This window comes from Salarias fasciatus, chromosome 6, assembly GCF_902148845.1.
Source record: "Salarias fasciatus chromosome 6, fSalaFa1.1, whole genome shotgun sequence".
Taxonomy (NCBI): domain Eukaryota; kingdom Metazoa; phylum Chordata; class Actinopteri; order Blenniiformes; family Blenniidae; genus Salarias; species Salarias fasciatus.
In genome coordinates this window covers 28254576-28398754 of record NC_043750.1, presented here as the reverse complement: position 1 = coordinate 28398754, position 144179 = coordinate 28254576, and the positions used below count along the sequence as shown (strand labels likewise).

General features: G+C 40.9%; 6 protein-coding genes across 7 annotated transcripts; 1 reads left to right on the top strand and 5 right to left on the bottom strand.

The window, feature by feature from the left end:
• Window positions 1-2913: 2913 nt before the first annotated feature.
• Window positions 2914-18748, top strand: LOC115389722 (complexin-1). The gene is given in 5 exon segments (XM_075410419.1): window positions 2914-2962; window positions 4435-4520; window positions 16333-16409; window positions 16412-16510; window positions 17628-18748. Coding segments are annotated over 4 exon segments (399 nt in total). The 5' UTR covers window positions 2914-2962; window positions 4435-4489; the 3' UTR covers window positions 17820-18748.
• Window positions 18749-22996: 4248 nt separating this feature from the next.
• tmod1 (tropomodulin 1) lies at window positions 22997-39547 on the bottom strand. The gene is given in 14 exon segments (XM_030095143.1): window positions 22997-23201; window positions 24101-24200; window positions 25465-25609; window positions 25939-26082; window positions 26234-26341; window positions 26964-27094; window positions 28845-28934; window positions 30503-30564; window positions 30566-30614; window positions 32090-32246; window positions 34895-35032; window positions 35247-35285; window positions 35407-35475; window positions 39233-39547. Coding segments are annotated over 11 exon segments (1167 nt in total). The 5' UTR covers window positions 35018-35032; window positions 35247-35285; window positions 35407-35475; window positions 39233-39547; the 3' UTR covers window positions 22997-23143.
• A 2472-nt stretch (window positions 39548-42019) lies between these two features.
• Window positions 42020-52714, bottom strand: tdrd7a (tudor domain containing 7 a). Its single transcript, XM_030093375.1, is given in 27 exon segments — window positions 42020-42058; window positions 42060-42133; window positions 42136-42202; window positions 42204-42235; window positions 42365-42407; window positions 42409-42459; window positions 42461-42527; window positions 42778-42847; window positions 42850-42904; window positions 42906-42971; window positions 44971-44991; window positions 45033-45109; window positions 45243-45414; window positions 45811-45921; window positions 46004-46151; window positions 46231-46301; window positions 46785-46919; window positions 47114-47325; window positions 47551-47662; window positions 47852-48034; window positions 48036-48048; window positions 48364-48545; window positions 49183-49854; window positions 50098-50268; window positions 50926-50966; window positions 52223-52367; window positions 52511-52714. Coding segments are annotated over 27 exon segments (3234 nt in total).
• Window positions 52715-54413: 1699 nt separating this feature from the next.
• stra6l (STRA6-like) lies at window positions 54414-60812 on the bottom strand. Its single transcript, XM_030093374.1, has 18 exons — window positions 60802-60812; window positions 60447-60551; window positions 60032-60133; window positions 59711-59841; window positions 59457-59577; window positions 59322-59367; window positions 59010-59135; window positions 58867-58940; window positions 58528-58636; window positions 58210-58363; window positions 57994-58069; window positions 57642-57723; window positions 57171-57219; window positions 56910-57027; window positions 56717-56836; window positions 55650-55813; window positions 54746-54889; window positions 54414-54637 (listed from the first exon to the last, which is right to left on the bottom strand). The coding sequence occupies exons 1-18, from the start codon at window positions 60810-60812 to the stop codon at window positions 54414-54416; spliced, it is 1956 nt and encodes a 651-aa protein (XP_029949234.1).
• A 1951-nt stretch (window positions 60813-62763) lies between these two features.
• On the bottom strand, window positions 62764-65525 carry spink4 (serine peptidase inhibitor, Kazal type 4). The gene is made up of 4 exons (XM_030095275.1): window positions 65415-65525; window positions 64263-64291; window positions 64051-64163; window positions 62764-62882 (listed from the first exon to the last, which is right to left on the bottom strand). The coding sequence occupies exons 1-4, from the start codon at window positions 65464-65466 to the stop codon at window positions 62819-62821; spliced, it is 258 nt and encodes an 85-aa protein (XP_029951135.1). The 5' UTR covers window positions 65467-65525; the 3' UTR covers window positions 62764-62818.
• A 2406-nt stretch (window positions 65526-67931) lies between these two features.
• LOC115391154 (phospholipid-transporting ATPase ABCA1-like) lies at window positions 67932-101011 on the bottom strand. 2 transcript variants are annotated; one of them, XM_030095272.1, is made up of 49 exons: window positions 100863-101011; window positions 97369-97477; window positions 96119-96212; window positions 95036-95177; window positions 94773-94891; window positions 89905-90026; window positions 87755-87946; window positions 86231-86320; window positions 81514-81757; window positions 81278-81417; window positions 81078-81194; window positions 79661-79855; window positions 78530-78738; window positions 78247-78423; window positions 77931-78153; window positions 77539-77760; window positions 77225-77429; window positions 77025-77135; window positions 76739-76913; window positions 76489-76620; window positions 76253-76392; window positions 76036-76173; window positions 75686-75915; window positions 75506-75578; window positions 75193-75395; window positions 74991-75042; window positions 74716-74829; window positions 74328-74476; window positions 74012-74136; window positions 73443-73541; window positions 73133-73322; window positions 72934-73028; window positions 72789-72821; window positions 72577-72682; window positions 72238-72312; window positions 71651-71820; window positions 71373-71550; window positions 71121-71236; window positions 70884-71028; window positions 70671-70794; window positions 70429-70558; window positions 70117-70300; window positions 69894-70000; window positions 69655-69796; window positions 69395-69529; window positions 69186-69289; window positions 68985-69077; window positions 68629-68872; window positions 67932-68532 (listed from the first exon to the last, which is right to left on the bottom strand). In XM_030095272.1, exons 2-49 carry the CDS (start codon window positions 97432-97434, stop codon window positions 68389-68391), a joined length of 6813 nt encoding a protein of 2270 aa, XP_029951132.1. In that variant the 5' UTR covers window positions 97435-97477; window positions 100863-101011; the 3' UTR covers window positions 67932-68388. The 2 variants fall into 2 exon arrangements, with proteins under 2 accessions (XP_029951132.1, XP_029951134.1); XM_030095274.1 differs by having other exon boundaries at window positions 74725-74829.
• Window positions 101012-144179: the final 43168 nt, after the last annotated feature.

Genomic DNA, 144179 nt, shown 5'->3' with positions numbered 1-144179 from the left:
CACAGATTGTCCACTTTTTTCTTTTATATAAATATATACCCTGAGGTGACGATGGACGCAAGCCACGTGTTAACATGTGCAATTACATCTCTATGGGTGTTGTAGGGTTGAGAATGACTCAACAAACAACAAGAACACAGTGATCACATTACAGGAAGGAAAACAGAGAGAGAGGAGAGTACCACATTCCCATTCAGCTCTCTGTATACAGGGATATTTATAGCTCAAATTGCCAGAGTATGCCATGAAAATAAGCTTAATAGTTTTAAAAAAATAGTAAAGTATTGCATATAGGTGGATTAAGATGCATTTTGTCTGATGTTTAATTTTTCAGTTCCATACTTTCTGAACAAAATAAAAAAAAAAAAAACGATTGTACTGAAAGACCATAAAAACACATAATAAATCCCAAATCTTATTTCTAAATCACAAGAACACAAGAAATCAAACAAAGACATAGTGGACAGTTGGAGGACACGCGGTCTCTCTGAGCTGCCGTTGTTTTAAAGTGTTTTGAGGTTAAAAACAATGTGATGGATGCTGGTGCCAGAATGCGCTGCCTGGACACAGCCTCGTGTCTTGATTAATTGATGGGAGACAGAGCGGTGGGCTCCCTTCGGTGCTTCATGTGCTCTTTGCCTGTTTGCCTCACTGGGTGTGCGGAGGCAACGTTACTGTATGGAGGAGGAAAAAGGGAGTGGGGACATTATAGGCACTTTACAAGGGCAGAAAAGGCTTATTTTAGCGCTGTGGGTTTCCTATGGCTTCAGAAACAAGGTTAGGCTGGAGTGATAAATATATCCTTTGTCCTTTCTGTGAGTTCTAATGTTACGGGGGTGGGTAGCTATCAGATGAACAGGTGAACAAGAGTCAGGTGGCCAGATGAGAAAGCCTGAGTGAAATCAAATTAGGCTCCTTCATCCCAAATGACTGTGATTCTGTATCTCCTATGACATCGGTACGTTGCAGCCAAAAATGGCTGAGTAAATCACTGTTTATCTCTGAAACAAACATCTGGATGAAGACACTGTAGAAAATATGGATGAAATGAAGCTGATCAGGCAAAACAAACAAGCCAGTAATCACCAAACCGTTCACTGCATCAATAATCAGGATTTTTAGCTTTGAAATGCCACTGCACCTGCCCAATCAATTTGCAGAACTGCCTCTGCATTCAATATTGATTCCAATGTGTCAATACTGTTTGAGAAACTAAAACCAAGAAGAACAATTCGATTCTTGTGCCTGACTTGTGTGGGTAGCTAAAACATCACATTTCCATGCTGCTGCATCTATTTAAAACTGCCAAGGCAATATTTTTGAGGGTATGTGCAAGACAGCTGCATGCACCGCAGCATCTTTATCTGGTCTGCCAGCTGGAGATTAGATAGAAAAAAAAAGAAGCATCAAAACATATTAACGTGTTTGGAGTTACCTGTCAGACACGCGAGCCGCCTGCTCGCAAATCTCCTTTCATAATAAATGTTTTAGAACTGTGTGAATTAAAATGTCAGAAGTGGATGGAAATTGAAAGCTGAGACACGTGAAAGCAACATATTTCCATATCGTAGGAAGAATCATTGAGAGGTTTGATCTGAGCACTGATCTCCGCATGTGTGAAAAGACTGTCTGAATCCACAGAGAATCTGCAACAAATTCTAAAACAGTGATTGAAAAGAAAAACAGAAAGTTTATTGACCATATAATAAAACTAAAGGCCCATTTTTTTTTTAAAGTTGCCCATATCCTCTCTGTCTCTCTAGTTCACTGATCCATTTAATTAAATGTGGAGACCAATAAATGCTCCAAGCCATTAAATAAGAGAAGTCTATATATAAAAAAAGGGTAACACAATCAGTGAATAATGTGATAAAACATAAAAATGTGATCACATTATAGAAATGCAGTATTGTTTCTGTTGCAAATGTTTGAAAAAACCTGGAAGGATCTGCCTCAGTTTTCACTAGTAGAGAGTGAATAACCTTAAAGCCGACATTTCAACAGACGTCCTTCTGGACCGCAGACAAATTCAACCCTGTGAAGGAGGCTGGGGCAGTCCTGAAGGACCCCACCCAGCCTGGAAATCTCCTGTTCTCAGCGCTGCCCTCTTGAAGGAGACACAGACCCTTTAAAACACGAGTGAATAGACTAAAAACAGCTTTCACCCTCAAGCACTCCCCTCCCGCTCATAAGACTTAAAGTGCACTCTGCCCTGAACTCTACTTCTCATTTGTGCATCCTTTATTTTCCTTGAAAGGAAGCTACATTTTTTTCCTTAATTAAAAAAAAAAAACAGTTTAAATGTGTTTTATGTATAGAAATAAAGTTACCTGGGCGGCACGTGACCCTTGGATGACCTTGATTGACCCACTATGGACCTATAAGCATTAATTTATTAATTACTATTTATTTATTTGATGAGCAACTTATTATTTTTTTTTATTTCTCATGCTTGAATTACTCTCCTTTTGTCCTCAACAGCAATAGTTTTTTTTTTTTTAACCACATTGATCATAATCTCTAGAGGATAAAACACGAGGCTATTTAAATACTGAGGTCAGTGATGAGGAATGGTCTTCGATTAAAAATGTGATAATTCTCAGTTTAAGTTTGCAAACCACAGGGATCGGTGTAGCACTGATGCCCCCCCCCCCCCCTCCTCCTCCTCCCCTCCCCTCCCCTCCCCTCTCGCGCTGCATGCTTCGCCCCTCGTCCTGCAGGAATTGACTCTCCTCGATGCTGCAGCCCGACTCTGACACAGCCGGCATGTCTGCGAACTGAGCGAAGCCTCGATCCCTCCTCCTTCACCTCCGCACAACTTGACTTTTGTTTTTTTTTTTTGAAGGAAGCAGAGAACCGGTGGGGTTTTTGTACATTTTCTTTTTTGTCGTTGGTTTTCTTTCTTCTCTCCAAACACTGCGACGAGGCTTTAGACGGGGACTTGGAGGAGGATCACAACAAGGTAAGACGCCGAGAGAGAGAGAGAGGGAGGGAGAGGGGGGGGGGATGCTGGATGCTGCAGCTTTTTGCTGTCCGGGACGGGATGGTGAGAGGCTGGATGCACTTGGGGGGGAAAAGGAACAAAAAAAAAAGATGCTGACGCTTCCGATCACTTTGCAGAAACGGGCTGACATGTATGCAAGTTATGGCTCCCCCGGATCGTGCGCATTTAACACGGCGTGTACGTGCGGGGACGCGGTGCGGGGAGCCGCGCTTCATGTGCGTGTTACTGTAAAAGGTTTCGAAATGCTGCAACGCACCAGAAGCATCGAGTTGATACTGTACGGGTTCACGTGAGGAGAGACGGAGGATGCTGCTGCTGCTGCTGCTGCTGCTGCTGCTGAGGCTGCGGCTGATGATGATGATGATGGAGAGGAAGGAAGGAAACCAGGAAATGATTTAAAGACGCTCGGCTGGTGCAGCGAGCAGCGAATCACAGCAGTGACTGCAGCAAGTTTTCCCAAAGATGTTTGCCTTCCCTGCAGAGTCAGTGTGCTGCAATGTCAGGGGGGATGCTGTCAGATGCAGCATGCGACGTCTAACTGCGTCTTGTAGAGACTGCAGAAAGGCAAATTTTATAAAATCCGTTTTTTTTTTTTTCAAAAATGATATTTGAATCTCTCAGATACACTGAGAAATTCTACAGAGTTTCATTGCCCTTCACTCATCTATTTTAAAATGACTACAGATCACGTCAAGGTCATTAAAGTTAGTTTTTGTGCCTCTGAGACACGATGTCCCAGATGAAATACTGCAATAACCAGTTCTAATTTTCACAAATGGATTGTTGAGTCTTCATCAGTCGATGTCAATACTAAATATAGAGTTTTCAAACTGACTGCATCCCGTGTGAAGTAAAAGATGCACTGCAGGACTTTTTGGATAGACAGCCCTCCCCTTTGTCCCGCTGTTGGGACGTGACGCTCTCTGGGGCCCGTCCACCGACATGGAGCAAGCCTCCACTTGCTCATCTTTGACCCCTCTTTGTTTGCGTCCTTTTTACGATTCTGGGAGTCGTTTCCACGAGGGCGAGCAGTCTGGCAGTCTCAGCATAAATGCGCCCAAGATGGATAGTAGTCACAAATCGAGGACGCAGGTGCACAAAGAAACACACACACACACCCACCACACACTTATACCTCAGGACATGGAGTGGTGTTTTAAGGTGAAATTCACAGTTTTATTACTGGAGTGAGTTCCATGTTGAAACTCTTTAGTTTTTCCCTTTGCAACAAAAATGTCTAACAGGATCTAGTTTTCTCTCCGCAACGAGCCTCATCAGCATTATCATCACCCACACACACACACACACACCCCATCCAATCCCATCGCGTCCCATGAAACTCATATGCACTAAGCTCCGGAGTGAGGCTGCATGTCTCGACAGTGGTGTTTATGCAGTCACAGCTTGTGTGTTCTGTCCCCTGGCTGCAGGTCTGCCCCCTGATAACGTGAGCACCGAAAGAGGAGAACACAGAACTGCTTCATCATGAATTTTGTAATGAAAGCTGCGCTGGGAGGTGAGTAGTCCGCCCGGCATGAGGTTGATTTAACGGCACTGCAGTGCAAAGGATTTTGAAAGATTGTTCGGAGGCACAACTGTACGAGCACTGACCGGGCGGTTACAGGAGACTCCGGGCTGCGATAATCCATCTTGCACCAAACCGCTGACCCCAGCAAGCACCAGATCCGCTCTTTGTTCCTTTCTGCAGGGTGCTTTAAAAGAGATCCCTTGACACAGTGTTGCTCGACTGACAAGAACCATCCTATCTGACAGTTCAGTGAAAGTACGGGAGTATTATAACCTGACTTAAGGAAAAATATGGAAAACCCATCATGCTTTTTTTCCCCCCCTCTTTATCTTTTTCTGTTAAGATAGATTTATGAAAAACAAATCAGAAATGGACACTTGAAAATTAGGTCCAGTCATATATACTAATAAAACATCTACTAAATAAGAATGCATTTTATCTAATAATAATAATTAAAAACACAATATTTCCTGGAAATTCATTGTGTGATTGTAGCTTGATGTCGATGCACAAGCATATAGCTTCTCATGTGATTTTAATAATGAAGAACTCTGTTTTTCAAGCCAGCTAAAGGCACTTTGTGCAGATAGGAGAGGCAGGGAAAAGCCGTTTTTCTGAGAACTATGACTAACGCTTTTTTTCCTTTCCACAAGACTTTTGTCCTTCAAAGCCTTCGGGCATTATCCTTCAGAATATTATCTTAGCTATTATTTGCCCCCTAATTAGTCCTCATTATAGCTTTGTAATTCATCCTTCTTGTCAGCCATAGCTTCAAGGCGAAAGGTAGGAAAGTGGCACCAGCAGTCATTACGCAGCCATTACACACACATCGGCCAGTGGTGCGCGATGCGGGGCTGTTTTGGTCCAGGTTACAGAGGTGTCAGGCAGTTACAGTTGGGCTGTGGAGTCGAAGCGCAGCCTCGGCTCGTCTCATTGCGATGCAGGGGATGCGAGCGCTGCCTTGTTCTGCAAAGCTGCCGTGCCTCTTGTCTGTGCCATGAATTCTTAAATCAGCTGCAACGCTTCGGATGCTGGCTGAACTCCGCATAAGTCCGCCTGCAGACTTTGGGAGTGGATTTGGGCAGTGTGGGTGTTTGCCTGCTTGTGTGTGTCTGAGTGTGTGTGTGTGTGTGTGTGTGTTTGTGTGGACCTGTGGTGGTGAGATGTTTTGCAGATACTCCTGGTGTCACTGAAGCATATCCACGAGGTAATTCCTGCAGGAGGCCCAGGGCCTTGTTAGGATATAGATTTTTCAGTAAAGCTGCGACAGAATGAAACTGAAATAACAGCCGCGCATTCAATTTGATACTGACGTGGACGTTATCGATATCTTGTGTCTTGGTCCAGCTTCCTGCATGCGATGACCTCTTCGCTCAAAAATGTCAGCAGAAATCCTGGCAGTGCGTTCAACCTTTAAACCGGCTTGTAAGAGGAATGATAACGAGATAATAGATAAAGAACCCAATTATCCCGATCATCAATCAGCCTGGCCATCATTCTGGTGCACACAGCCTGTTCGTTACTATGAGGCTGAAAACTCTCCAGTAAATACAATCTGCAATTTCTGTGCTTCCCTGTGGTTTAGAGATATTCAAACTGCATGTCTGTATTTCAGCCAGTGACCTTTGCTGAATGTCATTTCACTGTCTCTGTTTCTCTCTTCCTTCTTTGACATTTCTTGTAGTACTACCATAACATTTACTTTTGTTATTTGAGTACAGTGTGACAGCACTTGGCTTACAGCAGTGTTCCTCAAAGAGAGCAGGGGGACCGTAGCACCCTAGGGGGAGTGTTCAGTACTGCACAGACTGTGAGGAGTGTATGTTATGTTACGCTTTGTGATTCTCAGGAGACGTTATAGTTGGAAAAATGTTTCAAAGGGGCACATAGTTGAGAATGGTGGTTCAGAGGGCTGAAAGGAAAACACATTTAAACAAACATTGAGGTCTAGCTGAAATAAAACCCAAAGCAGGTCTTCAGAGAATCTGGTAAGATCTCTTTTGATGTGGTCGATGGAGAGGACTAATCAGTGAAGTGGTTGCAGACCCACATTTCACGTGACGATGCTTCTGAGAAACAGAGGTGGGCGTGGCAGGAAGTGACAGGAAGTTTTCCTTCTGAAGCTGTCAGGGATCACATCTGGCCGCTCGTGTCCATTCCATCTCCACTTTGCTCCCGTTTGATGTTGAATCCAATCTCCTGCCATTGAGTGTTTAGCTGAGTGTATCAGGCCACGGCCGGGTGGGCGAGAGTGTCCTCCGCTGCCAGTGCATTAAGTGATCCGTCGAGGCTTCCTTGGTTGCAGATACTTGGACGAACACACAGAAATGTTCCAGTGATGATACGACAAAATCTGAAAGTGATCGTTACGTGACGCCAAGATGCAGGTTGTCCTGCGGTGAAGGTCATTCGGTCCAAAAAAAAAAAAAAAGCAGTACATTAAAATATTATTGATGTGCAGTAAAAAGCAATCCAGTGTAGAAACCTTGAGAGGATCTGCCCGGTGTTTTCACCCTGATGCAATAAACTGTAAGCTGTACATTGAGAGCCTTTTCACCCGGATGGTCAGAATAGATTTTTAATGCCATTTGAAGTGCAGGCTGATGTAAAAAGAAGCGTTGCACACGAGACTGGATATGCACACATCAAAACACCCCCCCAAAAATCTGGTTCCTTAGCATTTTTCTTTTTTGTCCATATTGTGATTTGGCTGAAACATTAGAGTAATGAGTTTGTGACTTGCAGGGATCCCACAGGGAGGCTGTGTTAGGGATGGCGGACAAAACTTGAGACAATTCAAACAAGCAGAAAGACAATTCCAGTAATTGTTGGTTTAAATAAAGGTCATTACCAGCTTTTTATTTGGAAAATAACATTATATTCTGACTGAAATCTCTGATCTACATTGAAGGATGATCTGTGTCTTTGTTAACTGATGATCTTGTGAGGAAGTGTCCTTGAGCTGAACCCCAAATTGCTCCCACTGGATGGGTTGAACCCCTTCGATGGCAGCTGTCATCATTGGTGTGTGTGTGTTGGTGTGTGTGTGTGTGTGTTGTGTGTGCGTGCATGCGTGTGAGACTAACCATCTAAGGCACTTTGGGGCTTCTGAGGCAGTGAGACGATGCTATATAACTGAAATCCATAACTATTTGCTAATGATGAAGCAGCTGTATCCATGTGGAGTATTATCAATGCAATTTTTAAGCATTTAATGGTTTAATACGCATCAAGAAGGAATTGTTTATGATAAGAACTTGAAGACTTCCAATACATTTTTTAACCTGTACTGTTAAATTTTCATTGAAGTTAGAGGGGCTGTATCATGCAAAATTCACTTTTTGTATGTTTTAACCTTTTTATATAGTTATGTACTCACCAAAAACACCCCAAAGCATTTTTTCCTTCGTGTATATGTTTGAGCTTTCCTTGTTTTTCTGCTGCTCAGAGAGGCAGCCCCTCCCGCACCCGTGAAAATGCTCTGTTTCCCACGTTCACGTCACACGGAGAAGATGGCTCCCCTGAGCCCCCCTCCCGCAGCCCCTCGGCAATCAGCGTTGACGCTTTTTTCTAACTCTGATTATGGAGATAAACTTTAACCATCGTCTGAAAGCAACAATCAAGCAAGAGCAAGAGTCTGAAGGGTCTGTGCTTGGTGAGTTTCTAACAGGAAAAGACGTTTTTGCGTGTCTTTGCGTGTAGAGAAGCTAGAGCTAAAGAGCTAAAGCTAGCCAGCGTATTTGTTTTGAAGGGCTGATTGGTTGAAGTACGCTTTCAGTCAAAGTCCACAGGGGGAGAGGCGGGATTTTCAGTGAAACAGAGCGTTTTTTCTTCCGGGTTTCAGAATTAGCCCCAGAAAATCTTTTATTTCACACAAAATGACTTTTCCTTAGCGTCAAAAATAAACTATAACCATGTTAATGCCATTTCTAGGGTTTGGACTAGCTAAAAAAACATGATACAGCCCCTTTAATTGAATTGGTTCTGTCACTTTAACCAGTGTCAATTTTCCTCAGTATCTCTACTGAAGGTAAAAAATTGTGTTTTTTGCAGCTCTTTGTCTCATCATTTCATTCAGCATAGCTCATTCTCACATTGGCACAGGGAAACCAGCTCTCACACAGATACAGTGGTTTTAGTGCTGTCCCTGGCCACGCATTTTTCTCGAGCCGCCCTTGAGAAACATGAAGTTTAATCACCCGTTGGGTAACTTTTAAACAAAGTGCTGAAATGTGGCAAGGAAACTTTAGTCTGTGGACAGGTGGACTGCTGCCTCTGAATGAGCTGCTTCACCTGCACGACGAAGGGTGGACATCTGGAAAGAGTGCAGGCTGTCATAAAAACAACGGCTCAGCAGATGTTACGGGAGACAGCTTCCCATTTTTACACTTTTTGGATGTAGCACAAGTAGTACTTTTATTAATAAATAGCAAGCGCGTTCTTTTGAGCACTTGTGAGGATACGACACGAGTGGCGTCAGTCACAGCGAAGCTTTATTACTATTCATTGGGCCCGTGAAGCCTCAGAGCAGCAGGCTCATAGATTTTGCTCCCAACCTGAGACTCGCTGTTGTTTCCTTGCGAACCGATCGCTTCTGCTTGTTGAGTGCTTCGGTGCCGACTCAGCGCTTCTTCACTCTCAAAACTTGGAGTTAGTTTGACAGAATCAGGCCCCAGAAAAAAGGAGCTGCTCATTGTATCCCAAAGCCTGGAGCTCAATCAGACCCTGAAGGCCTCAGGCTGCAGCAGGCAGCAGACGTTATTCACCGCATCAGCAGAAAAGTCATAAAGCAGCCAAAAAGTCAACCAGTGACATTTAATTACCAAATGAACAAATACTTAACCTTTGGGTACGTGTGCAGTTTGTCAAGGGTTAGATCAGATTCAGGATGTCCAATGCAACACTGACTGCAACTTTTTTAACCTACAGGAACAGTTTGTGTAAAGACGACCACCAGACTGTATTTACGTATTTATATACCAGTATTTCCAGACGGGGTTCATATGTCAGATTGATTTATGCAGGATAACATGTGAAATGTATGAGAGGGTTAAAACTGTAAATTAGAATAGGTTACAGTGCAAAAGCAGTGTAACAGGTATGATGGTTGCAGGGTGATCAATAGGAGCCTTCCTGGATTGACTTCCATTTTGATCCACCTGGAGCAAACACTGTTCCAATATGGAGTCAGTATCAGTCATTTATAAAGCTTGTAGTTTTTACATTAAGTGAGACGATCCACTAATAAAATGAGGTAATTAGTTTACTTCAGTGCTGAGGCAGGTTTGTGTTGTTATGTGACTTCAGCTGAATGAAAGGGAAGCAAAACCTGATCATTTTCACTATTTCTTCTTTTTGTCCCTCCTGGACGACACCAAAAGGAGGGGAAAAAAATACTATGTTCTCACTGAAAAAGACATTTTTATGGATTTCCGCTGACTGTGCTAAGCTGTGGATCGTCCTGACTAAAGCATTGTGACAGATTTGTGGGTAAAACGAAAAGCCTGCTTCAATTTTTGTCCTCATAGTTTCCATCACAGTATATTTATTCTTTCTGTGGGCGAGGGGAACATTGCACAAAATGTCTTCACAGTAACATCTTTTATCGTGACTGTGGATGCTGTAATTGATTCTAAACACAACACACCGTCTTAAAAACTCACAAATGGACAAAAGAAATGTGTTTTTGTATATTAATGTACAATGCTGTTGCTATTTGGGGTGAAAGGAAAACAAAAGGAGACACCTTGAGGTATTCCTGCTCACCTCATCTCCTCCTAGTCTCCATAATCACATTTAGCAGCACTCTAATGTGATTGGCTGAGGGAACCAGGACTTCATCTCCTGATTGGGCTGAAGGTCTGCTCCCCCCCCTGACACTTGTCCTCACACACACACACACACACACACACACACACACACACACACATCTTCATCTCCTGCTCAACCCAACAAATCCAATTCACTTCTCCAAATTAACCTTGAGTTATGACTAGAGCTTGAGGTTCTCTGCAGATACGATCAGACACACGGAATCAATATTTAAGTCTCTCAATGCGCAAGAAAAGAGAAGTCGAGAAAAACGCCTCATTGCATCAGTGAAAAAAAAAAAAAAAAAGGTCTGATACACTTACAGATAGACGGCACATACTCCCGCTGACCGTCTGTGTCGTCCCTTCGACCCTTTCCAGCGCCGCACACACACCACGCTCCACTAACTGGCACTCCTCCGACAGGAGCGCTGTATTTCAGTGACAGAGCATAAACCAGAAGCGATGGCAGCCGGACTGACAACTGTCCTTTTTCTTGCTGTTATGCATATTATCCTGATGAGCGAGCCTGAGACACAGCAGTTCTTCCGACAGCAGTTGTGACACATCGCACTTAACGGAGAGGTGTCAGCAAGGCCTCGCTGCGATCCAGGATAGAGAAACAGGAGGGCATTTGGCAAAATGCAGAATTCCCTCCTCAGTTCTCTTTTGAGATTCACAAATGTGAAATAAACAGTCAAAACTTAATTATGTGGAGCAGCTATTATTCAGGTGACCTGTGTTATCTGACAAAAAAGAGCAAAAAATTCCCTCAAGTAGGGCCACGACTGCCGTCAGGACAGTGAGAGGGGAGAAACAATACTGAGGGGTCTGTGCAGGAAAAGGAGCATGCCATTCACTGCCACTGCATTCAAGCATTCAGCTAAATCCATAGGCAGTAGTTTGTAGTTTAAACTTCTCTGAAGCAAATGCATTCAACACAAGAGCTCAATCTTTTCCCCAAATTTCTCGAGTTGATGTTTATTTGAGAGCTGTTTTTTTTCAGGAAAAATCTGGGAGTCAGATGGAAGCCGTTTCCTGGCAGGACTTTATTCATGATGTTTTTTTGGTGGAAAAATAATCTTACTAAAAAGAATATAAACTGTTCCCTAAACTGATCAAAAGTAGTTTAATAAAGATGAATTAAAATGATTAAACAGGATTTACTGCAAAAATTAAAACAGCTACAGCACGTTATATTCATGTGTAGTTATATTTTGACCGTGGAACTCAAGGTGGGCGTCATACCGGGTTTGGAATACAGTCATAAAACCTCTCATGCGCTTAAAGTCTGTTATTATCTGCAAGTGAAGAAGCTGCTGAAAGATTCTTCACACTCCTGTTGTGTGACAGCTGCAGACTTTATAAAGAATCAACAAAAATGTGGGAATAAGCAAGAAAAAAAGGGTCGTGATTTTTATTATATGGATCACAACATCCATTCCCAATACTGTCTTATAGAGTGAGAAACATTCAGAAATTTAACATTCTATCAAAAATTTGTTTTTAATGCACGATAACGATGAGGGCAGTGTGGTTTAAGTGATGCAAATGAGAGGCTCATCCGCCCACACTTTGTTTTCAGAGCCATGCCTCACCGCCCTGCTCATGCAGGTTTTAGAGGCTCCAAAATTCACTGATTCAAATGAAATTCTTGTCATCCCGTTCTACAAAAGCCCGAGGAGGAGTCAGTGAACTGAGTTTGGAGTGCTTGGGCATGAAATCCTAACTAAAATCCTCAAAATATATTGGCGAAATCTGCACATAACGAGTGTGTTTTTAACTTTTCTGACTTGAATTGACTCCCTTAAATAAAAATCCCCACCTTCCACAACTCGACTGCAAACAACAGGAGAGAAAAATAATATTTTTAAAAAGTAATTTTAGCTTGCTTTCTTCTCTTTCAGTACAGTTTCAGCGTCTCTGCCAAATATTTGAACTGTGAAATAAGCCGCAGTGAGACAATGGCTTCCCTTCCTGAAGTCCAGACCTTGATCTTTAGTACACCCTTTGCGTTTTCCCACCACACTTTGGATTTAAAGAGGGATTTGCATGAGAACTTTGAGTGGGAAAAGAGAGATAAGTAGTGTTTATCTGATCCCTGTCAAAGGTTCGAGCTCTGAGAGAGATAGCTAAGGTTAGCCGACTTTCCCTCAAGACTTTGGATTTAGCAAAGATTTAGCCGAGAACTTTCAGAAGGGAAGGATTAGAGAAATGACACACTGTTATCTGGCAAAGAGGCGATGTCCAAAATCTGGGAGAGGAATCGCCGTTGTGAAATGTGTTATGTGCTTTAATATTAATTATTATTATTATGGTTGTTCATAGAGCGTTTTGACATTAGTTTGTCCCAGTGTGACTATGCACACTGTCAACACCTAAACAGCAGTGCTCGCATGTTTTATTATTTCTCAATCAGCCATTTAGCCTTCCAGGTAATGGGCCGTTTATTGTAATTTGGCCTACAGAGAAGCATTTAGAAGAAGTCTAAAAGCCCATCTGTGCACCTCCCATTACAAGGTTTCATTAGCTTTTGTGGTTTCCGACAATCCAAGCCACAAAATGCAGCATCGAACTCAATCAAAACTCCGTGTCACGTTATGTGACGACTGCAAATGTAACAGAATCACTCTTCTTTAAAGAGGACGTTGCTGTATCTCCTGCAAACGGCTCACAAAGCAACAGCAGGGATCACAGCTCAATATAACTCAGAGCTTTGTCTCACAGGATCCTTTTTTTTAACATCTGAACAAAGAGGGACTGAATTTGCTCTGAAAGACTTTCTGGAAAAAAAAGACCAAATTTGTTTTGGTTCAGCTTAGTGGTGTTAAAAATGGCAGTGAAAGGCTTTTTTTAGGCACGGTGAAGGAATCATTTGACAGCGGGGCTTAGCTGATTGTGAGTCATTGCTCCACTTACGGGATTCAATAGCAGTGTTTACATGGATTGTCTTAGACATATCAGCTCATAAGCTGATCAGGAAGGTTGCTCGTCTGATAAGCTCTTACCTCCTGAATGCAGCGGGAGACACATCAGGTTTAATTCTGGAACACTGTTTCACAAAGATCACTGCTCGCAAAATATTATCAGTGATTACAGTTTTCGCACCTATTAACATGGAACTTAACTGTTCTGAAATTAAGAGCAAACAGTAAAGGCAAACTCTGACATACTTTTATTTTAACCGAAGGTTTCTCTGTTTTTAAGTTGTGCTTCTTGCTTGCGCTCTTTCTCGTCAGCTCCTCTTCACCTGAACTGTCTGTTCTGTTCTGAAACTATGAGATTTCATAAAGAGGTGGAGTAAATGGAGTTCTCAGCAAGTTGTGGGCGTCTTTGCATATAATTCGCACATTGATCTGAATGCCGAGAAACAGTAAACAGAGGATCATTCCTGCAGTCAGGCTTCATTTTCAAATATATTTAAAGGTATATGATTATTATACAAGAAAATTTTTGCAATGAGAAGCCTGTTCTGTGATAAAACTGACTTCAAAGTGACTTTGTTTGCCGCGGTGCTCAAGATAAGCGTTATCTCTAATAAATGTGTGCAGTGGATCTTTACAGTAAGCACATGTGGATGATGGATAACCAGTGATTAGAATCTCTCCACCAGCAGCGCAAAAGAACACTTGGGCGTGAGCTCCTAATACTCCACTAAACAGACGCATTCACTCAGAGAAGGTAGTGTGTGTGAGTGTGTGTGTGTGTGGTGTGTGTGTGCTCACCATGCAAGCCATGCAAGTCTAAAATGGATCTAAGCAATTATTTATGTTCACATGAGCATCATGAGAACACGTATCGGGCCTTAGATGTATTTTTCTCATTTCTCCTGACCACCTTTCTTTCTCACGCTCGTGTTCACGCCAGTGTGAAACGGAGATAATGATCACGTCTCGGCAGATATTGCTGCGTCAGCGCCCATCGAACGCTGATACAGCAATACCTCGGTTTGGATTTCTCTCTTCCCCTCATTGGTTGTCTGTCTGTTTCAGTTCAATCGAAGTGGCTCATTAATGTGATTGATCAATTGTTTAACTTTCTTTTCTTTTTTTTTTCTTTAAAGGCAGCAGGTGCTCTGCATAATTCCGATCTCTTTGCAGGAGTGTGCACTGCAGCTCCCGGAGAGCGCCTTTTCAGGTTTCTGTAGGCAGCCATTTCTGTGTCAGCCATTTTGGCTGTCATCACTAACCTCTCTGAATCATGCATGCACGTTTTCTGAAGCGGTCGGGGGACGTTTTTTGGAAATACTCTCACTCTTGATGCCATTTCCTTTCCTTTATGCTTCACCAGTGGATGATGTTTAAATAAAACGTGACCTGCCCAGGAGGCAATAACCTCCAGATTCATGACCCATGGAGCGCAGAGTTTTTATCCGTCCATGATTTCAGCTCTGTTCTTTCGGAATGGGACGGTGAAGGAGTGGAGGCTAACGACGCCGACACTGTGACGGAGCCAGGCCACAGGTTTAAAGTCCATCACAGGGAAAAATGAGAAATCAAACACAGTTCTGCACCCCTGTGGGATTTATCATCACCATTTAACCCAACAAGCACACCACTCAATAGATTTCATTTGAAGTGAACTATTGTTTATGATTATTTTCTAATTTTTGAACTGCCTGGAGCTGCTCTTGAAACAATCAAAATAAATTCCCTTTGCAATCTGACTTTCAGCTTTTTCTTCAAAAGTTTTTGAAAAACAAAGAAGGGCAGGGAAAAGCTATTAATTATATTTATATTATTCATTGAACAACAACCATAATAATTGTAAAAAAAAAAAAAGAAGGAAAGAAAAAGAAATTAATTTCAATGAGTGCATCACAACTGCAGAATATTCTTATTTATGTAGCATTTTCAGTGTAAAGCAATATTAAAGAGTTTCAAAAAATGCAGTAACCACCCTTCCGTACATATGGACTAAATTATTATCAGTCAATTAAGTGTGAGAGAGAACAGCTGCTATGAGGAATGTGAGCAAGAGAAAACCTGCATGTAAAAATCAAAATAATTCCCAATATTAAGTTATGAAAACATCTCCAGCCTTTAGACGAAAATTAAAGACAAAAAGAATGTGCAACATGGCTCAGACTTAGCGAAGGTTTTCATCTCCTCACATATTAAAAGCCTTTATTTGTGTAATATAGAGAGAAGCAATCATAAGACTGCATGACGGTGAGAAAATTTGTTTAATGTTTAATCTTTAAAAAAGTTCTGTGTCAGATCTTCAGGCAAATATTTAATTGAAAAAGAGAATAACCTCTGCAAACAAAAGAAGATTTTAATTGAAAACTTTTAGTAAAAAAAGTAATGACACCCTGAATTTGAACGTGGGTTTGTGTCCTCTTCAGAGGGAACGACTGCACCGCATCTCTTTCTCCTTTTTCTCTCATGTCTTTCATCCCTTTCTCCGCATTACAGTTTGTTTTTGTAATGCCGATGAGTCAGAATACTAACAGTACCAGGGGCGGCCGAGGAGCACTCAGTCTGCATCTTCTTTCTGTTTTTTCCTCTCCTCATACGCCTCCTGCCTCGCTCTCTCTCTCTCTCTCTCTCTCTCTCTCCATCAGCCCCTACTTCTCTTCCACTCTCCTTTCTTTCTCTGCCTTCCCTCTTGGAGCTGATTTTCTTCTATCTGTGTTTTCCCTCCATCCTCCCAGCTGTCCCTTTCACTTCGGTCCCACAGAAGCTGCAGATTAATCCTGCTAACTGGAACAGTTCAACTAACTGAACTCAATGGACTCTGACAGATTCTCTCTGCTCCCGCTCCTCCTGTGTGCCTCCACGCGTCTTACTTTCTCACAATTTCCAGAAGTTTACTGACCCCATATTTTATGCCCACTTCTCAAAGTGCACTTTATTAAATAGACAAGCCTTTTCCAGTCCCGTTGATTTGCGCTTCCAGCATTTTCCAAATATTCTGAGCACTTGCAAATTCAGGAGGCTGTAGGTTTGCTTCCTGAGGCCCTTCGTCCTCCTCTGTCTGTATCTCAGGTGGGCCTCCCGATGTGGGCAAGATGCTGGGCGGCGAGGAGAAGGAGGAAGACCCCGACGCAGCCAAGAAGGAGGAGGAGAGAGGCAGGAGGCGCTGAGGCAGCAGGAGGAGAGGAAGGCCAAGTATGCCAAGATGGAGGCTGAGAGGGAATCCATGAGGCAAGGCATCCGGGATAAGGTAGAACGCCGCGTCAAGCAGCATTGAAATATGATCATGTCATGTAAAAAATGATAAATAACCAACCTGCCTAAATGGAAATACAGTATGTCTCCATGAGCAGCTACAAAAAAAGACAGAAAAAACAAGAACGTATTAAAGGGATCTCATAAGTTTTATTTATGTGGATGTTATTGAGTGTAAAGTGTAATCTCATGAAAACAAAATGTCTATGTATGTCTTCACTTTGGATCTTATGACAGTAAAACTACTTTCAGCGAAGCGCCGTGTTTCAAGCAGACTAAAGTGACTTTGTTTCGCTTCTTTTCATGTTATTTTTAGCCTCGTCCCTCTTGGTACAGCAGATCACTTGAATCTGAGAGTAGGTGAACGCAAGTGAGAGGAGATGAAGAGATATTTAACATGAAAATGGAAAATGAAGATGAAGCCATTAAGCCATTTTCCTATAATCCACTACGGTCGTGGAGACTTTGCATTTGGTTTTTCTCCTCTGCGTAAGGGTTTGTTTGTAGTTTATCGTGGAGCGTGAGCTCAGCCGTCTGCACAGCCCGAGCTGCTGCAGTGGCTGCGGCGGAACCGCTCCACTGCGGAGACGGAGAGGAAGACAGGCTGCCTGTGGGCGGGGCCGGTCCGGAGGGAACGCCGTGAATCAGCGGTCCTCCTCCCCTGGCTCCTCACCTCCTCCACTCTTTTTAACTCCTCCCAGAGGAGGATAGCAGACGAGGACCGGCTCCTGAAGCGCTCCTTACAGGACGGTTTCTGTCAGCCTTCTCCGCAGATCCGCTCTGTTGCGGCGGAAAGTGTCCACATTATCTGGGAAGCCTGTGGCTAGACGTACAAGACCGCAACAAAGACGGCTGCGCTTATTTTTGGATCTGTGCTGCGTTACGTCACAATACTTTTAGAGTCACGTTCAGGGCGAATAAATACCAGGCACAGATTTTAACATGGCATGCTTTTTTTAGTGTCTCATTTAGTATGATCAATTTGTCAATATTCAAGTCAGTCGATCTCTGCATCAAAAGAATAGATTTTTTGAAAATGTTTGCAATTTTAAACTAGATTAAATGTACCTACTTACTGCCCCAAAACTACAACATCTGTGTTTGACCCACAGTACGGCTTGAAAAAGAAGGAGGTGGCTGAGGCCGAGGCGGCGGCGGCGGCCGAGGAGGCCGCAGAGGGGAGCTTGACCCGGCCCAAGAAGGCCGTGCCCACCGGCTGCGGCGACGAGGAGGAAGAGGAGAGCATCATGGACACAGTGATGAAATACCTGCCGGGCCCCCTGCAGGACATGCTGAAGAAGTAGGTCAGGGAGTCAGTTCAGGCTGACATTTCTAGCTTAGTTCCTGGGCTCCAGTTGCAAGGTTGGTTGGGATGAGCGAGGTCGGTGTCCGGGTTTGTTTTTTGGTGTTCGGACAGACCAACAGTGCCAACTGCAGCCGCGAGACTAAACTAGACCGGCCCTGTTAGCGATGTGACGTGAAGCTAACAGCCGCAGAGGGGCTAAAAAGACACACGCGAGATGGTTTATCCTTCCAGTCCGAGAAGTTTTAAACTCCTTTTTTCCCCCCGTCCTCTGCAGCAGCTGCACAGCTCTCTCGCAGAAATAAAAAAGAAATATATATATAATCCTTGTCCACCACGTTCACTCAATTTGTACATAAGTAATAACATAACAAGCCTGAAGGTGGGCAAACAATCATGAATATAATATTAGAACTATTATTCTGTGTGTCTGTCTCCAAAAACAAAGAAAAAAAAATGTGATAACTTGATAAGCCATATTTTAAAAAGGAAATTTAAAGACTACTGTCGTGTGCTCCTAAGGCTTCTGTTTTGTGTTCATCCATGTCGAAGATTTCTGTGAAGAACTTTTTGCACACAGTTGTTACACATTCTCTGTATAAAACCTATTGTTGAGCCCCCCCCCCCCCCCCAACAGGAATCCCACGACGCCAACATCCGAGTGTTACACGTCCATGTAGTATAGTGTTTAAAATGTTTCTATTCCCGCGTCCAGTGCTCCCCCTTCTTACGTCTTGCATGCCATTTGTCTGGGACAGTTTGTTGTGTGAATATGTAACTCCCACTTTCCCCGTCCACTTTATCTTGCAAAAAAAAAAAAAAAATACAAACAAACAAAAAACAGCAAAACAATAAGGCAATAACTCTTGAGTTTGATTGTGTTTTCACCGCCATGTCAATATAATCGTTAATAATATAAGTACTTAAAAACAAAAGATATGTATGCATTCAGGAAGTTTGATTTACATGTTTGCAGGGTTTTCCTTTTTTGTTGTCTCATTGTTTTGATGAAGAATGACTGCGGCTGCTGTTCATATAGCAGCCAAAACCTTAAGCTTTCAGCCATAAAACCAGAACTTACAGTATATATTCTACTACTATCAGGATACTAGAAGGGAATGAAGACTGAAATAAACAGTGTGAATTAAAGAATATAGACATTTCTGCATTAGCAGTATTAACCTGTGTGCTGGCTTAGAGTCTGAATTTCCTATCATGTGAAGGTAGAGAAGAGAAAGAAACTGTCTTCCCTCTTACAATACACACACACATACGCACACACATGCACACACATACATATGCACACAAATACACACATTGTTTAATGAATACTGGAGTTTGCATACTGATCTAGTTAAAAAAAAGAGTTGTTTTAAAAGAGGTTGTGATGTGATGCTTGATTCAGTTCCTTGTCGTTAGTTAGTTTAGATGTGAGGTGGAGATCGGTGCGGGCGATGCAGAGCGATGTGAGCAATAAAGGGTATCATAAAGGATTATTGTGTATGTTTCTGCCTGAGATTCAATAAAAATTTAAAACCTTGTTCACAGACATTAAAAACTGTGTCAAATTCTTTCTCTCGGTTACGGTTCAGATGTGGATTCTTCTTTTTATATTTATGTTCAGTTCTGTTTTTTAAAAAAACTGATAGAATAGAATAGAATTCTTGAAGAAAATACATCCTCCGTTCTTTTTTCCTGTGTCTGTTTGGGGGGAAGTCACAAAGAAAACATAAATAAAAGCGGGAAAAGTGAGTCGGTGTCACTGGTTTCATGTCATGCACATGTTGGCCTGAAGAGGGAGACACAGCGAGGCTTCATCAGCTTTATGGTTGTAAGTCTGCCGTGGCCACTGGGTGTCGCTGTAAGCTTCATGTTTATAAAATTCAGCAACAACTGTACACATCGAACAAATTAATGGAAAAGTTATCTTTTTCTGCTTTTTAAGTTTAATCTCATAATTCTTTTAATTCCTGATCAACACAAATACTGAGTAATTACTAGAACTTTAAAACAAGTTTATATGTTTCTTTTTGAAATACAAAAACAAACACAACTGAGATATTCTCATTACAAACATTGGGTGGTTTGGATTTTTTTAAAAATTGATTTTGGATACAATTGTAGAAAAAATCTTAAAATATAGATTTTTTTAAGCTACAGATCAACATTCAGATTGTACATTAAAAATGCTACAATTCAAACGATTAAGATTCTATGAGTTTTGATCACAACTGACATTAAAAAAATTAAAATAGCAGAAAATAGTAATCCATATTTTTTTGTACGTGTTTTAAATGTTTTACGTTAATGAATTAAGAATATAGTTTCTTATTGTTTTACTGAGTGAAAAGAAAGAGAATTTATCTGAATAACAAAACTGGACTTATTTGCAAAGAAATGTGCAAAATGCACAAAGGCAGACAAAATAATCAAATGTCCAAAAACAATAAAAACCTCCACCTGAGGAGTCAGATCTTCAGTGTTCTGCATGTTTTTCATGTCTCTGCTCCAACACACCTGACTGTGTCTGTTTCAGGCTCAAAGTGCAACAAACCAAACATAATGAGAACACAAATGCAAGTTTGGAAATGTAACTTTCAAGCTTTATTTTATTCATGAACAAAAACATTCAATCAAAGAAGGTGAACTACCTAAAGAAACACCGAGTCAAGCTCTACCATATCAGAAAAACACCCGACTGAAGAAAACAGGACAGGACACACAGAGGCTGTGAGAGGCGGAGCGGAGGCCTCATTCACCTTCAGTTACAAATTAAATAACCACTAAAAGCCGGGATGAGACCACAGCAGAGCAGTGATGTATGAAATGACACCGAACAACCCTGAACCATCACTGTCAGACCAACAAAATCCCCAAAACGTGCTGTTGTAAAACATATGAAAGAGAGGCTTGAGCACTACTCTGCACACTTGATAATTACTGAAGAAGTTTGGGCATATAAAAGCACTATCTTGCTTTCAATTTATTAAAATAGATCAAGTATTTTCATGTCCATACAAACTTTCCATCTTTGTAAACACACTTCTTGCCATAGAACTGGTCTGACATGCATCTCAGTGGGGATGATCTTTCACAGCTGGTTCCAGATGTTCATCGGTTTGAACTCATTACAAAAGAAGAGGGAAATCAAAGTGTCGGTCAGATCTCTTGTTGAGGTGAATCTGAAAAACGTTAGTTAGCTCCACTCTGACACAGTTGTGTGATACAGAGACAGAAAACAGGCTAAATCATTTCTTTTTCCTTAAAATTGCATAGTTTTGTTCATACTTTTGCTTTTCAGATTTTATTTTCCATCCATAGATTCATATTCTCCACCACTCTGTCCTGTTCAGGGTCGGGCTGCTGAAGTCAAACACATCTGTCTGACAGGTGAAATTACAGTGTCTGTGTCTTTCCTTTAAAGTCAATATCTGACATTTATTCATGTTAAAGGTGCATTAAGGAGTTTGCACGTTTTATGCGAAACAGCGCCCCCTGCAGGCCTTGGGCGTAATGGAGCTTAGTGAAATATTCGTGCCTGTGGCTTCCGTGCAAGGAAGAGAGGAACTCCTTCCTCGCTCGTTTAGTAGCGCTCGAGTAAAAGTAAGTTTCTTTTACCTGGTGGAGTCTGTGCTGGAGCTGTGGCAGTGCTAGAGGCCAGTCTTTTTTTACTTTCTGAAGCTCCTGCTCAGTTGTTGCTCACTAAGCATCTGGAGGAGTAATGGCGGACAAAACGAAACCTAACTAAATCAGGCCAGCAGGGGCGCACATTACGTCATTCCTTTCAAATTCTCACCCCAAAAAATTCTGCAACTTTCAAGTGACAATTTAGCGCTGTTAGCGGTACTTGCAATGAATATGTCAGGGCACATTGTACACATCATTGAATATTGTAATATATATGTGGTGGAAAATAAGTATTTTTAAAGTTGAAAAACTCCTTAATGCACCTTTAAAGAACGCTGGATGTTTATTTCATGCCTCCAAACTAACAGACCACTAGGTTGCACCAAGTCATAGCAAAGTCTCAATTTTTACTGTTGAACATTAAAAAAACCAAATCCCATCAAGTCCGGCAGGATCTATCCAAACTGCGGTAGATGAACCGATGCTTTAACCTTGTAATAACATATTTCATGTGTACAGTGGTTTGAGTTAAGACCTGTCACAGTTAAACAAGTTTAAGAAGCATTCTGAACCTGCAAAAAGTCTGATTACATTAGTTCGCTTTAATAATCGTGGCGGTGAAGACATTTGAGGTTTCCTGTTTTTGTTTGTTTTGTTTTTTTTTTTTAAATCTGACTTCCATCCCTGAACAGAGGTCAAACAGAAAGTGAGATTTTAATCTGAAACCTGCAATCAAGGACAGTAAATGAACCGTAACAATCATCTCATATTAAAAAGCACACAACTTAGCTCCAGTAAATAAAAATAAACAAACACAATCAACAAACCAGACCTGGTAGAGAGTGAAACCCAAATCCGTTCGAATACCCGCAGACTGTTATTGATTTATTATTGGAGGCTCATTCTCTCGTCCAGCGGTTGCTTTTTCCCCTGCTGAGCAGAACGATCCTGCAAATATAAATGCAGAATAATCTAACAGTGTAAACTGAGAGTAGGTTTCGTCTTTACAGCAACATGAATTCTACTCCGTCCACAGTCCACATGGCACGTTCGGCTCTTTCCCAGGCCCGTCTCAAATAATATACTCTGCATAATATAGTGACACATCTCACAGTAGAAAGCTTTAAAAGTCTGTCAATTACTGAAAAATCTGAATAGCTTAGTATCGGAGTGAATCTCAAAAACAATCCCAGCTCGTTGTATTATACTGTCAATCTTAAAATGGGGTTTAGGTTTGTAGAAAAACTCATTTACAGCACAGTGATAATATTATTTTTACTAATTAGAAGTTGTTTTTTTTTTTTACACTCAGCAAAAAAACACGGTTTTTGAAAGTTGGTCAACACCTTGGAAATGAGCCCACATTCAAAAAAACCAGAGCTTCAGCGTTAAACACCGAGTGAGATATTAAAGGATCTAAAATGACAAAAAAGACTTTACCAGGTTAGCCAGCGTGAAAAAAGGAACTACTGTTCATCCTTTGGTTTGACTGTTCTGACTGGCAGCGCAGAGGGATGCTAATTTATCAGAGTGGATCCTTTAATATGGATTTCAGCAGGATGTGAGGGCGAAAAGTTCAGAAAGTGTTTCTGAGAGAGCGCATCCTGAGCTGGGGGCTTGGCCTTCTGATCACGTGGGGCTGAAACGGGGAGAAAGACGAGCTGAAGGTGGAGGGGAAGTTGAACGTCACCCTGGTTTCTACTCATCGTCGACACACTTTGGGAAGATGGGTCCTCCTTCAAGCCTTCTCTTCGTACTGTGGAAGGAGAAACAGAGAAGGAGTCACATAAAAAGACAGAGAAGGAAGATCAATATATTCTGGAACGGAAGGACAGCGAAGCAAGCCTGGGGAAAGACTGAAGGGAGGATGCAGGAGGTGAAAAGATGACTGGATCAGCCACTCCAAAGATCTTCAAAATGTGTATTAACCCTGCAATTTATGGTGGACTATTAAACTTCCTGTTGTTTTTCAAAATATAAAACTTGAATGAGTGTTTGAGGCTGTTTATCTGTTTCAAACTTTGCCCTGAAGATGATCCAGCATTCGAGTTTCAGAGAGCAGAAGTCAGAAAGAGACTCAGGACGAGTTTCTCACAGCAGTTCAACAAAAAAGAAAGAAAGACTAAAATCAGGTGAGCCGAAAGATCCAAAGAGTGAAATGCCAAAAGTGTTTGGTGTTGGGAAAAAAGCAGGAAACAGCAGATTTCTATAGATTCTGACTGATGCAAAGAAGAAGGAGGGAAACACAGTCACATCTGGAAAAAATCACATGTTAAAGGCAGAAAAAGCAGATTTTGACTGTTATCTATTCACTCTTCTGAATGAAGACAATATTTTGTCCTTAAGCGGTATGAGATCAGCCATATTTAACATTTAAGACTCGATACTAAACGTCTGTACTGATCGAACGACTGGATCCAGATGGATCTTGTGCTGAAAGGTTTCTGTTTCAGGAGTGGACTATGAGAAAGCCAGAGTTCACTCAAAGACATCAAGAAGGAAAAGCAAGAGCAACCCCTCAGAGGAGAGTGACGGGGAGGCAGCGGCGGCTCCAGCGGTCTGGAGAACAACCAGGAAGACGTTGGCAGCAGAGAGGCGAAGCCGAGCGGTCAAACGGTGACGCGTTGAGTTTTGACCGTGTTTTTTTTCTTTTACTTCGTCTTGGACTTGAACTTTTTCCCGAAGGCTCTCTCCAGCTCGGGGACGGACAGAGTGAGAGTGAAGGAGCCGTCAGACTCCGACCGGACGACCCGGGCTTGAAGACGAAGAGCGGGAGGAAGAAATGTCACAGATTAGCCGTTACAACATGATGTCATTATTTGTTTTTCCGTACAAAAATGTAAAAAAAATAAGCAAAACAAGACAACGGCGTCAAACTCTCACCCTACTGTTTTCATCTACATCAACATTTCGACACTGTTAAATTATAGCTGAGACAGTGAGGGACATTTTTGGAGTTTCAAAAGGGGAACCACTTCTTCCTCGAGCGATCCCTGTGGACTGCCCTCTGGTCTGTTGTTGCCTCTGAAATGATGTAATGTGGCGTAAGCGGAGCTTTCTGGCACACGGGGGCCGCCGTGTTCTTTTCCTCGAAGTGAAGTCACACTAAACCTATCCGGACGCAAAAAAGACTGGAAGTTGTGGGTTTCTGCTTTAACTTGAGCTAGTGATGCATTCATGCTCATATTTCTGACTTATGACACTTTTTTTTTCCCTCCTTCCACGTCTGGGTGTATTCACGTTCTTTAAGGTCTGAATCTGGAAACAAAAGGTTGACTTTGTGTGAGTGTTCATACTTCTCAACTGCAAATATAATGCGTCTTCTATCAGAACTGGCTGATGGTAAAAGATCAATTGCTTCGCCTCATTTGATCAAGTTACATTGATAAAAGTTCAGTGTTAAAACTTCCTGTTCCCTGTTTTTGTAACAACAAGCAAATTACTTACAACGCAAGTAGATCCTGGTCTCTACCACTAATGACCGACCTTTCAGAGAGTTCAGCTTAGAGAATTTTTCAAGATAACAGCATAATGTGAAAAAAATAATAATCACTTGTTGACTCATTTCATAACGCTCCCTCTCTCCTTCTCTCTCATGCTGACTTTCTTTTCTTAGCACTGATGTCAGAGCTTTGGAAGGCCGTGTTTTGATTGGCCGAGCCGTTCTGGCCGTACTACCGAGCGACTGGTGGATGATATCACGCGAATTCCTGCGTTCGGCTCTGATTGAAGTGCAACTCCAGCAAGATGAATTGAAGATAAAGTGTCGGCACTGACGCACGCGAAAAAAAAAAAAACACCAGGGCCAAACGCAACACTGCCGAGAGGCCGTCACCAGACTGAGAGCTTGAGGTCAATCTGTCATGAAATACAAGACGACTGTTGGTGAAATGGTATCAGTGTGAGCGAGGGACTTTTGACATGATACAAGCTTAATTTATTCAAAACGCAACACTGCATCTGTGCAGTGTTGTGTGTGTGTGTGTGTGTGTGTGTGTGTGTGTGTGTGTCCAACCCACCCAGGTCGTTGTTGTTCATCATGGCGTTGGAGCCCCGGAGGCGCGGGCCCTGCTGGGTGAAGTGATAGCCAAACTTCAGCAGCGTGGTGTTTTTCTCCAGCATGCTGGCGATCTCCATCTCCACCTTATTGCCTAAAGGTTGACTCTGACGTTTGGGGATTGAAGCAGATTAGAATTAAGAGCAGGAGAAGATTAGCTTTTGTGTACGTTTGATACTTCAAAGACATAATAAATACACACACATCTAGATACACTATATAGATGTTTACATTATAAAACCTCGGTGTGTGTGTGATCAGATTTAGTTTACAGATGAATTTCTTACGCCTGGATGGGATTTTGTGATTGTAGCACTGACAAATTAACACATAGATCCATTACACCAGGGTGGCAGTGAAGCTCTGTACACGACCTGACACACACGCACACGCACACAAATCTGAAGTGTGTATCAACCTCTGAGCCAGCTGGTACCTGATTATCTATCTTGAGCTCCAGTAGTGTGGTGTTCTTCTGCAGTGACTCTATGAGCGACAGGATCCCGGTCCCTGTGATGAAGTTGGACTCCACATTCAGGCTCTTCAGCGTCGTGTTTACTTTCAACATCTCCGCCAGAGCCTGAAGACACACACAGCGTCTTCACTCAATCACTGGGGGTAGCGCTGTTTGAGCTGTAACATGCCCCAGTAGATAAACCCTCTTGTTGACATTGCTGTGAAGAAGAAACCATTTAGCATACAGCAACAAATTTAACATGCATGAGACTTACGAATGCTACATGGTCGTTGCTCCTGGTTCCTACGATGCTGAACCTCTCCACCACGGAGTTCTCCATCAGAGCCTCAGCGTACTCCTTCAGGACTGGGATCGGGATATTCTGCAAAATAAAACATCAGACATCAGCAATATGTTGTACAGAACACAAACTCTTCTTCTTCATATTATGTTGACATGCAGGGCATGACTGTATGGAAAGTTGATAATATATAACGCAAAGTTTGCGATACGTCGTGCAGCTCTAGTTAGAACAGTTTTATTATCGTCCTGATCAAAACAGCCGTATCACATCCCAGCAACATGGAGGAAGAAAATATTAGCAAACTGAAATTCAAGGACTTATTGACACAAGAGTTTTTTTGCTGACTTCAAAAACCTGCAGCTCATAAGAACAGTGATGTATTGGCAATGTTTGGTAAACATGCATCTAATAAAGCAGGAAATGGCCATGCGCCCATGTTTCATGGAAACATGACAACGGTTAGTATGCTGTTTGAGCAAGAGCAGCGGACATTATCGCCACATATCAAATTTAAAGAAAAAAAAATATCTGGTCATCATACTAAACATTTGAAACTATGTTTTCTTTTATTGTAGGTTCTATGTTAGATTTATGGCTGTGATTAAAGTGTGCAACATACTGTGCATGCTGAGAACTTGGCCTAATTTCAGATAAAATAAAGCAATAAAAACCTGCTATTGATATTTTGACAGAAACTTACTCTGATGTTATTGAGGTTGACCTCCACCAGGTCCGGGTCGTTCCTCTTTAATCTCCTCAGCGTTTCCTCCACGTCGGTGGAGTTGGGCTCCTCATCGGGGACGGGCTTGTACTGCGTGGACTGGATCACACCTGGGAGGCCACAAACGCACAGAACACACTTACTGCATGAAAATAACGCTGCACTCGGAGTAAATATTACCGCAGCAGAAACACGTGAAAGTATTTCTACTAGTTGACAGTCATCCTGATTAAGAGACTGCCAGAGGACGATGCTGTCCGACGCTTTATCAGGAGGAGTGATTGGCTGAGAGTCTATCAACACATCTGATCACATATAGGGTTTCATGCCAAACGACGCACTGTAATCTTTATTGTTCACAAAAATAGAAAGCTTTTTTTCCCACAAGGATCATGTTAAATGTTGTGAAGCGCTCTGTTGATTTGGCAATGCTGTTTTCTTAGATGTTTCTGCCTTTAAAGCTTAATGACTACACCGTTCCATAATCTTGGAAATTTTATTTATTCAATGCAAAAATTAATTATTATTTATTTTGAACACCTGTAAGAGTACAATTTGTACTTGTGTATATTTTATTACAACTTTATAGCACTTGTAAAAGCAAAATTTATAGCTGTGTATCGTGAGTTGTGCGCTTGTAGATTTTCTTCTCTTCACAAATACAAAATAAAACTTACACATTCACAAATCCTTAATTCAGGCGTATAAATCTGATTTTACAAAGCACAGATTAAAAAACTTACAAGCTCACATTTTCCCTTCTACTGTTGCAGTAAATTTGGTGAAAAACAATTTGCATGTTCAGTCAAAGGAGAAAAAGGCGAAGCTTAACTGGGATCGACAGACTCCACGGCCAATCAGAGGAGAAGAGCTTTTGTCCCAAGTGCTTATAAGCTTTGCGTTTCTGTATGTAAGTTTGTTGTGTTGCTTTGTGTGTGTGGTGAGTCCAGTCCTTCATGCCAGCCCTTCTCTAATCTGAAAACCCACCGACCGCATTCTGAACCCTGCCTGCTGCAGGCTGCATTCAATAAACCATGTTTTCACTGCACTCCTGGGTCCAGAGCGCCTCAGTCTCCTGTCTGCTCTCATTTATATCACCCAGACACTCGCAAACTTAACGAATTTTCTACACATGCAGCAACTATCCACTTCTGGAACGAGTTCTAATGGAATAAACAGTGCAACACAGAAAAGACACAGCGGACTGCGTCTTCAGAAAAGTGGTTTTCCAAGAGATACCATGAGATAACAGGCCGATAAGATCATGAACCAGACGCGTTTGCTCCTCTCAAGAAACCAAACAGTGAAACACAGCAGTAAAGAGGATATTTTGTGTAGCAACACATTTTAACCCTTGATAGTACTCATTTGCACAAAACCACAACAGCAACCGTTGTTTTGACACATCACTGGATTTTTCCTTTCTTTTGTGAAACAATGCTCCAACATGAACAGAAAAGAAACTTGTCCAAAAATACATGCTGCAGGTCAGTGCTGGGAATCGACCAGACGAAGATTTCACTGCGTGACTCCAAACTTTACAGCCAGCTGGTGTTTTTTTTAACAAGCAGGTTATATTATCAAGTGAGACGCTCCGTCTCTCCCTGTTTACTGGATCTGGAGGAAAATCCATACGATGAGCACCACGCCAGATAAACAACAAATATACGATGGAGGTAAAAGCAATCTCAGAGTAAAATGGCTTAAACCGTGTAAACAGAAGGATCATCAGCGACAACACGCTGATCGGACACAGCATGAACGTCAGACTTGGCTGTTCCCCATTTATTCACTTCAACATGTATAACTGGACTTAATGAAGCATTTGTTCACACACACACACACGTGTGTTTCACTTACTGTTGAGGCCTTGCTTGTTGACGATGGTGCTGCTGGCCAGAGCTTCGTAATACTGCTGGTTGCTCATGAGGGTGTGCATGCCCAGGATGGCTGGAGGAAGAAGACAAGAGGTCAGAACGAAGCACATAAACGAAAACGGCGTGGAGGTAGAGCGAGTCGCCGAGCAACAGATTCAATGATTGTTATGCAACACTGACACAGAGGACCAACAAAAAAAGCACAACGAGCAAATCAAGCCTGATAACGTCAGTTTTATCCATCAAGCATTCGCATCCTGTTTCAATTTCGGTGAGTCTGTTGGTGATCTGCACCAAACGTAAACTTGCTCTCCTCTGGCATTCCTCATTTCTACTCCCAAAGTGAATTTTTGGAAGAATAAATTTCATACATGCTCCTAAATGGTTACAAACAGGAAGCACACGGCTCTTCCTTCAGCTGCACACATTCCTGATACTAACTAAAGAGCAGAAACAGCATGCTTATTCAGAGTTTAGTTTAAGATTAAACCAGTGAACAAAATCACGTTTTAGTCAAATCAGAACATTCGAGAGTTGAGATTATTTTGTGTTTCGTGGAAAACAAGAAATACCAAAATGTCACATAATCATCGCTCTAAGCCTTTATAACAATATTCTTATTGCTAAGTTAATACAGCTGCACAAAATTAATTTGTATCATAAATAAAACATACTGATTTCCCTGAGCACACGCAAGTTAAATGGTTAATTAAGCTGCAGAAAACTAACAAACTAAATCAATATAATTAAACATTAATATGCATTTGACTGATGAAGACAGATTTTGAGGACTTTAAGGAGCATTTTCCTTTTTGAAGCTTCGCCAGGCTCTGCAGACTTTAAATAAATGGTTAGTACTTCTGTAAGGGATAGTATTCAGGTCATTTCAACATCTTAGAATTTGTCACTGTTTTTTTGGTAATGCGTCTTAAAAAATTACCCTCATTGCCAGCGGACCGAACACTGTTTAATAGAGTATCAGCACTAAAAATGAGGTTGCCTTATGGGTAAAGAGACTTTCCTCATCTTATATGCTATTAAGCCAGCAACGTAATTGTTTTTGCAAATTGTCTGACAAAATAACGGGAGCTGCATGGAGCTCAGATTCCATCTTTTGGATGTTTTCACTTTGCAATATGCAATAAAAGTTGGACCAAAACTGACATTTTTACATGAGATGCAAAGTTCAGACATGCAGCAATGCACTAACTGTGCACTAACTTCCACTAACTGTGCATTATGCAGGACCGATAAACTGTCACTGAGAGACGAGAAGTGCTTCATGCAAACGTAGAGTGCAGTTATCAGATACCCAGGATGGTGTTCAGCTAACGGACAGAAAGGCCCAGCAGGTGGAGAAAATGGAGAGGATGTGGATGAAGAGATGGAGGGGGAGGGTGGAGAGGATGGGAGGAGTGCTGGAGGAAGATGGAGGGGAGTCGGATGGACGAAAAGTAGATTAACAAGAACAAAAAGAGCATGATGGTGAATTAGTGAGAGTTTGAAAAGGGAAAAGAATGAATTAGACTGAACAATACACTTACAGACTATAACTATCAGACCTGAATATTTTAGGTATTTATGTGTTGGGAATACATTAAGCAGAAATCCAGAAATTCATGTCGAGTGAAGGTGTTTTACCTGCGATATCACAGAGTTCAGCATCAGAAGCACTTGCCAGGGCTTCTTCTAACTCTCCAGAGTCCACTCTCCATGATGGGGTCCACCATCTTTTTAGGCACCCAGGCTTTCCCTGCAAAGGAAATCCAAGAAGGCCAACATCGTGTTTATTAGTACTGGTGTCTGACCACTACATGTCAAAAACACAATTTGTCCATTGAGTAAATTCTTTGAATTATTTATCATTACACATTGTTTAATAGGACTGGAAGGAGGTTCATTTTGCCACAAAATAATCATAAAACCAATTAAACTTTGTCTGTCAGCATCTTTTAGACAAACTGACTGTGCTTCGCAGTGTCTGAAGACAAATAAAGGGATGAATACACACATTGAAGCACACATCGACAAATATGCATTTGAGTTTAAATCATACTACATAGGCAAAAATAAACACTTAATGTTCTGAATAAATTATATCACAATCAAGTTTAAAACAGAAAGTCTTTAGAGTTATACAACAAATCAAGAATCAGATGAAAACCTGGCTGAAAGACAAAGTTAGATTCGTGTGTGAAAACATAAATCTGGTTGGTCCAGCTCAATTCAAACTGTCTGTTACGTTTTTCCTTTTTTCCAGGGTTCATCACAATAATTCACTGCAAATTACACCAAAGATATGGATAGTTTTTTTTTTTTTTTTTTAAATGCAGGATCTGAAACCAGGACCTTTCCATTTAAAGATGTATTCCAAACACTATAAAGCCTATAAGCACAGGTTCCTGTCATCCACAGTTCATTTTCTTTGGGTGAATAGTTGTGTAGTGGTGAGTAGCCTTGCTTCACAGCCAGCAGGGTCTCCGGTTCGAGCCTGGGTTGAGCTTTGAAACCTTTTTTGCATAGATTTTCTACAAGTACTCCAGTTTCTGCTCTCATTCCAAAATGTATTTGAGGTTAATTAGTGACTCTAAAATAGCGAGCATCTTCTCTTGTCTCTGTGTTTCATGAATGCATCATGAGGTCAAATGTTAGACAAAGGTAAAGAGACACGCAGACAGAGAGAGGTCAGTGCATTTGCCCCGTTTTGCTTCTGTTACATAACAGCTGAAACATCCGAGGTGAGAATCCGTCCTCTTCCACCTGACCAGCGGCTGCTGTCTCCATGTCTGCCTGAGCGGAGGGACTCTGGCGAGACGGTGAGCTTCGCCCCACATTCCCCTCTTGGATAAACTGCTCAACGCGGCCAAGCAGACTACAAAAGACGTGAGACGTAACGAGCCGAGCTTCGTTCTGCCCGGGCGCCTTTCATCATCACCTGCGAGATGGCAGCAGCACGAGCAAACAGGAAGAAGGTGAAAGTGACAGCTGGGAGACCTTCTCGCGTTTCACACAGCGACGCCCGGCATCTCTCGCCATCCGTCACACACCTCTGTGCTCAGACTAAACTGGTGCTGTCAAGGTGACAGTCTGTGTGGGACGACGACTTCTGGAACCAGGACAAGCTTCTGAATGTAGGTGTTCAGGCACACATCTTATTTTAGGCTTGATGTGAGCATTTCTCAGCGAACATAACTCTGAAACGGCGTGAGAGAGAAAGCAGGCTCCCACCTCTCTTCTCCCCGGTGAAGGGCACCAGGTCCTCTCTGTCCGGATGCTCCTTGGCTTGTTTCTCCAGATGGGCCAGCAGGTTGTCTCTCTGAAACGTCCCCGTCGGCGCTTTCTTGGTCTGGTCCTTCTGCCGCATTCCAGCGGGCAGCAGCGCATTCTGGGCCAAGAGACAGACTTTGAGTTGTTTCAAAAATAAAATTAAGAAATATGTTGCGTTAATCTATGAACTTTTGATTTCATTTCCATTTATTCAATTAGTAATAAAAACTTCTTTTTTTTTAATTGCCATCATAACAAAGCTTGATCACAGATTCTCACTATATCATGAAATGAGGATCGGGGATTCAAAGGATTCATCCACTGGGAAAACTGGAAGATGGCCAAAAGGTTCAGCATTACATTTCATGAGACTGTAGGTAGAGTACAGTATCCTTGTTCTGGTTAAGGTAAATCCCACATCGCTTTCTATCTCATCTCCAGCCAGAGAAATTTCCCACAGCGAGCTATTTTCAACCTGTAGCGACACTCAGAGCAGCTCTTAGACGTGCTGCTTATAGCTGCATATCTTATCTGTCCTCTCAGCACTCACAAGCCTCTTGTTCTCTCTCCGTCTCTATTTCTGTCTCTCACTGTAATCCTCTAATTTTTCTTTAGAATTTTTACCCCCAAAACCTTAATTTTTCCTCATATATCACGCAATGCATGCTTTTCTACTTTTCTTCTTAAAATATCCACCTACTTAATGTTTTTTTCCCATCTTTTATCTATGTGAAGGGGAAAAAAGAGTATAAACAGTATTAATTTTCCTTTTATTATTTTTTGAATACAAATTAAAATTAACTTGATACGTTTTGCCTTTAAGTCGTAACATAGAGGTTATATGAACAGTCACACATCTACCATTAAAAAGGCAGTCTACTGTATTTCACTGTCACCGTCCAGGTTTTCTGTCACACAACGTTATCAGCTGCTGATTCTCGGTTTCCCCTCAGCAGCGATCCACACATAACAGTAAGATGTAAACAAATACGGTACCTGACTATGAGCGCGGGACTGAGGGATTTTAACTCATGCATCAGATATCTGCCTGCTTTTAGGTTTCTTTATGGTTTCTCCACAGCCCTCTCCTATTCAGTCTCTTTTTTATTGCTTGGGACATTTTGTTAGGTTAAAGGCAAAAGCCAGTAAAAGTTAAATTCTTGCCTGAAAGGAAAATACTTGAGTCCATGTATGGTCACTTCCTGCTATTTTCTTCAAAGAAAACCAGCGTAAGAAATGACAATTAAAGGATACATCACTTTTCTGATGAAAATCACATTTTTTAGGACCCAAGTGTCATATGATGATTACCAGGCAACAGGATAGTGAATTTTTTCACTAAATTTGTGTCGTACAGTTTTGAATTAACTGTAAATTGAAATACAACGCTGTTTTGGTCAAGACATAATCTGATTTTTTGTCATACATAAATAACATTTAGTTGTGCTTAAGACTCACAACAGTGTTTAAATTCTCCAAGTTCTAAATATTAGAGTGAATTTCCTCTGAAAGGTTTAAGATACAGCTATGATGGCGTCTTATTAAAACCAAACAACCAGGCCCAAGTTGAGCTGTGCGACTTTCAGGCAAATCTTAAGACACAAAATGTTCTCGCAACAGTTGTCGATGAATTTATCTTCCTACAATCACAGCGCAGCTGGCAGAGGAGGGATCTTTTTGTCAACGGTGTTTTTTTTTTTTTTTTTTTGTGTTTACTGGAAGTGATGTGGGAAGCTGTGCTGGAAGGGAGACAGCGTGTTTCACAGGCTCTGGGCACTTCAGGGTTGTGATCCTCCTAAACAGGCACAAACAAGGTAAACCCGCACGCACAGGCCGCTCACTGGTCCTGCAGCGCACGTCACAGAGTCCCTGCAGTCACTCACCGCTGGCACGCACCACACACACACACACACACACCCACCACACACACACAACACACACACACACACCACACACAACACACACACACACACACACACACACACACACACACACACACGCACACAATCCTTCCAGTCATCCCCTTGGCATGGAGGGGGACTCCAGCCTCTTTATGAGCCGTTAGACATTTATCTGAAAGCTATTACAGCTGCCGGCAGCGCCTCAACTTCTGTCACCGCACAAGAAATGCAGAAATAAACACATCATAAAAACCAACAGCTACACACACAGGTATGGCCACTATTGTATTTTGTGGCTGTTTGCAGTGGAAAAATAAATACAGAAAATACTGCAAAGATACAGCAAGGATTTAAAGTTTTTGTATTAAAATGCTAACCCTAACAATATGGAAACCAGAGGGGGTGTAAATCCGTCCCGTCCCACTTGGCACCACTTTATTTTTCTTTTCTCCATTTACTGAAACCATTTTTTTTTTTAAGAAAAAAAGCTGAATTTATTCCTTTTGTCTTACTGTAAATCTCAGACTTCGCATGTATACTGTGAAACACAGTGTGAGCCACTGACCATAAATTATATTTATATATATATAAACGCTACAGGACCAACACTAACTGCTTGTGAGACGAATGTGGCCCTGCTGCATCTGTATTAACACAGTGAAAGCCATCATTTACAGGACTTTCATGCCCTCTGACACGCTCCCGCCGAGCAAACGGGGCGACGGCGCATTACCGGCGAACGGCTTTTCACATGAAAACACGGCGTCGGACGACGTCAGAGGGTTTATTCGGCCCTATAACTCTGCACAGATACCAACACAGTGACAGAAACACCTCCTTATGGCCGTCCATATTATAAACTCACATCGGGATCCAGCTCATCTAACTCATCCTCTAGCCGCTGCAGCTCCTCCTCCGAGAGCTTCTTCAGCAGCTCGTCCTCGTCGATGTCCCGGTACTTCTCCATCTCCTTCCTCATCACCGACATCGTGGCACAGCACACCTGCAGATGAGATTAGAGTCAGACTCACACGGAATCAGAATTCAAACATCAGAGAATCCAATTTAAGAGAGGATTTCGAGTGATCACGTTTCTGAGAAAATCTCATGATTTCTCTTGCAATGTGACTTTAATTTAAGTTGCAATATCCTTAAACTATGTCTTGTTTCAGTTTGAGATTTAAAACCAGAGAAAAGCCAGAAAACAGTTCACTTACTTCAGTAAACACGCTTGATGAAAAGTCAAAATACAGGATCTGTGAAGGTAGAAAACACAAAGTTGAAGCATTAAAAAAATCCTTGTCGGAAAAGAAGAATCTTAACAATAAGATTCAACGAATCAAGTGAATGTCACTTGATTTGCTGGATTGTGCCCACCTGGAAGACCCCCAGCCTCGGGGCACACTAACAGCGAAGGCAACCAGAGGTTCTGGGACAGCAAGACTCCTGAAAGAGGCAGGACAGCAGGAGAGTCGATTCTCAACTATAAAACAATACAGACTGTCATCTGCAGGGACTCTGTGACTCTATGGCTTCTCTGGTTGTAACCAGTGAGTTTATTCTAAATAGGACTTGAGTAAAAAGTTTTTGTGGCATGGTGGAGATGAGCAGCTCCTGATTCTGCTTCACTGATTAAGTTCTCTCATTTCTTTGTGTTTGATCGTGGACATTCATTCAAATTGGATTTTATCAGCGATGACGGGTGGGTAAATTCTGCGTTGTGTTAATGCGTGCAACGCATCCACAGATTTTCCTCAAGTAGCTTCATGTCTGCGTCACAAAGGGGGGCAACAACTGTCGGACGCTATGCTGAGAGGTCTGACTGTTCCACTGTTTAGGATACTTTGAATTCTGAGGATGCTCCGATATGAAGGCTCTGTATTTCAGCATGAGGTGCTGATGACGCTCTGGTTTCATTATAAGAAGAAAAGTCATGAGGCAGGCCTGCACTCTGGCTCCCTGCTCCTTCATGTGTTCCTGCGTGTGATAAGTAGCAGTCTTGCCTTTTCTCTGAGGGTCCCGACGTGGAGGATCATTGAAGACACGCTTGAAAGACACATCTGAAAATTATTACTCTGCTGACACTTGACAGTGCTTTCTTTCTTTTCAGGGTCACATCCTCTTACTGACCCTGACAAGTGCAGCTCTGCTTTTTTTTTTTTTTCCTTGCAGAAAAGCAAATCCTTGAGTAAAACAAATATCTTGTCTGGAAAACGCGTGCTTTATGTTTGGCTCTAAAATGTCACCGGGGTCACACTGAGGATCTGCTTTCTCTCCACCGTGAACTCTGAAACCGACGGCGAGACCCGATGACTGATGACAGGCGAGCGGCGGCGGAACACCGGCGGGTCACCCCACCAAACACTCGGCATGCGGGTGTGTTTGAACTCTGGTTCCTCAAAGTCGCGGTGTGACATGTGTTGAGCTGCTGCTGATGGATGTCCACATGACAGCACTAAGTATAACTTCAGTGAGCCTCTTTCAGGTGAAGGGAGGGTTCTCAAATTAGGCAGAAAATGTGGAGCTCAAGCTCAGAAACCAGCCAAAGTGCAGAAAACGCTGTAATCTGGGAGCGCGAAATCCGAGAGAGAACCTTTCTTTTTGATCTTAAGTATGTCAGCAAGTGTGTTTTGGCCGTTCTCCTAAAAGATGGGGTCAAGAGGGCTGTGCTTTTGTTCTGCTTCGCTAAGCTTCATGACAGGACAGGTTTCCAAAACCAAAAGATGAAGAACTGGGCTGAACTCCAAGTAACATTGCAAGTCTGCTGGAAGACGCTGACCTGCTCTGATGATATCAAACAGACCCTGGCTTGTATTTGCGATGTTTCTATGAGCTTCTGCTTCACTGGAGGACATTCACTGGGCAGAAATTCAATAACAACTCCGGCTGACCTGAGGTAGGACGTACCCCGTAAAGTCATAAACATTTAGCTTGACCTTTGACCTCCAAACCAGGCCTGTGTAGTCCTGGAGCGTCTAAGAATAGCAGCTCCGACGCAGGACTATTAATCAAGTCCGATGCGTAGAACCTTGAATATAAAGTTATATGACAACTGGCCTTGTATGGGCACGGCTTTCCTAGAAACAAGAGATCATCAAGTAACCCGCCGGATCAATGCTGTGCTTAATCAGAAGCTTCTTTGGGTAGATCTCTCAAACTGATTCGAAGCATAAACTCTACTGAGCAGTAAGTTTTTCAGCCATGAGACGGACATAAATCTCAGTAAAACTCGCACACGCTCGCAGAGGCCAAAGCCTGTAAATCAGTACATGAACCACAGCGGGACGCTCAGGGCCACGGCGGCTCGCTGAGGTTTCAGCAGGGACTTCCTGCACAGTTTCTTTTAACACTTTTGCAATGAAAGAAGGCTAAGAACATCTAATTAATGCTTTCTATTATATCGCTGCTGTTGTCTCTAGACTGGTGTTGTTATGTACTCCGAAAGCCACAAAAATGCGACGTGCACACTATAAAACAAAACAACTGTTTGGAACTTGCTTGCACATTTATTCAAACTCCTTAAACAATCAAGCAACTTGGGTCGCAAAGCTGAAGCAAACAAAGTGATCAATTTTAGTGACTGTTTATCCCATGAAAGCACCATGGAGATTTTAGGTTACTGACATTATTCCTTGTTGGAACTTATTAAACATTAACATAAAATGATAATTAAAATAAGACTGTCTTAAAGATGATTTTCAGGAATTTTCAGGAACCTTATTAATATATTTCTTAGCTTATCTAATGTTGGCAACTTAGTATAGGAGGTAAAAACCTCAAAAGGATTTTGTACAGTGCAAAAAAAAAAAACAAAACCCAAAAACACACTCTTCAATGCAATAACCACAAATAGCACTATATTTACAGCTGCATGGATTGAATTAATGCAGCTAACACACAAAATGTCATACAAGCTTATATCTGAGAAGCCAAATAATGTCAATCACATCATTTGACAGTAAATTGGCAGCAGTGAGTGTCACATAAAATCATACTAACTGACCCAATAACCCCTAATATTAATCCTTTTCTATTTATCTGTGTTAAAGGAGCCGAAGCCTCGGAGTATGCTGAGCAGAGTGCCCAAAAAGAAAGTGAGCATGCACAGGTCTCAGAAATGGCCCTGTTAACAGCTGTGAGACAACTGGCATGCTTCCCTCAGTCACATGTTACAATGCAGACAAAAGCTGCAACACAGAGTAAGGGACTGTTTGAATTGATTCCAAAAGGATCTGCATTCGCTCCTCTGATGGTTTAGCATTGAATGGATCACCGCTGACCAATCATTTAAACCGTAAACAACAGTCCTTCTCTCCTCTCGAATGAGTTTATCAGAAAACTGAGTAAATCCAGTCCTGACCCATCTGCGTCTCTGTGTCCGAATGCTCGCCACTTTAGGGGCCAGTAAGGAGTCATATATCAAGATCATGTAATGAAGGGCCCTGCAGCTCTCCTGCTGCTTTAGAACCAGAGGTCAGGCCATTTGCACATACTGCAGAGGTCAACATGTCATTTTTTTCTATATTATCTGTGATGACCTGATATCATACATCTCTAAACCAGGAGATAGATACATGATATTCTTCTGAATTCAATCTGTACATGTTTCGATAATGAAGTAAACAGCTTTGGTTTAAGGCCAAACCTGTCCTAGCAGAGGGACAAAGGAAGGGTTTTAAACTCAGGCCACGCAATGAACTACTTAAAACGACTAAAGTAAATGAGTTAATCTGTATTGTTGTAATGCATGTAGGTCAGTGACTGACACCAAGCAGCCAGCAGACTGACTGAAAGTCCTCATTATGCACGGTGGGTGACACAAAAAACTGTATCTGACAAGTAATATATGGTCAGAATATTTTACACAGTTACTAACTACTAACACAAAGAATGTTCACTTGATGAATTAAGCGTTGTTTCTGTCTGCAGGACTTTGGTGATAGAACTTTGACCTTGGCTACAGGAGCAAAACCTCCAAAAGTTCATGAAATAAGCACCAACGAAAAGAAAATGTGTATCAGGTTTAAAACATATTTCTAGACTTTCAGTATTGTCTGAATTAAAATGAATTAATAATGATGACCTAATACAAACATACTTCTCAAACGAAGCGCTGATTATCTTTATATTTTAATACAGATATGACCCTTGCTTATTCCCTATTTTACCGACTAGCAACATAATTTTGCATTAATTTCCGTACCTCCTCCACCGCTATTTATAGCCGTCCGGTCCCGCTGGGTGACAGCAACGATACTTTGACCAGATATGGTTTCCTCCAGAGCCGCTGCAGTGGCAGCGCGAGGTCCGCTCGGCTGCGGGGCGCGCGGGTCCACAATCCGCTCAGAGCGCGCTACAACGCACCGTCCATGCCCCGCACGCAGCCCGCAATCCGCCCGGAGTCCGCGAGCTCGCTCGGGTTTCCTCCCCCCGTCTCTGGTCGTCTCGCCCTGGGCTCCAGGAGGCTGAATTTCATCTCCCGCAAAGGGCAAAGTAAACTTTGGGGAGCGGAGCCTCCTCCTCCTCGCGCACGGCTGGCCTGTCACTCCAGTGATGTCACCAGGCGGAGCTGCTTCCATTATCGGACACGGGGAGGCGTATCAGCAGGACGGACCTGTGGAGCATGGGATGCCTCCTCCATCATTCATCATAATATTTAGATGTTTAACAGAATTTTTAAATACTTGTGGTAGCTTGTGGCTCTGTTGGTAAAGCTGCTTGCTTAACAATTGGAGGTTGCAGGTTCCACTGAAACTGATTAACTTTACAGACTTTACAGCTTTACTACAGTATCCCACGAGGGACACCGCCACCGGCAACAACAAACCACATCACATCACCACAACAGCAAAAGGCCACAACGCAACAGCGAAATCAAAACGCAAATGCAAAAGCACCAAAGCAGAGGCAGAGGGTCTCAGTACAGAGGGGGCGGAGCATTCTCGACAGGCCCTTATGATAGTAACTTTACCATCAAACAATCCCTCATGCTACCATCAAACAACACACTAATTCTCACTTTATTGAGTCAAGCAAACCTATATGCCTCAGAAAGGAGAATAAAGTCAGAAACCAGTTCACAAACTTGTTCTGAAGAACACATACATATGCAACCACACACACAGAAATGCATCCTGACAGCTGTCAATCTCAGAGCGTCGCTGTCCATGGTGCTGAAATCTCAGATTAAAAACTCACTGGGTAAATCTGGACCATCTTTGATACAGCTTAAATATAAAATGAACCACAGCTGGTCTAAAATTACACAATCTATTCAGATAGATATAGACACAGCTATCTATAGCTTTTGGAATTCACGTATATTAGAAAAAAAATAGACTCGGGTCTCTTGTAGTTGAAAGCAACACAAGGCACATTCAAACAGGCAGGTGTTAAAGACCACAGCATTCTGATAAGATAATATTTATTTATTTATTCATTTTTAGGTTTCACTGACTCACCATGGCTCCGATGTTAGGTTTTGGGTAGTACCGCTAGCGGCTAGCATAGTGTTTAGCATACTGTTTAACTTCCCTTCAAAGAGTTCAGGTCAAGTGCAAAGAAAAAACTCGTTCATGCCGCACAGCCAATCAGCGCTGGCTTACAGCTCTGATGCATTCATGGACAGTCGTAATGTAAGAATTGGCAAACTGGAGCCCACACTCATATGCTATACCTTCTTCCGTTGTGGCCTCTACATTGTTGCTTCTTGTCTTGCTCAATGGATCACCACTCACCCTTGGCACAAACTGGCTGCCATGCAAGACACACAACCAAAGAGTAAGAGAAAAATATATGAAGACACATGAAAATCTCAGTTCATTAAAAATCATACATTTTAACCACATGCAGACTTTTTTTTTTTTTAGATCTCTGCAATAATCATCAGGAATGGCGGATATTGTAATGACAATATTTTGTGGTCCCACACTGTAAGTATCTTAAAATGAGGAATATGATATTCATGGCAACACATAGGCTTGAATAAGTAGGGGCAATACTGAAAAGGCATGACAATACTGGAACTATAAACGCAAAAACCAAACAGCTGCATAGATCGGGGCTCACGACAATAACCTACCGATGCGTGAGAATGAAAGACACTGAGATAAGCCGTTTTCCTATTTCCATTGGTATTCAGAAGAGAATATTTGAACATTTAACTGAAATGCACGTTTGGACTGAATGAGGAACCCAGGGTAAAACTCTGCCTCATTTGAAATTTCATTTCAGTAAATAGATCATATTCATGTAAGTGCATCTGGTATCTCTTTACCTAACAATTCCATTTAATATGTGGATTTCTATGTTTTTTCCCACCATAAAATTCCAACATGAGAATAATCTTAACGTTAAATAGCATTCAACAATGAATTACTCTGCCTGTACTTCTCATAGCAGTAAGCTGAGCCACAACGACAGCACATCAGAGAACCACAAGTTTATTTCCCCCCCCATCATTTGACAAAGGACAAATTTCAGAATAAAACAAACTTTTTCCAGAAGAAATCTTTGTGCTTCAATGCATGTTGAGATCTGTCTTTCACATTCCTCAGCAGCCAACATACGTTTCTAACGGAGAGCTCAGATTTCTCTCCCCACGAGTACAGACACTGCTCGACAATGTTAATGACATCAAGAAAAACAAAAAGAACTCTGTTAGTAGTAATTGTCATACAAACAAAAAGCGAACACTACACACTCTTATTTATTAGAATCAACAATCTTCAAAAAGAAAGCCAAACCAGCAAAGATTAACATGTTAGTTCACACTAGTAACTGAAACGGACTGTAAATGCTTCTCTTAACTGTCATTGTATTGTTGAAAACGGTGCCAGGTAACCAGAAAAATCAAAAGAGGTTGGCCTGAATATAAAAGACAGTCTTAACTTCTTCTGGCATTGAGTGCCTCCAAATTAGGTTTTATTTGTGCTTTTTTTTCTTTGAAACCGTCTGAAGAAACTGCAGAGAACAGCTTTATGTGGTTTACTCAGTGCTTGATGTCAGCCATGATGCTGTGAATCCAGAGGGTCCTCGTCTTCCAGTGAGGTGTTGACCAGGTAGACCTTCAGCCTGCGCTCCCACGGGACACCTTTGACCTTCGGCATCTCCGCACGCTTTCCACCTGAGCGACCAGCGCTCGATTCTCCACGTTGTTCCTGAAGAGCATGGAGGCTTTCCTCCGACCACTGGCCATGCTTCACTCCTGGATGACAACAGGCGGACGGCAAAAAAAAAAAAAGACTTTAGCATTCAGGAAACCAGTTTAGAAAGACCCCTTGATGCCATTCCTTTTCTACAGTCAGATGAAATATTTTGCATCTTAAAAACTCACCTGCCAGCTGTGCAGCAATGGCCTGGAAGGGGAGCTGCCTGAAAGTCCTCCATCAGAGGCTGGATGACTGTGTTGCGGACCAGCTCGTGTTTACCCGTGGTCCAGTTCATAAACAGAAACCAGACCGTTGGCCAGAATCCCTTTCACCTGCACGCGGTGCCAACTAGGTGGCAACAGAGATCATGTGTCATCAGAACAGTCTTTACGAGGATTTTGGGCAGCCATTACAACAGCACAGAGCAGTCAGCCCAAATCTGAAAATGCCAAAGCGGTCCCAAGGTGCTAATCAGTGAAATTCATTAAAAAACAATGTTGAATGTAAAACAAAAATAAGTAAATAAAAGTATCCAAGGAACTCTTCTCGAACATATTCTCTCCAGACCAGGATATTGCTTGATGCTCTATAAGATCACCGACCTTTGTCTATTTTGGCAGCATAGACCTCTCCTTTCCTCAGGTCATGGCGGCGTTGCTCCTCTCCATTTGGTCATAATAAAGCATCATGTCTCCCGTCACATGGTCAGCTTTCGAAGGTCTCCAGTCGCTGCACCACGAAGTAACCGGGGTGGCAGGCCACTGGCACAAACACGTCCATGTTGTGACCAGGCTGAGAGGAAGACAGAGCAGTTCAGGAATGAAACCATCACTTTTCTACTTCGTTTCTGTAGCTACAGGTAGTCCAATCAAGGGTCGAGGAGGAGGAGGAGATGGTAAACAAACAAGTTGGGGACACACGTGGGACTCGGGGACTGGTAGATGTCCAGTTCTCGTGCATTCTCAGCTGATCATATTAACATTGTATTGGAAACATCTCGAAGCAGATAAGCATTAACCATTTCTCCAAGTCTTTCACTAAATTCTGGTCAGTGGAGTTCATCTTTATCTCCCACAAAGACAACGTTCTTAGTAGCGCAGTTCTGCTGCGTTTGGATCTCTGTTCTATCAAAGTTAAGATACATACATACGTTGTGTACCTTAATCTTGATAATCTGATGACATTTCAAGAAAGTGACATCAGATAATAGCATAAATAAAACAAATGGCACCTGGTGCTCAAAGTAAACTGTCAGAGCTGCAGCTTAAATCAGCACAATAGAAAGTTGTGCGATTAAATGCATATTTGTTTCAAATAACTGCACTACACTCATGTTAGTGGAAAATATATATCATACACTCTACTCTTCGATGAGTTGATCCGTGTTGATGCCGAAAAATTAAGAGGATGTGCTGTAATAAAACATTACCCGGTGGAGGTGATGAAAAATGGCGGTCGCTATTTTGTTATGCTCAGACAGCATCAACATAGTTGATTCATTTCACATACATACATAAATATATCCGATAATTATAACCATGATGGTGGCATAACACTACAATTAAAAAAAAAAAAAAAAAAAAAAATAGAGTATTAGAAGTAAAAAACAGTTTCTTTTTTCAACTGGGGTGCCATTAAATTTCCCAGAACCCACTTAAAATCAACGATCTGTGGGTCCCCGGACTCACCACATGAAAACCTGTCACCCTCACTGTATTCCAGGACTCCGGCAGGACTGAACATGCACACATGAAATGTTTGGATTCTTGACAGCAATGACACACTGCACTTGTTCGGGAACCATTTGTACAGGGACTTTTTTTTTTTTTTTGATGATTGAGAAAAGAAATTACTTTCAGCTTCAAAGACAAACATTTTCCATCCTGACGTAGTTACCATATTGGCCCGAATATAAGATGGTGTTTTTTCCAGAAATTGCATCCTCAAAAGTGGGGTCGCGTTATAATCGCGGACTTACGGTAGATGGTCAATACGCATCCGCGCCGCTAGATGGAGCCAAAGTATCACTGACCAGAGAGCGAGTGGAGTGATGAAATGAGATCAAATGATCTGATGAAAAATGGCGGATCATCTGGAACAAAGGGGCTGAACGCTGGACAACTGAGGCAAACAACAGAGGCGAAGTTATGATACCAACTTTAAACTGATGGTGATCAACGCAGCAGAGTCATCAAACAACTGCCAAGCCACCAGGAGATATGGTGTAGCAGAGCGCCTCGTCCGATATTGTAGAGCACAGAAAAAAACACCTACAGATGCTAACGCTATGAGAAAAGCTTTCCGTGGTCCCAAGAGCGACGCTTCAGAGAGACTGATAGAAGGGTGAGTGAATACGTCACTGAAAAACGGAAAGACAGAATGCCCACCACCAGAGCCGTGATTCAGCTGAAGACACTGGAAAAGTTATTTACATCATTTATGCAGTTCTGACCCCTTGAGGCTTCTTATTTGTTGCTTATTGTTTCTTATTTTGAGAATGAGAATATATTTTTTCATTTTATATCTCGTGAAATGTTATCTCAGTTGTGAGTTTTGAGTTTATAATAATTGTATAATAAAAAGTTGTTTTATGAGTGACCTTACTGTCTTCAGCATTTTTTTTGTTTTTTCACAAAATGACCTTTCAAAAATAGGGGTCGTGTTATAATCGGAGTCGTCTTATACTCGGCCAATACGGTGCTTCAGAATGATAAAACTCTTCGAAATACCCCTCAGCTTTTGTACATTTCTCAATGCAACCCAGAAAGAAAGCCCCCTCCTCTCCACACACCTGGGGGAGCTCCAGTGGAGGAGGCATCGACAGCGCCGGCACCCTCGCTTTGTTGGTTGAGCTTTTTGTGCGGAGATCTTGACTTCAGGGGGTTGGATGCAGCTGCTCGAAGTCATGTTGTCCCCTCGGTCAAAGGCGCCTACATTTGAGAAGCACAGTTAGACACAGCACTGACAAAAGAAGAAACTCCATTTTTCAAAGTAATATTCACCGTTTCAGACAAAATACTGAGTAGTAACAACAGCTGTAAATGGATGTGAGTGCAGCGTTACCTGTGTTCATGCTGTTGATGGTATTGTTGTTGTTCTGTATTATGAGGTTTTTCCACAACTGGGATTTGGCCAGCTGATGGTTGACGCTGTTGCGCAGCTCCTGACTGTTGACGCCAATGAACAGGTACATGTAGACCAGCTTCTCCCCTTTGTGCTGGTCTAGTTTCAGGACCTGAGGCGGAGACACAAATATGAATAACGGGAGACGGCAACAAGATTCCCGTCGACTTCACGCAGTTGGTGCAACGAGCCCATTGAGAATGGGAGCCAACGTTGATAACCTGAGCGCAGAGCAAAAATATGACGCTCATAGGGCCAAACAGCGTCCTGCCAGGACATAATGATATTAGCACAGAGCCATTAAATCCCCAAACTCCAGTGCTGGAACCACTGAGGATTAAACTTGTTCCAGCACATTCCACAACACTCCGTCATCCTTCATGCTTGGCTTCTTCTGGTCAGTGCCACACCGCTTGTAGAAATCAACACACCTATCAGAAGATCTGCAAACCAATTCCATGTCTAATTTTTTTGGGGGAAAAAAAAAATTCATAATGTGACAGTTTACCTTCATTTTACAGTCTTTGGAGGTCTGAACCGCCTCTTTCACCCGCTTGACGGCCTCCGGGGTCCACTCGCCGCCTGGAACCGGCAGGTCAGCCAGGCGACACTGAACGGCCTGCACAGAAAACAATGTATTTACTGCTGTGAACAATTGACACAGGAAGGTGATTTTAGACCAAGTCAAGCCATGCACTGACTTGTGGAGGGATGACAGTCATTCGTTTGAGGAAAACGGAGGGGATCTCCCGGAGATCTGTGATTTCAACAGCCGCTGAAACACCAATGTCAAGGCAGAAAATCTTGACCACTCTGTTGCCGTACATGTTGATGATCTGAGGATAAAGCAAGTTATTGGGAACCGTTATGATTAACGTCACTTAAAGGCTAAAACACTGTTTAGGGAAATACTCGCCTGCACTCGGGTCAACTTCCCTTGTAGTGCGCCAAACAAAACTTGCAAGTGAAGGGTTTGGACACGAGGTACTCCGACGTCATCTGGATGGAAGAGTCAGGGCAAATGCATTAACGCGAGCACTTTGACAGAGCAATGATATCAAAGTTTATTTATAAAGTGCTTGTGTTGAAAATATAATTGAAAGGACTTAACACATTAAAAACAATCCCCTATGCCCGACCGACCATGCACACCCCACCGAAACCCCCCTCATTCTCCCTACACTCACACACCAACTAAAAATAATGAATATTAAATGGAACAACAAATGACAAAATTAACATGAGTACAGATGAATCAGATGAGGAAAACTCTAGATAGGATAAAAACAAGTAGCTGAAGGCAAGACTTAAAAAAAAAAAAAAAAAAAAAAAAAAAAAAAAGGTGGGTCTTGAGCCTGCTTTCTTGCTTTAAAGAACCTGAACATTCTCTGTGGACCCGACGTACTCCGGCAGACTGTTCCGTAGTACTGAAAAGACGCCTCGCCGTGGGCGTGTGTTCTCTAACAACAGACTCAAGTTTACCTGGGAGGTGAAGAAACCCTCGGTTGAGTCCAGTAAGGTGCTCAGTCTTGTCATCCCTCGAGACGGCAGCTGGCAATAGACGATGCCATCTTCACACACATTAGTGACACGCACGTCTGGATAGGTGCCGCCCACCTATAGACAAAAAACGCACAACTTTGAAACCACACACGAGTGTCTGAGGGCTAGCTGCCAGAACCAAACTGGAATGCTGTAGTGAAATATGCACATAAACTAAAATGCAACAGCTCCACTCAGTGGTGATCCTCAGTAAAAACTGACCAGGGAAGAATTACGTTTCAAAATACATACTATCCTGTCAAACGTACCTGCAGTGGGTTGTTCATGGTGTCGTCCTGCAGTGCTTCCAGACAGCAGGAGTTGATGTTGACGTCTTCATCCTGTGACGTATCATAGAGCACCACCAAAGGCATCTTGTCCTGTTCAGGATGCTGCAGCGTTTCCATCAGCAGGATCTTTTCAAGAGCCATCTTTTCCAGGGACGACAGCACCGAAAGATCAGTGCTGAAAGCCTCCAGGCCTGGGAAGAAAAAAGAAAAACAGCATGTTAAGCTGTATCTGTTGATTTAGGGGGCGTTCGCCCCTTCTCCCCGAGCATGTTTCCCTTTTTTTTCCCCCTCTTTGGTTACTCTGGTTTTCTCTATACTCCAAAAACAACCCCAGTTGGTTGGAAGCACCACTGAACATGAATGAATCTATTATTTAATTTGTTCGCTGAACGATATCCCAGCTCTTTTTTTTGTACCTGCCAGTCTGACGTTGGTGGCTTGAAAGGGCAGAGACGTAAAGTCTTGGTGCAGCTTCAGCAGACTGGACGTGCTGGTCTCCAAAGAGAAGCCATAGTCCATGTAGTACACCTGACCAAAAAAAAAAAAAAAAAAGCTTTATGTATGTCTTAATATGATGAAATGCTGTGTGAAGCTAAATCTGTGCAATTCACAAAAAACAGCAAAATGCATTTAACAATTGTTGCTTGAACAGTGTTACATAACGTGGCCCTTTTCTTTCAAATGCAGCTTGACAACTAATAAAACCGAGTGAATTACCTTGACCTTGCTGGAGCTGATAATTTCCAGGACCTGCGCTCTGGCCAGCTCTTTTGCTCCCTCGCCTCCTCGGACCGCGACCAGCTGACCCACGGTGGGGTTGGTCAGCGTGTTCAACGGGGAGGTTTGGCTGTAGAAGGCGGCCATCCTGTCCTCCATGGCTTCCTGGGCGTCGGAGTAGTTTTATACCCACGTACCTAATGAGTACAATACAGAAAGAGGGACTCAAAAAAGACTCAAACCATATTGTTTTTGTTGCACCATCACTTCAAACATCACTTAATTCCACGAGGAGATCAAACAACTTTTATTACATGAGTCACTTTTTAAAAAGGTGGTGTCGGCGGCCTGCAAGATAAAGCTCGTGTTTTCCCACGGCTTACAATTTTGGTCTGAAAACAGATTCTGAATCCAAATTACATCAGAGTTTTTGGAAAAACTGCACACTATATTTAGCTTGTGTGACTCAACAGCCAAATATTTCCGAGGTGTCTGCATAACGTTGGCCCAACCTTATGGTCACGGCGTTGCTGCTCTTGGCCTCGGTCACCAGCACTGACGGGAACTGCTCTGAGGGCAGAACCAGCTTCGGAGGAACGACGGGAGCAATGACCTCGAGACCAGAGGGAAGAAGGTGGCTTCTGTTTGGCTGGATGTCCTGGTTGTCTTCTTGGTTTAACTTGTACAGGATGGCCTGAAAACCAAAAGTCAGAAAAGTCAACAAAAGCTTGGGTGACTCAAAGAAGTTGTGGAGACGGAAAGAGAGAAAATACCAAGACCACCTTCAAACATCAGTCGTCACATTGACTTATATATAGAATAGAATTAGTTTGTTCTTGTTACTACTTCCTTTTTACCGTGGGAGACAAAAACTACTTTTGTAAGCATTGAAAGAAAAAATATGATCAGCATTTTTTACATTGATTTAAACTGTTGACGCAACATAATATTCTTATATTGAAGCCCAACAACAATGGTTTGCAAGATCTTGCCATCAAATTGTTTGCCATTTATTAAAACCGTCAACTGTACAGATAAATGGGTTTAATTAAATTGATGAAATTACTCTGGATTGCGTCAAGGCCTCCAATCATTAGTCTCATCAAATTTTGAGGATCTAATCTCTGGGTTTCTTTCACTCGTTAAGATTTTGCATGTTTTAATGACTTGAAGTGACCAGGACTCTAGAAGCCAACTGGCTCATCTCTTCTCCAGCTCAAGACTTCGAAATTCAAGTTTTCTACTTCATTGTTATTGTATGTAAATCTCAGTGCAAAGTCTCCTATTAACAGTTGTTTTCCCCATTTCCACAGCAGCGTGTTTCCATGTACCTTCTTCTTGTCGTGTGGTGAAGTGTACTCCACACAGCAGAAATGAAGCAACAGGGACAAGTTGTCCATGATATAGTCGGGGAACGGCATCTTGTACGTGTCCATAAACAGCTTCGGCAAAGCGTGGGCCCAGAGACCCATGCTGTACTTGGAGAGGAGGTCCTCGATCCTCCGACGCACCTCTGGAGGCACGGCCAGGGGTGGAGCAGGGAAAGAACTGGTCGGTGGAGACAATCCAACCTTTGACCCCTGTGAAGTGTCGCCAACTGTGGTCCAAGTTGGAGATAATTGCCAGGCTTTTCTCTTGTGGCTGACGGCACTTCCAGGCAGGTTGTTGTTGCTGTCATGTCCCGGCTGGACACGCGGTGGCACTCTGGGAGCAGGGATTTGTGATGTGACCGAGGATGAGACCGTGTTGGAATTGGCATCAACTGCAGGCTGTGGAGGATATATGAAAGTGGGCTTGGCCAAGAAGGACTTTTTCGGAGTGGTCGCATCAAAGCCAGGTGGCCTCTCCTCGAGAGAGGAGGGGGATGAAGGAGGAGTGACGGTCCCAAAACTGACAGGCGACACTGACGAGGTGTTGGTGGTGCGATAGGAATGGGGACCGGAGGGCTTGGGAGGCAGCGGAGGGTAAAGCAGCCGGTCATTTCGATTGGAATTTGAATCGATCTGTGGAGGCCGGACATAGGACACATCAGAAGATTTGAATGAGCTTTTTCCCCCCACCTTAATGGCCGTTAAACAATATCAAAACGATCACAAATGAAACAACATCAAAATGATCACAAGTTAAATGTCACACCAATAACTTCATGTTTATTTCCATCACGTCTTTTTCAGTCCACTTCATTTGTCTGCTTTGTAGCATATATCAAAAACAGGATTTTGTTTAACTCAAAGCCACCAACTCACCGTGCAGATGTTTGTCCACTGCTCCATGTCTGTGAGCGCCTGAGGCTGGAGTTTCTGATTGAACATTTCACTGTACAGGTCTGCCACTTTTGACATCCACACCCCACTGGAGTATTTCTTGAGAAGCTGAGTTACTCTGCTCTTCACCAAGGCCTCATCATACTGCTTCGCCTGGAGGGAGAGAGTCGACATTATCAATCCTTGATCCATCACTACAAGGGTGTATTTACACTGAAACTCTGTAGCGTGCTCACGCCTCCGAGCCTGCTGTAGTTCTTAAAATCATGAAGCTGTAGGAAATTATTTACTGGAACTAAAAGTGGATATCAACAACTTCTTGTATCTGAAATTAAAATGAAATCTGTGCTCATAAAGTAAAATGGTTTTCTGATGGCCGTTCCCACGGTCTGCAACCAAAACCCAACCGTTGCCTCACTGCAGCACATGGCACGATCAGAAAAAGATGTGAGGACAAAACAAAACACCATTCAATCCCCTGGTGGTGGCTACAGACATTTCAAAACTTGATTTTTTTTTTTTTTATAAAACACTAAAACTGAATATAATTCTCACTGGGCATCTTAAGACAACCCCCCCCATCTCAACGACTGAGCACTACCAAGGTACTTGAATCCTACAAAAGCTGCACTGTCATCATTAACTCTTAGCTGTTAGTAATGTATGGTTAGTTAAGAAAAAATTCAATTTCCCCATAATAGAGTTAATCTGTGTGAATCCAAACAATTTGAGACAGCTAAATGCACTTGACCTAAACATCAGAATGCATACTGTGAATGTATTCATGTTTTAGAGAGGAATGTTCTGTACCGGTGACTTGTTGGGTGTGGAGAATTGGCGTGGAGGCACCTCTGGGAGAAAAGAAAAAAAAAATGCAGAAAAGAAAAGGGCGTTAGCCAGAAAACAACCGATCAGCGTAATAATTCGGTAGAATTTTAAACATACTGGTTCAAAGGTGGTTTTTCTCTCCCCGGTAATAAGACTTCTACATTATACTGACAATATCTGTGTGTTGGATTATGTTTCTTTGGGTAAAGCTGATGTTTTGGAGTGATTTGGTGAGCCATGATTTCTTATTCAAAAATATGGAAATGGGTTGTCAGAGACAACAGGAAGTAATGCCAGCAGACAGTCTCCATGATATAAGTGTCCTTGCAAGTATTTTGAAAGCATTCCAATCCATGCAGCTAAGACAGCTTGACTCAGATTTTTTTTGGATGAATGCATTGCTCACCAAAAACTCAAGTTTTTAAGTGTTCTGTATCTATATTACAACAACTAAGACGACGCCACAAACCTCCAGACTTCGTGTTTTCCAACTTCTCCTCTATCCTGTTAGCAAATGGAGAAAGTCCTTAAGCACAATAAGCTGACAGCAACAATAAGTCGTCTTTCAAAACATACAACCCTCAAAAGTACCACAGTTATATATTAACCACACAACCCAATAAATTGTTGAGCTTTCAGTAAAATTCGACATGAATGAAAATGACGGAAATTGAATACAGTAACACTGAGCTGCCTCATTTACCTGTCAGGTATAGTCATCTCTTTGCGAAAAAGTTGTGATGCTGGTTCTCGGTGATGAAGTGGAGTGACTGCCTTAAGCTTCTGGTCAAACTGCCTGTTTTATTGGAGACCAAGAGAAAGAGGGGGGGAGAAAAAGGCTTTCCCATAAAAATCTTCAAACTCCCATTCAAAAAAAAAAAAAAAAAAAGTCAGGTGAAGAAATTCATTAAATCCTTCCATCAAATATCTTTTGAAGGTGTGTCTAATTAAACTGCAATGTTCATACTGCTTACCTGTAATCTCCAGGGGCGCTGCAGCCTCTTAAGCCAGTTTGTACACGGTGTTTAGAGCTGTTAAAAGTCCCCTGAGGCCATGGTTGGCGAAGAGAGGGCGTTTGCCTCACTAAAAGCACAAATTGTTGTTGAAGTAAGTGGAGTTGTGGAAAAAAAAAAAAAAAAAAAAATCACAGGTACAAGTGACTTTCTCTCCATACTGCATATCTAAGACAAAACTCTTTCCAGTCACTCTTTATATAAACCACCATTACGAAGGTGGAGCGGTTAAGGGACAGCTTTTCCAACTAACAAACATCACCTACCGTTGACCATGTAGGGGTTGAAGGGTTTGAATCTCATCTTGCAGTTGACAACTTGGGAGTGACCAGATTTTTTGGAGCTTTTCTGCTTGGCAACCAGCTCAGCGATGTGGAAGGTGTCTTTAGAAGCTACAGCAAAACATTTCAACTACAGAACAGACACATTTAAGTGTTACAATAATGCAGCAGGATGTAAAAACAATGATACTGAATAATGTCTCAGGAGAAATGAGAAGGCCACAAGTTGAGACGACGACCTGAAACACTGTCACCAGTTTAACCAGGACTCACCTCGCCATTGCGGTAGTCAATGCGCACCACAGAGGGCATGCTCCTGAGGAAATCCTCCAGCCTGGAGTAGCCAAACTTGGCCAGGGGAATGGAATCACCACACAGAGATCGGTACTCGGAATGGAAGGTGTTCATCGACACACCTTCCTTCTTGGACTGAACAACAGATCGCACCATCTTCTTGACAAATTCGTAATCCGCCATCTTTGTAAGACAAGGGACTGCCACAGAAACGGAAGTAAAATCAAACCATTAGTGTCCAACAGAATTACAAGCTTGGCCATAAACCTTACTTTCCGTAATTTGTTAACTTTAATGCAAACACATTTCCAGGAGAAATGTCCCATTTTACGCCATCTTTAAATGAGACAAGGGCAACTGGCATGTCTCTGCGACCCTCAAGTCAGTTTTAAAACACCAATAAATTGTTGGTAGAACGGGGATCAGTTTAAACACATTAGATCAAATGCAACAACTAAAAATCCGAGACATTTCAAAATTACAGTGTCAAGATAAATTAGAGCTAATGTGCGGGTGATGAGTGAAACTAGCCCACTTGTTGAATCAGTTTTCATAATCTACATTTAGCGTTTATAAAGCTAGATATACAGATCCAAAGGACTAGGTAGTGAAAGCACGTTTGCAAATTAGAAACATAAGGAATAGGCGTCAAGTATTGGATAGTTATAATAGGTAATTTGTCTTATAATAGTGTTTTCGCTGGCAAATGTCAATATATTTAGAGAACCTGGCGCCGAACTTGCCGCCAACCACCAGGCTGATGAACGATTCGCAACGTGTTGGCTAGCTGCTAATAGCTAATGGTTAGCAAGGACACGCGGCGATTTCTTACCAGAATTGACGAGCAGTTTCCAATATTGGCCGACACTTGTGTCTCAGTTTACCAGCAAGCAGAATTACAACGAATCCAGCTCAAATCCCTCACCTGATACGAGAGTTTATATCGAAAACGTGTTAGTCAAACCATGTGCTGCTAACCAACTAGCCCCTTTCAGTCCAGGCCTATGGAACGCCCATTCTTCCTAAAAAATGCCTGAATAATAATGTAATTTTCGGTTTTTGAAGTGTGTATTTATCAAACGGGGAATCAGCCCTTTGGTGTCGTATTTAATCACGCGTCTAGCTTATTTATCTTTAGTTAGATTCAAACATTTATAATATGCTGAATACTGACCGTGGACGCTGAAGTGTCGCTGAACGCAGAAGTGCTGCAGTCACGTGCAGTCCGGAATTTAAACGATCACACCTGTTCCCTGAATGCAGCCAGTCTTTTCTCGTAAACATGCATTAAATGCACCTAAGATTTAGTTTAGAACACAGATTGCAATGTTTGACTTTTATAAAACAAAAAATTACCTCTAGTTTACAAAATACAAGAACTTTGTGCAACACAAAAAACTGAAAATCCAACCAAATGTGCATTTTTTGTGTATAAAAGATATGACACTTTAAAAAAAATCAAATGCAGTGGATTTTATTTTGATTTTATTTTGTAAAAGAAGACGCATAGTATAAAGTATTTTATTTTTAGATTTGCAAAACGGTTCAAACTCAAGTTTTTATTCAGTCTGTGCCACTATTGCTTGGAATTTCCTCACAGAGAAATCCTGTGATTTTTTTTTTCTAAATTCTTGAATCTCTGACTTGATTGCCTTAGAGGTGATCACATTTTTCAACATCACATCAAAACAAATAGATGTCATTAATTCCTCAAAAATGATACAGTGGAAAAAAAATATTCAAAGCAGCAGCGACTCATCCCATTCGTTGTTGATAGACGCAACCACAAACATCACAGCTTTGAATGTCTCCCTCAAAGAGAGTCTCTCTTAAATTATGAGATTACAGTCCTGTTGAAGGGAAAACATGTCTTCCCTTTAAATCAGTCTTCTGCAGGTGTGACTGTGCTTTCTGGGAGTGTCCGTTGTGTGTTCTGTGCTTGAGAAGCCATGACCCAGGCCCGCACCGCCGTGTCCGATGGTGGGGACGTAGAGTCTGGTGTTGATGAAGACAGGTGGTGTTTTCTGAACAGGATCAATCGAGGGTTCCTCAGTAATGTGTAATACAAAGCCCAGCGTATCCTGGCCCGGCTATTTACAGCAGGTTCTAGAGCCAAATTAAAAAATATGAAAAAGTGGACAGATATTAGTGAGAATACAGGTGAAGGGTGAAGTCATGGGTAACTTTTCATGACGGATGTTCAAAGCCACTGACCTGACGGAGTATTGCTGAATGTCGAATACGCAGATGCACTTTGTTTTTCCTGTGTGTTTGAGACCAACATCTGACAAAAACACACCATGGTTGGGTTGCTGTGGTAGTGGTCAGCAAAGATCATTCCAATCCACGTGCTGTAGCCTGGAACATGCAGGAAACAAATGCGCTTTTGTTTGATGTGAAGCTGAAGTTCAGGTTTCAAGCACCCTTCGAGTTCACATTATTGAACGTTATTGTTAAAAGTCATTGGGATCCAGAGGCAATATTAAGCATAGTTGTTCTTATGCTGGTTATATGCAATTCATCTGAAGCATCAGGTAGTTTATTTAATCGTCATCTGTTGTAACAGTAACACTTTGCTGCACAGCTCATTTGCTGATTTGCTTGTGAAGGCTTTTAATTTTTTTTTTGGTTTGGATTGAGCCTGTGCAAGCAAAACTTCAAGAAGGAAGCAGCCTTTAGTGCATTTGTATGATAATTTATGTAATAAAAGATAATGTCTCTGGGAAGAAGCTGCCGAGTGAAAACAGGCATCCAAAACACTAAATACTGTCTGCCTCTTTGTGTTTAGTCTGTGATGGACTGATGACCTGTCTAGGCTGTATCGTGCTTTAGAATTACTTCACACTCAGTTTTCCACAAATCTGGAGAAAAAAAAGGAAAAACATTTTCAAAAGAAAAGCCTGGAGATGGTTGTAACCTTTGCATTTGTGTGTGAAATGCTGCCATCTTCTGGAAATATGAATGCAAGAAGCCTAAGAAAATGTAAATACGTTACACAACTGTAATCCTAATGAACTCTATTACCTTCAATCAATGATTAAACTAAGATACGTAATTGTCATTGGAGATCAAATATTAATGAAGACATTGGTACATGTTGGCCAGGATTTCAGCTCACCTGCATCCATGCTTTCATATCCCCTCTGCATGATGGTCCGATCGATGCGGGACACCAACCATGTTCCCACCACAACGCTCGACAGCAGCCTCAGTATGCAGGTGCTGATCCCCATCACCACGTTGTAGAAAAAAAAGAAATAGTTGAAGCAGTCGAAAGCCTTCCTGCGGAAAAAAAGGGATAGAAATATTGTTTCAATTACTTTTTCCTTGAATCATTCATTAAAACATTCTAATTTGTTTAGGCTTTCAAATTAATAATAGATTTTAAGATTTTTTAAGTTCCATTTATTCAAATGAAGCTTTTACTGTTTTAATTCTGATTTTTATTCATTTCCCACCTCTTATAAAATTTAGTTTTTTTAAATTGAAGTGCGTTCTTTATATTTTATATTGAATTACTGTAGGCTTCACAAAGTACTTGACCTCAAGTACCTTGAGTCTGAATGGTGCTACATACGTAAACCTGCACCTTTGCTCTACTGATCTTTGATGTAGAAAACAGATAAGAAATGTAGCTGAATATGGGTCTTTACAACTTGTTATCATACTGTATGAAAACAATCAGGACACACACCTGCTTCGTGGTCACTGAGAAACAAAGCACTAAAAAGTTCTGCGTAGTTAGAATCCTCAGGATTCCGGTAGTTTAATGAACAGAGCACAACAGGCAGTTTAAATCATTACTTAGCGAGGTCTGGTCACACAGCTAAAGTAAATGGAAAACTAAAATAACGTAAAGAAATAAATCGAACTTGAAAAAAATCCTAACATTTATATTGTACACTACACAGATTTATGAACAGATGACACTGACATGACGTGTTTGAATGCCAGATGTCAGGTGTGTGAGCAGCTTGTGTTTCATGATCATGATCAATTACATCTTCACCTTGATTTGAGGGACCCAGGTAACAGCAGAAAGGTTTTCTGGGTGAGCCTCGGCTGAGGGCTGTGTGCTTATGATCTTAAAATTCACGAATCTACAGCTCAAGATTTCACGCTATGACCTGTTCACCTGTGTAAATGACCACTTCCCATTTTCGTTGTGAATGTTTACACACCAACCTGTTGTTGAGAGCGAGAGGTTTCTGTTTATCTGTGGGAGACATCTTGTCCTGAAGGAAGAAGACCTGGACCAGGACCACCTGGAGAATCAGCAAGCCGATGACTATGCCGATGGTCAGACTGAGAGGAAAGCAGTTTATCATTGAACCACTTCAATCACATGTAAACACAGGTACGGAGAAAGTATTCTTACAGAATAGTCCCCAGGTTTGAGAGCATCTGCAGAGCTCTTCCGTTAACTATGGGAAGAACCAGAGCGTAGGCGAGCAGCAGTGCGAACAGGAAGTGGACGAAATGGACGATCAGGTAGCCTGAAAAAAGCAAAAACAGAGGAGAAGTCTTGACTGTAAACACAATGTGGAGAAGTGAAGAAACAACAGCTCTTGAACTGTAACTGTAACTTAGATTAAACCTTCACTATAAGTATGATCGGGTGAATAAGTTGAATGTTTACCCCACAGTGTAAAAGCGATTTGCCATCCAGAGTATCTTGCAATGGAAGCCTGCAAAATTCAATGAGAAGAGTAGTTTGCTCATGCCACGCAAACACAAGCACACAAAAAACTGTTCAAAAGTCTTCAAACGGATCCAGTTAACTTCCAGTATGTTAGGATTTTCTTGAGCCTCATGCTTTCACTGTGCTGTAGTGAGATCCTGGCAGTGGTCCTCCCTCCAGCGGTCCAAAAAACAGCACAAAATGACCGAATTAATTCTAAACTGTTAACAGAGACTGACGAGCAGTGTCTGTGGAAATCTGTTGTTGTGAGGCGACCATATGGTTTACAATCTGTGTCCCATGTTTTCTCGTACTGTGGCACAGGATTTGGAGTCAGAGCTAAACGATGATGAGTCTTTCAAGCCACATTGCCTTGGAATCATTTGACACCTGTGTGTGTGTGAGTGTGTGTTTGTGTGTGTTACTTACTACGCTGACAGAAGACTGAGGATTGTGAAACTTTTCTGGGAGAAAGCCCTTCTGTCCTTTCCACAGCCTTTTCAAATGTTTCCTAAAGTTGGCAATATATCAAATGGTTCATTATACTTAAAATCAATATAATTTTTAGTCCTTTAGGATTTTTCTTTCTCAGACAAAACTTTAAAATGTAATACAGGCCAAGAGAATTAGAACACTTCAAGTTCAAGTCAGAGCTACACACAAAAAAAGGAAACAAGAAACGTTTTCAACAAGGAATAAGGAACTTTTTCAAGGAACAAGAAGCTTTTCAGTTGTTTGAACTTTGACATTTGTTGAAATCAATCAGTTTGTAACCTCTTACCTGTAACACACCAGGATATGGAAGGTGTAAGCAACTGAGTTGAGACTGGCAAAGAAGGTCGTGGCAATCCAAGACTCTTTTACAACAAGAAAAAGCAAGAAAACACTTTAGTTTTGAATTTCTTCACTTATTTTTGATAATTACATTCCTGGTACACCCAAACTTTACTTTTACTTTGATCTTGTGTGATTAAAAAAAAATAAAGGTTAAACTCACTTCTGGCCACGACGAGGAACTCCTCCAGCCCTGGTATCATGGCTCCCAGAGCCTCGGTCTGGTTACAGGAGGTCGCCAGATACTCCAGTGTGATCTTCCACTTCTCAACTTGGTCAAAAGTAACATCGCTAAGGATGTAATCGGCGAGCGTCATCTGGGGAAACAGCAGGCAGGTAAATAGTAGTTATTCATTAGTAGCTGTAAAGTTGTGGATGCCTCAATAATCAATCGGGCAAAGCGAAATGGGTTAAAAACAGGAAACTGAAGATGCAACGCTTAGATTTACACGATTCAAATGTAAAAAGTGTCACTGTGTACCGTGTAAAGGCCTATAAGAGAAATAATAGCAGTGCCAATGATCCTGTTGGGGAACTTGAAGCAGGGGTCCCACTCGTACACTCTTCGCTGGAACCAGCTGAGCTGTGCGCTGCAACAAAGATAACAGGCCAAAATGTATTATAAAACAATGAATGGGTTCTGTTACAGTGAAAAAACCTTTACATCTGTATTATCTCTCTATATTTGCTTTCATATATTGTCTCAAAGTGTACTTAAACTACATTGTGCATTATTATGGCCACACCACTGCATGTTTCAGTTGTGTTGATTTATTGCATGTTCTTTTGTGGAGGGATGTTAATGGAGTGTGTGTATTACCAGCATTCAGGAGTTTTTCTCAGCAGTCTCTTCACATGCGCCATCTGGTGTTGCTCAATCAGCTCCTCAGGCTCCTGGAGGCGAAGTCGGAACAGTCACACTCATGAAAAGTTAATCCCACCTGCGAGTCGCTGTTTTCTGACCTCGGGCTGCAGCTGCAGACGTATCCGGACGGCTTTAACCAGCATGTAAATGAATCGTCCCATGAGGAAGATGAGGGAGAGGATGGTGGGCATCTGGACAATCACCTTCTGGTTTTTACCAAGCATCTTCAAAACCAAAAAACAGAGAGCCATTCATTCATTTCCCTTTAGAGATAAAAGACAAGTGGCAGACACTGAAAATCACACTGGAATCTGGCAATTTTTTTTCCTGTCTTGTGTGAGCGATATGAGCTGATCGGCATAATAAAGTGTATGCTCATTTTCCCTGTGAAGGATTAAGTACTCACCTACCTTACCATCAGGACAGGTGAACGTGTCCCAGACTATAATGATGATCCTACACACACACAACAGGAGTTTAAAACGTGACGATGCACATTAACAATTCTGCATCCTGTGATGGTACAAAAAGATAAACACTGGTACCAGCACAGAGAGTAGACTAATCCCAGCAGCGCTCCGACCAGCTTAAACGGCGTGGTCAGACAGGCGAAGAAAGGGAAATACACCAGGCCCACTTCCAGAGCTCCGATGAAGTACACGATGGCTGCGAATGGTCATCAGGAAACATTTGGTTGAGGTTATCGATTTCATTCATTGCAAACATAAAATCAGTTAAACAATATTGAACAAATTTCATCTGTGAACGTATTGTTTGTTGTCAATGCATGCAGCTGTACCTCTGGCCCAGGCCGGGACGCTGAAGGGAATGTAACTTTCAGAGAAGAGAAGAAAGACGTTGCTGGACACGGCGCCGAATGCAAAGCCGTAGGACCAGCGATTACTGAGACTGCCGATCATATCCAAAGGCCTGGAAGTCAATGACAGTAAACGATTACACATATAAACCACACCAGCAAAGGAATGGCCTAACAGGTGTCACAAGGAGGCAGTGAAACGAGTAAAAATGGTATGAAGAAGAGAGACTGTCATGATGATGGAAATGATTTGATCGGGAACTTTTGCCCTTTCTGCTTGTTTTCGCATTCCGGTTGACTCACACCACAATACCAAAACGTCCTTTCAGGAAGGGCAGCCGATGGTCGATGGCATGTCTCTGTGCTCTTTTCTGGAGGTACGACAGCACCACTGTAATCAACCGCCTGGACAACACAATATGAACCATGTTACTGCAACTGCATGAACGTGGGATTTGGATGGACTGTGCATGTTTGATTGCTGCATTATTGAGACATTTGCGGTTGTCACTACAAAAAAAAGAGCATGTAACCATTTTTTTTTGTTTTTCTCTGCCGAACAAAGAAGCACTGATTGTTCACCATTTACTAGGTCAGTGGTAGTTTGTAGCTTTGAGGAGTAACAATATGATTAAACTGAACAGAGTGAATATTTCACAGTGAATGCTCATAGACACAACTGTGTCTTTTGTTATTTGTGTGATGGTAACATGATGACATGTTGAAGGAAGCATTCCTTACTGCTGGTATGAGTGAGATATGGAGGAAGAGGTCCATTGAAATCCCACTTTGACACTCTCGGGTTCTGGACATGCTGGAGAAACTGAAAATATGAACATCATCAGTTAAACATGACAACCTAAGTGAGGTTATCATGACGGCTTCCTCTGGAACAGAAGTGGACATACAAAGAAATGAAACTGTTTTCACAATGCTTCAGGAAATGAAATCACTTGGTTTTCATTCATAACTGCTGCAATTGTCAGACTGAATCCAAATGAAATTTACCGCAGCAAAACAACACTCAATAGCAAAATAAAACAAGTGTCTTAGCATCCAAAGTTTGTACTCACTTATGGTCCATGTTTTGTCTGGTTAGAATCAGATCAGAGTCCAGAAAGCTTTGATTCCACGCGTCTCAAAAGACAGAAGTGGTGTGTGTCGATATCTCTTCCCCGTTTCCTGTTATCCACCATGTGACTCACCGATCTGACCTTTGACCTCAGGATTTCAAGCTGTAAATTTGCTTTTCCCTCTCTGTGTCTGAAGCTTCATTAACTCAGTCTCCTCTCTGCTTCAAACACATCCGTGGACATGCACTAGCTGTATCGACTGCTGTGTTACTCAGTGTGAGTGTAAACAGTGAGCTCACACACCGAGATGACCTGCCGATCGTTCACCTTCTGCTGTCACGACAGAAAGGAATGTGAAGGGGAAATGCGAAGGGGGAAATCCACTTTCCTTTATCTTTAGTTTTCTGACAAATTCACCTGCTGCTAAAGCAAGTCAGATTATTTACCGGTACTTAAAAAACATAAAAACTTTGATGAATACATAGAACAAATAAACAATTAAAGAGTTAGGATGGTCTGTCTCTCTTTTATTATTAACTTTTTCTCCCCCTCTCTCTTTTTTTTTTAGGAACCCACACTTTTCTGCAGTTCAATGCTGTTGAGCTGCAGCTCATGAGGGTCCGGTGCCACATTGTGTTCCAGTCACTGACAGGATATAAGATGTGGCAAACTGGCTCCTAAAACTGAAGCCTACGGAAGTGTCAAAAACATATCAGTGTCCGGCAGGGGCTGGCTCCAAAAAGGCTGTGACTCCATAGATTCTAACTCAAATTGAAACATCAATAGAATTGGATCGGTTGAGTTTCTGCAGCTCAGAATTGTTGTTTTATTCTTTGCATTGCATGGTCCAGAAGAGAGATCAGGTGGTCCATCTGAAAATGAGGTAATAGTTAATTTTTTATAGAGCTAAAGTTTCATAATAAGGGGGCGTGGTTATTTGCTTGACAGGTCTGCTCTGGAATGATTGACAGATCCTTCCAGCAGCTCTCAGGAGGTTTACATTAAGGAGGTGACATTAAGATTAAGTTCTCCTCTGTTTGTTTGTTTTTTTTTCACAGTTACTCAGTTTCTTGACTTGTAATTAGTTGTAGGTTCACTGTAACCACGACTAATTCCTGGATTACCTGTTCTATAAAGGCCCTGAAGAAATCTGTTTTCCAGTTTTTTTGTTTTTTTGTTTTTTTTGTGAGTACATTTTGCGATGGGAGCTCATCCAGAAAAGTTGGAACTCCCATACGCCATTTTGTAAAAGTTTGAAATTTACATTACTTTTTGGTAAAGAGTAACTTTCAGTTAAATTTAAGTTAAACACTTACTTCAAAGTATTAGGTACTGATTAATGAAGCTCAACAGCTTGACGCTCAGATTCCTCTTGTAATCCACACGTGAAACGAACAAGCTCCACAGGATCCTCTTGATTCAGTTAAACTGTTTACAGTTAAAGTCACGGCACAAAAAGCACAAATGAAATAACAGAGGTAATAGCGAGAAAGGAAAAAAAAAACGTGTGTGGCTCCACCCAATGCAGGACAGCCACACCCACACTGAAGTTTTCAACAGGAAATTCAATATTCAAACTTAGAAGAGAACTTCAGTTTAATATTGAACGAAGCTTATCCATGTGGATTTTTAGGCTTAAATTATTCATAAAATATTTTTTCCAAATGTAATTAATCTCACCATGAACGTATCATCCTGTCCATATGCATTTGTAAATATTTCAACCTGTAAATAGGCCCTTTGCATCTCAAACATGAATAACTATTCAAATGAAATCGCAATTTTCACATGAATAAACTCAAACTGTGTATAAGCTCCGATCTACAGTGTTCATTTGACCTGAATGAATTCAACTTGAAGAATCATCGCGATCCAAAACTTTTGACCAGTAATGTACAGTACATGCACGGTTAAAGAAAACATCACATGAACACTGCTGGATAGATTTTATTGATTATGGCATTTTTTTTGTCAGATGTTCTGCTTAATTTGAGCGTTGATGGCGTTTCACGGTTGCTCAGATCTCGTCTGCAGGTCGACAGCCCTCCTCCTTCACAATCAAAATGTCCATCTTGGTTTTTCTGAGGAGACAATCACAAGACATTCATTCATGTCAGATGATGGTATTTGTAGTAAATTTCTATCCAAGTCTAAATAAGGAAACTTGAAAGAGCTTTTATCTGAAAATTTGACTTCATGGATGATATGAAAAGGTGAAAATCTGAATTACAGTGAGAGATAAAGGCTTTTCAAACAACTTTCATAAAGGCAGGGACATTAAAGGAGTTTGTTACTATTCTTAAGCAAAGTAACAGTTTAAACTATCAGGATGGCTCAGTGGATCATCACATCCCCACTCCCATGAGGTCGACTCCAGCTGTCCTCTTCAATGAGCCACACAGACCCGCGATGAGCCCAGGACTCTCTCCAGCCTCACAGACTCATAGCAGTCCTGAGAGAACGGCACCAACAGGCTGAAAAACACTTTCTGTCTCAGGACTGTGAAGAGACTGCTGCAGGAATTATCCCCTGTGACTGCTCTGTATTATTTACGCAATCTTTTAATATTTAATATGCGATTTGTGATGTTTTAGCTACTTCAAGAAATGCCACCTAAGGAAATGTCATTCTGCTATTATATAATGGCAAATTAATTAATGACAAAATGCTCAGATTCCCTGTTTCTGTGTCAAAAGTACTAAAAATAAAAGTTGTAAATGGAGACTGACTGGTTTATTGCTTTTACTTTTGATTATCATAAATCATTTAGTCCCTGATATTAAACTTTTGTCCAAGTTTTCATCCTGACAATTTCATCATGTTAAATTGCTCCTGTTGGTTTAACTGATGACCCTAAATAGACCCAAGGTGTGAACATGAGTGTGTAGTTGTCCGTCTGTGTGTTTGCCCTGCAATAGACTGGCGACCAGTCCAGGATGTACTCGGGCCTCGCCCATAGATTAGCTGGGACTGACCCCGTGACCCTGAACAGACCAGTGGTACACAAGATGAAAGCAAATGTTCCCTGAATTTCACAAGATTAGTGCATTTGATTGAACTACAATGCTTTGAAAAATTGATTTTCCAGATTTAGAACAGAACAGCATTTATTGTCGTTGTGTGTAGTGTCGTCCAATCTGTGTGACAGACACACACTGTTTTCGATACAGCGCTGAAGAAAGGCCAGCAGAGGGCCTCTTCCAGCACAGCCTGAGCTCAGGTGTTGTGTGAACAGCTGTGTGTACTCACTGTCTCTCTGCACACAGGGTACACTCGTTGGCATAAGTGTTTCCGTCACTGCCACACACAGGAGCCAGGTTGAGAGGACACGCCACGATCTCGCTTATGTCAGGACAGGAAGGCTGCAAGTTTAAAATGAGTCAAAAAAAATCTATATTTACATTGGAAGGTTTTAGTTAAAATCGTAAAAATGGAAATTATCTTCTTGATTCTTATGTCACCTTTCTCATGAGTCCAGATTCCTCTGCATCTGGAAAACAGCAAGAAAACTATAAATATTATAAAATCCATCTCATATGTAGGAATGTATTCAAAATCCATACAGATGTTTCTGGGCATCTTTTAAAACAATCAATTTTACATGTTATTGATATATCTTCCAATTGAAGTTTTTCCCACTTGTATGTTAGAAGCTACTTTATGTGACTTGTTTTGTTTCATTTTGTAATATTCCAGTGAAGGAATAAATAATCATCAAGAAATGCCATTCATAAGGTGTGAGCTTGTATTTCGTCATTTATATTTAAAGTAATCTTTCAAAGGGATAAATATAAAACATATACATAAGATATACTATAAGATACAAGTGTTCTACAAAAAGATGCTTCATCTTCTGAAAAGTTCTGTTTTTTAATTGCCATTAAATTATAAAAGTGACCCAATAAAGAGTTAAGCCTTTATCTTCATCAAAACATTGCAGCAATTATTCCAGTTAAATTTATGCACACACACACACACGCACGCACGCACGCACGCACGCACGCACGCACGCACGTTATTGTAGGGCAGTAAAAGCACATGACAAGAAGATGAAGAGCTTTCAGCCCAAAATCATGTGAGAATTTATGATTTCTTTCAACTTTTGTACACATTTAATTGAACTGACCTATTGTCTTCATTTACATCTTTTTTAATGCTTTGTATCAGTGTCTAAATATTTCAGCAAGTAAATACCCTGAATCATTTTAACTTACTACCAGAAGTGGAAAGAGTACTGAGGTTCTGATGCGTGATGTTCCACACACTCTTTTCAAATTCTACAAAAGTACTATTTTACATGTTTGATCTCCATTTAACGGCACTATCAACGAGAGACATTCAGTTCAGTTTATCTGTGTAAATACTTTCAAAGCACTTTTGTCAGAAAACAATGTTAGATATAATGAAGGAATCTTCTCTGTTCAATAGTAACTGCAAACAATACATATCATATGGCTTACATATTAATTTAAACTGAAACTACTCAATAAAGACATCATTTAAAAGTAGATTATGTGGATTATAACTGCAATCTGTCGTTTTCACCGTTGTTTGCAACACATGTCAATAAAAATACCTCCAACAAACAAAGAAAAAGCAGTTTTCTTTGTTACCTGCAGCCACACAGAGGAGCAAAAGTCCCAGAATAATGACTCTCCCGGTCATGGTGCTGGTGGATGAATAACTCAGAATGACGGAAACCTGCCAGTACCTGTCTGTTTTCACCAGCAGTCTGATTCTGTGTGTGTTAGTGTGTGTGTGTGTGGGAACACAGCAGATGGAAATGGACCCACAAACACATGCAAGCTCTAGAAACTGATAGTCATCAGGAAACTTTAACACACACATACTGTAAACATTTCCATTGTTCGAGCAGCAGGTGGAAACTCCCATGTGACGAGCACCCGCTATTAAATATACACGTCGACCGGGTCAAGGTTTGAAAACACACAAAAAATACCCAAACACGTTCATATTTTTTTTTTTTCAAAATGTATGAATTTTTTTATTAATGTAAAGAGTAACTATACACAATGAGTAACAGACTCAAACAGCTGTAATACTTAAAAATGTAAACAAATAATATTGAGTTCGAGGAGAGAAAAATCACCACCTTAGTACTGTCCTGCATTTTTCTCGCCACTGTCATTGCTTTTTTCACTGGTTTCTCTCGATCATGTTAAAGCCTTCGTCCTCTTTTTCAAGTTTTAAACAAGTCTCCCGATGCAGTGGCTTGGCTTGGTTTTCGTCTGAATCGTGTCTCGTGTTCCAGTACAGATTTGAGTTGCGTTTTCTTTTGTAGCCATGATCAATTCCTGTCTCCTACATAGCTGGAACAGAAGGCTATTTAAGCCTATAAAGTGCTCAGATTCTTTAAAGAAAAAGTGTGTAAAGTGGGGTCAGGTGGGGCTGGATCGGACTCTCTGTGGTGGAAAATCAGAGCAGATTTCCAAGATAACAGAAATCAGAGGTTTTAAATGACACAGAGCACCTGTAATGACGGCTTGTCATCACTTTAAACCCTGGATACGTTTTTTTTTCTTTTTGGACTATAAAGCATTAGACGCACTCTACTCTAATCAACATGGTACTCATCTTCAGTCTGGCTTACTGCTTAGCCCTGAAAAAAAACAATCCCATCTCTGAACCTCAAATCCTACATCTATCCTCAGTGTGGCAGTTTTACAGACGTGTACAGAAAAGAGATCAGAATTTGGCAACGTCACCAGAGGATAAACGGAACTCGCAGTCGAACTAAGACTGAACGAACAAGCACAGATTTTACAATTGTGGGTTGTTGTTTTTTTTGTAGCGAGCTGCTGACGATGAGAAGAGGAGGAGGATTAAGTTTGAGGTAAAAAAAAAGAAAGAAAGAAAGAAAAAACAGAAAAACAACTTAAATTTAAAAACCTCCTCAAGGTTATGCTGGTTGATCATAGACAGATGTTTCATTTGGCACAGATACGGTTTGTTCACTCCACTTTAAACTTTAAACTGGACATTGTTAAAGTTGCTACTGTACATAGTATCCACATCGGTACTGGCTCAGGTCGACGCCGCTCACATGGAGCCCTCACACCAGGCTGCCAGGGCCACATCTCCGCCACACATACGAGGCGGGAGTCCGTCCTCTCCGTCCACGAGCGGGCCCGGCGGCATGCTTCGGCGCACACACAGAAAAAAAGCCGATGGTCCTGGTTGTGTGGCCCAGCGGGAAGCATGCAGTATATATAAATCAAGGAGGCTCTTCAAAAGCAGTCCTTAGTCTTCAGCGGTCTTTAATCCTCTCGTGCCCATTCTGATGCGCCTGCAGTTCCACTCCAGGAAGGCAGGCTGAGCCATATCCAACGGCGCGGCTTGTACAGACATCGAAGAACCACAGGGGGGTTTTTTTTGTTTCTTTTCTGTTTTTGACAATGAAGGACATGATGTCTGAACAAAACTGTCAACCTTTTCCACAAGAGATCTTTCTTTGTGCTTCGACGCGTGTTGGACTCTGTCTGTTACATTCCTTGGCAGCCTACATACATTGTTTCTAACGGAGTGCTCAGATTTCTCTCTCCACCAGTATAGGCACTGTGCTGGACAATGTCAAGGACATCAAGAAAAACAACAACAATAAAAACAACTTTGTTAGCAGTTGTAATCCTCATCCAAACAAAGAAAAGAAAAGAAAGCACTCTGTTGAGTTATGTTTGTCAGAAAGAATTAAATAACCTTCAAAAGAAAAGCTAATTAGTAAAAAAATCAACATGTTAATGATTGCACGTTTGGAACTGAAACGGGATTGTAAATGCTTCTCTTAACCATCATTTGTCTAAAACAAAAAAAAAAACAAAAAACAAAAAAAAAAAAAAAGAAACAACTGCGCCTGGTAACGAAAAGAAATCGAAAGAGATTTGACCCTGAATATAAAAGTAGTCAGTCTTAACATCATCTGGCAGTGACTGGTCCAAATTAAGGTTGTTTTTGTTTTTGTGTACACTTTCTTTTTCTTGGACGCCGTCATGGTTTTTTGCACACGGAATGGCACATACACAGCGCCACTCATTACGGCTAAGTACTCTGAGGAAAAGGGGATGAAGTACTAGCGACGGTTGTCTTTTTCATCCCCGGGGTCTCGTCCTCGCAGTGAGCAGCAGGGCTACATGCCTTCCAGTCTAGCGCAGTAATAATAAAAATCCTGCTCTCACTTCAAGTCTTTTCTTTCTTCCTGGTCGTCTAGTGAGGGAGAAGAACCAGTCTCCAGCCTACACAGAAATACGTTCTCGTCTTTAAATATGTTTATATATTTCTTGCATTGATTTGCATTGAGTTTTCATTGTTTCAGTGTCACGGTACCTGCAGTCTCTGCCTTTTCAAGAGGCTGTGCACTGAAGTGCAGGTCCACTGAGTAATGATAACAATTAAAAAAAGACTAAAAAAATTGAAATAAAAAATAAAATGAACATAGTCTGTCTTTTCCCCCCACGTTTTAGTGGTCCATGTCTCTCGGTATGGGGGGGAGTGAGCATGTGTGTGTGTGTGTGTGTGTGTGTGTGTGTGTGTGAGAAGCATCGCAGCTCCCACTGATGGTATGTGTAGGAATCAGACACAGCTCTCCCTGGTTGTGTTGTCCATGAGGAACGAGTTCAGCTGAGTAACGTCCACTACGACAGCGTCCCGCTTGCTAAGATGGACATCTTTCAAATGGTCCTCGTCACTTTGGTCCTTGGCAAAGTTTACAAACACCTACAGAAGGAAGAAGGAGGAGGAGAAACAAGTTAGAATATCCTCAGAATGAACTCTGACCTCACTGTGATGGGAGCGTCGGGGCCACTTGCTTACTTGGTCTAAAGTGGTCTGAGAGACTGAGTAGTCCTCTATGCTGAGCGCCTCCTTGTTCTTTGAGAGCAGGGAGAAGATGCGGGCGAGGGAGGTGAGGGACGTGGGGAGCTGGTACTGCAGCATGTTGCGGTGTTTTTCCTTTAGCGTGCTTCCCGGCAGCTCTCGTTCGATGAACTCCATCACCGGCCGCAGATCCGGGTCCGGCCCCGCCACCCGCAGGATGATGGTATAACCGTCACCAAACCTGAAAAGATCACATAATTTATTAATATATATAAATCTACATGACATTCTATTTGTATTTATGCCAAAAAATGATTGTCCTGATTAAAACTATCATTCCTGAGTTGGCCTACCTGTTTTTAAGGTGCTGCACACTGCCCAGACAGCGGAACCTGCCGTTGACCATGATGGCCATTCTGGTGCAAAGTGCTTCACACTCCTCCATGCTGCAAATGCAACGACAACAACAAAAAAAGAGTTCAAATGTCAAAAATTGTAGTTCAGCAATAAAGAAGGTAGAATATGAAGCTGTAAAGCCGAGACAGGCCACAAACCTGTGAGAGGTCAGGACTACAGATCGTCCCTCTTTGACGATGCTCAGGATGGCGTTCCAAAGAGCGCGGCGCGCTTTCGGATCCATGCCTGTCGTCGGTTCATCCTGTTAAAGAACAGTATGCAAACACATAGTTGTTGTGAGAAAACAGAGTAACTGCTGGCGGTTTCTCCAACTTGATCATTGAAACATTCCTTCCTTCCCACTGACCAGAAACACCACGGGCGGTCCTCCGATGAGAGCGATGGCAGTTGACAGTTTCCTCATGTTCCCTCCACTGTAGCTCCCAGCTGACTTGTCCACATACTTCACCAAACCCAGCTTCCGGATGCCCCACTCCGCCACCTAGTGGACAGAAAAGAAGTTTGCATTAATTTTCCTGAGCTTGTCATACCAGATTGAAATATGAAAACTGAGAATAAAATACAAATACTAAGGTGAAAACACACAATAGTGTGTTTGTCACTGACCTCACAGACTTCCTTCTCGGGCACCCCTCTCAGGATGGCGTAAAACTCCAGGTGCTCTCTGCCGGTCAGCAGGTCGTTGATCGCATCAAACTGAGGACAGTAGCCCATGTTCTGATGTACTTCATCGATCTCTGTATTCACACTGGAGTGACAAAAACACAGGTTAGACACTGTATATATGACTTCACCTATTTAGGAAGAAGCAAATGCATTTGTTATGACAGTTGTCTGTTTCTTACCTCTTTCCAGCCAGGTAGGCCTCTCCACTGGTCACATCAGAATCTCCTGTCAGCATCTTGAAGGTGCTGGTTTTTCCTGCTCCATTCACACCCAGCAAACCAAAACACTGCAGGAAAACATAGTTTTTTATGTTGTTATTCGGATGTGGGTCTTTCTGACAGCACATATTTACAAAATGCCATATAACATTGAAAAGTGCGCAGCAGCAGGAGACATCTGTACCTCTCCAGGAGGAATTCCAACACACAGCCGGTCCACTGCCGGCTTCTGTTTCCGTTTGTAAATTTTGGTGAGTTGTCTGAGCTCGAGGATGTCAGACTGTCCTCCGCCGCTCAGGATCCTCTGTCGCTCTCTGGCCACATCTTCATCTTCTTCTCCGATAGGCTTCAGATGGCTGGTGGATGATCTGAAATGTCACGTCAAAGACAGATTTAAGGAGGGTGAAGGTCATGGGCATGTAAATCTGACAGAAGAGTATTACCGGGTGTTTAGACTATTAAAAGTGTAACAAACCAGAAGGTTTCTTTCACCTACCTGACTTTGAAGCAGAAGTGGTACTGAATGAGCACGGTGATACAGAAGAAGATCACCCCCTCGATAGCCATGGCAAACAGGTTTTTACCCACCATGTCCCAGGCCAGAGGAGAGCGGAATCTGTTCTCACCTAAAACGGAACAGAGATTTCAGCACAGTCAGAAAGCTGCTTTTAGTCTACTTTGTCAAAATCTATGAAATTAGATTGACAAGTAATAAAAAAAACGGTGTCGTGTGCTTACCAAATCTCTCTAAAGCATCAGCCATAGCCTGATTCTTCACCATGTCAATCAGCCCTCTGCCCAGGCAGAAGTGGGGAAAGATGAGGAAGACGTTCTTCAAGACGTCATTGATCCCACCAATCTCCTGCGGGAATAAATTCCATCATTTCATCAGTTCACAGAACCATAAATACATTTTAATTGTCTGATTTGATTTGATTAAGAATTTCTTACATTGCTTCCAAATAACTCCAGAACAAATGTGGACACACTCCCATTGATGCCTATCAGTATGTTGACACTGGTCAGCACCACATAGGCTGTGCTGGGGATCTTAAAGAAAAATGAGGCTGGGTACATCAGAGGGGTGATAGACCATCTGGAAAAACATAAAAAACACAAATCATTTTAAATGAAAGTATCCAGAAGAAAACCATTAATATTAACAGCATGTATTTTCTTCCAATTTACCCATAAAGTAGCAGCAGCAGAGCCAATACAGGCAGATTAGTGGAGGAGACGTAGGCTTCTTGTTGGAAACACACAAAAATAATGATCACCAGTGTGGCCGGAACGATGTAGTTACACTGGAAGAGAGATAGAAAGATTGCATTAAAAAAATTTTCTGTCATTTTTACATTATATATTCTACAATAAATGCAGTATGGAAATTTTAAATATTTTTTGTACTGAAAATGAAGCAGTGAAAGTGAAAATTCTCACCATATCCCAGACGAAGTTGGCCAGCCAGTAGAGGAAGGGCTGCACTCCACTGATGAACTGCATGTGTTTGGCCTTGTTCACCCGCTCCTGGATGAGGAAGACCACAAAACTCGCCGGGACAAAGGACATGGCGAAGATCACGCAAATGGACACCAGTACGTCTACCGATGTCGTCATCCTGATAGAAAGAGATGAGAAACATACGTTTGTGAGAAAAAAAATGAATCAAAGCAATACTGAAGCTTTCAATTGAGGCCCGTACAGACAGTCATACTCACAATGCGACCTGCGACAGCTGCTCCTTCGTCAGGTTAAGTGGATGATTGTAGGCTGTGATGCCAAACTTGGTGGGGTCCTTTCCTGCTGGCAGACTCGCCCGCAGAATGCCGTTATTCATCACATTGAGGAAGGAGCCGATGCTGTGCCAGCCCTTGTTGTTAAACCAGATCTGGAGGTAGGAGAAGCAGATGTGAGATCTCGGTATTTAACATAAGGAAGAGTACAAACAGAGTAATCTGAAATTTTATACCTATATTTTGTACCTCCGTAAGTCTATCTGACAACCTCCTTATCAGTTATTTTAATATTAAAAAAACACTTTTAACTTTTAATAAGCTGGTTAGCAGACATACATGTATGTGCAGGTATGAGATAAAGTTTAAGATCTGTAGCAAAGCAGGAATAAATCATGCGAATAAATGGCACACTGCAAACTGAGTGCTTCCATGAGTGCCTTTGCACATTGCAGGTTTAACGTTGCAAGGCTGAAGGAATTGGTCAGGGAGGCTTGACAGAATCCATACTCAGTACATACAGCCATGTGCTGTTGTATAACCAGTGTCTGCGTGTGTGTGTGTGAGCTAACCTTGACGTTATTCTTGGAGTCCAATCCTTGGATAAAACTTGAGAGACTGCGGAAGAAACGATCTGATGCACTTCCCTGGAGGATGGGTGCGGCAGGCAGAGATAAAGAGAGGCGAGAGAGAGAGAGAGAAAGAGAGAGAGAATGAATGGGAGAAAGAGAGCGAGGCTTCTTCAGCATATGGGCAAACTGACACTGTGCAGACCTGCTTTAATAATTCAAGTCTAATTTCATAACAGAAATAGAGAGATTCTTTTTTTCTTAATATTTCTGAATAACATGAGCCTCAGTAGGCTGTTATGTTTTGTGAATCTTCTGTACAGCAGTGATAAAATCTCTTACCCTATCAAGACGGAAACGTCTCCTCAGCTGAGCGATCGCATCGTCGACGCCATCTTTATGGGACAGAAGCTGTGAACTTCTGGCACCCAGTGAGAATCCGCCGTATCTGTTCAAGAGCAAAGCCATTTAGTGTTACTGAAAGATACAGCAAAGCACTTCAGTATTACGGAAAACACAAATGAGCTATCGATGCGTCATCTCTGCTCATGTACCTGAACTCGTTGACCCAAATCTTGTTCTTCAGGCTGTTAGAGAGCAAAATTAAAGGTTCACTGATTAGTCAACATTTCAAATTCTATGAATTCAGAAAACAATCACAAAGTGTGAAGAAATGATAACATGTTAGACGGTCACTACCTCTTGCCAATGATCTGCGCGTAGGTTTTAACCAGATAGTCTGACACGTTCCTGCCCGTCAAATTTTGCAGGGTGTCTTTGTCACTGATCTTCATCTGGAAAAGAAAAACAGAAATCAGAATGTTTGTTGTGCCACAATTTGATCATGACAGTGTTTTTTTTACTTCTTTTTTCCATAACTTTAAATTTTGTCATTAACCTGTGGTGGAGGAAGTCCTCCGGCTCCTGCTGGGCATTCGGGTAGCATCCTTTTCCGACCTCCACAGCTGCACTCACACAGCGGAGAAGGGTCCTCCATGGTCCAGTTGCCTTTGTCAAACATGTCCCTCACACTTTGAGGCACTTGAGGAATCTTCCAATCGTCTTCAACTGCATTGCACGGAGTGTCTCTGCAGCATACAGAAGAAAGGAACTTATAATACATTCAAAATCAACAACTGAACTGTACTAGTGATCTCAGTACTTTTAATATTTCAAAATGCATGACAACCTCCCTCCTCAAAACTTACAGGATGGGCTCTCCTTCCATGCAGCGTGTTCCAAAGCCCGGCTTGTCTGTCAGAGCACTCAGCAGTTTGTTGCTATGAGGGTCTTCAGGCATGTCGTTGCTGCAGAGAGAGATATAAATTCCTTGAGTTTAGTATAAAAATACAGATATAGAAGCAGATGGAGCATTTTTGATCTCATCTTCAAGGTCAGAAACAAAAGGCACTTTTCTGAATGTCGTTACTTCACATCATGTATAATAAATTTTCTTTAACAGCTGTGTTGAGAGCCCTTTTGTACACTTGGTAATAGTGCAGGGTTTAAAATAGCTGCATGTCAGACTGTACAGTTAGGTAACCCTTTACATCTTTAATGGGTTTTGGACCGTGTGGCTGGAAATAGCGTGGTTATTTTAAACTTCTGCCCATTCGTTTTGCTTTTGACAGGTGAAGAAATGATGTAACTAAGGTTACTCAAAGGTTTTGAACTGTTTCATTGGAAACGCTGGGAAAAAACACAAGAAGTAACAAAAACCTTAAATGTAGAGAGACAAAAGTGCTGTTTTTCTTCCACTCAGAATAGGATTTCTTACCTGATAAAGGTAAACTGTTCTCCATACATGCCAGGATCCAGAGCCAGACTGGGGTACTTTCCGAACGGTGGTACAATCAGGCTGAACACCAGAGCGATACACACAAACACCGCTGGAAGAACAATCTGAAACACACCAGCAACACAATTTATTCAAAACAGCTACACAACAGTGTCCTCAGGTTTATACAAGGAATACTGTTGTTCTTGTTACTGTCATTACATCTGCAGAACAAACAAACAAACAGACAAACTAAACCACAAAGTTGATACTGTTAAACAAACTGTTTAAGAAAATGAAATCAGCGCCGGCTCACCTGAGCAAAGACGCCTTTTCTGGAGCGCCGAGCGTAGAGGAATCGCTTCCAGAGCAGTGCAACAAACTGCTGTCTCTTCAGACTCCATCCTTTAACCTGGTATGAACCTTTGCCATCTGTTCCACTGAGCCAGTCGGTCTCACGGGATTCTGCACACAAACATCAAAATATGGTTCAGTAAATTTTGAAACAGGAAAAATGTCTCCTTCTTTCGTATTTCTATGTTAAATAATCTCAAAACTTAAAAATTTATTCAAACAGTTGGAACTGAACTGCTGCACTGAAGAAAAGTGGGACAGATTTACTTTTTGTTCTATGAGGTTTTTCTGGTAAAATGTAATTTGAATGGCACCATCGAGACTGATGCCATCTGACTGTGCAGTTCTACCTGGGTCACCTTCAGAGTCGTTGAAGTCAAAGTCATCCTCAGTGAACGGCTTCAGGCAGCTCTGGTGGTCACCAAACGCATGACGGCGACGAGTCCTGGTCGGTACCACTCCATCTGCAGGAGGAGGCGGGTCGAAAGTGTTAATTTATCCTACTTGGATTTCATGTGTGCTAATTTGCCTGAAAACAAAATCTGTCTTTACAGCATGCCAGCAAGAGTGGGTCAGTGTTAACCACATGCTGCAAAAAGAGAGAAAATGACATTATAAATCTCACCTGAAAGCTCAACAGAGTCCACTCCGCTGTCTTCAGCCACTTTCAGGAAAATCTGCAATGATCACAAGGCATATATATTTAAAACATTAGCTAAACTGAAAACAGATATTCTTTCACTTCAGCTGAATAAACACAGTAATGAAACACTATACACACATCCGTTTCATTCTACTTATAGACGTGTTGCTTCGGTGCTTCTTACCTCTTCGAGGGTGGTATCAGATATTCCATAACTTGATATTCCCAGGTCGGTCAGACGGTCATCGAGCTCATGGAAGAGTTCCACAAAGGCTCCATCTTTAGCAGACTGGTAAGGCAACACATAGGTGAGCTCGTGTCCAAGATCCTCCACCAGGCGGGCCTCTGGGACGTGCTTGAAAATCACATTGGAGATGAGGGAGACATCTAGACGAAAGATACAGAGAAATAAGGTTAAAAGGAGACATTTCTGACTTAAACATCCGATTGTCAGATTGTTTTTTCTGATGGAAAACTATTTTATTTTGAGTTCTTACCAATAGTGGTGGTTTCACTTTCTGGTTCACTCCCGAGGCCAGCGTCTGAACTACTTTCTGATACACTGTCCTCCTGAGTTAAAGAGAGAGAGAGAGAGAGAAAAAAAAACATGTAAACACATGAAAAATTGTGCTGTGTTGTGTGCAAATGTGTATCCCTCCGGGTGACACCTCTCTTACCTTCTCTGTTTTCTTGCTGTAGGACACTGTGCTGGCTGAGTTTCTGCAGGACTGCAGCGTCAGGTCATAGTCTCGTTTGACCAGGGTGAGGTAGTAGCCTGTGCCCAGCTGGGTCTTCAGGAAGAGGGAGGAGCCAACGCAGCAGAGCTTGCCGTGGGAAATGATAGCGATGCGGTCGCCCAGGATGTCGGCCTCATCCATGTGATGAGTGGAAAGGATGATGGTGCGACCTGCGTGAAGGAGAGGGGGGAACAAATTGCTTTTATTCATGTGTTTTGAGGACACCATTTATGATCTCAGGTAAGACAATATGAATATATGAGCAAGGCTTGAATATGAGTTTATTTTACCTTGTCTGTATTTGAGAAGCAGGTCCCAGATTCCTCTGCGAGCATAGGGATCAACCCCAGCCGTGGGTTCGTCCAGGATCACAACCTTTGAGCCGCCAACAAAAGCCAAAGCAACTGACAGCTTCCTCTGCATCCCGCCTAAAAAAAACCCCAAGAAAATAAAGTCAGCCAAAGCTCCATCTAATGACAATTAAGAATTTATCAATAGAAGACTGACCGGACAAAGTGCTGGTGCGGGATTGACGTTTGTGAGGCAGTCCGACGTCATTCACAATCTGTTCCATTTCAGCCTTCACCTTCTCCTCCGGGAGCCCCTTCAGACGGGCATAGAACCAGATGTGCTCCTCCACCGTCAACCTGGACCACGGCAAACACGCCAAACCGAATAGTTATCAAAAACACCTCTCAACTCGAACTGTACAAAGCGTTCTAGCTCCTGATTTTTATACGTACATGCTGAAAAGAACGTTGTGCTGAGGACAGACACCAAGGTTCTGCCGAATGGTGCTGAGCTCATTGCGGATGTCTTTGCCAAGGATGTAAGCTGTGCCAGAGGTGGGGGGGAACAGCCCTGTGAGGATTGACCTATGAGAAAACACAAGCAAAAAGTCAGTTACCCATTTACCCTCAACTACTCTAATTTCTGCCTTCCACCTCTGATAAACTTGAATGTACTTGTACTGTAGCAGGTGTTCAAGCTTACATTGTTGTGGTCTTGCCAGCTCCATTGTGGCCAAGGAAGGAGGTGATCTGTCCCTCATAAAATCTCAGAGTGAGTCCATCCACAGCCAGCTTGTTCCCGTGGCTGTAGACCTTCACCAGATTCTCGATGTAAACGCCTGGATCAATGTGGCCGGGCTCCTCCTCAATGCAGACCGCTGTGGATTAAAGGAAAACATAAAAAACATTTTAGCAATAAGTTGTGGTAAATATCTGATGATGGTTTTAATCTTGACTGACTAATAAATCATAGTGAGTATGATGTGTACCATCAGCATTGCCTTTCTTTGACATCAGGGTGGAAAGTTTGTTTTCTTTCTCTCCACACCAGTATGTTCGAGTAAAAGGGAAGTACCAAGGTCTGGGGATGCCATACTGACCTGTGAGAGAAATAGACACTTGTGAAAAACTGTTCACATCAGACATGATCCGAAAATGATCCCAACTATAATCACTGAGTGTAACTCACCAGGAAACACGGCCTCAATGTACCAGGTCATGACCCCGTACAGCACGGCGTCGAACAGCATGAGGCAGATAGAGGTGGTCAGATTGTAGCTGTCTTCCTCCAGAGGGCTGGCGAGTAAGTTTGACCACTGGATTCCAACACCTTGCTCCTCGAACAGGGCGAAATACTCACAGCCAAAACCAAATGCCACAGGAGACAACAGACTCTGAAAAAAGAGTAGATAATTTAAGTGATTAGCGGAAAATGTAACTCTGGATCAAAAATGTAAGCATAAAACGCATCTCAATGGGTATTCTTGAATTTCTTTCACACACCACTATGACTTTTGCTCCGAAGCCGACGTAGTCTTGCCAGGCAACACACAGCACGTACGGCAGGTAGAGAGTGAAGTATATGATGCCACCGCAGGCCGCTGCCAAGTTGGCGCGAGAAAACAGGGTGCTGATGAGAAAGCACTGCATGATGGTTACCACGCCGAAGGATCCCAGGAAAAGAAACACCACGCCTGGGTCACTGTACGGCAGCAGGTTGCCCATCTGAGATATAGAATAAAAAGAGAAAGAAAAATAAAATTAAGAAGCAGAATCACATCACCTATCGCTGTTCAATGCTGAATGCCAAAGCAATGCGGTGGGATTTTTTTTTCCATGATGACAAACAGGGTATAAACATGCAAATGTGAATGTGCATGTGTGTCAACACTAACCTTCAAGAGCATCACCAACAAGCCAGCACTGATCAGGAGTGGGATTAAACTGCTGATAAACCAGCTCAGCCACAGAATGCCGTTGTTCAGTCCCATGATTCTCATGGTCTCCTTGAGCCGTGCCTCCTTCTCGTACACCACGCCCTTGATAATGATCGCCACGGAGTACATCCATGCCAAGGTCATGAAGAGAGGCATGGAGCGGCTCATCACTCGGAGGAAACTGTAAACAAAGACGGTAAACGTTAGCTCGCAAGCCTTCTCGCTGCAGTGCACGTGCACAGGAGGATATTTTGCCAGCAGAGTATTCTCTTACATGTCGTCCACATAGCAGGGATACGGCATCTGTTGAATGTAGATGCCGGTTTTCTCTTTGGTGCCAGTGACGGCTCTGATGATTCCTTGTTCAATGACATCCTGTAAGTAAGAAAATCCACCCCAGACGTACCGAAGGTCCTCAAAAGGGTCTGCCCTGGGACCAGGGTCCCAATAACTGGAAAACACAATGCAAAGGAGAGATGTCTTACAAAATGCAAAAAAGTGGAAAAATCAGCCAACTTTGTACAAAAAAAAAGAATTAATCAGTAAGAATGACTCACCCATCTTTGATCTTGTTTGTCCTCTCAACATTGTCGATGTCCATGCGGATTTTGTAGTTGACGTTGGGTGGCAGGTCGGCGCCATCGCCATGAGAGATGTCGGGGAACACAATACCAGCCCAGAACTTCTGGTTATCGAGAAGACCCATGGACTTGTTGACCAGTCGCTCTTCATTGGCTACTGGCTCCAGCTTGTCCAGATTCACACACTGAAATGGAGCGAGAAGGTGAATGGTACGGTTTGATTGACAGGAAAAGAAAATGTATAAAGTCACAGAATAACTGGGACGCTCAACAAAGCACAAGACGGTCTGAACAAGGCCAACTTGAAATGTCAATGCCAATGTGTGATTCTAATTGATTATTCTACTTCACACAGTTATCTCCTTGTAGCATATCGTGTAGAGAAAAATCTATAAAATGTCACAAAATGCCTAAGGAGTTCATATCAGTTGGAATGAAGAGATATGAACTCTGTGACTGATTACACAAGCTCCCATGTCTTGGGCAGCCACTGAATAACCCCACCACAGCTAAAAGGCCGATTTGTTCAAACCTCCTACACATTAGCCACTCACATTGTCAGCTGATCCCGTCCCGTAAATCTCCTCTATACTGGTGTGCTCGGAAGGCATAATAAAAATTCCATTCTTTACAGTGCAAGCGTGACTGACTTTTATGATTGCATAAGGCCTTGACACAGTTTTTGGTGCGAAAAACTCTGACTTAGACTTATGACCATCTTAAGGACAAACACAGTCAATAGGTCAGTGGAGTTGTTGGTAGAGTTGCTAAACATTAGTCAAAGAATGACCTAATCTTTACTGATGAGCAAATGACCAAGGAAGACACAGGAAGCTTGAGAAATGCAGTGACCTAAATGTGCAATCAGCATTTACTCGAATTCCTCACTTTTCTTTTCTTGAACTTCTCTTTACATGGAGGCCAGCTGCTTTTGTTACAGTCTTTTACAGACACAGCTTAAGACCCATATGAATGTAGGTTAATTGGTGATGTCCTACGAACCGTGACTTCACAGTGATATAACTTCAAATATTTGTATGTAAACTAAACCAGTCATGTGGATTCCTGAACTTTGTGTACTCTACATTTTTTTTCTGACATACTAACCTCCATGAAACGCGAAATAGTCTGTATGGCCTGGTCGGTTTCATTGAAGACGTCCCTCCATGTATGGGCTGATCCTGTGGGTCTCTGGTCCTCTGAGGCCTTTGACAGGAAAGCTGCCACATCTGACGCAGTCCACTCAGTTCCCCTGAGCTGCGCGTTTAGAAACGCAGCACTGGCATTATTCTGGAGCAGGGTCTATGAAAAAACAAAATCACAGTAATTTCATTAATTACAGTAAATAAACAGCACTGTGTTTTGTGATTCAGAACATTGAAAATATGAAAAACTACAGAAAAACAAGCGTTCTTCTCTGAGCAAAACCTCCCTCTACAAAGTATGTCAACCAGCGGTAAAAAAAGAACAAACAGTTGAATAATCATGATGATGCCTTCGGGGTGATTTGGTTTTGTGACCTGTATTAGGGCTGTTTTTGTGTGTCTGTGCGTTTCTGTTTCTCTTTGTGCGGTCTGTGACCTAATTTTACTGTCATTTGAGTCCGAGACGTCCTCATTCAAGCCTCTTCTCAAATTCATTACCTCTCTTATCTCTGATCTTTTTCCGGACAGATGAGACTAATTCATGACAGAACGAAAAAGTAAACAGCAGAGACAGTCATGAAATCAAGGTTTTTTTTTTTTGTTAATCACATTTGATCTAGTTTTGCCTGGTTTTTCACATTTATTAACAGGAGGAAACAAAATCTGCAAAGACTTATTAAATATTTAAAACAGCCTCCAAAAAAGGCTAAATTCCTGAAATGTATTAATAATTAAAATGAAATGTCTTAATTTTGAAACGCATCAATTAAATGCTAACAGTAAAAAAATATCTTCCACAAGCTTATCTTCATAGACAGCTTTCACCAGTAGGTGGAGTAGGTGCCTTTGCGATACATAAAGGAAGAACCAGCGGAAAAACTGAAGATAAACAAAGCATTTCAAGCCAAGAACATACTTGTTATGAAACATGTTGTCTTGCAGAGACTTTTTTCTCTCGAGGACACGACAATAAATGGCCGATCCTTGCACAGCACTGCATTTAAACAAGTACTGTATTTTCTGTTTTGTTCAAGAAACTGTTGGAAAAAACTGTCTGACTGCTTTGGTGTAATAAACAAGCAATGTAAAAACAGGCCAGCATATATATGCCTTTGAAATTGCTAAGAGACTCACATAAAAAACAAAAACTGAAAGAAGTATCTGTCAGTTTCTTTCTAAGTTTCATGGACAGGGTTTAATCGTTAGATTGTTTTCCTTTATGTGGGAGTTATTTTGCAGTTTTATCTTTGCTTCTGTGCTCTTTCAGAGCAGTTTCAAGTCTCTTCTTAAGCTAGAGACAGGGCCATCATGTAAACAGGAAGAGCACTGAAGCAGAACGCTCTTATTTCAGAGAGCCAAAGAAAGTAAAGCACACTCACCCTGACCATGTCCATTTCCTCACTGTTCTCAATGAAGTTCCAAACTTTGGGCCTCATTTCTTCCCACATTCCCCCGAGATCTCTCAGCACTCCCAGCTCCTGGAAGGTCTTATTAACCTGGATGACAAACACACGTTCATTTTAATTTACTGCTTCATACAGGCTTCTGATGGGGGTTTTGGACATGTGGTGGTATGTACCTCATGGATGATCCTCTGTGTTGCTGGAGTATCTGGAGTGTACAGGATCTTTCCCACGAGAAGAGGTTTCAGGGCTCTCCAGATCATCCTGGAAATAGGACTGGACTCCAGGCTCTTCATCATGTTGTTACAATAGGGAGCTGAACAATAACAAAGAGAAACTTTAAGTACTGGCCCAGTTTTTTCCTGAACTAATAGCGGGAATCTGGTAATGTTCAGTGCCTTTGAAGACTTACTGGAAGAGTTGTCGTAAGTGGAGATAGGTTCACTGTCACTATCATTGCCGTGGTTTCCAAACAGGGCCTTGTAGTTGTTGTCTTCATACCAGTTCAGAGACTTGATTTTGAGGCCGCCTCCCTCAGGGTGCCCACAGACGATACGTGACACGGCCTGGTACATCTGGTTCGGGGATCCAGTGGCATTAGCAGTTAAGTAAAGGATCTCTTTTCGCATGTCCTTCCAACTCTTCATACCAGCAAGCTGTAGAAAAAGACATACAGAGACATGTTAACATGGTGACGCTGGGCTCAAATAGACACAGCTTTTTCACCCGAAGGCAAATTGGACCAGACACAGACAGATGTGGAAGTCTCCTGTGTGAACACAATCGAGTCATTTCTGTCCATAATTTGGAATATGGAGCGTCAGGCGTGTTTAAATTAATTAGTAATTTTTGACATTTGGCCCACATGCCGATTAATCAGACCCAGCATGAGTGTCTCCCTCTGATGTTCAGAACTTTGCTGCACGCACAGAATAGTTTACATAATATGTCACCACATCTGCGGTAGATCGTATTCCGTTGAAGTTTCTGCCTACAGGAAATCACTCCAGTCATGTGCAGTGACGTACAGGATGAGGAATTAAAATAATGTGCTTCGTTCCGCAATCGATGGGCTATTGCATGACACAGCGAGGTTATCGTCAGGACTGCGGCTGGTATTCTAGACATGAAAGTAAGGTGTTGCGCTGAGGGGTGGAGACATTTAGCACTTAGCTCTCTGCATGACGAAGATAAATATAACTGCTGTTCCCAGTCCTATCATTCTGCCTCTCTGTATGTGAGAGCCTGTTCAGATCTGCATTTTTATCCACAGTTGAAGTTAGATAACCAACAACAAATGTTAGGCAAACTCTTTCACAAACTGAATATGGAGGTATTCATTTATATGAAATTATGACGACAGTTGCAAACTCATGATATGTTAGAAGAAATTTGAGTGGAATTTTAGAAATTTGTATTTTTCATATAAAGCCTTTTGGAGGAACAGAGCTTTACGTAGTTTTATGCTGGTTTCATCAGAAGCATTTGCTTGACTTTGGCATGAGCTGACACATAAAAGTCTGAGGCCATGTTTCTTCATAAGCACAGACCACAGGGATGAGTGATGTCCTGTCAACAGTCTTATGCTTTGTTACATCGGACTGCAGGGAGTTCATTTTCGTTCACACGGAGGTTACTACAGGTCAGGAGACGCGTTGGCACAAGTCCCCTGTTAATGTCGCCAAACTGGTCAAATGTAAATGCAATTATGTCCCCAAAATTATGACGAGGAAGGAATGAAAGGAGGGGCTCGTATTTCTCATGCAAGTAAAACAAAGAGAGGAGAGGGGAGTGTGGAGGAGAGGAAGGGTCTGGAAATGAGAATGAACTTTGGCGATACATGAGAAGGAATGAGCATTTCTCTTAAAAAAAAGGTAAAGATTTAAAGAGAATAAAGCAAGATAAGAAAAAGAGGAGGCAATGAAAGAAAACTGTGTGAAAGGTCACAGGGAAGCAGGAGGTGGAAATGAGCACAGAAAACACTTGACAGCACAGGAACAAAAGAAAGGTTACTGTCGGTCATTCTCCTAAGGCAAACCTCCGCAGGCTCAACAAGCAGGGTGTGATTATAATACTGACGAATGTTGCTGAGTACACACACACACACACACACACACACACACACACATGATGTTGACATGTCGTGACAAGTTCTGTTTGCTCTGTTTTAAGGCCTATAACACTTTTATTACGTTTCGTTACGATCATTTCAAACACATTTTACTGCAAATGAGTCTTATTCTGTCCTAGTTTTGGCTGTCAACCAAACATTTAAAAGTCTTTTCGACCAAAGGAAAAGTGAGACTGTGAGACTGTTGCGTCTCGGATCACAGACTTCAGCTCGTTGTGTGTGCGGTTGCAGCTGAGCCTGCAGCCACATCAAACTGTCACATGCTACCCTGTTCTTTCACGCGCAAAGTACTGGGGGATATAGTGTGTGCGTGCGTGCGTGCGTGCGTGCGTTTCTGTCTGCCTGTCTGTCTGTCTGTGTGCTGGACTGGATGAATATCGAGGCCTTTGCGTAGGTGGCTTCCTTGTGACAGTCATTGCACATTTATCCATTTAAATAGGTCTCAGCATCTGTGTTTGTGAGAGTGTGTTTGTGTGTGTGTGTGTGTGTGTGTGTGTGTGTGTGTGTGTGTGTGTGTGTGCCATGCACTATGTAAATTAGTGTCTTCATCTCTTCAATGCCAGAGGTCACAGTCTCCATGACAACAGAGATCCAGCATCTATTTTTCCTTGTGACCTGCAATCAAACACAACAAACTGGCATCTTCTGAAGCAGTTATCTTTGAACCACTCAGCATACACACACACTGTATGTGTAAGTGGCTTTGCCAAACAAAATTGTGTATGTAGGTCTGTGCCTGCGCTGAAAATGTTCCGGTATGACTTAATTAATGTGTCATTTCCACACCCACACACACACACACACACACACACACACACACACACACACACACACACACACACACACACACACACACACACACACACACACACACACACACACAGCGGGAGAGAGAGAGGAGTGTCCTAGAGTAACCTCAAGGCAAAGCCAGAATGAGGTTACTAAAGTTCAAGCATCCAAGCACCCACTCAAGCGAGCTACTATTTAAACTATTTAAACCAGAGGAGATCTAGAGCAGTTAATACCCTTCCCCCCGCCACACACACACACACACACACACACACACACACAAACAGCTAATATTGTAAATATATGTTTATGAGGATGTGATCTGTTTCAGATTGCACTGAAACTGTAAAAATCACAAACTAAGGTGAAAAATGAAAAAGAAAAAAAAAAAAAGGTTAAAAGTCGAGACCTAAACTGGCTGACAGGAAATTCGGCTATCTCTGCAAGTTTATACAAAAACTCTGTTATGCTTTGCTGAGTAACTACTGAAGGCAAACAAAATGAAAACAAATAAAAATCTACAACTAACGGCCACAAATGTTTTCCAAAAGCACATTGACTGAAATTGAAATGCTTTATTTAGAGTGGTTTTGTAAGGTTTGTCAGATAAGAAGACGACAGAGTCCTAATTATAGTGATTAATTTCATATGACTTGTAGCAGCTTGATATTGAGTAAGATTTTAGATTTCCGTTGTGGAAATATCTGCATAACCAATGTCATGAAAAAAGGCAGGATAAGTAACTGATGGTAATAAACAATGCTTATGCATTCAGATGAACTCATTTCACCTCATTACTAATATTCAAATTTTGCATAAAAGCTGTATTAATTGTATAAAAAAATGTACAGTGGAACAATATTTCCCTGTTTCCAAAGCAATATGTAGTTTGTGTGTGTAGTTTCACAATATCAACTTTTCCTGAAGTACCTCCAAAAACACCAGAGCAAACTGCGATTCTGCTCTTTTCAGAGTCTCTCTGGGAACAAAGTGAAGCAACAATCCAATACTTTAAACACTGAGTGATCTCGAATTCGCCACATGGCTAGCAATGAACCTTTTTGAAAATCCTGAATAGATTTCAACATAAAAATACATCTAAGCATTGACTCTTTTAGCCTTCCAATAGCGATAATCTCTGTAATGAAAAACAGCGAGCAGATGATTACTGGTTAAGAAACAGAGGTTACGAGAGTGCATTTGAACAATTGTGCCAGGCACATACCTCATTTTTTGGCGTGCGAAGCAAACCCATATAATCTGCTACCAAACAGGAAATAATTTGATACTTTTGGGAAATTGTGTATTGGTATCTCCAGTGTCAACAACCTGAAATAAATTCCTGGTTTCCACATAAGTTCAAAATAATCAATATGGGCTAACGGGAAAATTGAGAAACTATGAATTATGGTCATAATTTTGTTCATAATGTTTTTTCTTGTTTCATTTTGCAGGTAAAAATGTGTTATTGTTTGCTTTCTGCATAATGTTACAAAAACAGCTACAACGTATCGAGTGAAGAGGGGAGAAAATTACTTCCTAAGGCTAAATAACAGTGAATAAGGACAGACATGCACAGCTACGCCTACCCACACACACACACACACACCTGCAAGCACAGCTGGGTTTTTAAGTTTTGCCAAATCAGCAGCACATGTGCCGAAGAGAAAGGGGGCTGTGTTGCATTTGTGTGTGTTGGTACCAACAACTGCTGCCCCTCTCTGTTCTCACTGCATTCCAGCAGCTCAGGCTCAGCTACATTTGCTTTGGCCACTCATGTGTATGTGAGCGCGTGTGCACGTGAGCCTATATTGTTTGTTTTCGTGTAAACGAGATGGCGAGGACAGCGCAGCTGGTTAAAGGCTGAGTAAGGCTTGTGTACGCAGCTTGCCAATTTCAACAAATTCGTTGCAGATCTTTCATAAATTGAAATTTACTGGTTTTAGTATATTTACATAAATGAATCTGATTACATCAGCATGTGTTTCCTATGAATTAAAGTTCCAAGAAGAGGCTGTGCCTGTGGGTTTGTGCGGTAATCAACAAAGCCCTGCCTTATTATTACTTCACTGAGACCTGATTCCTGGTAAGAATTGATTTCATCCACGAACAGAGCTGATGACAACTGAACCTTGGAAACAAATACTTCAGTAGCTCTGTTTGAACATGAGTGGGCAAAGTTTACTCTATATGAGTGTGGGGTATTTACCTCCACGGCCAGTGCTCCCAGGCTCGCCAGAAGATTGTCGGTTGCAGCTGAGACTTCTTGGACAATTTTCGGGTCTGATTTCACGTCCCTCTGTTGGGCAACAAGATGGATCATTACATTTCTTTCTGTGGTTCATCATCAAATGGGCAGAAATGTGATAGTTAAATGAAAAACAAAAACAGAAGAAAACAGGAAAATACTTTTTTTAAATGACAGATAAGTAAGAAAAAAAAAGGAGGAATATTGTGTTAGTATTATAAAAGAAGCGCGCTGAGCAAGAGCAACATGTCAGGGTGACCTTGACCCCCCATGTTCCCGTCAGTCAAACTGCCCCGGGCCAGTGTGTGTAAGTGGTCTTCTCATCTGTCACTCTAAGTTTGTCAGCTGCTGGAATGTCTGACATTCGATAAAGCGCAGGTGTCGCTGAAGACAGAACAGCCATCCAGGAAAACAGAAAGACACTGCAGATCGCTCATCTGCTCTCTCTCTCCCTCTCTTCAGCTTTCATTTACTGACTCTTTTTTATCGCTGCCTGTTTTCCTCACAACTTTACTGCACATCTCTGTTCCACACACATTTCCACGCACAGGGACGGCTGAGTTATGCAAGAATTCTTGTGCGTTTGTCCAAAGTTTAGAAACTATGGAAATAATTTGCAGTCTTGCATCAAACTTCTAACAAAGCTTGGACTCTGAGCTTCTTGAATCAACACATAGTTTCAGAGTGAATCAGGTCGACCGTGAGCCAGAACTGGAACGAGGGGACAGAAAGACTCCATCTCTGCTCTCTAAATCCCCAACAACCACAACAATTCATTGCTAAAACAGTGACGATTTCTGAGACATTCTCTTCTTTGTCATCTTTTGTCCTTTTCTCACACAGAAGTTCTAAACCACATCATGTCTTGTTCGCCTCTTCCCAACCTTTATTTTCATGACTCACATTTAGGTCACGGGTTTTATGGGAAGGGGCAGGCTGTTCGGGAATACCAGGCAGCGAGAGGTAAAGACTAACAGGAAGGGAAGGACAGAGGCCAAGAGGAAACAAGTAAAGAGAACCAGACAGCAGAAAATGTTTCGTAGCCAGCAGAAAAGTCATGAGACTGGATGTGTGCTTCCCAGGAATCTTTTTTTTTTTTTGAGGTTATCTGCTAGAACAATGTGAGAAAGGGTTGTTTTTGGTTCATAGCCAGAGGCTCATATTGTTTCTCATTAAAGTTTTGAATTCATTGATAAGAGAAGCAGCTTGTTGAGGCAACACAGTTTCAACTATTTTCAAGTATTTTTACTTCCAGTTGATTGAAATCTATTACTCCTACAAGTTCTACACAGGAAATACCAAAAGGTCACTTGCAATATGTTTATTTTCCTGTTTCCTTCCCAAACATCTCCTGTGTGGTTGATAGTCTTTCCTTATTTTGAAGCTTTTTCTAATCCCCATCTATAAAGCATGAAGTCTTTTAATTGAGTAACTGTGTTGTGTGGAATTTCAACAGGTTGTAAATAAACAAGTGAATGGACTTACCCGAATGGGTTTGAGAAAGTCCAAATTGGACAAGAAATGGCTCTGAGCCTTGTTCAACCAGTCGCTGGAGGACTTGCAGATTATTTCTTGAGTCAGACGGGAAACGTTGCGGTCAGCAATGTGAACAAACTCCTCCAGCGGGGTGGTGTTACAGAGGTCTCTGAGGTGGAAGCCAAATCCTTTGGTGAGCACCTGTACACAGGAAAAGAAAGGATTCTGGTGAAACATTAAGATTACGCCATGTGTTAATGTGACAGTGTATTATTATATAATTCATTAGAGAGACAAAAAAAAAAAAGAAAAAAAAACAACAACAAGCAACCAGAACGTGAATAATGAGAAAATATACAGCGACATAAAATCACATTGATAAAATAGATTTCAAATAAAGAGGAAACCTTTGACACTCTGTTGCAGTTGCAATCCAAATGGTGTTATGCAATATTTGGTGATTTCCACAGTTTGTGTTTCAACACAAGAGGCCCTTTCGGAGCTGTCTCTGACTCTTGGGAGAGTACTGAGTACTCGACCAAAAAAGCGGCTCATGAGAACAAAACTTTAATGCTTCCTTTCATTGAGCAACAAGTGGGAGAATATTGAGATGAACGTGATTTTGTGACGATGCCAAGGACATCCTCAGAAAATGTTTTTGACGAACAGTAAACTCTTGGTACTAGTCTATTCCCAAATCCCATTTGGCTGGAACAAACAGTCGTCATTTTGTTTCATGGTGAAATAATCTTCATCAAGAAAGAATTCAGAATTTTAGCAATACAGAGAAAAAGGTTCAAAACATTATTTGGAAGAGTGAGCACAGCTGCGCCCACGAAGGCCGAGAAACAAAATGTCCTTTTCTGGGACATCAGCGCATTCAAGGACTGGACAGAGAGGCTCTTTTTTCCTCTGACAGAGTCAAGATGTGTGTGCATGTGTGAGAAAAGAGCCGCCTGACTTCTAAACGTCCTTGGCTGCTCAGTGTTATGCCATCATGTCTGCCAGACTACATACTGTATATCCACACAAACATGCACATCAGCCGCAACTGATAATCTTTTCACTGGGAAAAAGATCAAGGCTCACGGCGAGTCTGTTTGGAGCACTGGGACTCACACTCATCCTCCCAGAGAGAACTGAAAATCGTTTTCCTCTGCTATTTCAGTCGTTTATCTGTTTATGTTTGTCCATTTATTGTGATAGAAGAAATAAAATACAGTCATTCTCCATACAAAGGAGCACAGTGATATTAAAGCTTGTCTTAATTAGAAGTCATTTAATTATGCTGGTGGTCTTCACTGCATCCTTGGCCTAATTAGTGATACTGTCTCTAATCAGCATCTGTCAAAGGAAAAAAGCCTGATCCATACAGAATCTGGTGGCACAACGTGAACGTCTTTGAGCTTCTGTCTCTGCACGTGAGGAGGCGAGTGGGGAAGGGAGGGGCGAGGAGGAGCGGTCATGTGACTTCAGCCCTCCAACTGAACAACAGGGATGACGTGATGGGCTGGATTGGAAGCTGTTGTTGAGGAGGGCTGGGTAGGACGAGTCAATCAGTGGTATTGATACAGGGTGAAAACTAATACATATTGTTGGAATGGAAGAGGTGTGTCGGCTGTGTGCACGTGCGCTTTTACTTAGGCTGAGATGAAGAGAAAGAAAGGAAGCTTGAGAGAGAAACATCAATAGATGAGTTACAAAAAAAAGTGATCAGAAATCACAGTGTGTCTTTCTGTTTTTAATTTCAAAAAACGTGGATCGCAAATAACAGACAGGTTACTGCCAAATAGCCTCGACAGATACCCAACCTCCGCTGTCTGCCCTCGATACCCCCAACCACTGTGATTTTTCTCCCGGGTATTAAGGGCTTAGCTGTGACACAGCAGGGTCCTGTGGCCCAGCAGACGCTGTAAAGCCAAGGTCACTGGATTTATGCTCAAGCGCTGTGGCCAAGGGAGTATGATTATCGCATATGTAAAGAGGACAAGACAAAGAAGTGGTGCTGGTGTTTGTACTGAGGCTGAATGAGCTTTTAAACATAGAGGTGAGTTAATATTATTTATTGAAGAGAAAAGATTAAACAGTGACCATGTAGAAATAAAAACAAAACAAAAAACTTTACATAAAACAAATGCTTAAAAATTTTAATATGTTACCTTCTCCAGGTTCACGTCAGCCTCCACAATCTGTTTCAGTGCGTGATGGGGAAGAGATGCGTTGTGGTGCAGAAAGTGGGAAAGCGTCTCGTTGTCTCTCAAAAAGTCCTTCAGCTTGAAACCTAGAAGAAAAATACAGGAGAGCATGGTAAACTCAAGAAATAAAGACTATCACACCTTACATTTATTGAAAAAATCGTATACTGTTCATGCTGAATTATTGTCTGAAAGAATCACTTTTTAGGAACAGTTTTTTTTAGAGAAGAAAAAAGGGGGAAGCAAGCAGCGTTCTCACACAGGACAATTACACGTTTACATATCATACATTTCCTACATCTGGAAAAGCTTAAATGTACTTCAGTTTTCTTGTTTCTGTCTTAGTCTATACTTATGTGTCGTTATTTACATTGATTTGATCCCACTTTTGTAATGTTTTGCAGCTATTTTATATGATGTAATTTATTCTCTGTTGGTTAAATATGTTGATTGGAAACAGAAAAGATAAAACCTGAAACAATAAAAAGTAAAACAATCCACAAAAGCCGCAAAATGCACCTGAACACATTTATACACATAAATGGCCTCCATATAGTCTCTACAGCCAGGGCATCAAATTTCCATGATGATTTCTGTCATTTACCCCCAGACTGGTATGTCCCATTAAAGAATCAGTAATGCATGATTCAGTGAGAAAATAATCATCACTTGTGATTCATCAATAAGAAATGGACTCAAACTGATGCCATGCATTTTTTTTTAAAAAGACACAAAAAGTTCATTTGAATACTAACAACTTTACAAACAGACACGCAGTCCTGCCTGCACTCTGAAAGTTCTCAGGACGTTCATGCATTCCACAGAAGTCAAACCATTTCTCAAACTGTCCTAGATCAGCTGTGTGGCCGCAGCAGCCACACACACACACACGCACGCGCACGCGCACACGCACACGCACACGCACTTCTCTTTTCCTCAGCAAGTCTTACAAGTTTTATACTAAGTCGGGGTTACTATAGTGCATTCCTCTTCGCTCCAAATACTCTCTCATAGCTCTGTCATGCCAACACTCATCCTCCCCAAAATTCTCAGTCCATCTCTTCTCATATTCTTCCACATCATGAGCAAGAGGCTAGTTGTGAAAGTTCTGTGCTTTAACTGAAATAGTTTGTGGAGAGTCAGCGGCTCGCTTACGGAAAACTACGTGTATGTCTGTATTTGCCTGCTGCTGCTACAATGTACCTTGATGCATTAAAACATTTTACTGATTTCAGTTGGAAATATTCTGAGACTTTAACTTCATAAAAAAATTAAAACCACAAAAATCAAACGATGACAGGTTATCTGAATTCTTCTACAATAGTTATGCAATAGTTAGATTTCACTTCCTAGTGCCTTGTTAATAAGTTAAATGTTAAATTATGTTAAATATTGTCCTAATACCCCCATCCTCTCTTCTACAATCCCCTCTCCTCCAGTTAGTCTTTTTCTGCCCTCCACTTTTATGACTAGATGACAAGCACAGACACACATGCACGTTCAGGAAACACTTTGCTTCAGCTGAGCTGCACGTTCCCTGGGAGGAAGTGAAAGAGAACAGTGTGTTTCTTGGTGTTTGTGAGGCACATGTCTGGTGTCACTCTATATTACAGCATGCAAAGCTGTGCACCAGAGTGCATGCCACTTGCTAGTCTGCGGTGAATGTGTTTAACACAGTGTAGGCCTACTGCTCTTGACATAGAACTCTGAGTCTGTAATGTGCTCCTGTGTGTGTGCGTGTGTGTGTGTGTGTCTTCATGCGACCTCAACTCTCAGTGGATAACAACCAGGGAGTACTAATAAGGCCTAATCAGTATCCCAAAAGGAAGTTATATCTCCCAGGGTGCGCTGCATCCTGAGGTCCTTCAGGACACACCAGTCTGAATGGCACAACCAAGCTCAAATATATCTTTGCTCGAGTGTTTTATCTGATCTGTTATCTGATCTGTTTGTTGTTTTAATTTCTATGATCTAAGTGGTTTAAATCCACTCAGAGATCAAGGCCAAAGCCATCATTTTTGAAGTAAGACAACACGAAGTATCTTCTTATCTGGGTTTGTTTGTGGGTTTGTTTGTGTTTTGAGTATGTTGTAGGCAGATGGGTATCACCGAAAACCCTCCATTAACAAGCCTGCACAAGTTCCTGGGAGTGCTTATTCTGTTATTAATCAAACAACCCTGACATAACACACCTTAGTCACCAGTGACACTGCTGGACAAACTGGTCTACAAACAGGTTGTAATCTTTGCGGAACAACATATCCCTAAATATGGGTGGCAAACAAGCATTTGTTTAAACCAGTAATATCAGGCTAATAAAGCTTGGCTGCTGCATCATTGCATCAAGGAGAGAAATCGACTCACAAAATGGCTGTGTGATTGGTGGACTCTCAAGAACCACAAGTTGTTGGACGGTCAAAAAAAAAAGGAAAAGAAAAGAAATTGGGATCGTCTGCATATGTGTGAACTGCTGTTTTTACAGCATGATTACGTTGTAGGCCCTTTGAATCGGGGCATTTTTGGGACATGACGGTATCCTGATTGGTTCTCATGTCCTTTACAGCTGAATATGACACACTGATTGAAGGGTTGAGGCTGCATCACCAGACAAATTGATCACAGATCCTCAATATTTTATGATTTCAATGCAAATTCTCCATTTGAAAAGGTCAGATTCAGTCAGCTTTTGACTAAAATTGGGTTTTCAGAAAGGTTAAATATGTCAGACATCCTCATTTAATATCATCAATATGCATCCCTTTTGGGAAGGAACAAGTACAAGGGACAAAAAAGTCAAGCGCAGCATAAAAATATTCTAATGTTATATCTATTTCTCTTTAGTGTAACAAAAACACTTCAAGAATTAATGCTGTACTCTTCTGAATGTTTCAACACTGTGTTAAAATCATTATCTCTTTCTGTACCGTCATAAAACAGGAATCTAACAGACACAGACTAAAGGTAAATCCCAGGAGACCAATCTCGGTATCTATTGCCATAAAAGTCATCTCTACCCAAAACACGTCAGCGTCTCTTTTCCCTGAATCTCACTCGCTGACCCCATCAATTGCTGAATTATTAATGGACACGTGAGGTGCTCCACTCTCAGCTCTTTGATCCAGCCTGTTATTCTTATGGCGTCACGCTGCAGCAGCAGCTCTGTTCACACACGCGGCGGTCTCAGTGCATCCTCTTTTGTGGATTAAAGACAAACACTGAGCAGAATATGAAACTGAGCACTGTCAGCCCACAGCACATTAAAATAATCAGCTGTGGTGAAGGGTCCACATGCACAAAAAGCTCTGTTAGAATTAAATGAATCGCCAAAATGAAATAAGAAAAGAAATAAATACAATTATGGATCTGTTTATTTCAAGTAAAAAGTGATGGATCATCAGTACCGGCTCTATTACTTGGCTGTGTTGTCAAATGAAGACAGAGAATACAAAACAATTTGAAGACATTTCATCTAATTTGCTTGAGAAATTAGCAAATTAAATAGATGTTTCCCCAAAAAACATGGGAAAAAAATATTCATTTCTTCTGATATATAAGCTTATTTGTCTTTCAGACCCTGCCATCCTTTGTAGGAGTCGTTATATACATTTCAAATGACTCAATACATCTTCACATGAAGAGCTGATGAGAAAGCACTAATAAAGCTCTTTTTATAGAAGTTAAATGAGCTGATTACCATGATTATCAGAGAAATGTCCCATTAGTGGAGCTAACAGAAGAAGAACCAATGTAATTAGACACCTAGATTTTGCTGTTGCAATTTACAGAGAGCGGCAGCTCACAGCGGCTTACTGCTCCCACTCTGTCCTCTAATGCTTTCCCCTTATGAATTTGCCTATGTAAGGGGAAAGCATTATAGGATAAAGTGTAATACTCTCCCTTACGTATTGGCCTACAGCTTTATATGATATTAATATTAGATTTATTTCTTTGTCCTCGTTGCCTTTGTGTCGTTGTTCAGCGCAAAAATGCGATTGGAGATTGTTTTCATGATGATTCCATCAGTAATGAGTACTCAAAGGAAATCAAGAAAAAAAAAAGTCACGTGGCTGTGTTTTGGATTACACCTGTTTTTCAGAAGTAAAGACAGAGGTCCACACAGCTTTTTTCCAACTTGTTTTGACTAAATCAGCATCACAAAGTCCAGGACATTCTATTTTAGAAAGATGACCTTTCACTGCCGCTGATCTTGAATCTCTTCTCTCTTTCATGAAATGTCAGTGAAATTAAAAGCAGAGTTAGCAGAGATATCATGTGTTCTATCGGTGACAAACGGTCTTTGGCCAGTCCACCCACACAGGAAGCAGAAACGTACCAGTCAAGGCAAACTATCAAACCTATGCTGCCATTATGCAATGACTTCCAGGGTGGTGCAAAATTTTCTAGTTTTTCTGTCTTGTACCACCCTGAACAGCATGTACCAGCAGAGAAGTACAACACCCGCTTGCTGCTTCAGCGATGGGGCCACTCCAGCTGGCCGGCAGTGATAAGGAGGCTCTCAAGATTGGGGGAACTCATCGGCTACATTTACTCAAACACTGTAAATATCACCTTGTCAAGTGATTTTATCTGGTTGAACCACAAGTGTAATCCCTTTTTTTCTTAATTTACTGATCTCAATCACCGACTCACAATTCAATAAGCGCTTATTAATGCCTCAAGGAGTCAAACCCATTTAAATCTATGCGAATAAAACTACTTTGGAAGGCAAAATAAGTAACTACGTCATCAATGACAATAGAGTAGGTGACCGTCAGCTTATCAGTCAAATACATGAATGCAAAAGGAACAGATAATCAAAGGTATGTTCTTACGAGCAGTGTTCTTCTGCAGCTTCCTTAACGCCCTCAGCAGTCCCTTGTAGCCTTCATAGCTCTTATCATTCTGAGTGTAGAGCAGGATCTTCTTAGCATCGATGAACAGACGAGAGATTCTGATGATGATTGAAGAAGATAAGAATTAGGTACAATTAGACTGACTGTGGAGACAACTGGGGAAACAATTACAAGGATAGAAATTGTATGCAAATGACTTTACGGTATATGTTAAAGCCAATGAATCATTTTCCTCAACTTACATAGAGTCATTGAAATTGCCAACGATCCCAGGGCTCTCTCCAGGTGTCGGGTTACGGAAGCAGGGATTGTTGGCGTTACAGATGATGCCTTGTACCCAGGGCAGAGTACCTGCCGAAGGCATGGCCTTGTTTGGGAAGTGGCCTGTAAAATAGGAACACAGTTGTCGGTTGTTTTTTTTTTTTACAGTTGTCAATCATTGAAAAAGAGGGATTAGTTATTTTCTGCAAATCATGCAAATGTTTTACACTTTAAATAAATTGTGTCTTATTATAGAATAAAATGTTGAGAGGAATGAAGTCAATCTGAAAACGAGATGAAACATTTACTTTCCCACTACCATTAAACACTTTCATGATTTTTCTTTTAAAGTGCTGACTTTGTCAATGTCTTATCTGTGAGTTTTACTTTTCCTGCTCCCTTTAACTGCCATGAAACCAAAAGATAAGCGCAGGGGAGAGAAAGATGATAATGAGGTTAGCCGACATCTTTGAGTTTACTAAGTTAAATAATTTGGACCTGACCCTGACACACTGCTATCTGAGATCAATACTCTTGCAGTGAAGTGTTGCTGTGAACACAACGTATGTAGCCTGTGTAGTTAAATATATTTGTTACACTTTAAAACTCGCACAAACATGTAGGACTACAGCACATGTGAATTTACGGTACAAACACATGCATCCACTTTTACACTTTTGTAAAAATGTACTTTTCTTTCTTTAACTGCTCTGTGAATTTTAAGTTGTTAAAGAGGAACTCCTGGAAAGTTTAACTGAGCTTAAATTGTGGTCAAAGTTATGAAACCGTGTGCTAAAGGTCCTATCACTTGTTCACTCAGCGAAACAAATATTGACAAATCCAACAGATCCTTCTAAAAGACCATGAAACCTGGGACAGATGCTGGGCATACAGAGAACCAAGTGTCAAATACTAAGCCTAAACTGACACTACTTTAACAGAAGTATAATTCAATCTGATTAAATACAATTTATGCAAAAAAGGCCCGGAGTTTGACAAATCCCCCACTAAAAATGAGCGAAAAACATTTGAATCTTTAAAAAACATGCATCAAGGCCACTTACATTCATGTTGCTCGTAGGGTGGATAATGTATTCGTACTGATATCAGAATGAAGAAGATGAACAGGGGCCAGACAATTTCAATCAGCAGCTGAATCTGCGATGAAAAACATGACACAAGTTAGAAATGCACCACTTTACACATTTTATTATAATCCAGAAACAGGGATCCCTCTCAATGAAACTTAGAAGCTTCTAAATCTTTAAAGGTTGTTTTACATGATTTAAAAGAAACGAATTACAAAAAAAAAACAGCATAACTTGTATGTGTGTGCGAGAGCAGTGTCAGACATTGTGTTCTGTAATCCCGCCGTGAGTCTGGCTAAACAATATGGGTTAATAGGGGGAGACAGTCAGACACACAGAGAGAAAGAGTCCAGTCTGGTGGGTTTAAGGGACTATGGGTGAGTCCATCTGCTCCATATGGCCTGAGTGCTTCAGCTGCCTCGGTCTCAGCTTTAAACGGCACGACAGGCAGACAGTGTGGGGATAAAGAATAAAGCCACTGTCTTAGAAAATGTACTGTATCTCTTTGTTGGAAGTAATTGGACTGAAAGTCAAGCAGCAACAGCCGTCACTTTGAGGGACGCTTTCTGCTTGATGGACAAATGGCTTAATTGTGCGCGGGAAAGCCCGCTCTCATAAAGATGTACTATAGTGCAGTCTGAAGCTGAACTGTATTAACATAACTTGGATTGTGTGGGCATCAACCAACTTGGGAGAGTAAAAGGCTAATGGATCTGACATGTGACTGTGTCGCTGTCACATCCTCAGCTGACTCACAGTCATTTGTAAAACTAACACTTTTCAATCCAAGCAGGCTTGAGGACAATCACGTCATTAATAGTACTGTGAGCTACATGCACATCACAGCAATCCATATTCATAAGAGTTTTGTGATGCCGTTATCATGGAAATTAAAAAGTTGCTGAGTCAAAGTTGATTCACTGGCAACGTGGCAGAGACAAAGCTTGACTGGGATGTCACAATGAACACCAGTTGTCAACTTAAATTTGTATTTTTTGTGACTTTCTTGAAAGTTTTTCGCAGCACAGTCAAAAAACTGCAGGCATTGTTGAGGGCACTATATTAAAAAATACAGAAGGAACCAAAAATATATTTCAAAAAGTCTATTTATGTGGGGAACACAAATAAAACAGCTTCAACAAACAGGAGCGTGAAACACTGAAACTGCTCTTAAATAAAAGAATGCTGGTCCTGTAATTCCATATTTGTAAATGTCTCCGACTTACCGTCTGTCTCCGTCGGTAGGTGAAGTTTTTCCACAGCAGTAAACCCAGTTGAGTGAAGACTGCCATACTGCTGTCTTCCCAGCCTCACTGAGCACTGTCCTGCTCCTCACTGCGGACCCAAAAAGACAGAAAAGAGGGTCATCCACTGTGATCGCTGACCCGCAAAATCAAAAAATGTCTTCCAGAGGAAAACTTGGTGGACAGTACGATCTGCAAGCTCCTCTCCTGCTCCACTTGGTTCCTTTAGAAAATTTGCTGGTTGACCCAAAACGAAACTCTTACATACATTTATGTAAAAAGTAATTCAAAAGCAGAACTGAAAGTTATTATATCAGCAAACAGCGACCAAGGACATTGCAACTATTTCATATGTGGTCAGAAAATGCTGGATTGATCACGCCACATCTGTGAAGGGAATGAAAAAAGGTCACAGAAACAAACAAACAAAAAAATCACAAACAAACAAAAACCCACATCAGACAATGATGGTTAAATCTATAAGAGAGCAAATGATGCACATTCACCTGTTGGATAAAACCCTTTTCCAGTTGAAAACACAGACCAGCCGGAGATCCAGCAGCTCTCAGGATGCCAGCTACTGACTGTGAAACGCTAAAAACCTGCACTTCATGTAGACTCATCTGTCCAAAGGTCAAGCCTCTCCTCAGCCGCGTGAAGGACTGGGTGGTGGAGGGCCAAATGCAGTGGTAGCATGATGAAAATAGGTGGTAATCCATTTATCATCACACACTTCACTAGTTAACACCTCACTGTTGCAAATGTTTCAGTTAATTTAAAAGTGAAAGTCATCAAGTTAAATCCAATCTAGTTGTCTGATTAAAAACACACAATTAACCAAGAGTGTGGCCACATATGCCAGTTCCTTAATCAACAAGTCAGGTTTGATGTTCTCCTGGTTTTCTCTTTGTTTTTTCCTTTAAAAGATTCAAAAGTCTTTGAATTGTGTGTTGATTAGTTTAGGGTAATATGTTCCGAAGAAAATGTGTTATCAGTTCTAACTGTGATTCCAAACAACTCAACACAATTTAGCCAAAACATGGCAGTTATTTATTTTTATCTGGTAGCATGTGTATAAAAAAATATATATATATTTGGCTGAAAAATCAAAGCTGTCTTAGTTTTTATACTGAACTACTTTATTTTCATTGGAATGAAGCTGATAAGATGTGGCAAAGTGAGGGTTGGCAACACGTTAATGTCAAGGACAGAGGAGCTGTGATTAAGCACAACTGATCTTATGTTCAAAGGCCGAACAAAGTAGACTTTTTCAAGTACTTAATTTGTCTCTATTCGGTTTTCCACCAATTCTAACCCTGTGGACACACTGAATCAGTTGCCCTGCTGTCTTGAGTCTGCCTGGGTGAATCTTTTTATGACTGCTGTGAAATTAATGCTCATCACTTATCTTTTAAACAAACAGCTCAGTTGCAAAATGTTCCACAGCTTCACACAACTGACTGAATCTCCCGGAATGTAGCAAATGATGCAATAAAAATAACTAACATGGACTTTGGGATCAACAAACAGCACATTGGTGCATGAACAATATCTACCTCAGAGGTACAGCTGTTTTCCTTATAAGTCACTCAGTTAAACAGCAGCAAACATTGCATTGTTTCATTGAGGAATAATGTGAAATCCCTGGTGCAGACTTGCTCGGAGAAACATCATTAAAACAAACATTCTCAACACAGCCATTTCATGGTGTAGAACGGGGAATTTAACATTAACTCTGTATCAAGAACCCTGAAGACAGACACACTGTCGCCAAAGGCTTTGTCACATCTTTACTTCATTTATTTATTTATTTGTTTTCAGATTCTACAGCTCGGACCTGGCAGGGGGGAAGACAACCTTTCTATCAGATTTCAGAAAGACTCACCTTTTTACTCATCTAGTTTCCTACACTTCCACCCTTGTTTGAGCACTGGAAGTCATTTGCAACGGAATCATGTTTTTTGCGAATCGTAACGGAACAGTGCGTTTGCTTATCATAAACTGAAAAAAACAAAAAACAAAAAACAACGACAACAAACAAGCAACCAGATCCGCGTGTGACTGTGCATCTGCTTGATTATAGGGATATTTTCGGTTACATTACAATCAGTCAAGCGTGAATCCCACCACGAATCTAATGAAATGCACTGAGAAAAACAAGGTATGCAGAGACAAGTGCGTCTCCTCTCTCGGTGATGTGCAGCCCAAATGGTGCAGAGCGAGTACGCCTCTAGCGGCTCACAATAAGACTACATGTTAAAAAAAATATATTATATATATATAAATATATACTTGTTTACCATCAATCCTTGCTCACGTGTTATATCACACAGACATGTTTCTCTTCAACTTCATCTGTCCATTGTTCCATAAAATCACATGCAAATGCATAACTAATCCCAGGATGGAGAGATTGGGTTTTGAGGAAAACAATCTAAATTCGACACTGGGTTTCGGATACATGGGACCTTTTTTGCAGACATGATATCAGGGAGCATGCCATTTTGTCGACGTTGTTATACGACAGCGTACACGTACACTCACTGATGGACACATCGTGCTCAATAAGAAGACAAGACAAACAAGCAAACAAAACAACCCACGAGAAGGAAAATAACATTTTTGTAAAAAAAAACACTTGATTTTTAGTTGATTAATGAATCATCATATTTTTCACCACAAAACCCCACACCGCAGCAGCATTTCGCGATATATTGGCCATTTGAGTGACTTTTGTGCGTCTGTTTCATTGTTCTGCTGAACTGAGGTTACTGTCGGTCAATCAGCAGCGCGATTCTGACCACAAGAAGCGCTCGCTGAAGTTAACGGAAATCACACCCCAAGCGAAGTGGATGGGCCTTCACAATTAAATTCCACGTAAAAAAAAAAACCCTCATCTCGATCACCTCCCTGCAAACCTTATTGGATAACTTTAGAAGTATTATTATATACGACTTAAAGGCAACTTTTATATAACATAAGGCTGTATTTTGTTTCCTAAGTCTCACACTAAGTCCACATTTTCCACAAAAGAAAGAAGTCGCAACAAATATACTTTTATTTTGAAAAGCTTCACCGGAAAACTTGTTTTACACTATAGCTACCTTCACAGTAGTCACGTCAAAAAACATCTTGAAGCACCGAAAAGAAGCAAAAATCTTCAGAATCTGTTGTTATTTTACACAAACGTTGACATTAGCTTTAAAATATAATGTCTAATCAGCATGCTCTCATTCATGGCCAGACTTGCTCGGTTAAACTGAATAAAATCACACGCAATTAGTTCGCAATTGAAAAGCAGCAAAATATTGAAAAAAACATTTTTTTTGCTTGATTTTGCTCAGTAAAAAATGCATATTAAAATGATGGCACGCAGGGAATGGTTTGTTAATCTTTTCGTTATTCCATGTCTTTGTTGAACAAAGACACTCAGAAATTCATTAAAAAAAAAACTCCGAACAAAGCTTTGGACTCACCGATTTTTATTGAATATCCGCTCCTTCGCTTCTCATAAGCTGACAGTCATCCTGCCGGATAAGTTAAAAACACTGGATAGAATGCGTTCCACGGCCGTTATGGTTCTCCGGTTCTCTCAGCGTCTGACAAAACAGTCTTTTTCTCCTCCTCCGGGCTTTTATAGCGCGGCTCGATGCGGAGCGGAGACGAGCAGCAGAGGTAACTAACGGTCACCGTTTGTTGCTGCTCCCATATAAGGCAAGCACGTGCAGAGGCAAAACATCCCTTAAAGGGCCAGCGACACCTCGGAGCATCCTTCCTGCACGCTGCTTTTCAATTAACCAGCTCCACATTCAATTAACCTACTGCTAACATCTTCATTTCAGGCAGAGCAATTCGATATAATAGTTTGGAATAGAACAGAAAACTAAAGGCGACAGTGTCTAATCAAAAACAATAATTAAAAAAAAATCACGTGTAATACACAGGGTGATGATATGATCATGTTATTTTACTGTATTTTTATTAGAATCACAGTTGGTGTCATATTATTGCTGTTCTTTTTCTTCTTCTTTATTTAAGACGTGTTGTTACTTAAATAGTTAATCACTTAATGCATACAGGAGTGCCACACATGGATGAGTCCATAATAATCAGACAAAGACAAAGTTGTTGCAGACTCCAGACTCTGCATAAATGGCCTCTCCCTTTGGATTACAAAAGTGCTTATTGAGAAGGGTTATAGGGTTGTTCGTCATATTCTTAGATATTTTTTCATGTCAGCTTAGATGGAAAAAAGACATTAAGGGTATGTTCTGCTGCTTCTGTCGATAATTTATGAAGACCTAAGGTCAGCAGATTTACTCTTCCAGACCAAGATGCAGCGTGATCTCATGTTCTTGATGGCTCCTCTGTTCAACGATTGAGGGTGTTTACTTTTCTCAGCTATCCCAGGAACTGAAAGCATTTCTTGTCATTTGTAAACTCTAAGCTCTCTCAAACTTTAAAGTGAAGTCCATAGCCATAGATTCACGCTAGACATTTAAAATATCTCCATTGAATTTACGTATATAGGGTGAACTGAGTTAAGATGGTCTTTAAAACATTTTTTTAATATTAAAAAACATGACTCTCAAAACAGCCTTCTGGTGTTGAAGTGTGCAGATGCATCATTTAGCGAAGTGAACAAAGAAGGTGTATCTTTAAGTCAAGTGTGACTTTTTTTGTTAATGTGTTTGTTAGTTTTGTTTGCAAGTCACAGCAAATCACTGTCACAAAAAGAAAAAAAACTTGTCCTCCCTGTTCTCCCTCCCATCCGATATTCCCCTCACAAAACAAGTAAAGAACAAACAGTTAATAAAAGAAAATAAATAAATAATTAAAAATGACTGGATAATAAAATAATACTAATGCATACATGCCCATGTAGGCTCAGAAACACATGCATATACACACATATATGCACACACTCCCTATGAATTAATAAACAAATAATTCAGACATATTTCAAGGGTGTTTCTCAGAGCATTATGCTACTCTCTCATAGCCTCCTCCTGCTGAAACAAGTTACAAATATTAGCATCATGTCTTACGTAAGAAACATAAAAGGTCTCTAGATGTCGTCAAACACATGTTACTTCTGTTTAATAATGCATGTTATCTTTTCCATTGTCATGTTTAATGCCATCTCTGTAATCCATCTTCCAATTCTTGGTCCATCAACATTTTTCCATTGAAGGGAAATGGTACATTTTGCCTCCATACACAAATCTAGATTCTATCCTTTGTAGTTATGGTATGGTTGGATATATACCCAGAATAAAAAGCTTGGTGTTCAGCGGTAGTTTCTTGTCAAATATGTGATCAATCATATTCAAAATTTCTTGCCAGAAGGATTTCACTTTTGCACATTCCCACATGCAGTGGTACATTCTTCCTCTTGCTTTATTGTATTTATACATGGATCGGGAATGATATTATTAAACTTGTGCAGTTTGACTGGAGTTACACTGTATGTATATGTTTGCAACAGCCATTTATCCTGAATAAGTTTTGGGTTGCTGTTAACTGTTTCTGAGCTTTTATACACACTCACTCCTAACCAGTCTTGTAGTGATATTTCATCATCTATATCTTCCACCTGCAGTCTCAACTGATGTTCTGAAGATTCATCAGACCCAGATATGAGTAAATCATACAGAGATTAAATTAATCCTGTATTATAACAGTGTCATGTAATGGCTGTCTCTAATGAGGGAATACATCCACTGAATGGCTTTGTGAAGTGTTGCTTTTAGTACAAAACTGAGTCATTAAAGCTGAAGTTTACAATAGATATCTGTATCTTACCAAGTAAACACCTCATAATCTGTTACATTTAACATCAGTTTGTGTGCATGCATATTAAAACACACGTTGCGTATTTTAGCAGTTTGCCATGCCTTGATATCAGCATTGTCTTGTATTATCATTACCAATTACTGACCAAAATGAAACTTAAAAGTAACATCAACATAAATTCACAGTACATTTGATGAATTAGCAACACGATTTAAAAATCACATTACCTTTTAAAGACATATCTTCAGTTGTATCGAGCTCATAAATCAGTTTCTGTTAGAAAGAGTTAACATTTTGAACAGTCTCTTCTTATTTTGTGTGACTCCAAAACCTACGTATGTCAGTATCGTGAAATGGGAGAATACAATTAGTTGTATATTAAAATACTGTAATGTACACATTTAGGACATTTAGTATGTATGTGAAAAATAATCCTGAATCTCAATATAGATTTGTACACATTATTTTATGTATGAAGTAAAATGTTATGTAAGCCCACAGCTCAAATCCAACATCCCATCTGATAAGGGAGAGTGTACAAAGATACCTAATTTGCATATTTCATACTGTAACACTCCATCCCTCTTATCTCTCCAAGACGACACACGATTATTCCTGTAATTATACTTCACTTTACTGACATTTTTCCTCTTTTGTGTTTTCAAGAAAGCATTACTATGTGTGTCTCTCTCTCTCTGTCTGCCTGTGTGTGTGTTGGCTCTCCAACAGACAGCGTGCACACACTCTCCACCGCTGCTCGGATAGTCTCCAACCCTCAGTGACCCTGAGCAGGATAAGCCGCTTAGAAAATGGATGAATGTTAACTTGTCATTGCTTCATTTGCACTTTTAACCGTCAAAGCCTGACTCAGACCGCAGCTGGATGAGAACAGCAGGACACGTGCGCAGACGCTCCCATTGGTGGAGGAAATGAAGAACATCGCAAAGGAATGGCAGTGCGCTCTACTTTGGACAAGAAGTGCTGCAATTTATACATCAACCATGTTCAGTTTCCTTTTCTGCTGTCTGCGCTGAAGATGCGTCATTTTCGAACCATCTGTGGGTAAACAGTGACAGACTGGTGCGACTGGTTTACATATTACATCTGCAGCCGTGGACACTTTACTTGTGATTTCCAGCCAGTGGCTGGAGGATTTGTGCACGTCTGAGTGAGCGGCTGCCTCCCACCACGATTAAACAAAGTCCAAATGTAGTCTAAAAGAGGAACTTTAAGCAAAATCCTGAGATTTATTTCCTGCCAATAATGTTGGGTAAAGTGGGTGAAAGGTCACAAGTAGTTACTCAATAAAAGAATAAAATTACAATAAAACAAAACTGTCCATCAATCCAGGATGGATATTCTTAATAGCATTTCTTTAAGATGCAGCAAAATATCTGTTTTTTAAACCATTCCCACTGATAATGCACTGTTTGATTCAAGCAGTGATGAGTTTTTTCCTCTCTACCATATTAAATGGCTGAAAACTACACAAACCATTAAAACATAAATATTGATCCATGTTGCAACAAAGAGGCACGTTTTGCTGATGGAAGCTGCAATACACTGGATTTTTTTGTGTGTGTGGCTGGGAGCTCACTTTGGGATCATATGGACACTTAAACAATTGCAATTTGTAAAAGTTTTCTTATTTACAGAGTAAAAAGCAAACATTTGCACAATTCCTATTACGGCCTTTGCTTCTCGCTTGATGAACTTTTAGACAAATTGGCTTCGTGGCTTGTCTTCCAGATGGTGACTCCGGAGTAGTTTAACAGAAGCGGGTAAAACAAAGACTGGCATTCACTGACTTGTATTTTCCTGTTTTGTTCTCCACGGTTATCATTAAAATTAGTCTCTCAGGACATTAGAAAAAGTCTCAGAAGGAACCCCGAGGGGGCGAGCTTCGATGTGTTTGTGTGTTTTAGGTTTGATTGATTGATGTATGTTCAAGTCAATGTAGATTGTTTTTTTTTTTGGTGTTTTTTTTTTTTTTTTTTTGGTCAAAGGCATAAATATAATTAGGATTCATTGAACTTCCATGAAGGTGAGAATCTAATTTTTTTAAAAGTCAAAGGAAACTTCCCTGTGATCCCAGTAGTAGATGGATCTAATCAGTGACATGAAGTAACTGTTTGTATGTTGTTTCAGTGAAAATTGAATCAGGTCATCTGCACTGGGTCAGATGTCTTGGAAGGCATTTCGCCCCTTAACCAAGTGAAACATTTTCCAAGAAATATGGCCGAGTCCAGTTGACCTGATTCAATTTGCACTGACATGCCTCCTGCCTGAACAAATAAGAATTATGCATAGACTTGTGTGTATGTTTGTCCTCTTTTTTCTTTTTTTTTAAACTGAAGCCTGTTCTGTGGCCACATGACTGTTTAGTATGCATTTGCTAAAATTAATGTTCTGCCATTGGTTTGAACTATGCCCGGCTCCTCACGGCTACTACAAAGTTCTTGAACTTTCTTGTTGAGAAACCTGAGAAATACAGAGCAGAATTTCAAACACTGATTACAGGAATCTAGAAGAGTCTCCAGTGTTCGTTAATGAAGGTGCACTTATTTGCAATACAACAGAAGAGAAGATACTACAACACTGCAAAACAGTATATACATATATCCCATATATTGCATAATTCATGGCCTTTGACTGAAGCTTTCAGAAGAAAAAGTTTGAAGACCCTGATTGCTAGAACAAGCTGAGACAGAGTACAAAAGGCCAACATGGGTCATTTGGAAACCTCTGTGGTACAGTGAGGTCTCTCAACAGGGGGTTCAGTTAAAGCAGGATCCTCAATCAGAGAGATTAGTCATTGAATCTTTCAAAGAACATGCAGACCTGTCAAAAATTGTGCAGCGCCCTGGAGGGGACTGTGTGTGAATGAAATGCTCCTCCACACTAATGACCACTCAGTCAAAGTGATGTCCACGTTGAAATTCACCTCCATTCAGTTTTACCCATAGGGCTGAGAGGCAGTGAAGTCAGTCTCAGCTTGGACTGATCTTCAGTTCATAACAGGGCAAACAGAGAGACAGACAACCACGCACCCTCACATTCACATCTATGGGAAATTTAGGGTCATTGATTAACCTCAAAGGTATGTTTTTCAACTGAGGGAGGAAACCTGGACTGCAGGAAAAAAAAAAAAAACTTGCACAAACACACACACAGAGAACATACAAACTCCAAACAGAAAGGCCAACCTCACTTTGAACCCATGATCTTCCTCAGTACCCAGAAGCATCGGGATTTGGCACATTGAAGCTACCAGCTCAACTCACCACCAGGAGAGAGTTTGAAATTGAAACATAGATTTTTGACAAAAATACTCTGTGCACGAGAATTGTGTGTTTATTACTATCTCACTAGAACCAAATGGAGAAAAATAAATCACATATCGTTCTCAGTGTATTCTAGATGGATATGTATAAATGCAGCCGTCTGGAATTTTTCTCCTTGCAATGGGTTAATTGATTCAGAACTCATCTATTAAGGTTATGTGTAGAGGGTTGTCAGGTTCCATTACTCCTAATGACTGGAACATAACGTTTTGTTATGGCTGACACAGCGTGGGCCAGTTAAGAAGTTTAAGGCTGATGGGATCATTACACTGCAACCTCGCTGAAACACATTCTAGATTTATATTTTGATTTCTTTGGAAATGTGGTGGCAAAGAAAAGACAAACAAAAAATTGATCACAAGTTGGTATGGCGACCTTATTGGTACATATTAGTTAAATGCTGTATTCAGTTTGTCCCAGTTTGGAACCACAAGTAAGTCCTTCTGGCATGGAACATTTTCTTTTCTATGAGCGCTGATGTATTAAAAATATAACAGCTTCAATGGTTCATTAATTTGCTAAAGAGTGTGAACCCTCATGGCTTCAAAAAAAAAAAAAAAAACCAGCTGATATTACTTAATCCACATGGGTTGCAGGGCGCTGGAGCTGATCCCATGACAAAGGGTGAATGCAGGTTACACCCTGGACAGGTCAACAGTTCATCACAAGGCAAACACAAAGGCAGACAATTACACACACACACATTCACACCTGGAAACTTTTTTTAGTCACCAATCAGCCTAAAACTTGTTTTCGGATTGTGAGAGGACACCAAAGAAAACAGTGGCAACAGACACATGCAAAGGGAGAACATGCACATCAAAAAGGCTGCAGTAAAAACTGGTCTTGAGGTTGGAGAAGCTCACTGGTTTGAAGAGTTACCACTTATCTGTCCCTGAGCAAGATCCTTCACCAGTTCACATGCACGAAAGGTTGTAGATTTCTTGAAATATGCCACTGGACCAAACAAAATGCGCTTTTACTGAAGCGCTCACGTCTAATTTTCGGCTAGAATCTTAGGGTCGATCAAATCTACAAAAGTCCTCCCTGATACAAAAAGTCCAACTAATGATTTTGATAAGTGTTGATACTGTAAACTTATCTGTTAGACAATATGGAACATTTTTCATGATCAGCTAAATTATGACCTTTTTAAATGCACATTATTATAGTCACAAAAAACTCTTATTGCTCTGTAGTTCAAGCTTTTGATGCGAGGAGTTCGCAGTGGGGTCACAAGATGCAGCACAGCAGGACACATATGTCACAGTTGGCTTGAAAGGATAAGGTGAAGAACCTGTAATCTGTTTCTAGACGAAGGACTTCTCAGTATAAGTGGATCTTTAATAAACTCAGTGTTATTTTGGTGTTTTGCTGTTTGGGTTCAGTGCATAATCCAGCCTGTTGATTCACTCATGTCACCCAATTATCCACTGTTGATCACAAAACAAATGCGACTATTGTTTGTTGACCTGACTTGAATGCTTGAGCTTTTTCACTTATGAGAACGGAGCAGAAATGTATCAGCTTCCTCATTTGTTTTCTGACCGACAGTAACCCAGACGGGACATCGGAAAATATTCTGCGGTGTGCGGGAATTAATTAAGATGCAACTCAAACCACATTTCCACCGTCGGGCTCATAAAACTGTGCATTGCAGGAACACACAGAGTGTACCTGTGAGTAGAAAAAGTGTGGGGGCATACACAAGCGGGAAAACAGGAGGATGAAAGTAAAAAGAGGAGGAGGAGGATGGAGGAAGGTTTGTCCGATAGTAACCTCGGCACTGAACGAAGGAGGAGGATGGGAGGTTTGTCCGATAGTAACCCCGGCACAGAAAACGACGGAGAGAGGGGGATGGTGTGCAGATTACCCATATTTAACTGTGCTTAGTTCCAAAAGTGCCACATCCGTGTAATTTACCAACAAAAACACAGACTAGTGCACCAGTGCAACTGTTTGTAAGCTGTGCAAATGGTGCCTCATTCAAGGAGAAAGACTCCATGAAAAATATTTGTTATCAGTTTATCTGCGCACATCCCAAAAACATTAAATGGCATGAATATTTTTTCATAGATGTCATGATTGTGTGAGACAAAAAACTAATCTTTGTTTGGGTTTTCACGTCAGGTTCGCAACGTAGACACGCATGTGTCCTTCATGGAACGTCGGAAAATGTTAATGAAATGGTGAACTGGTCTCAAGAACAAATAATAGTCAGTTAAGTTATTATACGATATTATAAGCACACTGTAGCAACATCAGTTTTTTTTTTTTGTGTACTTGCATTTTCTTTCCATTCGAGGCTAAATCAAAACCCATGCACGAAAAATGAGTGACAAAAATGTATTTTCGGACATTTTTTGGGGGCACTGAACGCACCGCGGTTTGACCGATAGTTACCTCGCGCTGCAGCCTTGAGAGAAGTGGGTGAAAGGGGAATGATGTCACCGGCGGACTGAGGACGGCGGAGGAGAACAATGCAGCCGAGGAGCTACTGGAAGTCAACTGGAGGAAATTCTTTTTAGGGAAGAGCGCACATCGACTTGTCTTATTGTCGGGAGGACGTTACACGTCTGCACAGCTCAGGAATGTGTAGTTTATTACCGTGCATTTGACAGTTTTATTCAGCGAATCGCACCAAACAGCTGCAAGTGAGCATGTTTTGGAATTGCCACATCGCCACATGTTGAAGCGTTTAGAGGTGTGCATTTCAAAACATTAGAATTTAAAAGGAAACGTTCGCTTGTCATGATGCATTTCAAAGAGAGAAACTCCCACTTTTCACAGATTCTGAAAAGATTAAATGTTTTTGTGTGTTTGATCTTTCTTCATAATTTTAGCTCATTAAAGATTATTTAAAAATATTGGATTTTTTCCATTACATTTTGCACAAGTCACAAATTTACACAAGACAATTCTAAAGCAAAAAAAAAAAAAGAAAAAAAAAAAGAAACAAAAGAAAAAACAAAAGAAAAAACTTTAAATAGAGAACAAAGGGGAACAAAAGGTTGCATTTCTTTGACATCCATTGTCATACACTACAAGTTGGAAACATTAAATACATCTTGAGGGACTATTCTCTCTGTCTCTCTTTTTCAGATGCACACATTTGACTTTGATTATGTTTGGCTTATTTTCTGTGATTGATTATAATCATGCAGGCCACACAGAGTCAGGGTATCTTGCAGTATAATCAGTACTGAGAAGGTTTATGATCACCTAAAATAAAACTTGTAGAATATTTGAATAATTGCTGTCAGGGATCAAGTCAATTAAATTAACACTATAAAGGTTCAAGCGCAGGGCCGGGTCTAGCCAGGCATGTATGAGGGGGCAGCCACAAATGTTGAGGGGGCATTGTGCTCCAGCACCTTTTACCGTGTCTAACTGACAAATTCACCCACAAGGATGCGGGTACACTGAGCAAGTACCCTGTAAAGTTGTGTCGTCTCAAATGCTTCGCATTTGTTTTATTGTAGTTATTGTTGTTAGACTAGGGCTGGGCAATATGGCTTCAAATCAATATCACGATATATTGAGCACCTCACCTCGATAATGACAAATGGACGATAATTCCGATAATTCCCTATATTATTAGTACTATATTATTCATATTATTAGTTTTCTACTTGTGAAAAGTAGGAAATAACTGACATCTCTTTAAAAAAAAAACTTTGCATTGCAGTTTAAAAAAAACAGGCAAGTTCCATAAATTCAGAAATAAATAACTTACATCTAACCCTCTCCCATTCTTCATCAATACAGTGCAGCGTAAGGGTCATTTCATAGTCGACGCAAAGGCATGCAAACACGAACCACGTGTCAGCTTCCCTGTTTTTTGTGCTATGCACTGTTCATATTCATAATTTAACAACATGTTAAATTATTATTTGCTTTAAAAATGTAAATTACTTAGCGGAGGCAAGAAACATGACACGAGAAACAGCTTGATATATTTTATATTTGAGGGGGCAAGCAAGACATTAAGACATTAAGAAGTGGAGCGGAGGAGAGAGGCATGAGATAATAAAAATATATTAAATATAATATATTTTGGGGGATTTAGTTTGAGGGGGCACAACATTTATTTGAGGGGGCCAGGCCCCCTCTTGCCCCTGCGTAGACCCGGCCCTGTTCAAGTGCATTAATCACTCAAAAACTTCAACTTGATGTCTTGTTAAATGTATTATTCTTGAATAAAAGCTTTTTCTTTGGATGGGAGTGGGATGGGGGTGCGATATAAATCCAAATTAATTTCCTGTAAAGAGGCAAGTAATTCGTGGAGCTCTGGAAGACATTTGTCCTTTGGAGGAGCACAGCTTTGCATGCCTGACCCTGACAGAGAGCTGCCCAAGAAAGGCAAGATCTTTACATATTGTATTATGCGCTCTGTTCATGGAGAAGTAAACAATTGACCTCACAGTGACACTGTGAACCCAAAGCAGGCAAGTAGAATGACTAATATGATAGTATTATGAATTGCTGTATAATACGGGTCACTCTGATATGTCATGATGCTGCACATCATTAGTTGAACTTTTTTTGCATCAGAATTACTGTACAGAAAATTACCGGCTGGTTATGGCCATACTCCACTGGCAGACATATTGTACTGGATTTCTGTACTAGTTCGCTCTGTTCTAATTTCATTTTTTACACACACATAGAGGCGTGTGTCCCTATGTACACAGTATACCACTGTGTAAGGCCTATGTGTGACCAATACTGCACATTGAATAATGATTTCCCATGCAGCTCTAATGAAGTTCTTTGGCTTCCCTACAAACGACCTACATAGTTGCGGCGGCTGAATAAAGCCATTGTAGCTGCCGCACTTTGTTTCAGATGCTCTTTTCAAAGAAACTCTAACCCTACATAATTTGACCTCAGTTGTGTCCGACGTGGCCGGTAAGGGGTCAGTGAGTGACAACACAATCTGTCCTGTGTGAAATTCTAAAAACCAAAGAATATAATTAATCTGGTCAAGCAAAAACAATTTTCAAACTGATCTTCAATTATAGAGTTTGTATTATGAGCCGTACATTTTGTTCAGCTTTGTTTCATCATCTCTAAGGTCACCGTGAGGCCACACTGTCCTGTAAATCTGTTCTCCTTGACTTTTAATTGATCCCCCCTTCAGGAAGGAAGTCTGCTCCGCAGACACAGAGATAACCTTTTTTTGTTTATATTTTGAGCTGCTTATCCTTCATGGTCAGTAATTCTGCTGGTCACATTAGAAAATGACCACACTGATTTTACAGATCAGTTTGTTACACAGCTTTGAAAGTGAAGATGGATTAATCACACTGGCAATGTGCGACTCACTTTCAAAATAGTCTCGTTTGTCAATAGCAATGGATTCCATATTTACCAGTGGAGAAAACACTGTAAGTGTACAATTGAAAATGATTTCAATTTGTATGTTACAATGATATTCTATACACAAAAAGCCATGTTGCCTTCTATGTGGAGTTTGCATGTTATCCCCATGCCTGTGTGGCTTCTCTTTAGCGCCTCTGGCTTTCTCTCTCAGTCCTAAAAACATGCACAGGAGATTAGTTGGTGACCTTAAATTGAATGTGTTTGTAGTCTGTAATGAATTTGCAACCTTCACATGGTGTCTTATGAATTTTTCCATCTAGCGGCTCCAGCACTCCATGAAAAGATGGAAAATATTCTATCTGGATAGTGAGTTATTGAGAGGACACCTGTCATCTCATCATGGTCTGATGCTGAAATAAAACACTTATTTTTTTTTTCCTGTTTGAACTTTAAATAGAATTTTCAGAACTTTTTGTGTATTGTAGATTGTATTTCTATAGCACATATTAACTCTTCAGCTGACGTTTAATTCCCACAATCACACACCAAGGCTGCCAGAGTAGTCACACACCATTGGGAGCAACTAGAGGTCCAGTTGTTAACCAAGTACGGACTACAAAATGAGCCACTGCAGAAAAACTGACTTAAAGAATGATGGCACATGTACATTTATGAATAATTTCAAGAATCATTTAAAAGTTGACCTTCTGTCTGAGCTGCTGTGAAATAAGATAATGCTTGGTAAGTAGATTTAAGAAAAATAATGTTTTGGAAGTGTCTTGTTCCAAAGAATTTTGGAAAAAACAAAACATCTGCCAATGAAATCATTTGCAAATCATTCACAGAATAACCCCCCTTGACAACTACAGTTTTCGTTCTGAAATTTAAAAAAAAATCAAATAGTTGTGTTCTCTGGCCAAATACCAGGTAGCCCTTTCATTCTCTGAAGAAAAAGTAAAAAGTTTAAATCCAGAGAAGACCTCTGCGTGTCCAGGAAGCATCCTGCATTTACCTGGGATCATTCCTGCACTAAATAAAGTGATATAAAGTATGAACGGTCCGAAGTTTAGTTCACGCACAAAATTCCATGAGACGTGATGTACATTTGTGGCACAATCCTCCAATGGAGGTGAACGTGATACGTTACTGATTCCATGAAACCAACATGGTTTGAAGTAGTCTTTCCTTCTTTTTAGTCACTTCAGGAAAGTGAGCCAGATTGATTTCCGTCGCCACTCAGTGGGTGTAAACCAGGGGTCTGCAACCCATGGCTCTGGAGCCACATGTGGCTTTTTTGTCCCTCTGTCTTGGCTCCATGAAGCTTTCACCACATGAAATGTGAATAAACATTTAAGTTATTTTACTATAGTTACACACAACAGTACTATGCAAAATTACTCGTGACGCTTGGTTCAAAAGGTTTTCAAAAAAAAGGTACATGTAAAATTAGGAAAAATAGCTAACATCACAGAAAAAGAGGAAAAAAGGGAGATAGAGTGGCTTAAAAACTGGAAATGTCTGTTTCTGAAAGAAAAAAATTGAACATTGTTAGAGAAAAGCATGCAAAACTGATGATAAGGAGGTAACATGTCTAAAACAGCAAAAATTTCAAAATTGTCAACTAAAAAGCTTAAATAAGGAAGCAAAACTGTTAAAATCAGGTAAAAAATAATTGGTTAAAAGTGTAAGATTCAGTATTCAACTGTAGTTAAAACTACATGAATGTATCAAAAAAATCTAGTTTTTCTATGTGAATCAAAACTATTTATGAAACTTCATAAGCATCATTTTAAAGGATTATGGCTCAGAGCAAACTCAGTGGAAAGTCAGAAAAATGGCTCTTTTTGTCAACAAGGTTGCAGACCCCTGGTGTAAACATATCAGTCTCTGTGGCCTTGGGTGAACCAGCCTGTCTCATCCACAGATTCCAGAGCTTCTTGCATTCAGATGATTTCACAGATGACGGTCGCACTAACACCCATAGCAGATGAAGGCACTCAGACTTCGAGTCTCTCAGATTGTGGCTGTTTTAAAGAGCATGCTTGGTTGCTGGAATGCTGGAATCTCTGGTTCAGCATCCAAAAGATGTTCGACTGAATGGAACTTCCAGGAATTATTGATGTGCTGAAGACATGAATTGGTCTCAGATTTCTGGAGAAACAGTAGAACATCACAGCACTTCACACAAGCAGAAGTTTCGCCGGTATCTACCAGCAGACTGTGACTCATGCGTGCGTCAGCCTGCTGTATGTGCGCGTGCGAGCTGTTTTTGCCCATTCAGAATCTCCAGTGTGATGATGACCGCACACTGCGGTAATATCAGCAAACGTCCTCTTTCAAAATGTGCTGGAGTGCAAAAATATATGTAAGAAATCATGCATTTGTGTGTCAGCCGTGGTCAAAATTTCAGGTCATCGTCCGCAGTGACATCTCCTGTCATTTGACTTGCTGATTTGCTCTTTCACCCAGTTGCACTGAGGGAGGCGAGCACTGCCGGGTGCTAGCAGGTATTCGAGAGCATCCTTGATGTCCAAACAGCTCTCATGATTGATGCAGAGTCAGTGGTGAGATTTGTCCTCTACATTAATGATATCCCAGGAGCACAGGGCAGACACTGTGAAGCAAGCAGGGGTCAAGAAGCTTTGCTCAAGTAGTGGCAACGAGAGAAAATGCGGCATAAGGATTCAAACCAGGAACCCTTCAGTCACAAAACTGGCTTCATGAACCTCAACGGCACCTCAGAGAAACATAGAAGTACACGTGAAATTATATTTAAACTGAATCCTAAAAGTGGGCATATCCTTCACCAGGTAGTTTCTGGTGTTTCTTCAGTATAAACCTTCTTTCAAAAACAAATCACACTGAATGCACTCAAAAGAAAAAGGTCCACATCGTGCAATGTGTCGTGCAGATGAAAGTTTGTTGTTCTGTGTGGTCTGTTGCATAATGTGGTGATAATGTAGGCGGCAACCAGGGATCTATTACTAACCTGTCCACTGCATGAGTGTGTGTGTGTGTGTGTGTGTGTGTGTGTGTGTGAGATGATGATAAAGTTTGTATGAATAACCTATTGCGTGTGCTTATAATTGTGTGAGTGGGAGAGTTGCTGTAGCGTTTTTCAAGTACATTCAATTGAGATATTCTGAAGCAATGGGTATTAAACGTATTTTACATCTGCGTTGTACATCACATGTATTTACTGTATAAATATTGCACATTTTTGGGGTGATGTGTTTTTTTTATTATCATTGTACTTAAAATATTTGCTTTATATTTTATATGTTTCTATTTCTAGTAAAAGCGAGTCAGAATTTCAATTCTACTGGGTGTCTTACATCTGCAGTAGAAACTGACAACAAAGCTCACTTTGATTTTGACATTGATTTTATCATTCCTGACGTCAACGCTTCAACACCTGTGACTCCAGTTTGAAATGAATAGGTTAGTAGTTAAAAACCAAGTGCATTCAATGCAATTGTTTAACGAAGAGATAATTTCTCTTTATTTTTAATATGTATTTTTACATTTAAAATAAGCACAGAATGATCTAATGAACGTATCACAGTGACTAAAAGCTCTGTGTTCCTTTATGACCTCTGTGAAAGAGATCAAGACAAAGAGCCCAGAAGCCAAGCACTTGACTCACGCACTCTTGCATGCAGTGAATGCAGGACATCTGAAAGTTGACTACCTTGAGTCAAGATTTCTGTACTGTGTGTGTGAGACACAACTGAAGCCACAGAAACAAACTTATGCAAATAAATGTGCTCTTCTGTTGTCAACAGATCATATGAAAGTGAACAGATAAGAGTGCTTTTCTTCTGGCTAGACTCTGGTATTTTGGAAACATAGATAAGACAACATACAGGGTATACAAAATAAACAGAATATTGAAAGGCTTTTTAATGTTTTATATCACTTAACATAGTTTCCATGACCCATTACATTAGTCTGTTTGTATAGACAGCATGAACTGGGAGAGGAAACTCACCACTGATTGGAGGCCAACTTGCTCCACCAACTGACTGTGTGTGTGTGTGTGTGTGTGTGTGTGTGTGTCAGTGTGCTGACTAGCCATCTGCTTTCCTCTGTTGTGTATAATAGTCCATTCATCTCAAACAGCTGGTGGCCACACTGACCTCTCTCCATTCTCTCTGCGTCGGCCTGCCCCTTGTTCTTTAGTCGGTGGGATTTTTCAGTTCCCCCCTCCTGACAGCAAAGCATGACTGCATCTTTAAACATGCTGTGTCATGACGGGACCTTGGCTAAATTATTTGTATTGTTCAAAAAATATTTCTTTAGTGCACGTGCTGAACAGGACCTTTAGAGAGCATCCACCACTGTATCCACTATGGAATCACTACAATCATTAATCAAACTTCTTCCCTGGTCAGTCAAGTCACTCGAGACCAGAATGAAACAGTTTGACCAACATGAACACCAGAAGTTTGTTTTTCGGAGAATGGCGGTCAGGGAGCGCTACATGAGGTAGCAAAGAAGAAAATGTAGCCAACTGTCTGATGCCAAAAAAAAAAAAAAAAAAAGCGAATGACTGTGGAAGAGAAAAACAAAACAAAACCAAGAACAAGGTTTTGTTATCTCAGCTCAAACAATCAAACAGGTTAACAAGCTTGTTTCTGGCTTTTCTCAGTTCAGGGTTTACACTGTTAGTAGATTTTGCAGTATACTGCTAAATGCAGACAGAATTTTATGTTTCAAGGAGCATTGTGCTCTCTCATTATGGGGTTGACTGCTAAAGCTTTGAAAAGTCTTAAAAGTGCTGTAGGCAGGATTATGCTAGTCAATGCTAATTTTTCTGTGTTTTCTTTGGATTAAATGTTAGAGTATCCATTGATAATCCTTTAGGAGTGTAGCATAATTGCACTACTGCGAGGGCGCAGCGTTTCCATCTGTCTCTGTTCTGAGCTGAAAAGGAATCTCGACAGCTCCAGGTATCTTTGACCAATCAGAAGAGCCCCTGAGGCTCTAACCGTGATTGATTGAGGGGCATTCGTCACACGTTATTGTGGGAGGGGCTTAACTTGTGTAAGGGCCGTGATTTCAGAGAAAACAGGACAGGATTGGCTGTGCTGGGTTTCAAATCGCCATCTTAGATGGGTCAAATCGCCATCTTGCTTAGGTAAACCTAAGCAAGATGGCGGAGATGCTGAATCCTGCCTACAGCACCTGATTTGAATGCTGAGGCAAATGCACTAACAGGGACTAAAGCAGGGGTATGCAACTAAAATTCACAGAGGTCCGGTCAGAGATAATTTGTTAAAGCAAAGGTCTTGAACATTATAATGTCTAACTGAATTAGTGTGATATATGCTGATGTAACCTAGTAGTTCTATGAGTGTCTGCATGTAATCAGTCGCTGACCATCAAATCAAATGAATTAAGTACGGTTCAAAAACATTTAGAAAACATTTATTAATAAATAACTTTCAGTGTAACTGCACATCTGAAAATAAAGTGCACAATGTGAAAAAATAATGCCTGAACAACATGAACCAACACACATCTGTACACATCTCAAAACAACGTCTTGGCTTTCAAAACACTCTTTCAAAAAACAAAAGCTTCAGTGTGCTGAGCCACAGGAGGAAAACTGGCAATGGAAGAACTGAACCATTTTTGCATGAGTGATTTTCTTTTTGAGAAAACTTCAGATTGAGGCTGTCAGACAAACATCTCCTTGTCGACATCTCTAACTGAACAACCTCAACCAACGTTTATACTTCTTTAACAATACCTTCATCTGAAAAAAAGTTAAACAATTGAACATTTTTACATTTTTTTCCATGTCTTCATCACTTCCTTAAATCTCCTGGTGCTCAGTGGGAAAACTGAGCTGCAGCTTGCCCTGCCAGTGTTTTGAAACGAGGCCTGAATGGTGTCAGGGCCATTCTCAAGCACATTTGGAGGTGCTCGTTGGTGAGTCCGGAACGGTATTTTGTTTTAATTATGTTCATCGTTGAGAAAGCTGCCTCACAGCTGTATGTTGACCCAAACATGGCCAGCATGTGCAGGGCGACTTTCCTCAGACATGGGAAACCAGTCTCAGAGACCATTTGGAGCCAGAAAGTGGCAGGATCAGTTCCTCTGGACTGCTCTTTAAGGGCCACATCCACCTGGAGATCAACCAGTTCCATCTGAAGAGACCCAGCGTTTGCCCACTTGAAGTGCTGTGTTGCCTCCTTTGAGAACTCCCTGACATCTGTGAGGAGAAATGGGTTCTGGATGAGCAAGGTCAGCTGCTGTCCAAAGCTGAAGCTGTCAAAACGTTTGCTGAAGTTTACAATCAGCTTATCAACAAAGTCAACAAAAGAAGACACATATCTCTGTCCCTGAACTTGTTGCTGCAATGCTGAGAAGTGGACACAGTCTCCCTGCAAGTCTTCCTTGAACACCTCAAGTTTCCTCTGAAAGGAGCGGACACATGTGATCAGTTCACAAATTGAATTGCCCTTGCCCTGAAGCTTCAAATTCAGTTCACTGAGATGTGAGGTGATATCAACCAAAAAGGCCACATTATCCATCTTTTTCTCATCGTTAAAGGGTAGCTCAGATTTCAGCTGCGTTTCCTTTTTTTTCATTGACTCTCCGTTCACCACGGTAAAATCTTGAATGCAGCTTAAATTGTTCTTCTAACACTCTTCAGCTGAGCTTCATAGATTAAGATAAAAATTTGGTACCATGATATCCCAGACACACAGGGGTGCTTTTATTTTTAGTTCAGTAGAAAAACACAAACTCAATCTAATATTTAAAATCAAGCTTGATTGTTTTTTTTGTTTTGTTTTTGTGCCAACACAGGAGTCTGCATTGATTGTAATGTTTGCAGATGACACAACTTGGTGACATAAAGGAGCAGGTTGAGGAGAATCAGGAGGAAAAGAGCTTTGAATTATCGAGTATTTAAGTAAAAAGCAGTAAAATAGTGCATGTAGGAGGGTTTTGAAACAGTTGAGATTAAGTTGAGTGGAAGTAACAAACAGACAAGAAATTAAGTTGCCACTTTCAGTGAGTACAGGTTGTTTGGAATTTTTGGCCACAAGTGTCATTAGTTATCTGTAATATGAAGGTTTGAGTAAAGTTTGAGATAATGTCCACAGAGGAGTAGTGAGACCAGATAAGCTGTGTGGTTTGGAGACAGAGGCACTAACCTACAGACAAGAGGCTGAGCTGCAGGCGCTAGAGCTGAAGATATGGACATTTTTACATAAGAGCGAACAGAAAGAGTGGGATTACGGATCAGTGCAGCTCTAGAAGGGCCTGAAGGACCTTATCAGAGGGGTGAAAATAACCCTGAATGTAACATCAAGCTTTCTCTGTTAAAATTTGTGGCAATGAGCGAGCCCATGCAAGACAATAACTGAAAATTAAGATAGACAAAACACATTGTAGCAACAAAATACACTGAAGCGAGGTAAAAGTGACAAGAGGACTGGGCTCCGTCAGTGAGTTCCTCTCAGGTCGGCCAGGACTGTCGGACGGACATAACATGATGTCTAATTACAGTGTATGCAAACTGGAATTGTCACTTTACGCAGAACACGGCCTGATCAGTAAGGTGGTTTCTCTGCCCTTTAATTGAGGCTCAAAATGGACATCGATACTTATTGTGGGGTTAAACCTTGCTATTATGATAGGTAAGGCAAGTTTCCTCTGCTCAGACTTAAATTTGCTCGTTGTGCCACATTTTATTTATATATGAAAGCAAGTGAATTAGATATAAGTTGCTCTGCCTTTGTTGTTTTCTGCAGCATCTCTATAAAAGACTGCATGACAACAGCATTAAGTCTGTCATCTCAGAACCTCAGGTGATTTGCACGTGGTTTGTTGAACGATTAAGAGAAAGAATGCTGACCTCGACAGAAATGGGAACAAGGAGGGTTTTTTATCCCCAATATAAATCTGCCTCCCCTGAATGTTTGTTTTTGCCTCCTCTCTGTGTGACCATTCACCCATAGCGCTCTTGTAAACTTTCAGCCATTTTAGGAATTGCGGCTGTTTTTCAAAGAAAGATAATACTGTGTTATTCTTCTTGTCTAATTACTGCCTACTCTCTCTCTCTCTCTCTCTCTCTCTCTCTCACACACACACACACACACACACACCGCCATCTGGAATAGTTGTCCTATATTTTTCTTTCTGCCATTTTTTTTTGCTGCCATGGTTGTTTTTCTCCTGTCAGGGCCTCTGCCTAACTCTGCTGATCAAGCAGCATTTTATGTCCCATGCAAGTTCCCCACACACACACACACACACACACACACACACACACACACACACACACACACACACACACACACACACACACACACACACACACACACACACACACACACACACACACACATAAAAACAGTATGAGATGCCTTCTAAAAGCAGGCTACATGACAGGCGCAGAGATCTCTGGGAATATTTATGACTTGCATCTATTACAAAATAGTTGTTTACTACATTTTATTCCGGCTGCGACTCAGAGTCTCGGTCTGCAGGGGGTGAATCTAGAATCACATTTCATTTAGGAGAATTGGCCAATTCGTCGAAACTAGGCCACTGTGTCTTCAACAGACAAGGAATCAGACCGATCGAACTCTGCATTAATACTATTACCTGGAGCAGAAATAGCGCGGCATTAACCTTGGAGACACTGACAGTTCAACAACTGCAGTGTTAAGTCTTCAGAAGTATAGAGGACTTGTCATGGGTTTTCCTCTGATTTCACCAAGATGTAATTATAACCAGAAGTTATGTAACACCACTCCTCATCACACTCTTAAAATATAATAACTTACATTAGAGTAGGAATTTAATGTACGGCCCCATAAATAAGACTTGAACTCATGTTGTGGCTGTTTATGCAGATTCAGGTCCTCGTAACATGAGGAACTCTGAGGACACACACACACACACACACACACACACACACACACACACACACACACACACACACACACACACACACACACACACACACACACACACACACACACACAGATTATGACAGCAAAGCTCCGCTGTGGTTCCCAAAGGAGAACCCGTGGCTATTTTGGGCAGTGTGGAGGACTTAATACCGAGTGAGAGAGGTTTATAGAAACCGGATTGAATAACAGCCGTGCATCTCTGGACACCAAAAGAGAGACAGGATTACTGCTCGTATGTTCATTTGGATGAAGTCCTGACAATAACAACTCAGGAATTTAGCACAGCAGAGTTTGCAAACAGATGACATCTTTGACAGGACAAATGAATAAAAACAGAGAGTCTTGATGAAAAACGAGGAAAATGCACCGAGAAAACGAGACATTAAGCATGTCAAATTCTAGTTATGTCTTCATGGAGACTCGGTGGCTGCTGTGTTTACTGTCATTTATATCTCATTCTGCTAATGCAAAAAAAAAAAAAAAAAAAAAAAAAAAAACAAGAACCAAAAGACATGAGAAACTTTTCTCTCCTTCTTCATGAAGTTGCGCAAAAAATGTTCTGGGAATAATTATGGAGATACCCCGCAAATACTGAAGCCACATTTGTCCTGTGTGTTAGCAGAATTAGTTGTTTCATAACTGCTATAAAGCTAATAGGAATCAGATTGGACCCTGTAGCAGGCTTTGTCATTTTGTTGCAGAACAAAAAAAGACAGTTTCTGAAGTGATAAGAAAATCTGGTGTTGAGAGTTTTTGCTTTTAGCATTTATGCAGACAGAAAGGTAAAGGATTGTGAGTTTTCTGCCAGTGCAGTGAGACAGGAAATTAAGAAGTCATAGGAAGATGAAAATGAGAAAAAAATGGAAAACCTGTTAAGGAGAAAAGAAGACCGGAGGTGCAGTGAAGGTGAGAGAAAACATGCAAAATAAAAGAGCGACTGAAGAAAACGTGAGAAACATGAACGCAGAAGAGCTGAGGTGCAAAGGAAGGACGAGAAAGCAGGACAGGAAAAGGGGGGCAGCGAACAGGCACAGCTGCCCCAGTAAAGCAGATATGAGCCTTTTTTCTGTCTCCCCTCATGCTAGACTCGCCGCAGCCACGTGAGAGAGGAGGGGAAGAGGGGAGGAGGCCAGCAGGCTGGGAGGGGAGGAGGAGGAGAACCGCTGCTGGAAAGCCTTCATCATCCTTTCACCAAAATCCTGCTTCAGCAGTCACTCAGTCAAGCACTGTAGAGGAAGTCATTGAACATCACACAGGTATTCATTTAAAAGATTATTAAGAAGCAACAACAACAAAAAACACTGTTAATCAAATCATCTTCGTGAATTTAATTCAAAAGACAGATGTGTGGTTGCTGTAACAGATCTTCATGTCTTCTCTTCATTTCATATTATAGAAATATTCCTAAACATGGAACATGGCAAGAGCCACATGAACACAGATGCAAACACATGCATATAGAAAAAAGAGAAACCGAAATACACGTGCCTGGACGTGGGGTTTTATTGAAAACCAGCATAAGCTGGTTTGGTGATTTTCAGATGTAATGAGCTGGGGATAGAAATAAATCTGCGATGTGATTGCACCGGCCAGCCAGACGGGTAAATCGACCACAGTGCTCCATCATGATTTAGTCGGCCAACCAGTCTCCACGCAGCTTGGAGGAATCGTTCATCTTTGTGCCAAATCCAATCACCGAAAGAACATGTGGACCCACCTGAGTCTGAATGTATTTTCACTACAGAGAAAAGGAAAACAAGGTTTTTGATATGTTCTCAAAATACTGCAATATTGGATTCCAATTAAAGACAAACTAACACGTCATATTTGGGAATGATGCCTAAATTGAAACTCCACATTGTGCAGTAAACAGCAGTGCTGGAATGACTCACAACCACAGAGGCATGCCATCCGTTATTTTGTGGGAGTTTACGTCAAGAAAACGATCAATGTCTCATTGTCAAGCATCTCGAGGAAAGAACTGTGCTTATAAAATATAGCTATGTATTTTTTTGAATGTGATAAATTCAGTAATTAGTTCCAGGTATAAAACTGGAGTCATTTAGAAAGACATAAGCAGGAAAGAAGAATGAAAGATGGTATTTACTTCTCACTCATTCCTCCTGCTACATTTATGAGTGAAATGTAGGCATCGGCATCGTCACCCACATCAGTTCTCTTCTGCAGGGTAAAGTAGCTGAATGCGTCTCTGCAACAACTGGCTCAGAGAGTGAGCATACAGTTAAGTTTAACCATAAATAATAAGGAGAAAATGACTTCAGCAAAGAAAAAAAAAAACAACAATTCTGTCAGACAATGGGAGTGAAGGCAGGGTACAAGGTGAACAGGTCACCCACCCATCCCTGGACTAACACACAGAGAGACAGAGTCAGATAGCGACAGTTAATGTCCTAAATAGCCTAAGAGTAGAAGTAAGGAACATGCAAACCTCACACAGAAAAAAAAGGTATTAAAGCCCTTAATGATGTCCAAACTCATGATGCCTAAAGTTGCATGGCTGGGAGCAGAACTCACCCTGGACAAGCCACCGGCCCATCACAGAGAGAAATTCTAAAATCTCATCAACATTCGTTGCATTTCTTCACTCTGTATCAGAGGTGTTTTTTTCACAGCTTGTTTCGAGAGACTTCCTGAACGCACTTTCAGTGTTGGTTAAAAAAAAAAAGTCACGAAACTGAACTCCATACAGAAGTCAGACTTGACCTTAAACAGGAACACAACCGCTGGATGTGGTGTTTCACTATATCTCACACTCTGAAAAGAGCAACGTCTCCTTCTCCTTTTGGGTCTCACTTCTACTCCTTCCACTGCCTGGAACAGCAGCTCCTCATTCCTGGCAGAGCTGCTCTGCCCACCGCTTCCCATCACAGCTGCTGCTGCCTGAAGGCCGCAGTATCTCTGTGTAGTCTGGTGCGTCTCGGAGGCAGGCTCCACTTGAAGGACAAATTCATTGTGCAAATAACAGTGTGTAGATGTTTTGTTTCTTGTGCATGAAATAAATGAATGAACAAAGTGTATTTGGATATCAGTATCTCTGGCTGTTATGTAATCCTAGTTTACTAAAATCACCATGAAGGTCTGAGGAGTGACTCATCCTCTCCCGGAGACGGCAGCAAGGAACAAAGCTGGCTTGCAGCACCATCTACTGCATGTTAAGAAGAAATGCAGGCACGTGCGCGCGACACAACGTGAGTGGATTTGCATTCATCCATTTTCTGTAGCCACTTCATCCTGAGTGGGATTAGAGGAGCTGGATCCAGTCACAGCTGACATGAAACTACAGGGTGTCAGTCTGTAATCCAGCTGTGTGCTGCTGGTTGACCACCAAAACAAGCATGTTTACACATCAGATCAAGAATTAGACATATTTTTTTAATTGGTAGAAACTGAAATGAAATACCTTTATCTCCTACATGAGGTGAAGGCAGGAGTTCTCCAACTGAGAATTGGAAGCATAATGAGATATAATTAAGGAAAACCATGGCAAAATCTTAATTCTTCTGATTCTAATAAGTTGTTTTTGACTGAAGGAATGTTAGGTTTTCATACAGTAGTCTGCTTCTATTCTAAGTTTTTTTTAAAGCATATTTTATGATTATAATTAAACTCCACTTCAAAGCCACCAATAGACATTTCTGGGAGAATGATGAATATATCCTTCTGAAACTCTGTGACATTGAGTACACTGAAACCCTCTGAGGTCAAGGTTACTCTTAAAAATTAAATGTTTTCATGAAGTATGAAGCTTGCCTGTGAAGAGCATCACTACTTAAATAAATTCTTTTTTAATTAAAACAGATCATGAGCTATAGGTCTTGGTTCTTGGAGCAGAAGTGCTCCAAGAACCCAAACCACCCAGATTATAGAGCATCTTCCTCCTATTAGCTGGTGTAACTAGTTGGAATGTAATGAGTGGATCAATCATATTGACCTGTCCTGACTGTGTTAATTAGCTTTATAATTGATGCTATTTAAAGAGGTAACAGATAACTATCATTTTCAGTTGCTTGCTCAATAATGGAAAGGATAGATAATTATGGAATTCCAGAAAACACAGTTATTGAGAAGAACTCGGTGGAGGCTATAGGGGAACGTGGTAGCCTACTTCTTAATTTCTCATTATAAAGCACACATAAATAAAAAATACACACATTGTAAACTGCTGACATAGTAATGCACAGCTATATTTACATAAACCAAGCAGTAATTAATTTCTAAATACACTATATGACAATCTGATACTAATAAATTGATTTTTAATGCTATTTTATGGTACATGATTTTTTTTTAAGTTTTTGATGAAACGTGTTACCATACAATACCAAGGACTGTTTTACAGTAGGCACAGAAGCATAACAAAAAATTGTCAATTTAGGCTTTAAACAGCCTCAGTGGTGAAATATGAACTATGGAAGTATTAAAAAAAAAAAAAAACCCGATCAGTCCTGTGAAAGTAAATATGCTGGTGATCATCTCTAATGGCGCTTCAGGAATAATCTCAACTGAGCAGTTAACAATGTTTTGACCCCCCAATTAGCTCTGCACTCACTTGTTGAAGATATTAAAACTAGACCTTACAGAGAGTGTAAGTTTTTCCCCAGAGTGTGGAAGTTTTTTATATTCCTGTTGGCTTTGTTACTGGTTTGCCAGCTGTTTCTTTGCACAAAAGGGCCGTAAACAGACCAGTACCTGCTGTATTTTTGCAAATCCGCCACTGTATCATCAGCCGAAACAGAAATGGCTGTCTTTTCTCGAGCCTCTTGATAATGGCATGTTGTTCAGCTGTTTTTGAGTGAAATCTGAGGTGTTTTTGCCGAAAAGATGGAATTCACACACAGAGCTAAATCAATCAGCAGGATAGCAACTGCAGCGCAATTTAGAGAAAAACAGTTTGTCGAGTGCAGTGAAACGAAATGTGTCCCCGGGGAACATCTTTTGTCAGCTGCTCATTGATGCACACAACAAAGTTGATTTCACGTTGGAAGCTTTTGCAAGTTAAAGTTTAATGCAGCAAATTCTTTGCTAAAATAACTTTTAATGAGACTTCCACAGAAAGAGAAACAATCTTGCGTCTGTTTTCCATGATATTGTATTCTGACATCAACTAAATATAGTGTTCACTTTTAAGAGAGATAACAACCAAGAATATATTCAGTTGTCAGATTTCTAACAAACCTATAGGTGTCTATTTGTTCTATTTATTCGTACTGTGTCTGTTTTTGTCAGAATACTGTTTTATTGATTTGTTTTCGCCAATAACAAGCATCTGTACCGTATTTTAACTTTGAAATCATCACCCACCAGTTTGTAATCCTGAACTACCACCCCTGTACTTCAAATCTTTCACTTTTCAAATTATGCTTGTTGTAAATGAGTCTGCAAGTCTTTAAAAGGCTGCATTTCTATCTCTGTACCCATTATAAATGCATTTTTAAGCTGCTCATAAAATGTACTTATAAAGATTTGGAAGAAATACTGTCCACTCTGCTGACCAAATGATCTCTGTTCCTCTAATAATACTTTTATTTGACGGGAGAACATAAGCTCTTCTCACACACTGATCATTAATTCCACACATTTGCAGAAAAAAAACACCAGATGTGTTACTTTTCCAACGACCAGCATTTCGTTTTCGAGCTGAAATGACCTTTGCTCTGAATACACTCTGTAATTCCTAGCAGCAGGTAATTGTAGTATCATTTCCTCCCACCAGAGGTCCTCATTCCCTATTTCAATGAGTTTTTCCACCATGCCAGGCATGAATCAAATAAGTTGTCACACTTACTTCAATAAACCTGGTAATAAATATCACAATCAAGTCTCTTTGATTAAATACCCTCTATTCAGATGCCTAAGACAACACTTAGTGCTGGATGTTGGTGTGAATGAGCAGAGTTCAAGCATTCTTCCATCCAGTTTTATCCAGCTTTATCTGGGTTACCAGAGTTGATCTCAGTATGAGCAAAGACAAGCCTCATAATGGACATGTCCTCAGTCCACCACAGGGCAAACATGCAGACGTAGCAACAAAACTTTAATTTAATTTAATTTAATTTAATTTAATTTAATTTAATTTAATTTAATTTAAATCAGTTGTGCTAGAGAAGACACAATGCCTCAGGGGCTCAGTTTGCAGAAATTACTCTCTTGTTGCTTGAGCTTCGTTGCTGACGTCAACTGAAAATAAAAAAAATAAATAAATAAAAAAAAAAAAACTTGAGAAATTTATGACTTGGTATATTAAAATAGTGCTGTGATGATTTAATGTTCTCTCTGGAAAATTTGCTTTTTGGTCTTTGGTCTGCAAACATAAAAACACAGTTGAATAAGATAAGATAAGATAAGATAAGATAAGATAAGATAAGATAAGATATTTTTTTTCATTTTTTTTTTTCATTTATTTTGTTCATTTCAGGCAATTGCTGTACAATAATGCACAGGGTAAAGGAAAGGAAACAAATTAACAAAAACAATAAACAATGTAACAAATAACGGAATAACAGAAGATTTCATTATGCCTGAAAAGGAGTGGGAAGAAGAAAACTTATTTAATCCCACCCCCAATTATCCTTAACATAATATAGTCAGAAAAAAAAAAAAAATTCTCACTTCCGTAGTTGTATATACACATGGAAACTAATAACTCATTGATTTGGATCTACATAACGAAAAATTTGAAACAAGGTGGCGTTACCATTGGTAACTGATAGCATATACAGACTTGTATACAAGTATACCAATAGTGGAAATGAACAGTATACCCGGATTATTAAAGAAACAACAAAACACACTCAGTAATGTTAATGTGAATTCAAGACCTATATTCTATATACTGCAACCAAACTGTACGTTTATATTGGAGTTTGAATCTATGAACATTTTGGCATTGCTTATGTTGAGTGTCCAGGTTGTTCCACAACTTAACCCCTCATACCGATACACAAAAACGTTTACGGGTAGATTTTGTTTTTGGTATTTTGAAATTTCCATACCCTCTTAAATTATGAACTGTCTCTTTTAATTTGAAAAACTTCTGTATATTATTTGGCAATGTTTTATTAAATGCTTTATGCAGAATAATTAGTGTGTTATATTTCACAAGATCATTGAATTTTAATAACTTAGACAGAATAAAAAGATTGTGAGTATGTTCTAAAAAACTAACCTTGTGTATGATCCGCACAGCTCGTTTCTGCATTATGACTAGGGGATTTATTGTGCACTGGTAAGTGTTCCCCCACACCTCCCCTTATGTTATAAGATAACATAACATAAGATAACATAACATAACATAAGATAACATAACATAACATAACATAACATAACATAACATAACATAACATAACATAACATAACATGACAGTCCGGCTTTATCCAGTTGAGGGCTGAGGTGGTCAAAGTTGATGCCAGTTGATTCTGGGTGAAAGCAGTGTGAATTCTGGACATTTTCACCAGTAAACAACGTAATTCTTCAGTCCAAATGTGAAGGATTTTTCTCCCTGAAGGTGTTCTACCAATAATGTGGAGACAAAAATGTAAATTCATGGGTGAATGACCAACCTGGAACGTTAATGCCACCAGACACAGACATGACCTTTTCACAGAAGGATTTTTCTTATGATATCCTTTTGGTTTCAAAAATCAACCTGATGTTTGAATTGCAAAGTCATGCAGGTAACCCAGATGCGGAGACCATTACGACCACCTCTCATTCAGTTCCCATTAAAATTCTGCAAACGGCAGCTTGTGCAGCATGATCTGTGTTTTATGGACAAACAACTGGCCTGAGGGTCCAGCTGGCCAATATTTACCTCGGTATTTTCCCTCTCGTGGGCCACAAACCCACAGCAGCATTATGGAGCTGTGAAGGCGGGAATCATTTTACCAAGAGCATCATATATTTAAAGTACATATATAAAAATGTATATTGTCACATCTGAGTCTGAACACAATGCGATTGTGAATGCTGATATATGACATGCACGTCTCCTGATATGAGCCGAGCTTTGCTACAGAGAGGCGTGGGGAGCGAATGAGAAGAGAGTTCAGGCGAAGAGTGGAGATAAACACATACCGTACTTGGATGAATGCTGAATATCTGCGTTCAATATCTGAATATCTATCTATAGCAGAGCAACAGAGAATTCCAAAAAAAAAAAAAAATGTTATCAGCCTTGCATATGAAATATAAACCATGAGAAATCGTAGCCATACCGTTAATAATAATCATACCTGAAACATCAATATTTAATGAACTGAGGTTTGCAAACAGTGAAAGTTGAGTGAGAAGCAGCATGAAGAATGACGACATGTAAACTCCTCTTCCACTCGCCCATCAATCAAGTGAAGAATAATAAACACATTTGTATTGGTTGGTTATTTTTAGCGCTATTCAGTCTTTTACTCTGCATATCTAGTTTCTCTGTATGTAAATGAGCTTCCAGCATCGGGGAGGGAGAGAGAAACAAACAGCTTGTTTTTGGTTGAAGGCGCAGCAGTGGCAATGACAGAACACGGGCCAATGTTTACTCATCTTGGGAATGAAAGACTCCTCTGACTTTGCAGGGGATTTAGAAGTTAGACAGGCATGTCCAAACACATACACACGCACACGTGCAGAAACGCACGCACGGACACACACACATACACACACACACACATCTGCAGACAGGAGTAAAGCCATCTGACTGAATTCCTTCACTTCCCCGTCTCTCCTTCTGCCACTTTCTCCTTAATTAGTTTGTCTCTCTTGTTCTTCCCATCTCGTTGCTCGTTTTTCTCCATTCTCTTGCTGCCTGTCCCGCTTTCAAAGCAATACTTTACTTTGCAACAAATGAGATTTCACACAGTTCCATCTGTGGAAAATTGAGAACTCGAGTGACTGACGATTGGGACGAGGAGCATTTTTCATTTGAAGCTGGATAGAAACTTGTGTCCAACCACTTGATGTTGGCTTTTGATAATTGACTTTCCAGCCTGAGAAGAGTCATCCATCCGTCTGGCTACCAACCCCTTATGGCTGATTTTATTTTATAATCCATTTTTATTTATTTTTTTTAACAGGTTACTGGGGTGGGATTAGGAGCTGGGGTTGTTATTTATCCTTGAGGTCAGAATTTATGTGGTCTAAAGATGAGCTTCATATTTTAGGAGTTTGAAATCATATTTTCAATGGTGCTGAAAGTGTCAACGAATGCTCAACCTTGTTTGATTTTTCTCACAACAAAGAAGAGCAACTGGAGCCATCAGTTAGACGTTTACATCACACACGTATCATCTTCATCACCATCATCATTATGATCACTGTAATCTTCGCCATTGTCATCATCCTTAACCATCTGAAAAGATTCAGACAGTTGTGAAGTATTCACAACACCCCAAAAGATAATCTCTCTCTCGCACACGCACACACGCACGCTGTGTGTTTCGTCGGAGTGCATCGAGGTTAACAGCTGGTGAACACAGCGTTGTTAAATATTTCAGCGGGCTTGCATGAATTTTCTCCACAGCCAACCCTTCCCTCCCCCGCCAGCGTACTGGGAGGTGTTACGGCCAAAAAGAACGTCCATGACTTATTAATGCCGCAGACAAGCGCGTTAAATGATGAACGATGGAAGGAAATAATAAGAATTTGTGCTCATCGTGAAGGGAATAATTGTAATGATGTGCTCATTACGAGTGGGTTTGGTGATACATGTTTAATGAGTTCACTGAAGTCTTCAAGTTCAGAAAACACTGATGAACTTCTCTCAGGATTGCAGTCTTTCCTATTCAAACACCAGTTCTGTTTCTCCTTCTCATACTTTTTTAGTGTGGAATCCATTCAGATGTACTTGCTTGATTTTACATCAACATTTATGCTATTTGACCCTTTGACACGGTAACGCAGTGGTTTGCCCTGCCATCTCACACTTCATAAACCTGCTTTTTTTCTCATTCAAAAATTCAAAAAGAAAATTGTTATACTTTTGGTAATGTCAAATTGCCTGTAGATCAGCGTGATGGACTGTGGGAAAAAAGCGAAAGGAGATGATCAGACTGTTATTTCTTTCAGATTGTATTCTACTCAAACATAAATTATCTGTCTATAAGCTCTGTCAATCACTTCGAACCCTCAACTAGTACCATCAGGGCAGTGGCCCCAAGTTTATGGTCCCAAGTGAAATTAATTAACAAAGCATGATAAATCACAGGCTATTGCAAATAGATTATGTCTGAGTTTTGTGGATGATCAACTAAAAATCACACTATTCATGACATCATGCACAAATAGGGGAAATTCTAATTGAAAATGAGGATTTGTATGCAATAGGCCCTGTTTAGGTGGATCGTCTGGAAATGGCGCCGTTATTGTGTTCATTTGTTTGAGTTTGCCATGGAGTGATTGAATGAACCCCCTCAAGCACAAAATGAAATGTGATACCATATGGCTGGATGCGTGAGCAGAGGAAGTTATCAAACATACTGCAGCATTTCAGCAAACAAAATCTGAATCTGGCTTCAAAGGAAAGAAAAGGAATGTGGAATATGGGAGATGATTAATCACAAAATCAAAGCTTTTAGGAAAAGAGTGATTTAGAAGAGATGTCTTGCCTTCGGAGGGGGTATGCTTCAGCCTTATGTGTCGGTCCTTCATGATTCCTTGTGTTTCTTGTTACTGATGTATTATTTATTGCCTGGACTTCTTATTTTGTTGCTCATGTCTTCATTCAACGTCATGTCTATATCGCATGATTTACTTCTCTTGGTTTTCTTTTCTACATGTTGAAGTTGACGTCTGCTTCTGCGTTGGGTGGTGTGTTTCCAGATCCACTTTCTCCTGTTTCTTCCCTTTTGCTCCGTCTCTGAAAACCCTTGAGTGTTTCCACTCGTGTCTCGTGCAGCCCTTCCTTCTGGTATCATCCTGTGTCTGTTGGTCCATCAGAGTTGTCTCCTGCTTCATGTTATCGGTTTTGATCCAGTTGCCATCATCCTTCTACTAACATGTGAAAACAAATACAACCATAACAAACACAAACATAAATCATGTTGCAGAATGTGTATCATTAGTTGATCGGCATGTGCCTCCAACATCATATTTGCATCTGTTTATCCATCCTGTAGTAGATTGGGTCCAAAGGCCCTGTTTCCATGGAAACGATGGACTGAGAAACGCCATCACTTTTCCATTTCATTTTCTGAAAAGTTTCCCATTCAGGCTGCAACATTCAGAAAACCTGGATGGAAAACATGGCTGAAAAACACTGAAAAACATGTAGCCTGCGTGTCACTTCTGGTCTAATGCAACCACCTACGACCATTTAAGCACCTTTAAACTGTCACTCTTCATCACTTAGACCCACTCAGTACCTGATGCATGAAAGAAACATGTCTCCAATCCACATGTGATCCACAGGCTGCTGTAATAATTCATTCTAAACCACAAATTAAGTCTAAAAAAAAAACCAAAACTGTGTTTGTCTCAACAAGGGAAAAAAAATGCTTCCATAGTTTGAGTTTAAAGATTTAGTTTCCCAGAAAACTTGAAAACACATATGAGCACACACCCCTCCCTCACACTTTCTTCAGAAATGATGGCGAACAGTTGAGAGCTCAGGAAGCGAAATAAAGTTTGTGTCTCGTCAGCAGTATTCTTGTCACTGTATGGGGGTCAGGGCAGCTGTTAAGACACTTAAGCTGGCTATAAAACATAGTAAATGTTGTTTTATATCGCAGATTGGCAGCAGGAGGTGGATAGTTATTACAACACCAGCTGGGGGAGTTGCAGCCTGGGGAAAAGGAGTCGTTCGTGGTCTATATGTTTTTTTAATTATTGTATAAAATTTTAAACACTTTAAAAATACAGGCAACATACTGTGTTTCCATCACTGCGGATACTTGCCAAGGTAGACTAGTGGGGGTGTAATTGACAAACAGTAAGCAAAGTTTTATTCATGCAGAACACTTTCAGATAATTGTACAACAAAGAAAAAAGGGAAAATATGGAGGAGAACTTGACTGCAGACAGTGAAGGAGGATTGCATATGAGTTTTTCTTCATATATGTTACGTTGAATGTGCCCTTTCTGTCTTGTTTTATGGGTCTCTCTCTCTCGCTTGATTTAGTGTTTTCATTCCGTATCCTGCTCAGCCTCTATTCTTGCTCGTTTCTTTTATCCCTTCAGTCTGTCTTCTTTGATTTTGCCATTTTGCTTAGCTCAGAGGAAGGTAGAACTCCATCCATCCATCCATCCATCCATCCATCCATCCATCCATCCATCCGTATACACTTCCACTATACTATGCAAAGAAACTTTATCCTCTATAATGTAATGGTTTTCCACTGTGCTGTCCACAGTAGCTTTCAAAAAGTCTTTTTGGTCTTCTGTTTTCCTTATAGATTTGCTTTCTTGATTTTTAGTGCTCCCTTCTTTGAATTAATCAGTGTGTGCTTGGGATATGAAGGTCCGGGGTGTTATATGATATTATGATCTGCTTTGTCTGTTTGGCCTGATTGCCACCTTGAAAATCCACTCAAACTAAATAAATCCTGAGTGTTTCTTTGAAGCGGAAAAGCAAATGCTTCCCTTCAATTACATTGCCAGGCTGGGTAAAAATACAGATGATGTAATCCAGATGAAGTTTAATTATGAACATAAACACACACACACACACACACACACACACACACACACACACACACACACACACACACACACACACACACAGTATCTGTGTGTGTGGTGGAACACATTAAATGCTTTGCATTAGTCCAGCACAAATATGGCTTAACCCATTCATTTGGATGGAGCTAATTAGAGGAGGCGTCTGGGGATAAGGCCCGCACCGGGCCATTTGTATACATTTGTGTGTGTGTGTGTGTGTGTGTGTGTGTGTGTGTGTGTTCTCGTATTTCTATCCTTGTTGGGGCCAAATGTCCCCACAAGGATAGCAAAACGTGGAACGACGTGCCTTGTGGGGACCTTTTTCTGGTCCTAAGTAGGAGAAACAGTGTTTTCTTGACCATGTTGTTGTTACTGAAAAAAGTAAAAGTGCAAAAACATTTCTTTAGGGTTAGGCTTTGTTGTGGTGTGGGTTAGGGTTAGGGTAAGGGTCAGGGTTAGGGGCTAGACATGAATGGGAGTCAATGGACGGTCCCCACAAGGATAGAAATACAAGACTGGGCGTGTGTGTGTGTGTGTGTGTGTGAGGGTTCTTCATAAGATAAATGAATGCTGCTTAACAGTGCAGTAAATACAGAGAGCTCACAAGGGTATTACTCTTGCTCTTTATTGCCTCTGTAACACACTACGTCTTTCTCTCTCTCACTCAAACACTCACACATAGATTTGCATTTTATTTCTCACACCTTTTGATTCATCCAACTCCATCTATTTATACATGTTAGATACAGGATCATATTTGGGCAAAAATTCAAGTCCTGAGATGAATTACTGTGTACAGCTGAGTATTGCTGCAGGAGATTTTTTATTAATTTAACAATTAGTTAAAAAAGCAACTTAGAACTAAGCTGCAATGAAAGAGTTTATTCCTGAAATTGGTTTTAAATCTATGAATCTTCACATGTTTCATCCTCCCTTTTAACTTTCTCAGGTTTGCAGTTCATTGCTTTTCTCAGAATTGTTTTTTTCTCCCTCTCTATCTTATGATACTTTCCTTCTGTCACTCATTTCCTCTGTTCAGTCTTCATTCAGGATACCATCATTCATGTTATCGTGAGATTTCCTCATCGTCCATCAGACTGGTGAATAGTCGTGGAGGCATCCTTTCATGCTTCAAAGTGGACTGATAAAACAATATCAACTCTTATTAATGATAAGGAGTTGGATGCTCAAAGAGAGTAAAAATTCGCAAAAATACAGAAACGATGCGATTAATCAGTCACTTCAGTGCTTTCATTCATTTCATTGTGCCACTTCAAAAGTTGCCAAGGTTGACGGAGAGCTGAGTGAATATAAACAACAGTGTCAAGATAAACTGAATCCCTGAAGACAGGTGGAGTGAACATGGAAGAATGAGAGAAGGGGAAACGTGTGAAGAAAAATAAAGTGATTTTACTCTTCAATCAAAGTGGCAGGCGGTTCCTTTTTTTTTTTTTTTTTTTTTTTTTAATGCCGGGAACAATTTCGACTCCATTTAGTTTCCCATTAAAAATGCAATTGTGCGCCGCTAGATGAGAAAGTGATTCAATCAAAACCTCAAAATCAAAAAAATGAAATGATATGAAGAAAAAATTACAGCCTGCTCTTAGTGAGTGGGCTGGCTGCTTTATATCCATAGCTGGAAATTATTTTCATTTTGATCCAAAGACTGTTATTCGGTTTTTCCAGTCTCATTTCACATCCTTTTCTTCAGCCAACGACTGGATTATTTTCACAACTCTGTGAGACACGATGGACTCAGATATGGTGTATGAGAACAAAACGGACTGAACAAAGAGAAATAGCTTTGCTTCCCTTACAGTTGCTGGAGTTATTTCTCCAGCTTGTTTGACAAAAAGAAAGCTTGTTTTTCTTCAACTTAATTGTCTCCTGTAAAGTATCGGTTCTGCTGGTGGTGGCTCACCGGAGTCGGCACTACAAAAGCTCCAAGATTCAGGGAGAAGTTGTTCCCGGCAAAGATACAGTCTGTATTACCCTTCTGCAAACAGTGAATAAATCGAACTTTAAAGGGTCTGCTGTGTTTATCTGATACAACCATTGACACAAAGATACAGTCAGCTGTAAAAACTCAGCCTTCACATGTGACCCAGATGCTTTCGTTGTGTTTAATGCTGAAGAGTGAAGGTTCTGTTTCCGGTGACCGTGCATTGTTGTCGTGTAAATGACAACAGGAGCATAAACTGCAACTGTTCCTCTTACCTCTATCTTAACTTCGCCCTAAAACCACATGAAAACACAAAACACTCATACATGTTGTGTGTTAATGTCTCCCTGCAACATTGCATTAACTCTTAACTTTGCTAAAACCTACATTTCACCCAAACTGCACCTGAACTGAACATTTCTTTGCAATATGGGGATTTGTTTTTGTCTCTACAAAAAAAAAGTATAATTATATATATATATATATATATATATATATATATATATATATATATATATATATATATATATATATATATATATATATATTTATGTATGCATGTATATATGTATACACATATATATAGTATAATATGAGTTTGTTAAAAGCTTACAGTGCACACAGTACTTTCGAAAGTTTAATGAATAAAATAATAAAAGTTGTTTGTTTCTATTCAGTAGCTAATAATGCATCTTCCTGACGCTTTGTTTCTGTCTTCCACAAAGCCTTCTACAGTGTTTTTTTTTTTTTTTTTTTGGTAAATGGGCTTAGTCACATTCACCCATTCAGTCACACACTAACAGTCGGCATATGAATGGATCGATGTGTTCAACTATTTAATCTTTAAAAGACATTTTCCCAGAGAAAGATCTGTCTACTCCTTGCTCTTGAAATATCAATGTAAATTACTCATGAAGCCTTTCAAAACTCCCTGACAGTTAACTCTAGTCCACACAGACTTGTTTTCTTTTTTTTCTTTCTTTCTTTTTTTTTTTTTTACCATCACCTATCCAGCTCTTTGCTCTCCCACCAGGCACACGAAGTCCGTCACCCTCCCACCTCCATCTGGGCCACTGCTTCATGAAATCGTCTTTTATTGTCAGTCTACTCTAACGGCATCGTTATCCTTTTATATGAAGAGAATTTAAATTCTGGATCACTTCTTTGTTGGTTGTTTATCCTGTCCTTATGCTCTTTTATTGTGCCATCTTTCCCAGGCTTAGGATATAAGAGAAGTGCCTCAGAGTGCACCGCCTGCCAATGAATATATTTTCTGCACTGATGTCGTTGCTTAAAAGAAGAAAATATCAAAGGAATGACAACTTTTCCTGTGTATAACTGGCAAAAGCCATTAATAGTATTTGTAAAAGCATAAAATACACAGAGGAATACAACTTTACCTCTCATCCCAGTTTAGCTGTGAGCATTTTGTCATTTATATGAAGAAAAGTGAAAGTAAGTCCTACAAAATTACATTCCTATAGTTGACAGTCCGGTCCAGCATATCACCCTGTCTAAATGCCCTCGGATCAGATAATAAGCAGTATTAGTATGAATATATTTGGTGACTGTTCACGGTTTAATTGGAAGATATATTTGGGTGTGGATATTTTTCCCTTTGGTGAAATGTGTTGTTTTTTCCTTTGCGATTGCTGCTTTTCCTCTCGCCTGCAGAACAGTCACACCTGAAGTCCGTCAGGCTGATTGGAGCTGCAGGATAAAGGGGGTGTGCTGGCTGCAGTCTGGAGAGTGTTTGGCATATGAGAGGTGAGGAGAGATTTTGTGTTTGTTGGAGTAGCGGCTTGTTTTTTCTCTCTGCGGAAGATTTTTTGGAAGTCTGATTGACTGATCATTTTGTCTGTTTTTTTTTTTTTTTTTTTTTTTTTTTTTTTTGCTTTTTGTTTTTTGATCTGGCCGAATAAGCGTTTTCTTATTTTGAGAACCTTGGACTCATTTAAGTTCTGCAACTCAAACTTCCTGCCATCTTAGATCATAACACACACAGAAAGGTCATAAGAACTGTTCGGTGTTTGAACCTGGGACCTTAATCAGTGTGCCACCATGCAGCCCAATGGGCCATTTTCACAGCTCCACTACTTCCTGAAATTAACTGTGCACATTCATTTCCTGTCTTGCATTATTGGCCATAATGATTAATCCAGGTGTGTCTTGTTGCAGCAGTCTAAACCAGACACACCTGGATTAATCAGTTTGGCCAATAATGCAAGACAGGAAATGAATGTGCACAGCTATTTTCAGGAAGTAGTGAAGCTGTGAAAATACCCCAAATGAAAATAATCATTAATCTTCAATAATCCATCTGCTGTAAATTGTGGGTGAATGGACTCTCCAGTGAACTGAAGAGGCTGGGTTGAAGTTTCTGATGACCGCCACTAGATGTTCCTAAAGAGCCATCTATCATTAAGAGCTCCTGTGGCTCTTCTGGACTGTTGCAGCCCATACTGTGATTCGAACTTGTGACCTACCAATCACAAGCTGGCGTTTCCAATCTCCTGACTACAAACGGCCTGGCCCGGCCCTTCCGGTGACCCTCAAGTCTTGGGGATAAATACAGATGGCAAACGCTGTGGTGTGCAAAAGTGACTTGATTGTAACAACACAAGGCAGTTCCAGGTGGACTCAGCACAGAGGTGGACAGCTGCACGCAACAAACATTTCTCCAAACTGAGTTTGAGTTTTCTCCAAGATTCAAATCTCTTTTCTGGGGATCCGTCCAGACTTTGTCAGATTCATTTGGGACTGCTACAAACTAAGAGCATGAATGAAGAAACAGCGAGCGACAGCGGCACTGCAGTGATACCGGAGTACGCTGTAATGTAAGCTATTGCAACTAATCAGCCTAAATCACAAAGTGAAGCTGCACACTGAAATAAAGCATCCCATTCTCACTAATAGAGACACTGCAGAGTCAACCTATTTAGCCAAATGAGATTTAGATTTTGTGCATGGTCATTAGGAGAGAATTTTCTTTGAACACTCTAAGTGACAAAATAACGTGCAGCAGGAGAAGCTATATCTTCGCAGATGTTACATAGTGAATATCACATTTAGTAATCAGGGTTTAAGGTTACTTTATAAGTAAAAATTGTTGTGCAGGAAGTGACTGCATTTGACTTGCTGTAACAAAACACATGTTGAACCTGACAGGCAAAAGCAAAAAACAAGTGCTAGTGACTGGAAGATGAAGGAAACACTCTGGTATGAAGCTTCAGAACTCCACACTTTATTAACAGGTGCTGCACAGAAAATGCCACTCCTCACACTGACTGGTTAACTTCTTAACTTCCTGCAGCCTGCTGTAACTCCAGGACCCCACTGGAACATGTGAGCTGATCTCTGACCTGCCTGACTAGAACATAACATCTGCATTACAACACTGCTCATGTTCTGAAAGCTGTAAAAGCTGTGAATTTAAAATGATAAATGGTGTGAAGTGAAAACGTCGCTTCAATAAGACTTGGCCTGCGTTTAATTATAGAAATTTTATTGATGTAACTCCAGTTTCATTTAGCTAAATTAATTTCGACTCCACTGTTCTTAAATATTTACGTTTGAATGTTCAAAAAGTAGATCATTCAGTTGGCGTTTGGGGTTACAAATGGCAGACTGTGTTTAATTAACATGAGGATTATGAGGAGTCCTTGAAAAGTGTTTTCCTCTGTAAGAGGTCCCTGGATCCTAAAAGTTTAAAAACCCTGGTCGATAATGTTAAAGTCAGATTTTTATTTGTTTGACAAGGAGCATTTGGTTTATTAATAACATGAGACTTTCTGCTGTAGGCTGGAACTAACTAGTTGTTACTACCACTGGTGTGCAGTCAAGGCTGAAAGGAATAAATTAAATCATTCAATTTTATAATTTGTTTTTATATTTTTTCAATATATACATATATAATTTTTCAAATTCTAATTTCTGATATAGTACCTTTCGGTTTGAAAGTGTCGGCATCCAGTGCTTTTTCACAGCCCAATAAAAATGACTCAACACCGACTCCTACTGGCCAGAATAGCTGCACAAATAAGTCACCCTGTAGCGCCGCTGTAACATGCATTTAATGCAGCTTTTGTCTCAGAGCTACACACACATTCTCTATGATTACAATGAACACTTATATTTAAATAAGTGTTGACTAATGAAACATCTTACTAGTTTGTAAAAGTAATTCTAAGTTCTGAGTCATGCTAGAATGATTAAAATTAATGTTGTTCTGATGTTATCATGTTTTTTTTTTCAAATTAAGACATACATTTTGGTGGTTTATTACATAATGCACCAATTTATTACAATTTCGTCAAAAAAATTTTTAACACCCGCATTTTGTAATAACCGGTGCAACATGTAACAACTTATTACAAAATGCGGCAAACTTTATTACATATTGCGTTCAAGAATTTTATTACAAAATGCGGCAAGTTATTACATAATGCGGCGTTATTACATAATGCGGCGCTACACACCCTTGCGCTCTATTACTGCGAAGGCCTCACCTTCTCCTGAAGGCACAGCGCTGCTCTGCCTTTATCGGTCATATCATTTCAACGATGTGTGTTCGCGCATGCACAGTCACTTTCACTATATAAAAATCATTTACATAAAAAGGCAGATCACTACGCTGTCTTTTTTACATTACTGTGCTTTGCCATTGCTCTTCGTACGTTCATGGAGAACTAGTGAATTGATACTTTGCTCTCAAGCTAGTTGGCGGGCTCACCGGCAAGATGACATTGTTAGAGAGATTAAAATAATTTTCACATCTTTCTTTTGAAGAAAAATGTCAAGTTTTGAATGATGGGAGACCAACACCTGAACCAACACCGGATCTTCAGCAAAGGAAAGGGCAAAAAATTACTTTTCAAAGTGAATGGTACAAAAGGAAGGATTGGCTCTGTGGATGCGCTACACTGAACCAGCTGTTCTGCTTTCCATGTTTGCTTTTTGGCAGCACCACCGACAAGGTCTGGATGAATGCTGGATATTGTCTGGAAGGTCTTGCAGCTTATTTCAGCAAGTCCACAAAGCGCAGCAATCTGCTTGATGAAGTGGTGAAAAGGCGCATTCCGCGCGCAGCAGCGACCAGATGGAGCCCCAACTCCAGGCTTGTTCAGACCGTCATGTTCCACTATGCCGAGCTTCGTGAGGTGTTCAGCCTTATCCAAGAAAACCCCGACGACTGGGATGGACAAGGTCTGACTATGGCCTCTGAATTCAGCCTCTGGCTTTCCAAAGCGTCTACATGCTTCCTTCTCATGGTGTACAGCACGGTATTCACAGAGACAGACGCATTGTTCCGTGTTCTTCAGGCCAAGGTGATGGACATAGGATTCTGCTCTCTTTGGGTCAGTGACACCATGAAAGCCTTGAGCAACCAGCGCAGCAAGCAGCCGGCCGCAGATGAGAGACGAGAGCTGCTTTACAGCATCCTGGACAACATTAATCTGCAAATGGAGGCAAGATTAAAGAACCTGGGAAAACTTGATTTTCTAACTTTGGTTAACTGTAAAAAGTTTAATGAACTGTCAGCCCATTTTGATGATGCAAAACTGCATAGCCTCGCTAAATATGACAAGCATTTTGATTTTGTGAGACTAAAGGCCGACCTCATTGGACTGTACAGCTCACAGATGATCAAAAACAAATCACCTCATAAGCGGCTTGCGTTCCTTGTTGAAAATGACCTTGAACAAACTGTTCCAGAGGTAACGAAACTGCTAAAGTTGGTTTTGACCTTTCCAGCCACCACAGCATCGGTGGAGAGGTCTTTTTCTGCCTTGAAATGCATCAAAACGTACAAATACTTTAATCTCTGGCTCTGATATCCATTGAGGAAGAGAGGCTCATCAACCTGAAGGCCAAGACAGACGACTTTTACAACAATGTGATCGACAACTTTTTCCAGGACAGGCACATGGACTTCATCTTCAAATAAAGTAAGCCTAGTCTCTCTCTCTCTCTCTCTCTCTCTCTCTCTCTCTCTCTCTCTCTCTCTCTCTCAATGGCTATGGCGATTATGGTCAAACATCGCGTCATTGTTTTATGGATTGAAAATGCTTGTTCTTAATAGCTGATGTCAGCCGGATAACTGTGAATGGCATAAATTAAGGGCAAGAGGAGCTGCACATATGTGCAGTAGAGCGCTGAGCATGAGTCCATTTGTTGTTTTTGGCTGATGTTTTCAGGTATTCTTTCATTAAATCAACTACGTTTACATGCAGCTAAAATTCGGGTTCAGGTCAATATCTGGGTTTCTGAAACATTAGGAAAACCCCGTTTACATGCTTTGACGGACACTTACCCAGTTTACAAGTCAGCGCATTCAATCGTGATATCCCTTTCCAAACCACGGCACATGTCATGCTGTTCTCAAAACTAAACAGCTCTGACCGAAGCGGCTTTGTGTTGCCAGATTGGGTGGAGTTTCCACCAAAGCAAGCTTCTTTTTTGAGCATGTTGGATGGGTTGATTAAATGATTATGTGATTATGACGTGTTTTTGTATCATACATATACGGTTTTAACGTGCATTTTCAACCGAGATTGAGGTTTGGGCCGCTTTCTACGAGTTTCAGATGTTTTTACTGGCTAGATCGACAGATCTGGCAACCTCCTCCACTGGAATGCAGAGGCAATGATGTGGTGACTCCGTTCTGAAGACAGAACGCAGACGGAACGGTTGTTCTGTTGTACATGATTTTTCTGCAGGCCATACAAATCGCCGACTTTCAGAAGGAAGCATGTGCGATGTGTGCGTTCAACAGTTCGTATCGTGCGTTGCGGAAGCCTCACAGGACAAAAGTGTGGTGAGTTTCGCACCTACTCCTTGCTGGACTCAAAACTTGATTCATTGCGGATGGGAGCATGCGCAGAGCCAAAAACAATGTCCCTTAACTCGTTATCTGTTTACACGGCGGCACTTTCGAGTTCGAAAAGGAGTAACCCAGCGGTCTTATCGGTTTTACAAATCTCGAAAATGAGCTTTTCCGGGTTTTGGCGGGTGTTTACATGGCCACGCGCTATTGGGTTATTGCCAACATTCGAGTTTGAAAAGGGTTTGAAAAGGGTTATTGGCTGCATGTAAACGTGACGCAAAATGGATGAGAAAACGACAATTCAGATGCGGAGCTGTCCTTGGTGCTGAAACGTGGCTGTGTGTGTGTGGGGGGTGTAGGCCCTGGAGGGAGAGCCACATTTCAGCACCACAGACACCACATTTTAGACCGTCGTGAGACAGGTTAGTTTTACCCTACTGATGATGTGTTGTTGCAATATTAATCCTGCTCTGCGTCCGAATTGTAATTTTCTCACTCAATTTGAGTCTCGAACATTAACAAGGAATGCGCTGTGTTATCATTAGATATAAAGTTGATTGGGAGGGTCTTGGGACTGCTATTAAATTATTGTTTTAGCTTTTTTAATGGTGTCTTACTGTCTTGATTTTGGTAGATTAAGCAGGAAACAGGTGTTTCAGAGGTGCTGCATCCTGCAGGTGCCTGCTAAATGAAAGGTCATGGGGAAAACCTGGACTGGGTTTTCAAAGTTGAAGTCGTTCTCTATATGAACAAGTGGAATGAATCCTTGACGGGCTTTCCAGCTGACGCTGTGACGTGAGGGGAAAATGACTGATTACTGATCATATTTAAGTTAATAATGAACAGTTATATGATCATTCATTTAAACTCATATTCCAACCGCTTTATGTAGAAATTGAATTTGTAAAAAAAAAAGTTACATTTTTTTTTCTTTCAAATATCACCAAATTATTTAGCGGGGCTTAGGAATGTTTTAGGGCTTCAGCCCCCTAAAATAGGCCTAACGACGCCACTGGTAAGAACATAAGATTAAAAATCACACTGATAAATTGAGATAAGAAATAGGCTACATAAATAGAATAAAATAAGATTAATAAAAAAGTGCAATGTCACTATTTCTTGTTGAGCTCAGTGATATCAAGAAATTCCCCCCATAGTTTGGAAGGTTATGTCATAAGAAATTGATAAAGCCATTCTGTTTAGTGTATACGAGGCTGGACAAGACTGACTGACCAATCAGGAGAAAGGACCATCTCACTCTTTGGTTCAGTGAGTTTATCTGAGTATTAGAGGCCTGACTGAACCACGCCACCAGATATGGCCTCAATAAATGAACTAAGAAACAGAGTCAAGATTGTTTGGTCAGTGTGGAAAAATGCACGCTTTCTGAGGCAGTGAAGGCGCCGATGCTGCTTTATGCAGACAGGCGTGCTGTTTTCATCAGAGTTCGGTTTTTCATCAATTATGGTCTCAAGGTATTTCTATGATTACGCTTGCTCTATTGTCTGACCTTTAATTAAAGTGACTCTGTACCTGTCTTGTTGTTTTTCAGAAATCAATAATCATATCTTTCGCTTCAGATATGTCTGGCAGAAGGTAGAACTCACCCTACAGAGTCGTCAATAACTGGGCCATGACCGGTTTCACCCTGTTTGAGGAAGCTGACAATAACAGAGTCATCTACTGCCATCGAGGTGATGAACTTCGCCACTCCAATTATCATTCAGCAGAAGAGCAAATCCTCCTTGTTTAGCAGTTTTTGAGGGAGTAACACTGTGGTGGGCACAGACAGTAAAAACTCTGAGCGACACGCAGAGAAAGTAATGTTTTTTCTGATTTCATTAAAAGTAATCTGAGCTGCAGAGACGGGAGACAGGGGGGAGACGGAGAGAAAATGAGGCAAAAGAAGGATGCAAAGATCTCACCACTGAAGTTGTTAAATGTCTGCATCTGGCCATCA

What these genes read in the sequence shown, in the direction of transcription:
- stra6l (XM_030093374.1), bottom strand. An exon ending in CGTCCCGGCCTGGGCCAGAG is followed by an intron (nt 59,578 to 59,710) that starts GTACAGCTGCAT and finishes GACCATTCGCAG; the next exon opens with CCATCGTGTACTTCATCGGA. An exon ending in TTAGTCTACTCTCTGTGCTG is followed by an intron (nt 59,368 to 59,456) that starts GTACCAGTGTTT and finishes GTGTGTGTGTAG; the next exon opens with GATCATCATTATAGTCTGGG.
- spink4 (XM_030095275.1), bottom strand. Translation starts at nt 65,466, where the DNA reads ATGACCGGGAGAGTCATTATTCTGGGACTTTTGCTCCTCTGTGTGGCT. An exon ending in AATCTGGACTCATGAGAAAG is followed by an intron (nt 64,164 to 64,262) that starts GTGACATAAGAA and finishes TTAAACTTGCAG; the next exon opens with CCTTCCTGTCCTGACATAAG. An exon ending in ACCCTGTGTGCAGAGAGACA is followed by an intron (nt 62,883 to 64,050) that starts GTGAGTACACAC and finishes TTGTCTCCTCAG; the next exon opens with AAAAACCAAGATGGACATTT.
- LOC115391154 (XM_030095272.1), bottom strand. Translation starts at nt 97,434, where the DNA reads ATGGCAGTCTTCACTCAACTGGGTTTACTGCTGTGGAAAAACTTCACC. An exon ending in ACCCTACGAGCAACATGAAT is followed by an intron (nt 95,178 to 96,118) that starts GTAAGTGGCCTT and finishes CCTATTTTACAG; the next exon opens with GCCACTTCCCAAACAAGGCC. An exon ending in ACAGCAAGAAAACAGAGAAG is followed by an intron (nt 75,579 to 75,685) that starts GTAAGAGAGGTG and finishes TCTTTAACTCAG; the next exon opens with GAGGACAGTGTATCAGAAAG.